This window comes from Acinonyx jubatus, chromosome A2 (assembly GCF_027475565.1).
Source record: "Acinonyx jubatus isolate Ajub_Pintada_27869175 chromosome A2, VMU_Ajub_asm_v1.0, whole genome shotgun sequence".
In the NCBI taxonomy this organism is placed as follows: Eukaryota; Metazoa; Chordata; class Mammalia; order Carnivora; family Felidae; genus Acinonyx; species Acinonyx jubatus.
The window spans coordinates 152,397,289-152,531,870 of record NC_069383.1 but is presented as its reverse complement, the minus strand read 5'-3'; the positions used below and the strand labels follow the sequence as shown (position 1 = coordinate 152,531,870).

Genomic DNA, 134,582 nt, shown 5'->3' with positions numbered 1-134,582 from the left:
GCCTCTTTTCGGTACACCTCCTCTGGGAAGTCTGCCGGGCTTGTCCACTGCCAAGCCTAGATAGGAAGGGTGGGCCCGAGGCTGTGGGCAGCGCCCTATTTCCTATCCACACGGGGAGTGGATCGTGCTCCTGCTGGCTTAATTCTCTAAAATCCTGAGACCAATTCGAGGATCAGCTCTAAATCAGTGACCCCCCCCATTCGGCATCCCCTTGGGAAGTCCTCCCCGGCCCCCCATTTCTCTTTGGGAAATTGTTCCTCTTCTCACTGTTGATGTGATTGGGCAGGCAGGGCAGTGTCCCCACCCCAAGTTGAGTGATGGACATGTGACCTGGCCCAGCCAATCAGAGCACTCTAGCCCCTGACTCCATGAGCATGTGGCCCAAGCTGGGCCAATCAGTGATAGCCCTGAGACTTTTGCTGAAGTGAATGGGCAAAACGGCACCTGCTTCCACTGGGGAAAGACTGCGCCTGGCTGGGAGGGAAGACTTCAGGCAGAACAGCAGCCCAGACAAATGGATGTTCAGTGTCGGGATTCCTAGATCTAGCCATGCCTGAAGACCACCATCCAAGGAATCCTCCCCTTACCACCCCCCCCACCTCCACCCACACTGGGTTCTTCTGTTGTTTCTGCTGCTAGGAAATGGCCCACAGGAGGTTCCTCTCTGGGCCTCTGCTTGTCAGTGTGTGAAATAGGACGGGTTTTTGGAATCCCTGTGTCAGTGGTTAGGGGAGAATAAAATGAGTGAAGGCATGGCCATTACTCTGTAGAACGCCAGCCCAGAGTATAGACCCAATAAATAAGACCTTAAATTAGAAAAGGAGTGCCCTTACCTGCTTCCCCTGGCTGCTATGGAACTCGACCACAGTGCTGGCACAGGGTGTGGGCAGAGGCGGGCACAGATACCGCGCAGCCCTGGGGAGGGAAGGGAGCTGGTCGGAGGAGCAGTGTTTTTATCCGTTCTTACTTTTTCATTGTTCTGTCTTATTTTGTTCATCTCCACTAGGTTATAAAGGAAGAACTGATGTGGATGGGGGGGGGGGGGAGGCGGGCATCTGACAGACTTTGTTTCAAATCCCAGCTCAGCCCTCAGCCCCCACCGCTGGATACTTTGGACCTGACTCTCTGAGCCTCAGTTTCCTCATCTGTACTCTGGGCACCAATACCTACTATTGCCATTATGGACCATCTTGGGGGAGATGGTGTAAGTTACCTGTTCAGGCCGAGGTACCCAAGGACGCCCAGGAGAAGGATGCTCAGGAAGCTCCCCAGAGACGCGAGGAGTACGGACAAATCGAACTGGGAAACCTGGACTTCTGGGAGTGGGAGAGGTTGGGTTGGGGGAGGGACACCTCCTGCCTCTTACTGGGAAGGGAGGTGGGAGAGCTGGACCCTCCATCAACTCGCTGCTGACCATGGCATGCCATGGGTCCCTCTGTGCCTCAGTTTCCTCATACATGAAGCCGGAGACCGGGGAACCCACTTGCCCTGTGTCTGCGGGACAAAGGCCTGGCCCGCCGCGCCCAGGACACCGTGGCTCCAAGTGCCCGCAGGTTGTGCCCATGTGGTTGCTCCCCTGGACCCAGACCTGCCACCCCACGCAAGGACTGACTGCCTGGTTCTCTTGGGACCAGATTTCACCGTAAGGACAACAGGCAGCGACTATGGCAGGAACAGGGATCATTTGATTTCCAAATTTCTTCCAGCCACACACCCCAGGACAACGGAGCCCGCCTCCTTATCTTTGCGATAAGAGAGACACTCATTCATTCACATTGACTCACTCAATAAATAGCCCCCTGCCCCCTCTACCTCCCCTGGAGCCCCCAGGCTGGAGGGGGGGGTAGTGGGACAGAGCCTGGGACACAGACACCCTCCCTCACCCACTCCCAAGATGTCAGGCCAGGAAGGAAGGGCAGTAACAGCTAGGGGGGGCAGGGGGCGGGGTGGGCACCCAGAGGAAAGCGTGGAAGGCTTCCTGGAGGAGGAAGCTTATGAGCTGAGTTTTGGAGGATGGAAAGGAGTTAGCGGGAAGCACAGACATTCCGGGCAGAGGCGCCTGCACTGGCAAGGCAACAGGAGTGTGAGAGAAGGTTCCGGAAGGGAAAAACTGCAAGAAGAGGTGGGAAGAGAGTGAGGTGGGACTTCCTCCTGAGGGTGATGCACTGGGGGCAGGGGCAGGGCCAGGGCGGGGCGGCTGGGGGAGGCTTGGGCCGGGGCAGTGCATGCTGGGTAAATACCCAGGCCCTGCCCTCCTACTCACCGAAGCTGAATGGCTGGGGTTGGCTCCAGGCGCCCTGCAGCGTCACTGTGTCTGCTCGAACCTGCACGGTATAGGCTGTGCCAGCCCGAAGGCCACCAAGGGTGACCTCGGTCTCCGTGGGCTTCACAGACAGCTCTGTGGGAGGGAGGCAGGCGCGGGTTCCTAGACTGCCTTTACTCCCATCGGGCGATGGGATGCCAGGGGCCTGGCTGGGCAGCGACACCCTAGGAGTGGCAATGGGGACTCAAGGCGTTTTGCTGAAAACTCTTAATGCACCCACGCACCTCGGCTTATTTGGAGGAATCTTCGTCACCAAAATATTTAGCGAATGGTGCTATTTTTCTCAAATCCGGACCTCTGCAGGCTCCTTGCTCTGTCCCCTGCCCAGACCCACCTGCCTTTTCCTCCAAGCTCCTTAGAGACGCCAGGTTCTGTTACACCTCAGGGCCTTTGCACGGACAGTCCCCCCCCTCCTCTACTTTGTTCACCCTTTCCCCAGATATCTGCGTGGTTTCCTCCCTCTCCTCCTTAAAAACACTTTTTCGGGGCGCCCCGGGGGCTCAGTCGTTTGAGCCTCCGACTTCGGCTCAGGTCATGAATCTCGCGGTCTGTGAGTCCGAGCCCCACGTCGGGCTCTGTGCTGACAGCTCAGAGCCTGGAGCCTGCTTCGGATTCTGTCTCTCTCTCTCTCTGCCCTTCCCCAGCTTGTGCTCTCTCTCTCTCTCTCTCTCTCAAAATAAATAAAAATCTTTAAAAAAATAAAATAAAGCCCTCCATAAAAATCCTCACGATGAGAATACCGCTGCCGGCCGTTATCAAGAAAAAAAAAACTCCTAGAAGCCTCAGTCGATATTCTTTGTGTATATTCAAGATAGAATATTCTTCAAACGGAATTTGGGGGGAACGGGTAAATGTGGCCAACGGGTGGTTCGTGCGCCACTCGTCAGCAACCTGACTTTTGGCAGATGGGTTCTCGGTAATGGCCGCTGCCAGCTACGCCGCCCCGAATAAGCCACTGAACCCCACTCGGCCTCATTTACCCCCTCTAAGCAATGGGTGGCCAGGCTGATGGCAGGTGTCTTTGATACCTGGGTGTCCCCCCTGCCCCCGGGGCATCTGTGCCTTGACCGGTGAGTGCTAGGTGCTTGGTGGGAAGGCAAGACACGAAGAGGCAGGTCTCGCTGGCCCGGCCCGTTGCTGCAGGAGGTGGGGGGTGTGAGGCCGTATCGGAAAGGCCGTGTTCCCCCGCGTGGAAGAGGGGGCCCCCAGGGTGTGGAAACGATAGGAACCTCCGGCCCCAGTGAGACTTGCCCGGCGTGTTCTCACTTCTTCCCCTCCTAAGGGGCGAGAAGGGGCACCTGACTGAGCCCAAGTCCAGGCTTCCTTAACCCTTGGGCGGGAATCCCGCCCCAGGCCTCAGTGTTCCCGTCTGTGAAATGGGGACAGCTGCCGATTCACAGGAGGGGCTGCCACTCACACACGGGGTATGTTGTGGGCACACGGCTGCTGCCCCCCTGGGGGCCTGGAAAGGGCCGTCGAGACTCGGAGCCCATCTCCTGGGTTGTGGGTGGGAAAACCGAGGCCCAGAGGGGGGCAGGGAGGTGCTCGGGGCCCCGCAGCCAGGCAGACCTCAATCCCAGACCCCTTCTCCCCGCAGCCAGACCCGCGCTGCCTCACGTACTGGACATCCGGCCTCCATTGTTCTCCTGACAGAGCACGACGTACTCCTTCAGGACGCCAGGGCAAGCGCTCAGCTCGGAGGGTGCCCACTCCACAGTCACGGAGTCCTGGCTGAGCCTTTTCACCAGCACGTGTTGTGGGCTTCCGGCCCCCGGGGCTGCAACCGCGGCCACGGTCAGTTCCAGGAGCACCGGCTGAACCCTTCCTTCCCGCGTGCCCAGCCTGGCCCCGCGCAGAGACCCACGCGGGTGACCTTGGCGGCAGAGTCGGGCGGGCCTGGGTTCGAGTCCTGGCTCCCCGACCAGGCGCCATCATTTCTCTTCTCTGCGCCTCACTTTATTGAGTCTATAAAATGGGGCGAGGCCGCTCGGGGCGCCTACAGGAACCCCCTTCTGCGTGTCTGGCTTCTGGCCAAGGCCTGGCCCGGAGTAAGTGCCCCTGAATGTTCTTTCCGTCCTCCTCACGCCCAAGGCCGCTGCCAAGCCCTCCGGAGGGACCACCCCGTAGGTCTGGGCTACTCACCGTGGCCCCCGAAGTGGTAGGTGGACAAGACCGTGGACCACGAGGTGGGCTTCCGTGGGTGTGCGGACGCGAAGATCGTGATGCGGTAACACATCTTCTGCTCCAGCGCCCCGGATGCCCTGCTCCAGCTGTAGGTTGCTGGAAGGATTGGCCCAGGCCAGGCCAGTAAACGGGTTGTATTTCCCTCCACATCTCGGCGCTGGCTGTGCCTCGTGCCGGGAACTCCCAGAGAGCGCTCCTGCTCATGCTTCAAAACCCTCGCACCAATGTCCCCTCTTCCAGGATCCCTTCCTTATCCCCCCACAGCCCGTCCCCGCCCCCACCCCAGCCCAGCCCTTCCTCTACAGGGCCTGGTGTGCCTGTCCCCGGCTCTGTCTCCCCAGTCTGCGGACTCCTCACGGGCCAGTCTGAGGCTGAGGTTCCTGGCGGAGGCCAGGCCCAGGGTAGGAAGCGGGAGGGAGGACGCGAGGTTGCCGGGGCCATGAGCCCTCCCCGTTTTCCTCTGGAGGCCTCATTAAATTTGCCACCAGTATCTTGCTAGCTGCACCTTCTCTGGCACGGGTGAATGTTTAACAGGCACCCTGGGATGTGAGACTCATTACCTACTGGGGCGCGATCTGCCCAGGGCTAAGTAAGCCCTGATGCCCCAGGAGCCTGGCAGGGAGCTCCCGACCTGCAGGGGGGGGGGAGGGTCCAAGTCTCAGCCTGGCTCCCACCTCTGGGGGACGTCGGGTAAGCAGCCAGGCCTCCCTCGGCCTCACACATCGCACACGCACGGCCCATAGAGGTCTGACCCGACCAGGAGCTCTAAGGCAGAGGCAGAGGCGGGGCATTACGGTACCCATTCCAGTAGGGTCCCGATCCTGGGGTGGAGTCAGGGTGCAAGTGGTCAGGCTCCTGTCCTGGCCCCGGGGCTGCCACTCGATGCAGTAGGTCATGTCCGGGGCCAAGGCTGGCCAACGCATGATGGTCCCGTTGGCGCCGGCGCTGACATTCAGAACCCCTGGTTTTGGAAGGAGCGGAGAGAGCCACGTGAGAACAGGTGCCCCCTTCTCCCACCAGTCCGAGGCTCCCGTAGCCCCGTGCCATCCTCTGGCCAAACCCTAACCCCTCGGGGCCGCGGGTATCTGCGCCTGGCTCTGTCTCCTCACACTGGGGGCCACCGGGCTGGGAGCCGGGCCCAGGGGCTGTTTGAATAAGTTCGGTCGTTTCCAGGTCTGACCATGAGTTCCCTGCTAAGACGCCCACGGTCTGCGACGCCTGTACGCGCGCGCGCGCGCACACACACACACACACACACACACACACACACGCATGCGCACCCCTCCCCTTCCCGCCCCGCCAGCCCGGGGAGCATCTCTTGTTCCAGCAGATGTCTGGCCACCCACCTCCTGCCTCACCCAGTGACGGGTGGGTGTGGTGCCGGATGGGCCTCCTGGCCTGGGCACAAGGACCCATCCACTCAGCTCCCGGCTCATCTCTCCCACTCCCTCCCGCAAGGGCGTCTGCAACAACCTTGGGGAGGTGGGCACGACTTCTAATTCCGGGGTCCACAACTAGCACGTATTGAGCGCCGACTATATGCGCCGGGCCCGTGTGAGGGCTTTGCTATACCCTTTGCTACCAACGGGGACTGTGATCACCCCACTAACACAGACTCGGAGGCTCAGGGAGGGAGAGCCACTGGCCCAAGGTCACACAGCGGGGCCATGACCCAAACCAGGCCGGGAGCTGACCGGCTCGCTGCTGTGCGAGCAGCTTCACCCATCTGAGCCTCAGTCGTGTCATCTCTGAAATGGGCATCATCGTAACAGCCCTGTGCTCACAGGGTTGCCGGGTGGCTCGGTGGGGCCGGGACCGGGGTGTGAGTGAGGCAACGATCGGGCACAAAATGTGAGGCACTGAAGAACTCAGTCGTCAAGGTAAATGTTGTTTTAAATGCGATATTTAAAAAAAAAAAAAAAATCAAGGGCACCTGGGTGGCTCAGTCGTTTAAGCGTCCAGCTGGGGTCATGATCTCACGGTTCGTGGCTTCGAGCTCCGGATCAGGCTCTGTGCTGTCAGCTCAGAGCCTGGAACCTGCTTCAGATTCTGTGTCTCCCTCTCTCTCTGCCCCTCCCCCACTCGTGCTCTCTCTTTCTCTCTCTCTTAAAAATAAGTCAATAAAACATTAAAAATAAAATATAAACAAAGCTAAAGAAGTCAAAACATGAACGGAAAAGTATGTGATGGGCACAATTTACAATCGCCAAAAGGTGGAAACAGCCCAAGTGTTCATCCGCGGATGAACAGGTCAATGCGCCGGGGTCCCGGCCACGCGATAGAATATTCCTCGGTCATAAAAAGGAAACGTGGATGAACTTGGAAAACGTTATGCTGGTGAAAGAAGCCAGATACAAGAGGCCACGTGGTGTGTGACCCCGTTTCCGTGAAATCTATAGAGACAGAAAGCGGGTTAGTGGTTGCCAAGGGCTGGGGAGAAGGGGGATGGGGAGTGACGGCTGATGGGCACGGGGTCTCCCTTTGAGGGTGATACAAATGTTCTGGAACCGGACAGAGGTGACGGTTGCGCATCACTGCGAATGTCCTAAATGCCACTGAACCGCACCTGTTCAAGTGGCTGGTGTTGCTACGCGAATTTCACCTCAATAAAATATGTGTGTGCGCATACGTGCCCGTATACATAAATATAAATCTTGATTTGTTTCATCATATGTATAAATACATGTACATATTTAATTATGTATATGTATACATAATGAACGAACATCAAGATTTTTATTTTATGCTGGGGGGGGCGCAAGCGAGAGAGAGGGAGAGACAGGAAGACAGAGGGAGAAGCAGGGCTCCCCCGAAGCGGGGCTGGAGCTCCCCTGCTGCGGAACTCGAACTCACGAACCCGCGAGATCATGACCTGAGCCGAAGTCAGATGCTTCATGACTAAGCCACCCAGGCGCCCCAGATATCAAGATTTTAAGTGAAGATAGGATCAATCCTGTGCCCGCCTCGCCCACCACACCCTGATCTCACCCTGGTCCCCGTACAACTTTATTTACAAAAACAGGTGGTTGGTCTGGGCTGTACTTTGCCAGCTAGAGTTTTGTTGTTTGCGCGTTTGCTTTAAATACTGCGTTGTAACATGACATGCCCTAATTAGTTGATTTTGACACGTTCCTAAATTCGACACCCCCTTCACTTTGTGCCTCACCTGCCTCCCCGCTCCCCCCCGGCCCCCCTGCCTGGCGGAGGCTCAGAGTAGGTTCTCAGATCCCAGAGGCCCTCCCGCAGCCCTCCCCGGCCAGAGGAGACACCTGGGTGGGTGTGGGCATGGGCAGGAATGTGCCACGTCTGGTTGGGGCCGGGGCCGAAGCGATTCTGGGAGACGACAGCCAGGTCATAGGCGGCGCCGGAGATATTGATGAACCTTCTCAGCTGCAAGGTCTTTGTGGCCTTGGGCTTACACGGGCAGGACAGCATGTGCAGGTGGACACGGTAGGTCACCTCCCCGCCAGACTTGGACCTGAGGCAGCCTTCTGGAAGCTCAAGCTGGGGCAGCTGTGGGGAGTGTGAGAGACGGCTTGCTTGCGGAGGCCTGACCCCGGTCATCATCCCCAGGGTGCGGCCCCCGGGCAGACTCATCCATGGGCCAGGGCCTGTGCCAAAAATTAAAACAAAACAACACAACCAGCCCCCGCCCCCTGTCCCCCAAAAAGAAACCCTCCGTGCTGCCAGGGCGGTTGGAAAATAGCCATTCACATCCAGTGCATGTTAGTCTGAGGGGGAAATAATTTGGCGAAACTCACAGAGAGCCAGGAAAAAAAATGTTTTCGTTTTTTGGGTGTTTTTTTGTTTGTTTTTTTTTTTTTTTTTCCATCTTTGGACCCGGTGACCTCAAGCCTGGAAATTTTTCCTAAGAAAAGGAATTCTAATGAGAGGAAAGCCAGGAAGTGAAAGAGCTTTACTGCAGCCTTTACCGCGACAGCCCGTTAGGGAGCTGACCGCGCTAATTATGGTGAAGCCAGGTGGCGCAACATTTGGTGGTTTTGCACCCTGACTTGGCCAGGAGAGTTTCCCTCTGTGCCTCAGTTTCCTTCCCTGTAAAATGGGGGTTAATTAGAGTGCTCTTAACGGGTTGGTTATTATCTTCCATCTAGACTGGGGGTTAATTAGAGTGCTCTTAACAGGTTGTTTGTTATCTCCCATCTAGACGGACATGGCCGACCCCTGGCCTGCCGGCTTGCACCCCAGCCCCTCACAATCTGGCCCCCACCTGGCAGCCAGGGGAAGTCAACGAACACCTGAACCCCGCCATATCCCTCCTCTGCTCACATACTCTCCATTGCTCCCAATTACCTGCAGAGTTAAACCCACGGTCCTTGCCACCTCCATGGCTCTTCCCCATGTCCTACTCGTGCCCCGACTCCAGCCTCTTTCTTGTCTCCTTCTGCCCATCCCAGGCCACCCTACAGCCCTGTGCCGGCCCATTACCTGCCCATCCAGAGTCACCTGCCTCTTCCCGTCTGGGCGGAGTGCCCCCACCGAGAACCTCCAGCTGGGCTGTGGGAGACGTTCTGCAATGAATGGGATGGGCAAGACAGTGACGCTGGGGGCGTTCCCTTGCCGGCCGCCACCCACAGACCCCCCGATGGGGACCCCCCCTCCCCGCCCCGCCTTGAAACACAGGATTCCCATGGGATGTTAGTTTGCAAAATCTGAAAACATGGAGATCTAGTCTCCAACAACGTGACTATACTTAACGCTAGAAAACTACACTTTGAAATGGCTAAAATGATGTGCTTTTTACCACACATTTTTTTTTTTAACGTTTATTTATTTTTGAGACAGAGAGAGACAGAGCATGAACGGGGGAGGGGCAGAGAGAGAGGGAGACACAGAATCGGAAGCAGGCTCCGGGCTCTGAGCTGTCAGCGCAGAGCCCGACGCGGGGCTCGAACTCTCCAGCTGCGAGATCTTGACCTGAGCCGAAGTCGGACGCTTCACCGACTGAACCGCCAGGTGCCCCAAACTTCCCTTTTTTTTTTTTAATTTTTTTTCAATGTTTATTTATTTTTGGGACAGAGAGAGACAGAGCATGAACGGGGGAGGGGCAGAGAGAGAGGGAGACACAGAATCGGAAACAGGCTCCAGGCCCTGAGCCATCAGCCCAGAGCCTGACGCGGGGCTTGAACTCACGGACCGCGAGATCGTGACCTGAGCTGAAGTCGGACGCTCAACCGACTGAGCCACCCAGGCGCCCCTCCACTGCCGCATTTCTACTGCCTGCCCTGGTTCCTGTGACTCTAGGTGCTCTCACCAGGCGGGACACACACGGGGCTGCTCCAACTGCTCCAGGGATCTCCTGGGGCTCCCGGCCTGAGCCGCCGCCTCCGCAGCTGGAATTCCTGGGCTGCGTCCATCTGCAGGGGGCAGAGGCATGACTCTGGCAAGAAACAGGTCAGACATCAAGCTGAAGGGCTGTCCCACACCTGGGGGTGCCCCGGGGCTTGGCACTTGGCACTTAGCCGTCATACACTTTTTTTTTTTTTTAATATTTTAACGTTTGTTTTTTAAGACAGAGAGACAGAGCACAAGTGTGGGGGGAGGGGCAGAGAGAGAGGGAGACACAGAATCGGAAGCAGGCTCCAGGCTCTGAGCTGTCAGCACAGAGCCCGACGCGGGGCTCGAACCCACAAACCGCGAGATCATGACCTGAGCTGGAGTCAGATGCTTGACCGACTAAGCCACCCGGGCGCCCCAGTCGTCATACACTTATTGAGTGCCAGCTGTGTGCTGGGCCCTAGGGACACTGCGGGAATAGGCCAGGGCCTGTCCTCTTGGAGCTTCAAGATCACCCATTCTTCTGGGGCGCCTGGGTGGCTCAGTCGGTTAAGCGGCCGACTTGGGCTCAGGTCATGATCTCACGGTCCATGAGTTCGAGCTCTGCATCTGGCTCTGTGCTGACAGCTCAGAGCCTGGAGCCTGTTTCAGATTCTGTGTCTCCCTCTCTCTGACCCTCCCCCGTTCATGCTTTGTCTCTCTCTGTCTCAAAAATAAATAAACGTTAAATAAAATAAAATAAAATAAAATAAATAAAAAATTAAAAAAAAAAGATCACCCATTCTGCCCCTGCCCTAGGTCAGAGTCCCGGCAAGGCCACCCACGGGGATGTGCCCCTGATCAATGGCTTCTCGCCCCCCAGGCTGTTTCCTCACCTGTGAACTGGGAATAATCCAATACTGAACTACAGGGTGGGCCAGGAAGCACACAGAGAATTTAGCACTGGGCCTAGCACCCAGTGGGTGCTCAATTAACGCTAGCTTGCTGCAGCTGTTGTTATATTATTCTCACCGAAGCCAGCATCATCCTGACGTCCACAGTGGCCCTAGGACAAGATCATATATATACATATATATATACACATATATACATATACACATATATATGTATATATATGTATATATACATATACACATATACACATATATAATATATACATATATACACATATATATACACATATATACATATATATATATACACACACATACACACACACACACACACATATGAATGAACCTGTGACCATTTCGGTGTTGAGAAATATTAGCTCTTTTCATTGTAAACAATTATTTTAGGGGCACCTGAGTGGCTCAGTCGGTTAAGCGTCCGACTTCGGCTCAGTCATGATCTCACGGTCCGTGAGTTCGAGCCCCCCCGTCGGGCTCTGTGCTGACAGCTCGGAGCCTGGAACCTGCTTCCGATTCTGTGTCTCCCTCTCTCGCTGACCCTCCCCTGTTCATGCTCTGTCTCTCTCGGTCTCAAAAATAAATAAACGTTAACAAAAATTTCTAATGAAACAATGATTTTACGTGCAATGTGGGAGCTTGGGGCGGAGCCAGGAACAGAAAGAGGATGTTTGTAAAAATAAATAAATAAATAACCAGAAATAAAAGAGGACATTCGTGGAAAAACGAGTGACCTCTGCAATTTAATTCATAGCAATATGCCAACATCCATCTCAGTTGCAAACAAACACACTCAAGAATGTGAGATATTAACATGTAGGGAAGCTGGGTGGAGTTTCTGTGGGAGTTGTTGGCTTCCTGGAAACTTTACGGAGAATCTAAGATTCTTCTAAAATTAAAAGTTTACTGAAAAGATTTCAGGAGGCAGGGGCGCCAGGGTGGCTCAGTTGGTTAAGCGTCCAACTCTTAATTTTGGCTCAGTTCACGATCTCGCGGTTCGTAGGTTCGAGCCCCGCATCGGGATCTCTGCTGACAGCTCAGAGCTTAGAGCCTGCCTTCAGACTCTGTGTCTTGCTCTCTCTCTCTGCCCCTCCCCTGCTTGCGCGCTCTCTCTCTCTCTCTCTCAAAAAAAAAAGAAAAGGAAAAAAGAAAAAAAGAAAAAATCTTAACAAAAATTACTTTAGGTGGCAAAACCTGTATGTCTATGGTGTTGGGGGTCAGGAAAGCCAGATTTAGGACACAGACTGGCCCACACTTCCCGGTGTGATGCTGAGAGTCCCCCAACATCCCAAGCTTCAGTTCCCTCCTCTGCTAAGGTGCTCAGGGGGCTGGAAATAAAACGGAGAGACACGCCTTTCGCCATCAGAGGCCCCATACCACTGCCTCTGACTGATCCCGTTGACCTGATGGCATAACAGAGACTCAGAGGGGCCCAACATTGGGAGGGATGGCGAGGCTGACGCTGAGGCGGCTCCCTGACCTCAAGATGCTCCCAGTCTGAGGGAGGAGGAGACGCCATAATTCAGAGGCTGGAGGTCTCTGTCTCTCCCAAACTAGGGGCTTCTTCTTCTTCTTTTTTTTTTTTTAAGTTTATTTATTTTGAGAGAAAGAGAGAGAGAGATGGAGAGAGCACGAGCAGGGCAGGGACAGAGAGAGAGAGGGAGAGAGAAAATCCCCAACAGCCTCCATGCTGTCAGCAGAGATCCCACAAACCGTGAGATCATGACCTGAGCTGAGATCAAAGTGTTGGGACGCTTAACCGACGGAGCCACCCAGGTGCCCCCCAGACTAGAGACTTCCTGGGCGCTAAGCAAGGGCTGAGATTTCTGGCAGGCCCAGCTGGCTCTGCCCCGGGCCGGGGCGGGGGGGGGGGAAACAGCAGGGGCGGCAGAGGGTAGCCAAAGAATGAATGAAGGTCCAAAAAAGTCATACAGAGAAACAACCTAAGGGTCCGACGATGGATGAATGAAAAAAAAACAAAAACAAAACCAAAATCAGGTGGTATATATACAATGGACTATCACTCAGCTGTACAAGACGGAAATCTTGCCGCCTGTGACGACATGAATGGGGGAGTGTATTATGCTAAGTGTAAAAGGATCTCTCACCCACGTGGAATCTAGAGCAAAACCACCCGGAAACGTGTGGATACAGAGAACTGATTGGTGGTTGCCAGAGGCAGGGGTGGGCGGTGCGTGACATGGGTGAAGGTGGTCAAAAGGGACAAACTTCATTTGTAAAAGCAGTCAGTCCTGGGGATGTCATGTCCAGCTCGGTGACTGTAGCTAATAATACTGCCTGATGGGGGCGCCTGGGTGGCTCAGTCGGTGACCTGTCCGCCGTCGGCTCAAGGCATGGTCTCCGAGTTCGTGAGTTCGAGCCCCGTGTCAGGCTCTGGGCTGCCAGCTCAGAACCTGGAGTCTGCTTGGGCATCTGTGGCTCCCTCTCCCTCTGCCCCTCCCCGCTGGCACTCTCTGTCTCAAAAATAAGTAAACATTTAAAAAATAATAACAATAATAACACGGTGTGGTGTATTTGAAAGTTCCTGGGAGAGTAGATCTTCCAAAGGTCTTAGGACAAGAAAAAAGGTTTATAGCTTCGTGTGATCATCTCACAATATGTATATAAATATCAAATAAGTATGTTGAACACCTGAAACCAATATAATGTTATATGTCAATTATATCGAAGAAGAAGAAGAAGAAGAAGAAGAAAAGGAGGAAGAGGAGGAGGAGGAGGAGGGAAGGGAGGAGTGGAAGCGGAAGGGCAGCTTCCTGGAGAGGCGGCCCTGGAGCTGGACCCTGAAGGTGGGCTGGATTCTCATGTGCTCAGATAGAAAGGAAAGCATACAGATGGAGACGACTGCATGGGTAAAGGCAGAGTCTGGAAATGCCGGGCATGAGCAGAGACTAACAGCCATTCAGGAGGGGACCAGAGGAAGCACGAGGCAGGTGAGGGTACCTAGGGCCAGCCGAGGAAAGGATGCCCTCCTGAGGGTAATAGGGAGCCATGGAAGGTGTGCGAGCGAGGGAGGTCACGACGAGAGCTGAGTGTCAAGGAGACTCCAGAGGCTAGAAACAAGGCAAGAGTGGAGGCCAGGTAGGAGGGGGGAAGGGGGTAGAGACGGTGAAACTGATTTGGGGGATGGAGCTGCCCCGGGGAGAGGCCTGTGTTCTCCCCCCGCCCGGGGAATAAACTCACCAGCTTCCAAAGGCTGCCGGCTGTCCGGTGCCGGAACTGGACCTCGGCGCCATCCTGGCGGGCTGGGGTCTCCCACTTCATGAGCAGCCGCCCCGCGGAGCCAGTCACCTTGATGTCTCCCAGCAGCGGTGGGTCGTATTTAACTGGAAGCAGAGATGGGGTTTGGGGAGGGGGCCAGCATATGCGTGAGTTACTGGTCCTGAAAATTTCAGAACATCCGTCCCACCCAGCCCAGGGTAACTGACTAAGCCCCCAGTATGTGAATCGGGGAAACCCTTACATGCTCCGTCTAAGCCTGGGAGGGAAATATCAGTACCCCTTAGAGCAACGCTATAGTGAGACAGGCGCTTTTGTAAGCTGCTGACGGGGAGGGTCGTTGGCAATCTATTTTTCTAGAGGACGATTAGGGAAATCTTACTAATTTTTTAGACCCTGACCCAAAGAGAGACGTCTATCGTTCTTTCTGCATCTTGGTCACACCATGCCTGATTCTACCTCAGGGCCTTTGCACTTGCCGTCGCTCTCATGTCCTCCACCTGGAACACACTTTTCTACGCTTTATTCCTGTTGGATCTTTTTTTTTTTTTTTTTTATCCTTCCGGGCTCAGCTTGAGCCGGAAGCCTCCTTGGCCTCCCAGCGGTATCTCCTCGTATGTCATAATCATGCCTCGTTCGTCACCCCCACTTGATTCTGGGCTCCACGAAGGCAGAGAGAGGCAGGGCCACGAGTACAGTGAAGCAAGAAAGGCAAGGGTGTACAAAGACACGGTCGGATCCTGTCTTTAATTAACTAATTAATTTATGAGTTTAGAGGGGTTTTGTTTGTTTGTTTGTTTTTGAGAGACAGAGTATGAGCAGGGGAGGGGCAGAGAGAGGGAGAGAGAGAATCTTAGGCAGCCCAGCGCGGAGCCTGGCGTAGGACTCCATCTCAGGACTGTGAGATCATGACCTGAGCCAAAATCAAGAGTCGGACGCTTAACCGACTGAGCATATTTTAAAACGCGATTATTTTAAAACCGACCCCATATTTTAAAACGCGGTATTTTGTTCACCGTGGATTTTTTTTTCCCGTGAATTTTGATTTTTAAAAATATTGCATTACCGTAGCATTTATATCAACTAGCGAGGTTTGGGGCACCCCTTGGAAATGTTGTGCCCCAGGCGGGTTCCCTTCTCACCTCACCCTAGTCCCAGCTCCGAGCTGCAGACTTTGGTGGCCTCGCTCGTGTCCCTGTGACTCAGCGGTAGCACACGGTGGGAACTCAGCAACGATATGTCAAAGTGTATGTGGCTGAGTCGTGAAAACAGACACAGAGGACCCAACGGGGTCCCAGCAGCCTTCACCCAGAAGCCACCTAAGTGCCCGGCAGCTGGGGATTGGCGAGGGGACCATAAAAAAGTGCCATGTCTCACGATAGCGCGTGATGTGAAAACAGCTGGCGTTATCGAGCCGCTGGCCGGAATCCCCCCCAGGTCCAGGCTCAGGGACCGGAGGCTTCTCTGGGTGACGAAGGGGCCGCGGGGAGGAGGAGGAGGAGGAGAACGGGGTACTGACCTGAGCTATGAAGCATCAGGGTGACCTTGGGTGACTTCTCTGTCCGGTTCCCGGCTCGAGATTCGACCCAGAGGGTGACGGCCTGCAGCACAGATATGCCGTCCTGGTCAGAGAACTGCACCTTGGTGGCCGAGCCCGCGGCAAAGTAGCAACAGCGCCCGGACCTGAGGCTGGGGAGGGAGAGTGCTGGTGCTCAGTCTGGGGGTCCTCGGGACCCCCAGGGTGCCTCGGCAGAAGGTGTGAGTCGCATCCCAGCATCTTCTTCTGCCCCCTTTGCTCCCCCTCCGCGGCCTGGGGCCTCCGTGGGGATCAGCCTGGAACCGAGGGGGTGGGGGGTGGGGGGGGTGGTGTGTGTGTGTGTGTGTGTGTGTGTGTGTGTGTGTGTCCCGGAATCTCGCGAGATGGGCTGCCACAGGAGGAAGGAAGATGGGAATGAATGGATGGGAGGGTGGACGAGTGAGTGAGAGGGTGGGGACGAGGGGCTAGAGGGACGCCCCCCCCCACCTCCCACCCCCGCCACAACATAGAGAGTCCCAGCCCTCTCTTCTCACATGAGAAACTGAGCCTCCCGAAAGGAGCCTGACAAGGTCACACATCTGAGAGCGGGAGCCAGGGTGGGATGATGAATGAGGGTCTGGGAACTGGGGCAGGGTCCTCACCAGCACCTCAGGAAGTGGCTGACCCCAGCCGCGGGGCCCTCGTACCGCCAGGAGCATTCATAACCGGCGCTGAATATCCGGTAGCAGGTCAGGTCCTTGGGGCCTGAAGCCGAGCCTAGAGGAGATACCAGAGGTTTGGGAGTGGACCAAGAATCGGGAGGGGCCCCTCCTTGCTGACGCACCCTCAGGGTAAATCTTTGTGACATTTAAGGAACCCGCTCCCAGCCCCCTCCCTGTGCCCTTTTCTCCTGTCTCCTGCCGTCTCCTGTGCTCACCCCCCTCCGGCCACACCAGTGGGCTCCTCACCAGTCCTCAAACACACCAAGCTTACTCCCACCACAGGGCCTTTGCACACGCGGGGCCAGCTGCCTAGAATGCTTTCCCCCCAGATCTTGACATTCCAGTTTCTCCTTCAGGGTCACCTCCTTGACCACCAGGCAACCTGAAACAGCCCCTTCCTTCATCCCCCACCTCCTCTGGTTTCTCATAGCACATCCTAGGATGCCGTCCATGTACGTGTTTGGCAGTTGGGGTCACGGCCGATTCTTTCATGCCTAGAACTGTGTCCGCCCAGGGTGGGTGCTCAGTGACTATTTCTCGCACAAAAGAGCGGATGAAGAGCCTGTTCAATGGCAGGCCCTTATTGGGGTGCATCGCAAGCACACATGTTCCAGCAATGCCTGCCTCCAGGGAGCCCCAAAATGTCTCACGGCTGCTTAGCCCCCCCACGCTGAACAGACACAGACACCAAGTCTGCGACCCTGCGAGGGAGGAGACGAGGCTCAGAGAGGCAAGCGACTGATCCAGGACGCCCGAGCTTGGTGAGGATAGGACAATAGGCCGTCTGGTCACTCCCAAGACCTCAGGCTGGTCTCAAACTTTGGCTGGGCAGGAGAGAGCTGAGGGACCGGCCCCCAGGGATGGGCCAGTCAGAGCCCCGCATGCCCTCTCCCCACAGCGCAGAACTGTTCCAGACCTGAGTCTGCATCCAGATATGGTGGGTCCTGAAAACAGCACCCGCTCGTGCCGCAGGCTTCAGCTGCAAAGGCAACAAAGAGATCATGACATTCCCAGAGTTCAACTGCATGGGAGAGGGGCTCAGGCCGGGGGCTCGCCAAGTCACCATCCACCCACCTCTCCACGTTCCCATAAACGGATCCGCCCACCCGCCCTGCTGTCCCTCCACACGTCCAATCCTCTGCCCATCCATCCACCCGCTCATTCATCCACGCGTCAACCTCTCAGGCTGCTCTTCCCAGGGTCCCCTGGACCCCTCCCCGTCTCTGATCTCCAGCCCTGCCTGACCCCTGAAGGCCCTGAAACCCTGCCGCTGCTGTTTCCAGAGAGGGAAACTGAGGCACAGAGAGGCAAAGGGGTGGCCTGAGGTCACACAGCAGCAACAGCTGAACCGGAATTAGAGTTCAAACCCAGCCATCTGCAGGGGTCTGGGCTCCTTCCCATCTGATTCCACAAGACAGAGAGAGTCTATGAGTATATATAAGGTAGGAATATACCATATACTACAAACATAATCAGTTACCCTGTATATCACTTATATACATATTTGTTCTTTACCCTTTTCTTAGCATTTCTTTTTATTTATTTACTTATTTAAAAGGTTTTATTTATTTTTGAGACAGAGGCGTGAGCGGGGAAAGGGCAGAGAGAGAGGGGGACAGAGGATCCAAAGCGGGCTCCGGATGACAGCCGAGACGCCCACACGGGGCTCGAACCCACGAACCGTGAGACCATGACATGAGCCAAAGTCAGGCGCTTAACCGCCTGAGCCACCCAGGCGCCCCATCCTTTTCTTAGCATTTCTCACAGAACTCTGGGAAGTGGGAAAGATTCAGGGGTTCGGCCCATTCCACGGAAGACAAAACCAAGACCGGAGGCAGGATGCCCAAGTTGGACCCCGGAAGCTATGATCAGCGATCTCCCATTTGAGAGAGGGAAAGACTGAGGCCCAGAGACGCAGAACCCACCCCAGAAACCCAGATCCACGGCCTTTCACACACACGTCTCCCAGCAAAGAGCCACCTTGTCAGGGTGGAGCACTCACCGCCCTGCCCTGGAAGCAGGAGCAGAAGGAGGGGGACCAGCCTGGTCAACAACTGTCCCATGAAGTCCATGCAGAGACCTGCAGCCCCAGATGAGCTTCTGTGTTGCTGGCGAGGCCCAGCCACCCCGTCCTCGCCCTGGAACACATTGAAGCTGAGCAAGAAAGAATGCTAAAAAGATGAAAAAAAAAAAAAAGTTAGGTGTCATGGCCCCTCCTGGCATAAGTCAAACTGAAAGAGAAACCCAGGAAGTCAGCTCGGTGATGGTGGCCTCATCCCAGCCACAAAGCCACCCGTGGGGCCAGTCGGACCCAGGGCCTTAGATCTCAGGGTCTCTTCCGACCCGAGAAAGACCCAAGCAGGACACCGGGTTCCAGCCTCATGAGGGGGCAGCTCTGTGCCCTTGCCCTGGTCTCTGGCCCTCTCTAGCCAACTTCTGAGACTCGGGTGCCAAATGGGAGCCCAGGGTTCTTGGATGCCTGAGTTCACTCTCCCAACAAGTCATTCTGAAGTGTTTGCTGTACCTTACCCCTCCCCCCGCACCCCCCCCCCCTTCTCCTGCCGCAGCAAATGCCCACCTCCCCGTTTCCCAGACTCTGGTCTCAGGGCACCCTGGGTCCCGGCTCCTAAAGAGCCCCTTTGCTTCCTTCAGACGAAGCGTTCTCTTCTCCGTGTCTGTTTCTTTGGCATCTGGGGCTCTCCTTTTCTGAGTCTCTCTCCCCACCGTCAAAAGAGGCCCAGGATGTCCATGGAGAAGCACTGATTCATGCTACAAAGCGGATGAATCTCAAACACATCGTGCTGAGTGAAAACAGCCAGACTCAGCAGCCCACGTGTTGTATGATTCCATGTATATAAAATGTCCAGAGCAAAAAAAAAAAAAAAAAAAAAAAAAATTAAAAATTAAAAATTAAAAAATAAAAAATAAAATGTCCAGAGCAGGCAGATTCGAAGAGACAGAAAGATTAGTGGTTGCCAGCGGCTGGGGGGTGGGGGCTGGGGAGTGACTGCTAATGGGGACGAGCTTCTCCTTGGGGTGGGGAGAACGTTCTGGAACTAGACAGAGGTGACGGTTGCAAAACGTAGTGAATGCTCTAAATGCCACTGAACTGTGTATTTTAAACTGGTTACTTTTATGTCATGTGATTTTTCACCTACAAAAAAAAAAAAAAAATGTTCACGGAACCGTGGGAGACGGAGGAGCATACGGTGAGGGTCTCTCTTGGAAGAGCATCTGGGGAAACTGAGGCCCAGGTGGGCCAGGAGGAGGCCTATTCTAGGAGAAGCCCTGTCCGCGGCGGGGGGGGGGGGGGGTGGGCAGCTGGGCCGGTCAGGGTCAGGCGCCCGGGAGGCCATGAGGTCAGAGCCATGGGAACAAAGAAACAGTGTCCCAGGCCTGGCACAGTGGGGACGGGGACCCCGTGACCCCGCACAGAGCAGCCTTCACTGGCAATAGGGCCAGGCCGGGCCGGGGGGGGGGGGGGGGGGGGAGTGGGCTGCAGGACTGATGTGTGAGGCCTGGGGGAGGGGCAGAGACAGAGAGAGACAGAGACAGATTGAGAGAAACATAAGGAAAGAGGGAAGAGACCGGTTAGAGAGAGGGCCAAAGTCACGAGCTCCCCTCGAGGAGCCTGAGACCCCACCCGAGGAGACACCATCATGGGCCCCATTTCACAGATGGAGACACTGAGCCCAGAGGCCTCAGCTGCCTGTGAACAGATGGATTCAGAGAGAGTCCCCTCCCCTCCCCGCCCCCCAGCGGGGCTGAGCGGTGAGTGGGGAGTGAGCCAGCCTCATGCCCCAGGGCTGCCCCATCACCGAGGTCGGCCCTTCCAGGCCTCAGCTACCCCATCTGCAAAATAGGCTGGGCTCCCGGCAGATCGTGCCCACCAGACAGCCAGCGTAATTAATCATTGTTTGGGGGGCCTCCAGTGGCCTCTGCTCTTGTCACAGCTCCTTCCCATCTCCCCAAAGTCAGAGCAGCCACTGGAAAGACATCGAAGGAGGGAGAGAAGAGTGGAGGAGGGGTCAGAGCTGGACACAGATGCCCCCCCGCCCCCAGCTCCTTGATGCCAGGGCTGGGTGCAGGGAGGGGCTGGGGGTGTTCCAAGGGAGAGTAGGGAGGGATGCCCAGAGAAGGGGGATCTTGAACTGGGGTTTATAGAATGCAACAGCACTCCCCGCAGAGGGGCACAGCAGAGACCAAAGCTCAGGGGACATGCTTTGGGGGAACATCAAGATGAGCAAGGAGGTCTCGGACTCCACAGGAGAGATGAAGGTGGTAAGTCGGACAGGGACCTCGAGCGTCAGGCTGAAGGGCTGGGCTTTTTTCCCAAGGGCACTGGGGAGCCATAGCAGGTGTGTGAGCAGGACGCCAGTCACAGGTGACGGGGTGTTTCTATCCTTATCAAAGTCAGGATCTGCACTTCACCTTCCCCCATGCCCGATCTGCACACCCACCTCCCTTGGCCTGCCCACCCTTACTCCAGGAAGCCCTGGGGTGGCCTTGGTGGCCCCTCCCAGCTGCCCTAGAAACACAGCTGGGGTATGCCCCTAGGGCTGCCCCACTTTCAGCCGCCTCACAAACTGCTGGGAGGGGGAGGCAGGAAGGATTGGGTTAAAAGGGGCCGCCGGAAATGGAAATCGTGACAGGAGGAACCACAGAATTTCCCCACCCCCTCAGCTTCTGCCTCCTTCCTGGGTAGAGTGACCTTCAGTCAGCCGAGGGTTGAGCTTTTCCCTTCTCGCGGCCACAAGACCCTGACGCCCCTGGAGGGCATCTGAGAATGTTGAAGGATGAATAGGATTTTGCAAGGAGAAAATCTGTTAGTTCTTTTAATCAAACACATTTCTAGACATCACCTATTCGTTCAACAATCACACTCCCTGATGCCCCTTAGAGATACCTGAGAAGGGTTTTGATGGATGTATAGAAGTTCGCAGGAAAACAAATCACTTATTCATTCGGTAAAAAAAATTCATTCATTCTTTGATGCTTCTTAAATTTGAAGCGGGTTTTGAAAGATGCATAGGCGTTCGCCAGGGAAAAATTGCACTCATTGTTCGATTGATTCAGCGAGTCAGTCAATAAATGTCCCCTAGCGCCCACGGAAGGTGTAATTTTGGAAGTCCTGTGGAGAAGTTCTCCAGGTGGAGCAAGGGCATTTGAAACCTCTCTGGTGGCTCCCCCTCCAGCAGCTCCCCCATTTGCCTGGTCCAACCACCTCTGGTACAGGGAACCTCTCTTTCCCCAAGATTGCAGCCAAAGTCCCAGGGAAGACTGATTGGCTGAGCTTGGGTTTCATGTCCACCGTGAGCCTGTCACCCTGGCTGAAGTGAATGAAAAGTCTGTAGGTCACATGTCCACCCCAACTTGGACTCTAGGAGAACTTGTAGGCAGAACAGACCAGAGACAGGGCTGTCGTCGGTCACTGTAAGGTGTGAGCTCCCCATTACCCAGGGTAGACAAGCTATAGCCTGAGGTCCTTTTAGCATAGGGTTGCCAGATAAAACGTGCCCTATTAAATGAGAATTTCAGGGGGCGCCTGGGTGGCGCAGTCGGTTAAGCGTCCGACTTCAGCCAGGTCGCGATCTCGTGGTCTGTGAGTTCGAGCCCCGCATCGGGCTCTGGGCTGATGGCTCAGAGCCTGGAGCCTGTTTCTGTATCTGTGTCTCCCTCTCTCTCTGCCCCTCCCCCGTTCATGCTGTGTCTCTTTCTGTCCCAAAAATAAATAAACGTTGAAAAAAAAATTAAAAAATAAAATAAATGAGAATTTCAGGTTAAACGCCCCCTAAGTTTTTAGCATATCTACTTACCAAGGATCGCGTGGAACATTATGAACAATTATTCATTGTTTGTCTGAAATTACATTTAACTGGGTGGCTGAGACGAGTGCCTTCAATAACAGGGATTTCTTTCCTTACAGTTCTGAAGGCTATAAGTCCAAGATCAAGATGTTGGCAAGTTTGGCTTCTTCTGGGGTCTTTCTCCCCGGCTTGCAGATGGGGTTTTCCTGCGTGTTCACGTGGCTTTCCTTCTGTGCGTGCCTGTGCCCTAATCTCTTCTTTTTTTTTTTAATTTTTTTTAACGTTTATTTATTTTTGAGACAGAGAGAGACAGAGCATGAATGGGGGAGGGGCACAGAGAGAGGGAGACACAGAATCTGAAACAGGCTCCAGGCTCTGAGCTGTCAGCACAGAGCCCGACGCGGCGCTTGAACTCACCAACCACGAGATCATGACCTGAGCCGACGTCGGACGCTTAACCGACCGAGCCACCCAGGCGCCCCCCTAATCTCTTCTTATAAAGACAGCAATCATGTTGGATTAGGATCCACCCAGGTAACCTCATTTTACTTTAATTGTCCCTTTAAAGTCCCTCTCTCCGGACACAGTCACATTCTGAAAGACCTATGGTGAGGATTTCAACGTCTGGATTTTGGAAAAACATGGCTCAGCTTACAGCAGTGGCTGCTTTTGACTGCACAGAACAGTCTGGCCGTTTTTGAAAAAGCAGAAATACAGAGTTACCATATGACCCAGGAATTTCACGCCTAGATGTAGACCCAAGAGAATTGAAAGCATATGTCCACACAATAACTTGCGCATGAATGTTCACAGCAGCGCAACTCACAAGAGCCCAACAGTGGAAAAACTCAAATGTCCATCGACAGGTGAACGGATAAACAAAATGGGGTCCATCCACACGATGGAATATTATTCAGCCATAAAAAGGAAGGAAGCCCCGATTCAAGCTACAGCGTGGGTGCAACTTGAAAACATCGTGTGGAGCGACAGAAGCCGGACACAAAAGGCCACACGTTGTAGGATTCTATTTATGTGAAACGTCTAGAACAGGCAAAGCCACGGAGACAGAAAGCAGATTGGCGGCTGCCGGAGGGAGGATGGTCAGCGCTCACGGGTAAAGGTTTTCTTGTAGGGTTGGTAAAATGTTCTGCGATTAGATAGTGGTGGTGATTACACAATTCTGAGAATATGCTGAGAACCACGGAATGGTACTCTTTAAAAAGAGATATTTTAGGGGCTCCGGGGTGGCTCGGTCTGTTAAGCGTCGGACTCTTGATTTCGGCTCAGGTCATGATCTCACGGTTTTGTGGGTTTCAGCCCCGAGTTGGGCTCTGTGCAATGATGGCGTGGAGACTGCCTGGGATTCTCCCTCTCCTCTCTCTCTCTGCCCCTCCCCCCCTTGCGCTTTCTCTGTCTCTCTCAAAATAAATAAACTTAAAAAATAAAAATAAAAGGTATATTTTATGGTGGGTGAATTATATGTCAATTATTTATTTATTTTTATTTATCTTTCATAAATTTGTGAGGGGAGTACCAGTACCTTTTTACTTTTTTAATGTTTACTTATTTTTGAGACAGAGAGAGACAGAGCGTGAGCAGGGGAGGGGCAGGGAGAGAGGGAGACACAGAATCCGAAGCAGGCTCCAGGCTCCAAGCTGTCAGCACAGAGCCCTACGCGGGGCTCGAACCCATGAACTGCGAGATCATGACCTGAGCCGAAGTCGGAGCTTACTTGACTGAGACACCCAGGCGCCCCTCCTTTTTTTTTTTTATTTAATTTTTATTTTTGAGAGAAAGAGAGCACCAGCAGGTGAAGAGTGGAGAGAGAGGGGGACAGAGGATCAGAAGTGGGTTCTGGGCTCACAGCAGCTTAGCCCAATGCGGGGCTCAAACTCCCAAAACCGTGAGATCATGATCTGAGCTGAAGTTTGACGCTCAGCCGACTGAGCCACCCAGGCACCCCAATATTTCAGTTTTAAAGTGTGTATGACAAAAACAAAATTTCAGGAAGCCCTGTATTTTTATGTGCTCAATCTGGCCACTGTAATTTGGTAGGAGCCTATCCAGACTCCAAGGCAATCGGGCCGTCCCTGGGGTCTCTCCTCCAGCCTGAGAAGATCCTGTAATGTCTAAGTCCAACGGATAGCCAAGGAAACCTGCAGGTGCAGAGACAGTGGCAGTCCCAGTGGAAGAGAGAATATGGGTCCCATCTTGGCACTTGGGCTGCTCCCTGCCTCAGTTTCCCTTCTGCAAAGGGGGGCTGATCAATTATCACCAGATACCTGTGGAAGGTGGTCCTCATTAGGCGCTTAGTCAGGTGCCCAGCTGACTCGGCAAAGGGAGTCCTCCTCAAAACAGAAACCGGCAACAGTGGCTGCCTGTTCTTGTAAATAAAGTTTTATTGGGGCTAGGGCCAGAATTAAGGTGAAACCAGTAAGGCAGCGTGATGTAAAGGCAGAGGCAGAGCCTGCATTTTTGGTGTTTCGTTCATCCTGCGCTTTTCGCATTAGTTTAGATTGTTTACACCATTGTATTCGAATCTTGTGTACCTTAATCACTGGTATTTGTGGCCCTTTTCAAATTTTGAACAGAACTGAGGGTCTCGTTCACCTCACCCTAGAACTGGTCTTGTTGTGCGCCCTGGGCACATCAGTTAACTTCTCTGAGCCTCAGTTTCCTTCTCTGCAAAATGGGGATGCTAACGTTCCCTTATTCCCAGGAGGATTCATTGAAAAATGGTTTCACCTTGGCTGGGGGGTAAGGGTGGGGCCTGGAAGGGCGGGTCTGGCCCATCCAATGGAGGCGGGGCCCTTCCTGGAGGGCTCCCAGGGAGGGGCGGGGCCAGGACACGTCAGCTGACCGGCTTGACCAATGGCGCGGGGTGGCGGGGCTTGGCAGGCTGGGGCGGGGCCGGGGGCGGGCCAGGCGGCGCGGACTAGCGGGCCATGGACGAGCCGAGCCTCCTGCGGCGCCGAGGGCTCCAGGTGAGGCCCCTGCGTGGGCGGGCGGAGGGCGCGGCCGAGTGCACCTGGCTTGGGTGCCAGGGGCGAGGTTTCGGCGTCCGGAGAAACTGAGGCGGAGAGCGGGGCGCGCGCTCCGATCGCTCCTTCTGCCCGCTTTTCAAAGTGCTTTTCGCCTGATGGGAAGGGGACATAGACTCCGTTTGGTTTGACAGATGGAGAAACTGAGGCTCCAAGCGCTAGCGTGGGAGACGGGGGCTGAGGGTTGGGCCCCTTCCCACCAGCTGCTCTAATAATATGAGCAACAGCAGCCTTTGAGCGCTCACCATATGGTCCTCGTCGTGTTAATCTTTTTACTAGTGATATATTCTTATTAATTAATGTGGATCATTACCTGCCTCGTGCCTTCGCTGCGCCACCGCGCCCCAGCCTCGGCTCACCCCTAAGGTGAGCCAAGGAGGTTGGGGCTGTCCGGGCGCCCATTTGTCAGACAGGGAAACTGAGGCTCGAGTCTGGAAAAGTCACAAACTCGAGGTCGCCCGACAGAGGTTCAATCCGGCAGCCTTAACTGGCTCTCTGTTGCAGAGAGCACCGCAAACTGGCTTGCGGGGGGCCGGGCGGGCGGGCGGGCGGGGGGGAGGGGTGTCGAGGGCAGGAGACACTTTTGCTTATCCGGATCTCAGTTTCCCCATTGGCTGTAAGGGCCCTCCTCTTCTGACCTCTGGCCCCGAGTTTGTGCGTGAGAGGGTTCGAACCCACGCAGGGGCCATGGGACCCCGATGGGCGACTCCTTTGACTTTTCTGGCCCTCAGTTTCCCTTATCTCTGTGCAAAGGGAATTAAGATGATCTAGCCGAGGCGTAGACCACACCCTTAAGAAGCCACCAGGTTGCCTGTCGGGAACCTGGGATTCCTCATTTACCCAACAAACATTTCTTGAGTGCCTGCTGGAGAGGCGGCGGAGTGTTCACCCTCTGAAACCGCTCTCCTGGGTCTCCTAGCCTGTTGGGGGGTATGGACGCCTGAGCAGCAGTGACCCCAGGGAGTTGTCAGCTGCAATGTGGGACGCTCAGGCACTCTTGGAGAAGGCGCCTGACCCAAGCGTTGCTGGGTGGTCTTGGAGCAGAGGAAGCAGCGCGGGTGGCAGGGCAGGGGCGGGGGGGTGGGGGGGGTGGTGGTGCATGGGGAAATAAGAGAGTCTGAGGGAAGCTAGAACCTTGGAAGGACGGGGTGGGGGTGGGGTCCGGGAGGGCAGGGGCAGAGATGAAAGGCAGAAGCACCCCCACCCCCAGGCGTGGCGGGGGCGGGGGCCGCAAGGGGAAAGTCCGAGGCCAGAGACAAGAGCGAGGGGCCTGGGCGTAGGGGAGGGGGCGGTGAGCGGTGGGGTGTTGTGGGGGGACAGGCCCCGCCCCGAGCCCCAGTTAGACGCGAGCCCCGCCCGCGGCCTCTTAAAATAGAGAAACTGCCTTCGGGTAGGCGAATGGGGGCGCTGCTGACGTCAAGAAGTGGGGGCCTGTTTCACGGGGAAGAGGCACCCGCTCCCTGATGACGAGTCCCATGCTACAAAAGGGGAAACTGAGGCTCAGAGAAGCCTAGCCCCTGCCCAGGTGTCACAGCACGTAGGTGACAGAGTCACGATTCGAACCCAGGCAGGTCTGGCTCGCCCTCTTGCTCTGTGGAGGCAGAGGGACAAGTAGAGATTGCCCAGATGAGTGAGGGAATTCTGGGTGGAGGGCACAGCACGTGCAAAGGCCCAGAAGCATGTAACTACATATGTTGCATGGGGAAACTAGAAGCCGGGCTAGGGCCAGGACTGTGAGAGTGGACCCTCTGCTTCAGGGCGTTCCAGTGCCGATTTTGAAGAGGTTAGATTTTCTCCCTAAGGTGATTGGGAGCTATGGAAAGTGCTGGTGCAAGGGAGGAACACTATCAGACCTGAAGGCTTTGAAAGACTCCTCTGGAGCAGGTGGGGGCCACAGAGGGGGCCAGAGGCCAGGAAGTTACCTGGAGTAAATAACCAAATAGGAGACCGTGAAAATAATAAAAAAATTAGTCATAGTAGATGTATAGAGCTGCCTGGGTGGCTCAGTTCAGCATCTGACTCTCGATTTTGGCTCAGGTCATGATCTCACTCACAATCATGAGGTTGAGCCCAGTGTTGGGCTCTGCACGGAGTGTGGAGCCTGCTTGGGATTCTCTCTCTCCCTCTCTCTCTCCCCCTCTCCCCCCACCCTGAAAATAAATAAGTAAACATTTTGAAAAACTTTAAAAAAATAATAATAGTAGAAATATAAATAATGTCTCACAGTAACAGGCACCCACAAATGCGAAGCACCGTGTGTGCATTTAATTCTCCTAACAGCACAAGAGGTCAGTGCTATTATTAGCCTCATTTTTTCAGAGAGGGAGACTGAGGATCAGAGAGGGAAATTAAGAGATTTGGAATGCTAACCAGTCTGGCTTCTGAGGATGCAAAAACGTGGAGGGCCTGGGTTTGGGGCATAAGCTATCTGGTACCTTAACTCGGAGCTTTGTTAATGGGCCCAGGAGCACCCCCAGCCAAGCAGGCAGCAGCCTCCTGGTCAGAGCCAGTCAGCTACTCTGGAGGCTGACCCTTCCAAAGGTCAAAGAGTCGATTCATAAAAGCTTGAGGAAGTGGAGGGGACTCAAGTCAGTTGCTGACTGACTAGTATAGACCATATCCGTGGGAAGGCTGGCTAATCTGACTGGGGCAGTGCGCTGGGAGGTGGTAAGCAGGAACTGGTCTGGCCCTTGGACCCCCAGTTTGCGTTGGGTCAGAGGAAGAGCTGGGAACTGGGCCTTCCCGCTTTGGGTTAAGCTCAGTCTTCTGTGCAGCATTTATGGGTGCTGGTTAACGTGAGCTCTACTCCTCGCATTGTTATTGCTACGACTACTATTCTTATTATTCTATCGTTATTTTTTTATCATCTCCCACTTGGGCCTTTGCTTCACAAGCCACGCTTCTTTTTTTTTTTATTTTTAAGTTTTTACTTATTTCTTTAGAGAGAGAGAGAATCCCAAGCAGGTTCCACACTGTCAGCAACAGAGCCCGACTCGGGGCTCGAACTCATGAACCATGAGATCATGACCTGAGCCGAAATCGAGAGCCGGATGCTTAACCGACTGAACCACCCAGGCGCCCCACGAACCACAGACTTTTTTTTTTTAATTTTTTTTTTAATGTTTATTTATTTTTGAGACAGGGAGAGACAGAGCATGAACGGGGGAGGGTCAGAGAGAGAGGGAGACACAGAATCTGAAACAGGCTCCAGGCTCTGAGCTGTCAGCACAGAGCCCGACGCGGGGCTCGAACCCACGGACCGTGAGATCATGACCTGAGCCGAAGTCGGACGCTTAACCGACTGAGCCACCCAGGTGCCCCGAACCACAGACTTTTAAAACACCAGATCTCCAAATCCAGGGGCAGTGAAGGTGGCCAGAGCGTGTATCTATCTGAACTTTGTCTCTGCCGCTGCTGGAGGCATTCCCTGGAAGGTCCATCCTGCAACCTCGTGGCCAAGTTCAACTTACTCTTCTCCTCCAAAAAGCCCTCAGGCTGGTGCTCTGTGGTCCCTGCTGACTTCTCTCTGCCTTCACTGCAGTTGCCAACTTCCCGTGGGGCTTGGTGCCAGCCAGCCGGAGTCCTACCCCCACCGCACAGATTCCCACCAGCCTGACCACCCCCCACCCAGGAAGCCTCTTGGCTCCCCCCACCTCCAGCCCCTTCTCTCCCCCTGGGTCTCCCCAGTGCCTCCAGTTGTGGTGGTGTCCATGCCCCGGGGGGGTTCCTCAGGATGGAGCTGAGGCTTCTGCTGGGAGGCAGCATTGCCCAGCCCAGCCAAGAACCGAAGAGGTTGCCGTAAATATTATCTTTAAAGGGCAGTTCCAAGGGATCGGGCCCCCACCTACTCTGGTCTATGCGGGAGTCACTCCTTGAGAACAGCCGGCGAAGAGGGGGCTGAAGGCGGAAGCAGATGGCTCTGGGAGCAGAGGGTCCGGGGGCGGTGCTGGGAGAATTCCATGTGGTCCCAGCTTTCCACGAGCCTTTGCAGGGGGCTGCCGACCTTCCCTCGCTTCTCTCTGCCACTTTACATCTTTTTGTATTTTGGAAGCAAATTAAAATTTGTGGTGAAATTGGTGGTTATTATTAACCTCACAAAATCATTGTCTTGGCACGGATTTATCGAAGCCTCCCCAGTGCCGGGCTCTTAGCTTGTTTCTCGATTCCTCCCAGGACCCTATGGAACCGGGAGGCTTTCCAAACGAAGAAACTGATGTGAAATTGTTTGGCGGGGGTCACACAGCTCAGATGATGGGGAGCCAGACTGGGAACCCAGGACGGCCAGGGCTTTGGAAGGAAATGGTTGGGATGGAGGAGGGGGTGCCGGAGCAAGGAAGTCCTGGGTTCAGATGCCAGCTCCTCGCTGTTTCACGGGTTAGAGGAGAGGGGTAAGCTGGCGTAAGACCCCATAACAATTGGAGGGGGCAGCAGGAGGCCTTAATGATGGGGGTGGTTCCTATGACTGTGATCAATTGCCCTGAACTATAGTGAGCTCTCCATTCCCAGAGGTATTCAGGCAGACAGAAACACCACGGGATGGCAAGTCAGCCTCTTCCCACCTTGAACCGCCCGTTTTGTGGGCTCAGGGTAGCTGGGGTCAGGCCTCGGGGTGACACCCCTCCTCTTGGACCCTCCTCTTCCCCTGCTGGGGGACCCAGCCAACCTCTCCCAGCCCCGTCCTGCACCGGGCAGCTTCCAGCCCCCTTGAATTGGCTGTGGGGGCTGATGACGTCAGCGGTTGCCATGGTGAACGCCCCGCTCTGGATGTGGGCAGTCCGGAGAGCCCACCTAGGTAAAAATAGTCATGTGTCTGTCCTCCACAGGACCGCCCTGGCGTGTGTGTTTGGGGGGGGGGGGGGCGGGGAGCAGGGGGGGTGGGGATGTCCAGAGACCTGGATTCCCTTCCTTCTTGCCAAGAGACATGGGCAGCTGGCTTCCCTCTGCGCCTCGGTTTCCCAGCCTGAAAAACGGCCCTTGCTCCTGGTCTGTATGTATTAGGTGGCTCAGTAAAATTTATCAGGTATTACGATAGTCCACCTAGGCCCTTGCTGAGCTCAACAATAACACAACACACAACAGCCACGATAATAATGGCTGATCATCACTACCCTGGGACCCTCCTGATGTTACCCTCCACCTTATAGGTGGGAAAATCAAAGCACGAATTGCGCAAGTTACTTGCTCAAGGTCCCACAGCCAGGCAAGAACAGATAATAAATAGATCTGGACCCAGGTCTGAGTATCCCTAGATTCTAAACTTGCGTGACGTGGCCTTTTGAGAATTTAGAAACCTTCTTGGGTGAGCTGCATTTGAGGATGGACTCCGGGGTCACCATGAACCCCAGGTGCACGGCTTTTTGCCCTGCATATGGCGAGGGCACCCAGGGTTGGTGCAGTCAGCTTGCTGAGCTCTAAAAGGGTCTTCAAAAGGGAGTCACTGATGAGTGCCCCCACCCCCCATCGGTTCCCAAGACACAAATCCACAGAAGCTTTGCAGAAGTGACTTTCAGATCTGGGAGGGGGCAGAGTGAGGACGAGTCAAGAATCTCCCTTTCCTCGAACAATTGTTACTATTTAGCCACTATTGACATACTTCTTCACAAATATAACTAATTTGTTATTTAAAATAATGAAGTTATGGGGCACCTGGGTGGCTCAGTCGGTTAAGCGTTCGACTCTTGATTTCAGCTCAGGTCATGATCTCGATGTTCTCGTGAGTTCGAGCCCCGCATCGGGTTCTGCGCTGACAGTGCTGAGCCTGCGTGGGATTCTCTCTCTCTCCTCTCTCTCTGTCTCCTCTCTCTCTCTGTCTCTCTGCCCCTCCCCCACTCTGGCTCCCTCTCTCTCTCTCAAAATAAATAAATAAACTTTAAAATCAAATAAAATAATGAAGTTATTTTTAGTACAAGGAGGGTTTGAGCTAGGCAGGGAGGTGATTGGGAGTCTGGAGGGCTTTCAGGAGGAAGGGGTGCCTGAGCTGAGGGATGATGTGCAATTGACTAGCACCAGAGGGGAGGGAAGGCAGTCTTGGCAGAAGACACAGCTGGTGCAAAGGCTCTGAGGCAGGGCAGAACCCAGAATATGGGGCAGCAGAAAGGAGGCATTGGCTGGAGCTGGGTGAGCGAGGGGCCACCTTCGGGGTGATGTGGGTGGAGGGCCAGGGATGTGAAGGGCCTGTCTCCTTGGGAATGACCCCTGTTTCCTCTCATTTCAGAAGGAGCTGAGCCTGCCACGCCGGGGACGTGGGTGAGTTCACCTAAGGCCAGTGGGCTGGGCTGGACCCAACGGTCCTGGGCACAGATATTTCAGCGGCAGCCTCCAGACTGTGAATTTATGTGATAATTACAACAAAGCTGCTCACCTTGATCCTTTCCCCCGGTGTTTGCAAAGTGCTTTGGAAGTGCTTCATGTGGCCCGCACAAGCTGGGGGCCCACGCCAGTTTGCAAATGTGGAGATTGAAGTGCTGTAGGGTTGCACAGCTGGCACAAGGGCATCCAGACTGCAAAATGAACCCTTGTCTAGCATCTAGAGTCCAAATGAGAGGATTCCAGCCAAGTATCCTGGAGCCAGCTTGCATGTCTCCCATGACGGGGAGCTCACTGTCAGGAAACACAGGTAGAAAATTGTATCCTTCAGGGTCACATTAGCATTTTTCTGTAGGCTGGCATTTTCAGATCCCAGAGTTCACAGACCGTTTTATGTCGTGTCTTTGCTGGTTTACAGACGGGAAAGCACAGCCCAGGACAGGGAGGGTTTTGCCTTGTGCTAGTGGTCTGGAGGTGTGTGAGTGTAGAACACCCGCTCTTTGGGGGCTGTGTTTGCCTGAGGGATGGGAATTCTCTTGCCCGGCAGTGAAATTACCCACTTAACAAACTTTTTTGGGGTGCCTACTGTGTATCAGGCCCTGTTCCAGGCATGGGGGGGACACAGAGACAAATCGATGCTGGACCCTGCCCATGGAGCTCACACTCTCTTGGGGAGAGTTATGGTGAAGAGATGTGCTGCAGGGGAGAAATTAAATAGAGGAGCTGGGGCGGGGGGGGGGGGGGCTTTAGCCCTGTTGGAGAAGGTAACATTTGAGCCTAGATCTAGAAGAGGAAGAAGAGGCAAGAGGGAAAGTCTGAGGGGAAGAGCATTCCAGTTAGAGGGAACAGCATGGGCAAAGGTCCTGGGGTGCAAACCAGCTTGGCATTGAAAGAACATCATGGAGACGGCAGTAGCTGGAATGAAGAGAGCACAGGGGAGGTGAAGGGAGAGAGGAGGGAGGTCCTGGGGTTTGGATGAGAGTTTGAAATCTGATGGTGGGGATGGGGTCAGACTGGCCCCCAAGGCCTGACCATATGTTCTTGATGGACTGGGGATGTGCAGCTGGTGGGGAGGAGCCTGAGGGGCCCGTAGGGACGGGGCTCCGGCATTGACCGGAAGGCGGGCACTGTCCCTGGCCTTTGCCCAGGCTCGGGGCGGGGTGGTGGACCGGAATCAGTCAGAACCACGGAGGACAAAGTCCTGGGCCACGGGGCAGAACGAGGACAAAGACTCCCTGAGAGCTGTCTACTTTCTGCTACCTACCGCATTCTTGACCGGGTCTAAGTGGGGTGTCGAGGGGGGGCCATAGCCAGACACAACCCCGGAGTCTTGGGAACTGGGCTGGGCAAAAGGGAGGGTGGGACTCGGGGCGCCATGGGTTGTTGTGTAGGGACGGCTCCGCCGAAGAGGGGCCCATGGGACCGAACTGGGATGTGGGTGAGGGAGACGGCGCTCCAGACAGGGACCCCAGCGAAGTAAAGGCCTGGAGGCGTGGACCGGCCTCGGATGTGCGTGGGGATGCTGAGACCCGCCGCGAGGGGCTGTGCTGAGCGGCAGGCGGTGGGGGAATAGGGGCGGGACGCGCTCAGATCCGGGGTCCGAAAGACAACACCCCCCCCCCCCACCCCCGCACCTCCCGGGGAGGGGTGGGGCGAGGGCAGAGACCCGGCCGGGAAGGGGTGGGGCCAGGCGATGGAGCAATAATGCCAATCGAGGAGGCAGTGACCGCCCTTCCTTTTCGGCCGCGCAGCCCTGGGGCTCGAGACCCGGCAGCCTCGGCGCCCCTCTCTCCGGGAGGGGGTGGCACCTGCCACTCCAGCCTCCCGCAGCCCGACTTTTCCTGCTGGGCTGGGCCTGCGCGCAGGTGCGGGGCCCGAGCCCCGCCCCGAGGCGGAGAGAGCCCGCCCCCCGCGCCCCCGGCGGCCCGGCCTCCGCGCCGCCGCGTCCGTCGCGCCCGCCAGGCGTGCTGTCCCCACGTCCGCCTCTGTGGGTCTGTCCGATCGCGCCACCATCAGGGGTTGGGGGGCCACAAAGAGGGCTTTGGCATCCAGCCGCGTAGACGCAACCCCGGCCTCAGCATGAAGTCTCGCAGGGACAAGCTTCACATCCCGGCGCTGACCCTCGAGTGAGTGCTTGGCGAAGAAGGGGGGAAATGGGGAGGGAGGAAGAGAGGCAGACAGACAACCGCCTTCCCCCCCCACCCCGCGTCTCTTTTTAAGTCGCCCAGAGTCAGACCGCCGCCTCCGGGGAGCCCTCCCGGGTCATCGGTCATCGGTCAGGCCCCACCCCCGCGGCCTTGGCGAGACCCAGAATCCCGGGCCTTGGGGGCTCCTTCTCCCTAAGGGAACCTAAGTCCGGGTCCGAATTCGGATTCAGCCACACTCAGGGGCCACCACCAGGTTCACCGTCCCCGGCCTCTTTCTTTACAGTCTGTCTCCGAGCAGCCAGAGCCCATCTTTGCTGAGCCCCAGCAGCCCCTGCAGCCCTTGCAGCCCCTCACTGGGCCTGCATCCCTGGAGGTAAGTGACAGCACTTGGGGGGCGGGGCTCAGACATTGCCCTGACACCCCAGAACCTTGGGAGCCTCCCAGACCCAGCTTCCTCACCAAGGTACTGTGGGCTGGTGACATCACCTCTCTGGGCCTCAGTTTACCCCTCCATAAAATGAAACTACTATCCACATTAGGGCCTTGATGGGGGAAATTCCATTTTCAACCATAGCCAACAGGTCCTCCATCCGACAGGTGGCCAAGGTGAGGCTAGAACTTGAGCTGTGGCCCAAGGACATCCCTGGGACAGATGCTGGGTTCCCAGCCTGCTCTGGGCCCTCCCTGCTGAATCAGCCTTGCCTTCCAGCCTGTGACCTCCAGGACCCTCCCCACACCCAGCTCAGCTGGCCAGAAAGCTCCTCCCTCTGAATGTAGACACACACACACACACACACACACACACACACACACACAGCTGAGAGTTCACCGTTAGAGCCCCACGCACTGTACCAGGCAAAGTGGAGTCAGGAGGAAAGAACCAGCTTGACTGAGTGCCAGCCCTGTACCAAATACCTTCTGTTTCCTGCACAAGCCGAGAGGGAGGCGCCCTTCCTGTCCCCATTTCTCAGCTGAGGAAACTGAGGCTGAGAGGAGACGCCACTTCTCCTGGTTCAGTACGTCTGAGGACCGAGCATCAGGGCCAGCTTGGCTACCAAAGTCTGTTGAGGGTTTGAGGCAGCCTCTGTGACTGGCGCATCTCAGGGTCTTGCCCCCTCTATGGGAGGGAAGATCAGGGTTGTCGTGGGCTCTTCGCACGGCTTGGGAAAAGTTCAGGGAGGTGACAGATGTGTGAGTCAGTCATGTCTAGAATTCAATGGCCCATCAATCATTTATACCTCAGTATGAACGAACTGATTAGATTCTTTCCAATAGACCTTTCGTGGGGAGAAGAGAGAACAATTTGGAGCCCTCACTGGGTGCTGGGCAACAGACAGTTCCCTTCGTTAAGTAGGTACCTACTGTGAGCCAGATGCTAAGGGCATAGCTGTGAACAAGATTAACGTAATCCTTCCCTCATGGGCCTCTCAGTCAGATCTCTGGAGGTGGGCAGTGAACAAGTGAGGAGACAAACAAGAGCCATTCAGACGGTGACCCCTTGGGGGAGGTGGTGTTTTAGCCAAGGTCGAGGCAGAGCTAGGGGAAGAGAGGTACCAGGCAATGGGAACTGTACGTGCAAAGGTCCTGAGGCAGGACCAAGAATTGAAAAGCTTCTGTGGCTGCCTTGGGGGAAGAAAGGTCTGCCGAGGACAAGTGATAGGAAGGGAGGTGGCCAGGATAACATCTGGGTAGAAAATGGTGGGGCCTAGACCAGGTCGGGTGGGGTATCCAGTGGGGACTGCTGTACCCCCCATTTAGGGGAGGAGGAAACTCAGGACATCAGAGTATGTTGTGCAGAGGTACCCTGGGAAAGAGTGTCGGGCCAAATCTCACACCGACTGCTTGGCCTCAACCACCAAGTGAACAACAGCTGAGCCAGTTTACCAGGAGCAAATGGAGGCAGAGAGTTTGGGGCTCTGAGCAGAAAAGCCTCCTCACCCGCCACCAGAGGGCAGCAGAGCCCCATCACCTTGGGCCAGGCAAGGAAATGGGTCCCTGCCTCCCCTGCTCCAAGTACCCTAGGAATAAGCCCACATTTGTTCCCTCGGCCTCCAAGTCCCCATGAGTCTGGCCCCTGCCACCTCTTATCTCCCTGTCACCGATCTCCCCATCTGGCTCACCATACTCTAGCCATGAGGCTTCCTGGGCTGCCAGAGTATAAACTGGTCCAGCCTCAGGGCCTTTGCATTTGCTACTCCTCTGCCCAGAGCTCCATTTCCTCCTTTCTTTGTTTGCCACGTCTCTATCAAGCCCTCAGATAGGAAGCTTTTTCTGAACACAGCCCCCATTCAGGGCCTCCCAAGCCCCAGATACATCCATTATGCCTGTCCATTTCCCTCACTGAGACTGCATTATGGGTGTGATTTCCATGTTTTCTTGTGTGATTCTTAGGTTATTTTTCTCACCCAGAGGTTTGGGAGCCCCTTGAGGGCCAGAGCTGGATCTGTCCTCTCTATTCTAGGGCGGGGCCTGGTATACAGCAGGTGCTCAGTTAATGCTTATGGCATGAACAAATGGGAAGGAGGTGGGAGGGCTCTGCCTGTGGTGGTGAGCAGGAGGTAATCGAAGAAGGTCGTGAATTCAAGGTCGTGAATTCGGCCCTCATGGACAAGGGGGCAATAAAAAGCACCGTCAGAAGAATGTTCCCTCTGGGGCCTTGAATGTCAGGGACAGGAAGAATTTGTATTTTTCTATCCAGGGAACTAAGAACCATACAGCATATAGAGCTGGGAGGGGTGTGGACAGTGCATGGGCAGGTGGGAAGGGCTTGGGATGGTCAGACCACGGAGGGGTTGAGGGTAGGGTTCTGTATGCTCACTGGGGCTTTGCCATTTACATAGTCACTTAGCACAAGCAGAGGGAGGCAGGTCCTGAGTTACAGACAGGGTTAGGATCTGAGACCTAGGAGAGGGATTCACCCAGAAGTGTGTGGTTTTGCTGTAAAAGCACCGAGGAGCCACGGAGGGTGGGTGAGTTGGGGAGGGACGTGATCTGGTGGGCAGGGGGCTGACGCCAGACATCGGTGGCTTAGTCAGCCTTTCACGAGAGGCCTTTGCCACGGTCACAGGCGTTCTGGATTGTCAGCTGCAGCATTGTTCTGCAGAGGAGGAAACTGAGGCCAGATGGGCGTGGGAGAAGTGGCTGCCGGGGATGCCAGCACAGTGGGAGTAATGGGGGGCACGGAGGCACTATAGGGTGCCACCACAGCTGGGATTGACGGGTAATTCCTTTATGAACTGCGCAGAAGCATCCCTGGCACACATGGTGGGGAGGGTTTGTGGGCACGGTATGTCAGCATATGGTGACACCAGACCATGATTCCATCTCTACTTGGGCCTCAAACCAGGTCTGGAATCTACCCACTTTTCCCCACAGCCTCACCCTGGTCCGGGCCCCAGTGTCGTCCTCCCAGACCCTGTTACAGCCTCTCACTAGCCTCCTGCCACCTGCATTCCTGCCCCTGACAGCTCCTGTTCCCCATGGAAGACGGGGGGGGGGGGGGGGGGGAGGGAGGGAGGGGCGGAATTGACAAACAATTCAGACCATGCCCCTTCCCTGCTCACACGTCCTCCATGGCTCCCCATTGCTTCTCCCGTTACAACTGCACTCTTCCTGCAACGTTAAGTCCTGCTGGCCTCTTCCCCTCAGTCTGGTCTCAGGGCTTTTGCACAAGTTGTGCCCTCTGTTGGGAACACTTCCCATGGCTGGCCCCTCTTCCTTCTCAATGTGTCACCTCCTCAGAGAGGTCTCCTGGCTAAAGTCGCCCTTTGCCATTTGTTACCTCTGTTCTTTTCCTTCCTTGACTATGGTGTTTGAAATTATCTTGATCATTGAGTCGTTGGCTGTTTACTGTCTGCTTCCCCCACCAGACTTGGGGCCTCTGAGGGCAGGGTACTCAGGGTTTAGCACAGGGTCAGGAACACAGTAGTTACTCAATAAATGTTGTGTGAGTGGATGACCAGCGAGGGGTGTTTGAGACCCAGGCCCAGGGGACCTGGAGAGCATCAGGAGGACAAACCCAGTAGCTTCCTGAGGGTGACTGTGGCCATGGCCAAGGCAGGATGGGGAGTCTCTTGAGAAACCTGAGAAGCACAATTCGTGGCAAGAAGCTTGGGGGGAGTTAGGGTTACACACCAGGCGGGGGCCCCTATCCATGACTTCTCAGATATGGGGTCTGGGCTTCAGCATCTGGGTTGGTTCCCAAAGCATCATGTGATCTGTGAAGAGGCCACCCTCAGGGTGACACTGTCCCTGACTTCTGGGACGGTCATGAGAGGAAGAAGCATTAATTCACTACCTCCTGTGTCAGACGTTCCTATTTCTATGGTGAACAGGTACTGCATTCCCAGCCCTTTCTGTGCCTCCGATTCCATCCCATTTTCCTGAGGGGACATCTGTAGAGGGAGAAACAGAGGCCTGGAAGTTAGCCTGATGCTAATGACATTTATCACACATTTATCAGGCACTGTTGTGGGTGCCACCTTACGTCTAATTCATGTAATCATCCTATCAGCCCAATTTCCCTCCCATTTTACACTTGAGAAGACAGGCCTCAGAAGTTAAATCAGGTATCCCCTGAGTTGGGTAGCCAAGTTGATGGTCTTTCCGTCACCATAGACAGGCAAAGCATGTCAGATGCCCTGATTTCTGTTTGCTCAACACGTCCTTTCTGCCAGTCCAGTGCTGAGAGATGCCGGGGCCTCAGGGAGCCCAAGCCCGAGAAGACAGAGCCAGACAGACGAGGAAAGGTTTCCTGGAAGAGGGGACGCTGGATTTTGCCAGGCAGGAAGGACATTCCAAGAAGTGGAGCCACCGTGGGGCACGGTAGCATGAGCCAGGCCAGGCCCTGGGATAGGTCTCAAGTGCCACACTCAGAAGGGGTTCGCGCGGGGGGGGAGAGAGGGAAAAGGAGACGTGAACAGATCGACGTTTTGAGGGCGGGGGGGCTACGTTCCACCGCCTCACCTAACAGGCGCCAACGCCCCGCCCCCGCCGCCCGCAGCCCTGGCAACGCCCCGCCCCTCCGCCCGCGGCCCTGGCAACGCCCAGCCCACTAAGCCAGCACGCGGGTCCGCCAGCCTCGCTTCCGCGTCGCTTGCTCCGCCCCGCGAGGCCCCGCCCCCGCGAGGCCCCGCCCCCGCGCTCGCCTGGGCGGGTTCCCGGCCGCGTTCCGGGGCGCGCGCTTCCTCCTCGCCCCCTAACCCCAGCCCCGCGGCGCGCACCCCCTACCCCGCTCCGCGGGGCTCCTGGGGCCAATCCCGCCGCGGAGGTTCGTGCCCCGCCGCCGCCGCCGCTGCGCCCCCGCGCCTCCCGGGTCTCGGGCGGCGGCGGCGGCACAAAGAGAAGCAGCATGTCCGACCCCAGCTACTGGACGGCGGTGGCTGCGCCAGGCCACCGGAGCCGCCTTGCCAAGGGCGCGCTGCTGCAGCGCTCCAAGAGGTAGGGGGCACCGTGCGGGCAAAGGCGCGGCGGCCGGCCAAGCAAACACGAGTTGCCAGAAGTATATCCCGGCGGCGTGGCGTGGGCCACTGTGTGCGGCGGTAGGGGGCAGGGGGGGACGCTTTGGGATCGAGGTATCCTCTAGGACCCCAGATACCCTCGTTTCGCCCGTCGTTACCCCGGAGTGGGGTGTCTGCCCGCCGGGGTCTTAGTTAAGGGGGTAACACAGGCAGAAGGGACTTGGGACCGAGTCAGGATTCGAACCCGGGTCTCTAGGCCTGGGAGACCTGGGGAGGAGCTTCTTGGAAAAACTGAGGCTAGTCTGTCCCTGGGGCTCAGTTAGCGGAAATATTGTTTCAAAAGCAGATATTTACCGCACGAGGCTGGCATGCAGGTGGTGTGTCAGGAGCCGGGTCACGGGGGTAGAATACTGGGTTTAGCCTCCAGCGAAGCCTGGCTTCTCTTGGAGTCTGTTTCCTCTTCTGAAAAGAAAAGGCCAGGTAAGGGCTGTGGACTTTACAGGACTTGGGTTCAAATTCCTGCCCAGCCACTGCCTGGCTGTGTGACCTTAGGCAGTTCCTTAACCTCTCTGTTCTTAGATGTTTCACTGGTGCTGGGTTGGGGCGTTCCTAGAGGGCTAGGCACCGAGACCAGCTGCTGAAGGACCTGGAATGCTAGGTTCAGGGCTTAGACGCTTCTCCCAGATCCTGTGGAGCTACAGAGGGCTTATGGGCACCTTAGGGATCGGGTACAGGAAACTGGCCTCAGGCCAGCGTTTTCTGTCGTATTCTCACTCTGTGTTGTCCCACTTGGGTGTTTATTGAATGGCTAGGCAGAGCTTCTCAGCGTCCTGGGCCTTCTCTAGAGAGGGCTGAGCAAATAGTCGACACTAGACAGTTGCTCGGGAAGTGCACAAATGATGCCCGGTTCCCCTTTGAGACCTCAAATATGGCTGTGTTTTCTTTTCAAGAAGGCCCCGCCTGAGAGCGAGAGGGAGGTGGCCAAGTGTTTTTCCCAAAGGCAGCTGTTAGTGATAAATGATGCATTGGGGTGCAGCATGGAGCTGAGGACCCAGATGAGGGCTGGGAGAGGATGTGGGACTGGCGGGGGTATGGGTGTGTGTGTGTGGGGGGGGGTTGTTGGCAGGAAGTCTTGCAGGAACCTGTGGGTTTCACTTTTGCTTCTGTATATCAGACTACAGGACAGTTCCTTGCGGCTGTTGACATCCGTGGCCTCAGTTTCCTAGGCTGGGAAGTGGGTGCAACTGGTGTCTCTCACCTCCGGGTTTGTTGGGATTGGCAAAGGGTGACTTAATTCACCGGGGAGGCATTGCCTGCCCTCCCACTGCGTGCACTAGACCCTGCAGGAGTTGTGGGGAGAAAGATGACAATATACGTGCCCACGGCCATCGACCCAGTGCTGGGCCCAGAGCTGAACACTGTGTACGTAGTGCATCAGATCTTCCCAGCACCTTGCAGGGTGTACAGATGGGGAAACAAGCTCAGAAGGGCAGGTGCACGTAGTGTCGTGGACAGGCTGGACCCTCCTCCCTGCCTGTCTTGATGCCTGGGTCGGCGGCTGACCCTGCTCTCCCATGTCTTAGCCTGCTCTGTGCCTTCTGCCTGGGACACCATTCCTGGCCCTGTAAGGCCCTGAGGTTTCTCTCTCTCTCCCTGCGCCACTGAGCTGCGTTGGCGGCTCAGAGTATGTGGGCTGCTGCACTTGTCGAGCTAGCAGAGCCGTTGCTGGGCGACTGCACCGGGGAAGGTGGGGAGACGGTTCGCTCTCAATTTCCCTCTGCCAGGGCGGGGGCCGGGGCCGGGGCACAGGTGGGAGAGGCTGGGCAAGCGTGGGGGTGGCCTGGGCCAGGGGGTCTGGAAGCCAGAAGACAACGGGGGTGGAGGGAGGGGAACGTGTGGGCAAAAGTTGGGTAGAACAGGAAGGACAGGACCTAATGTGCGAGATGCTGATTTTCGGGGTTTTTTAAGGATCAGGTTGGCATTTTGGGGGGATCGTGGGGAGGAAGGTCGCCAAGAGATTGGGGCAGTGAGCCTGAGAAGGGGTGCGTGGAATGGAATGGGAACCTGCCTCAGTTCACCAGTGAGCTCCGGGGTCCTCTCCACTCTCTGCCTCATTTGCCAGTGCTCCTGGCCGGGGCATGGCGTCAGCGAAGGAGTGGGGGTGGGGTGGTGAACACAGAAGCGTGAGAAGGCTCACGGGGGGCTCCTGGCCACGTGCAGTGTCCCCCAGGAGTCCGGAAGTGTTTCATGCCCCCACTGACAATAATAAGAGTTTTAATAGCAGGTAACATTTGTTAAAAATGACTACCCCAGACCTCAAAGGCCGAGCTAAGGGCCATGCAGGAGTCCAACTGGGGGCAGAGTGGCAGTGGTCACACCTAGCTTCCCGTCCTGCCCCAAAGCTGGCCACATGTGCGCTCTGGCTTGGGCACGTGGTCCTCTGAGCCCTGGGCCAGCGCCTGACCTTGTCCCCACCTCCCTGACAGCTGCCGCAGCGGGAACCGCAAAAGCCTGGTGGTGGGAACGCCCTCCCCAACCCTCTCCCGGCCCCTGTCTCCGCTCTCAGTTCCAACAGGTGAGTGTGGGAGCAAGCCTGCAGGGGCGGTGTCCCGTCTCTGCCCCCCCGCCTCAGTTTCCCCTGCCTGCTTCTTCCTCAGCAGGCAACAGCCCCCTGGATAGTCCTCGGAACTTCGCTGCGTCGGCCGTGAACTTCCCCTTTGCCCGAAGGTGAGTGGTCACTGGCTTTGAGGGATGACCTCAGCACAACTGGTGAGGGGACAGGCAGCGGCATGCTCTTGGTGGTTGGCCCTGCCTCTTCATTCGCCTTTTCCCCTCCCCTGTCCCCTGCCCTGTGACGGTCTCTCCCCCTGGCTTCTGCCCCCGGCAAACGCGCGGCCTTCTGCAGCCACGTCCCGCGCATGGACAGGTAATTTCAGGGAGCCCTTGGGGAGGAGGAGGGCACACCATCCAGGCTAAAATCACTAATTCACTAAAAATCATTAATTTACTTAGAGTTGACATTGGACCAAGCATTTAAATGTTACTCGTTCACTCATTAACATTTATCAAGCACCCGTTACATGCTGTACCCTGTGCCGGGGGCCGAGGAAGGGGGAGGCTGGACTTCGACCCTTGGGGAGTCCTCAGTCTCAAGGGGGTGACTGGCACGTATCCCAGCAACTGCAACTCACAGAGGTCAGGGCTTCAATGTGGGAGACACTGGCAGCTGGGTCAGGGAGGGCTTCCTGGAGGAGGTGTCAGAAGGACAAGGAGAAAACACACAGTGGATTCGTTCACCTTGAACCTCTGTTCTCCGCCTTTTCAGAAGATCCTTCCTCCAACAGGGCCAGCACCTGCCAGCCACGGTCTCCGTCCTTAGTCCCCACAAACCACAGGGGCCATGCCTTCTTTCCAACTCTTCTGGTTCTCCCCTCTAGGGCTGACGGCAGAAGATGGTCCCTTGCATCTCTCCCATCTTCTGGCTATGGAACCAACACACCCAGCTCCACCGTCTCGGTACCCACAGTCCCACCTTGGCCAGCAGACAGGCGGGTGCGAGGTGGGGCGGGACACGTCTTTGGTTTTTATCAAGGTGTCGGATAGTTGTCCAGTCAACAAACATCCTGGCTGCCCCCTCTGTGCCCCATTCCGGGCAACGTATGGGTCCCTGAAAGGACCCAGCCTCGGTCCCAAGGAGTCCCCGTTCTGGAGGACACAGACATCCCCATCCTGTGGGGTTAGGGCCTGGCCAGAGGGAGTCTTAGGGTTGCTTAAGGAGCAGGCGGCGAGGCTTGCTGGAGGAGGGGGCATCAGAGCTGGGGTTTTGAAGGATGCGTAGAAGTCAGGCAGGAGAGTGTTAACATCTAATGACCAGCAGGCAGCCTAGGCCTTGAGGGGTAATGCTGGGGTTCTGGCTTGGGCGCTGACTGTGAACTCGTGGCCCTGATACCCCCTCCTGCCAGTCGAGCTCATCCTCCCGGGAGCGCCTCCACCAGCTTCCTTTCCAGCCGACACCGGATGAACTATGCTTCCTGTCCAAGCATTTCCGCAGCTCAGAGAGCGTGGCTGACGAGGAGGGCGGCCACCGCTCACCCCACCTTCGTCCCCGTTCCCGCAGCCTCAGGTGGGCCTCGACCTCTAACCTCAGCCCCTCCCCGGGCTGCCTTTGGGGCCCACATTGTGGCCCCTCCTCCACCTCTGGCCCTGACCCTGTCCGAGCCTGGCCTCTGATCCTCGACCCTCCCCTGGACTGGATTTCTGGTCCCACGTCACAAGCTGACTGTCCCCCGCCTGCCCCTTCCCCTTCAGCCCGGGACGCACAACAGGGAACTTCGACAATGAAATCGTCATGATGAATCATGTGTACCGGGAGAGGTTCCCCAAGGTGGGCAGCGCCCGGTGGCTGCACCGGCCCTAACTCCCCTCCATGTTGTTGTCCCTCCTTGGCACCCTGTCTTCTTGGCTGTATCCCCCCATCTCTCCATTTCTGTCTGTCCCTATCTCTCTGTCTCAAAGCGCCCCCCTCCAACCCAGGCATATTGCTTCTTCCCCCCCCCCCCAGTTCTCTGGCCCCGTCGTCCCCATCATCACGTTCTCCCCCACAACTGCCTGTCTTGCCCCCACCTGTGTGTATTGCCCCCCCAGCCCCGTCCAGTGACCAGGTTGTCCCATCCGCCCTGCCCAGGCCACGGCACAGATGGAAGGCCGCCTGGAAGAATTCCTTGCTGCTTTTGCACCCGGCGCCCGGCTGGCCCTGGCCGATGGCGTCCTGGGCTTCATCCACCACCAGATCATTGAGCTGGCCCGCGACTGCCTGGCCAAGTCTGGAGAGGCCCTCGTCACCTCCCGCTACTTCATGGAGATGCAGGAGAAGCTGGAGAGGCTGCTACAAGATGTGCGTGGGGGGGGTGGGGGGGGTGGGGGTGGGTGTAGGGGGTCCCCGGGGAGGGCAGGGCCAAGGGCCTGCAGGCGACGCCATTACCCGCCTCTCCCTAGGCCCACGAGCGCTCGGACAGTGAGGAGGTCGGCTTCATTGTCCAGCTTGTCCGGAAGCTGCTCATCATCATCTCGAGGCCGGCGAGGCTCCTTGAGTGCCTGGTGAGTCTCGGCACCCAGCCAGGTGTGGGGCCCAGCGGTTGAGACTAGGCCACTAGAACCGTCCTGCTGAGATACAAGAGACATGCCCATCGGGTGGAGTTTGGAGAGGAGCACGGGGTGCCTCCCGGCTGGGCTGGGCTCTTTTCCCCAGGGAAGTGTCAGGAGCTGAGATCTGGAGGGGAGAGTTGGAGCCACCGATAGTAAAGCTGCTTTAGACGGAGGGAACGGCACGGGCCAAGGCCTGGAGGTGGGCACAAGCCCCGCCTTACCAGCCCCTCTGCCACCCCCAGGAGTTTGACCCTGAGGAGTTTTACCACCTGCTGGAGGCTGCTGAGGGCCAGGCCCGAGAGGGCCAGGGCATCAAGACGGACCTGCCTCAGTACATCATTGGGCAGCTGGGCCTGGCTAAGGACCCCCTCGAGGGTAAGCTGACGGGAGTAGGGTGGAAAGAGAAAACCAAGGAGAGGCCGGGGCAGAGCTGTGATTCGAACCCAGAGCCGTCAACTCCACAGCTGCCATGATGTCCTTCGTCTCTCTGTGGCTCTGCCCTCAGCCACCTGTGGGGCCCACTGTGGGAAAGTGCCTGGGGTTCCTGGGTCAGCCAGCTGTAAGTGGGACCTCTGACCTGCCAAGGGGTGGCTCCAAGAGGAGCCACCACTCCTCCCACGAGTCCCCAAAGTACTTTCCTGATTTCATCATCTGACTGTGGCCCAGGAGACAGACTTAGAGTCGGACAGGACAACCAACCCGTGGGCTTGACCAAGCTGGTCAAGAACTACCCCCAGACAGCAGAGTCAGGAGAACTGAGACATGGGACCCGGGGAGCGTCGAACTTGGACCTGACCTGGTCCAGGTGCGGCCATGGGAGGCTCTGGGGAAAGGTTGATGTGTAAGCGAGTCCTGGCGGATGGAGAGGTGACCAGCTACAGATCTGGGGAAGAGAGGGGGTGAACCGGGCGGCGGGCGAGGGTGAAAGCAAAGGCCCTGAAGTGTGCGGGAAGAACAGGGAGGGGGGAAGCGACTGGAGCTGAGGAAGAAGCAAAGCTGGGAGAGGGTGGTGGGGTCAGCAGGGCTTTGCCACAGTGGCTGGCGTCTGCCCAGCATCACTGCTCTGTTAACCCTGGGACTGGGCTGCCATTGTCCCCGTTTAAGGCTGAGGCTCCAGGCAGATGAGGTCGAGCAGGGATTCAGACCTCGGCGGGCCCCAGGCCAGACCGCTTGTCGACTGGCTGTGTGGCCCCGGCTGTGCCTGGCTGTCCAATGAAGGCAGGTGGTGCCGTGGGCGGCCCCGGGGTCAGAGGAAGCAGAAAGTGGTCGGGCAGTTGGCAGCTGAGACGGTGGGGCAGGTCATCTATCCAGTGTCCCCGGCGGGGCACCTACTGAGTAAAAGAGGCTGTGTTCAAACCCAGACCTCCCTCACCCGTGAGACCCCATTGTCCCATCCCAGCCTTGCTCCGTGACCGTGAGACACTGTCATGATTCAGTGCCATCATCACGGCTCATGTGCACCAACCACTCACTTGGGGCCGCCCCTCTGCCAAAGCCCTAGGGCCAGAAAACGGCGTGGGTGGGGGGCTCCCTCTGGGCCACACCCTCAGCTGAGGAGGATGTTAGGAGCCAAGACCCAGAGGGCCCATGTCACAGCCTGCGTTAACAGGCCCAAGGCTCGGAGCCAGGATGATGGCTGTGCCATTCAGAGGTTGGGCTTCCCACGGGTCCTTCTGGAAAGTTCCTCAGTCGTTGCTTACTCTGGCCTGGGTTTGGCCAAGGTCTGGACGTAGTAGGGGCTCGATGATGCAATGATGGTATTGTGGGAGCCGGTCAGGGAGGCACTACATCCCCAGGATGAGCCCTGGAGGCCTTGGGAAATCTCTGGGCGATCGAGGCACAGGCACGGAGGCATCATTTGAGGCTCCCCCCTTGTCTCACAGAAATGGTGCCTCTGAGTCACCTTGAAGAGGGAGGACAGCCTCCAGCACCTGAGTCCCCGGAGGTAAGTCACAGAGCTTTGACGCCCCCACCTGTCGGGTTCTTTTCAAGGTAGATCAGGCAGCCGTGGGAGGGGCTGGGTGTGCGGACGTGTTGCATGTAGTAGCTGCTTAGTAAATGCCTGTGACTTGAGGGAGAAGGTAGAGGCGAGTGCCCTGCCCTGGCGGTTGGACAGGGCAAGGCTGGAGGGGATACTGGAAAGGGGCGTTTTGGAAGATGTCTAGGAGTTTTCTGGAAGGAGGACGTGGCTCCAGCCAAAGCTCAGAAACTCAGAAGCTGAGTTTGAGAAGTCTAGAAGGAGAAAGTAGCATCAGATGTCGGGACCAGTGGCTGGGACTTGAAGGCAGGAAGGGCCCGGCCTGCTCTGAGGTGGGGCAGGACCCTGACCCTTCTTTGCCCCCTAGAGCCGTGCCCTGGTCGGCCCATCGCGGAGGAAGCCGTGTGAGAATGACTTCGAGACCATCAAACTCATTAGCAACGGGGCCTACGGGTAAGTCCTCGGGTCCCCCATGGACTGATTTCTTAGCCGCCCACGGGGATGCCTGAGGTCCAGCGGCCCCTGAATGTGCAGTCCGGGAAGCTGAGGCCTGAAGAGGGCAGTAGAGACACAGTACAGCCAGGCCAGGGTCTCAGACAGGCTCCGCCACGGTCTAGGCCATTACCTGCCCCAGGTGTAGGGAGTTCTAGGTATACAAGGAAAAAGATGGCCTCGTGGTGGCGGTAGTGAGCAGTGAGCGTTATTTTGGTGCCACTTTGACAGGTCCGCGTGGGGCTGGGGTGGGAGGGGGAGTCCTTCACAGGATAAGACTATCCAGAACGGGCTTCTGCGTCTAGGTGATTTGGCTCAGCAGCACTGCCAGGAGTCTGGGTCAGGGAGCTCCAAGAGGGAGCAGTGGCTTGGGGTCTTTTTAGCCCCAGGGTTCACCTTACGGATGGCTAGTAAATTTGGTATCGTTTCACTACGGTTGCAAAGCTGGCAAGCTCTCAACGGTTAAAAATCTGCTTATTTGGGCCCTATTTAAAGCACTTTGAATTTGGTGCCAGGGGGCTTTTGACTGCAGGGGTCTCAGTCTGCCGTGAAGACATAAGCCAAGGGCCATCTCTGTCATATCGATGTGACACCAAGAAAGGCAGCTTAAACCCATAGGGTGGCTGCTTTTGGAGAGGGGCCAGGTAAGGAGAAAGGGTGTCCCGGCTGTAGGGCGCAGCGCGGGCAGAGGCCTGGCAGGTTGGGTTCTGGGCCCAGGTCGGGGCCCGTTGCCCGCCCGGGCCTCGGTCTCAAGCCTCAGCGAACCCGGCTCCCCCAGGGCTGTCTACCTGGTGCGGCACCGAGACACACGGCAGCGCTTTGCCATCAAGAAGATCAACAAGCAGAACCTGATTCTGCGCAACCAGATCCAGCAGGTCTTTGTGGAGCGTGACATCCTCACCTTTGCCGAGAACCCGTTTGTGGTCAGCATGTTCTGCTCCTTTGAGACCCGTCGCCACTTGTGTATGGTCATGGAGTATGTGGAAGGTGCGGTCACTAGGGCTTGCATGCCTCCAGTGACGGGGAGCTCACCACCTACCCAGAAGAAAGTCCCTCCTTTGACCAAGCTAGGGTCTACTCCGGCCTCCCTGGGGTCCCAGCCTGCCTTGGGAGCTCCTCAGTCTGTGGTGGGGGGGGGGGGGTCCAACCTGGGCAGTTGGGGCTGAGGGAGTCCAAAGAGGTGTGTGAGGGTGGGACCCAGACATCCTAGGCGGGGGGGGGGGGGCGGGTACCAGTGAGCAGAGGCCTGCGGGCCAGAAGTAAGAGCAAGGACGGAGGGAGGGCGGGAGGTGTGGGTCGGAAGGGCCAGGATGATTGGGGGCCAGGGAGAAGAGTTGTTGGATCAGGTTTGCAGGTAAAGAATGAGCACGGCCTTCAGGTGGTGCAGGGGTGTGCACTGTTCAAGGTCCTTCTAGGCAAGGAGGGGGAATGAGCACTTAGGAGGCACCGGCTGTGTACAGGGTAAGGAACCGTGTCCTCGCAGGGCTGCTGCCCTGCCAAGGGAGAATCAGGAATGTGGATCTGCCCTCCCTCCTGCCCTTCTTGGTTCCCTGCCTTGGTTTGGTATAGACCAGGGATGCTTTGCAGGAGGGTGGGGGGGGGGGGTCTCATAAGCCTGGAGCAAGGCTCTAGAGCCCAGGGCCTCTGAACGCATCTGTCCCCCAACAGGTGGTGATTGTGCCACACTTCTGAAGAACATGGGCCCACTGCCCGTGGACATGGCCCGCATGTACTTCGCCGAGACAGTTCTGGCACTGGAGTACTTGCACAACTACGGCATAGTGCACCGGGACCTCAAGCCTGACAAGTGAGCAGCCTGGGGCTTTGGGAGCGGGGCCTCTGATTGGGGTCTGGGGCTGCTCAGAGCTGCCCGCCTATCCAGGTCCTGCTGGCCCATGGGCCCCTGGCAGCAGGAAGACAGGGAGCAGTGGCAACTTTGGGCACCTGGTGTATACAGAGGAGGACAGGTACTTAAGAGGCACCTGCTGTATGCGAGGGGAGGATAGTTGTATTTATGGAGATGCGGTCAGGCAAAGAGAGAATGTGCACTTTAGGGTGCACACAACGCACAGGGGAAGGGACTGTGCACTCACAGAGTTACCGCGGCACAAGAGGAGAGAGCGTGCATTTAGGAGGCACCGGCTGTATATAGGGAACAGGGACGTGCCCTTTGCAAGACCTTCTGTGTGGAGAAAGGGACTGTGCATGTCTTGAGCACCTGTTGTGTGTTTGTGCAGGGAGGACAGGAAGAGATGTTCATTGAGAGCCTTGGGAAGTTTATTTTGCTCTAGCACCTAATAAGCACCTACTGCATGCCAGGTCCTCTGTGGGCGACCGTGAGACATGTGTGTGAATAATCCATCGTGCTTTATAACCCCTACATAATCTGCAAGGCACTCTCCCCTGCATTAATTGAGCACCTGCTGTTTATAGAGCAAGGGGCTGCTCTTGATATCAAGTGCTGTCTGGATACCAGGCCAGGAGCTCGAGTTTCTTAGGTTCTTGCTGCACGGGGGTGTGAACATCAGCATCAAGAGCCTGCACGTTTTCAGGCGTCTTGTAGTTTGCCAGCGGCTTAAAGTATTTGGCACCTGCCATGTACCTGGGCCTCTGTGTGCAACCCTTGTCAATATGCTCTGTGCTGTCAGGTCTGTGGATCATCCTAGAGTGGGGTGGGGTCTCCTGAGTGACCCCAAGGCAGCACCTGCCCCTCCCAGGCTCGGGACCCCCATCTGCAAAATGGCACAGGCCGGTGCCCAGCCCCAGAGGGTTCAGGGAGACAGGCGCACACGATAGACACGCGAGAGAGATATTTTCGCCTTTCACTTTGGAAAATTCCAAATACCTCCCAAAGTCAAGAGAAGGCGCATTCATTCACTGGGGCTGTCAGAGCAAAGTAGCACAGAACTGGGCGGCTTAAACAATAGAAGTTTATTCTCACAGTTCTGGAGGCCAGAAGTCCAAGATCGAGGTAGCAGCAGGGTTCCCTCTGAAGTCCCCAGGGAAGGATCTCTTCCAGGACCCTCCCCCAGCTTCTGGTGATTTCTTGGCTTGTGGCGACATTGCCCTGCTCTTCACATGGCGTCCTCCCTCTGCATGTCTGGGTCCAAATGCCGTTCCTGTAAGGACACCAGTCATACTGGATGAGGGGTCACTGTACTCAGGGACGTCCTCCTCTTAACTAATCACACAACAATCCTGTCTCCAAATAAGGTCACGTTCGTAGTCACTAGAGGTCCGGACGTCAACATGTGACTTTGGAGGTACATAACTCAGCCCAGAACAGAAGGAAGGGTCCAGTGCCCCCCCCCCCCCCCCCCCCGTCCACTCCCCACATTCAACCCGTTTCCACGGCTTCCAACGCTTGGCCAATCCTGCTTCCTCCCCATCCCTGGGTCCCCCCACCCCCCATGCCGGGCAATTTGAAGCATATCCCAGGCATCGGATCATTTCATTATCATTTCATTTGTAAGAAGGAAAGGTTTTTTTGTGTGTTTTTTTTTTAACATTTACCTATTTTTGAGAGAGAGAGAGAGAGTGCGCGAGCAGGGGAGGGGCAGAGAGAGAGGAAACAGAATCCAAAGCAGGCTCCAGGCTCCAAGCGGTCAGCACAGAGCCCGACGCGGGGCTAGAACCCACAAACCGTGAGATCATGACCTGAGCCGAACTTGGACACTTAACCCACTGAGCCACCACGGCACCCCCAGAACTTTTTAAAGACAGTGGGTGCACAGAATCGTTCCTTTAGAGAGTCCGTGGATGCAGTTCTGTGCTAAGTAAACGGTTTATCAAACCACTTGGCTATACGCAGCTCTCCAGAAATTAAGCAGCCAAGGTACCAGGAGGTGTGCGAAACCGCGACTTTCTAAAGGTGGTGTGTATGCTTCTGTCATCTGGCAAGGTGTTTATATCCTTGAGCCGATGGGAAAACTAGAACAGCAGGGTGCATGGGAGGTGTACAAGGTTTTAAAAACGGGTGCCCTCAGGAGGTGCACAGAAATATTTCTGTATACGGCAGCTGCTCGAGGTATGTTCGTTTTTTGACAGGAAACGTAAATAACGAGGGCTTGCAAAGAAAGCATTTAGTGAAAACAAAAAATGGCCACGTGTGCAAAAATATACTGTGGGTTTCAGGCGTTTTCATGCACAGCGGGGAGACGGTATGATTCTCGGGAGATGTAAATTCCAACAGCGGAGTATACAGTAGGTGCTCAGTAGCGACACCAGATGCATCCGGTGGGTGCACCGAGACGTTTGCCAGATTGGCAGTATTGCCCAAGACCTGTCGGTCCTCGTGATGACGTGCCCGCGCTCGGGAAGTGCTTTCCGACCCCCTCGGGGGAGTTAAGCCGCCCTGGCTGGACCTCAGCCCACCTGGGGTGGCACCAGGTTCCGGGGCGTCATGAGAAGCCAGGCACCTCGGGCCCCCCAGCCCTGAGTGCACCACCCGCCCACCCACAGCCTGCTCATCACCTCACTTGGCCACATCAAGCTGACCGACTTCGGCCTGTCCAAGATTGGGCTCATGAGCATGGCCACCAACCTCTATGAGGGCCACATCGAGAAGGACACCCGGGAGTTCGTGGACAAGCAGGTGTGCGGGTGGGCAGGTGGCCCTGGGTGCGGGGCCGCCCCCCTCTATCTGGATCCTGACCCTCAGGATGCGGGGAGACTTTGCAGCATGAAGGAGAAAATAAACCGCACCCCCCCGCCCCCCGCCCCGTAATTCTCTCCACCCCCCGTTCCCAGCCTGGCCTTGGACTCTCTGTCCCCCTCGTGGTCTCTCTGGAGTTGGAGGCCATCCTCCTGTTCCCCATTCTGCCTGACCCAGGTGTGCGGGACCCCTGAGTACATCGCGCCCGAGGTGATCTTCCGCCAGGGCTACGGGAAGCCGGTGGACTGGTGGGCCATGGGTGTCGTCCTCTATGAATTCCTGGTGGGCTGTGTGCCCTTCTTCGGAGACACCCCCGAGGAACTCTTCGGCCAGGTGGTCAGTGGTGCGTTTCCCCCACCGTGGCCCCGGTTCGAGTCTTGGCCGCCCTGGGGCTCTGGGCAGCAGTTTCCCTACCGAAGGGAGCAGCTATGTGTGTGGATTGGGCACATGTCGTGTGCCTGGCCCCAGCTGGACACTGGGGACATGGCCAAGGGCGAGACAGCAAGGGAGAGAAATACGCAAGTTAGGGAACATCAGATACAAAAAAAAAGTGCCCAGGAAAAGAAGCAGGAAGAGGGGAGGGGATAGGGTACCAGAGGTGGTGGGGGCGGGGGCTTGGGGGGGGGGGGGCTGCATTAAATAGAGGGTCATGGAGGCCTCACCAAGGTGACGGTGTGAGTAAAGACCTGAAGGAGCAGCAGGGAGTCCCAAAAGTAGAAGAGGGGAAGGTGTTCTGGGCAGAGGGTGCAGCCACAGCAAAGGCTGTGTATGAGGTGGGACCGAGCCTGGTGTGTTGATGGAATAGAAAAGGCTGATGGCCTAGAGTACAGTGAGTGAGGGGAGGTGTTGGAGGTGCTATGAAGGGCTGTCCTCACCCTCTCACTCTCTTTTATTTTACGTTTATTACTATTTTTTTAATTTGACTTGATTTATTTTTCCCTCTCCTCATTTTAGATGAAATCATGTGGCCCGAAGGGGATGAGGCCCTTCCAGCAGATGCCCAAGACCTCATCACCAGGCTGCTCCGACAGAGCCCACTGGACCGTCTGGGCACTGGTATGTGGACGTGGGATGGGGAGAGGCTGCATAGAGAAGGGGGACTTGGGGCTGGGGTTTTGAAGGACGCACAGGAGTTCACCGGGAACTAGCGTAAGACCTTGAAGGAATAGCGGGTATCTGGGTCGGATGCAGACAAGGGGCACTGAGGCTGAGTGAGAGCCTACAAGGTCACCGTGGGGTATGTCCTAAGGTCCTCAAAGGCCCAGCCCAGTGGATCCCACTGTTCAGATTCCCCAGCCACCTAATTAATGGTTAAAGGACTACTCGAGACTCACGCAGCCACTACAGGTTATGTCCATGAGGAAGCTTAGCCACTGGAGAGGACCACAGGGGCTGAGGCTGGGGAACAGGATCCCTTCACGCAGTCAGCTCTCTGCTCCGTGGAGTAGAAATGCATAGAAAAGGCTGGAAAGAAAGCCCTCCTAGGGCTTTGGGATCTCAGAATCCAGTAGAGGAAAGAGCAGGGCCTGGGGGCTAGCCCCAATTCTGTCTGTCTTCAGGCTCTTAAACAGCGGCTGTTCCCCTCGTCATCTTTATGGCTCTGTGTTGGCTAAGTTGGGGCTCAAATTTGGCCCAGGGGGCAGTGGGGGACAGGGACACGCAGGGCTGAGCCAGGCATGTGTTGGCAGGTGGCACCCACGAGGTAAAACAGCACCCCTTCTTCCGAACACTGGACTGGGCAGGGCTTCTGCGACACAAAGCTGAGTTCGTGCCACAGCTCGAAGCTGAGGATGACACCAGCTACTTTGACAGTAAGTGGGGGGGGGGGGGGGGGTGTCAAGGGGGTGGGCTCTGCTATCCCACAAGCCCCTGAGGCGGGGAGGGGATGTCTGCCAGGGTCTCCACCCAAGCACCTCGCCCTGGACCTGGAGCTTCTGACTTCCGGAGCTTTCTGAGTAATCAGAGCATGTCTGCCGGCAGCTGCCCCCTCCCTGGCTGGGATTTCCTGTGCCTCTGGGGTCCGGAGGCCACGGCATCCTCTTGGGTTGTGGGAGGGGAAACCAAGGCACTGAGTGTGGCAGACCCTTGCCTGGCGTCCCTAGCAGGTTCAGCCTCCTGAGCGTCCAGCCCTGACCAAGGACGGTGCCTCATCTGTCACACGGGAGGGAGGGGCGCTTCGCTTTGCCTTGTGGAGGGAGCCCCTCCGACATTGTGGGTGGGCTCAGACAAGTCTTCCTCTGCCTACTTGGGGCTCTAGCCACACAGGTTAAATGCTCTAGGCTTCCAGCACCTCCTCTAGAACTTGCTGTGTGATCTTGGGCGTGTCAGAGGTCCTCTCTGAGCAGCTGTTTCCTGTTCTGTAAAGTGGGGAGCATCCTTTATGTTTAAGATGCACACGATCACCTAATTCTGGGTGACCCATCTCAAGGGCGAGGCTCCCGAGGGTCAGACACAAGAATCCCCACCCACAGTCCCACGGTTTTTAGAGACCCAGCTGGAGTTTTTCGGCCAGGTCCTCACTCTGCCAACTCAAGCCTCCCGTGGCCCCTAAATACACCAGACACAGCCCCACCTCAGTGCCTTTGCCCTGACCGTGTCTCCCCACCCCGGGACGCCCTCCCCAGATCACCTCACAGCCCTCGCGGCCGCCTCGGGGCATCGGGTGGGCTGTACGTGCCTTTCCGTCCTGCAGCGCGCTCGGAACGCTACCGCCACCTGGGCTCCGAGGACGAGGAGACCAATGACGAGGAGTCATCCACGGAGATCCCCCAGTTCTCGTCATGTTCCCACCGGTTCAGCAAGGTGGGCCCGGGGACCTAGCTACGGCACTGGGGATGTTGCAAAATGCTGGTTCGAGGTTGGGGGCGGGGTTCTGCTGCTTTCTGTCGTGATGGTGGTTGAAATACGTATGAAATATACCATCAGAGCCGTTTGATTGATTGATTGATTGATCGATTGGGGGGGGCGGGGTAGAGTTTTTCCCTTTAACGAAATGCCCTTGGAAATGACGTACCTTTCCGTGACGCCAACGCTACGGTTTTCGGAGTCACAGTAAAATACGCAGAATTGCATCCATAATTAACGTGAATGCCAACACTTCAAGCAGTGATTTCAGTTACGTGGTGAACACAGTCAAGACAAACGTGGGCTCCTCTCCTGCCTCCCCCTCTTCCCGGGAGGTGGCGGCAGGGGCAGCTGCAGCGGCAGAGGTCAAAGGGGTGGCGCCCCATCGTAGCCATTTTAAACTACAATTCGGTGGCATTCCGCGCATTCATAAGGTCGGGACACCCATCACCTCTGGTTCCAGAACATTCCCATCATCCCAAAGGGAACCCCCGATCCCGTGGGCAAGTCACTCCCCTTCCCCTCTCCCCCAGCCCCGGGCCACCCGCAGTCTGCCTTCTGTGTCTGGTGTCTTTCACTCAGTCGGATGTTTTCAGAGTTCACCCACGGTATCGTGTGTGCAGGGCTTCGTTCCTTTTTGTGGCTGAGTAGTGTTCCACCGTGTGGACGGACCACGTTTTGTGTACCCATCCGTTGGTGGACACTTGGGTCGTTTCCACTTTTGGGCGACTGTGACCAGTGCTGCTGTGCTACGTGCCACATTTTATAGCCTCACAAGCTTAAGTTTCCTTCCTTTGTTTCTAATTTGATGAAGAAAACCTTCCCTGCTGCTTGTGGGCCTGGGCCCCAGGCAGAGCGTCCTGATCAGCAGCAGAAACCCTGGCTGCAGCCCCCTTGGTAGCCGGGCCCCTTCGAACCTTAGTTTCTCTGTCTGTACAGTGGGCGTCTTTACTCTGCTGTTTTTAGGGATGTGGGGAGTCTGGGTTTAAGGAAGTGACTCACAGGGAAGCACGGGGCATATAGGAAGCACTCAACTAAGCTCACTCTTTTTCCTTTTTTTTTTTTTTTGAGAGAGAGAGAGCGCGCGCGCATGTGTGTGTGTGAGTTGGGGAGAGGGACAGAGAAAGAGAGAATTCCAAGCAGTCTCCACACCCAGCGTGGAACCCGATGCCGGGCTCGATCCCACAACCCTGGGATCGTGAGTCGGACACTCAACCGACGGGGCCACCCAGGCACCCCCACTGTTACTAATGTTTTCTGTTTCCTCCAGGTCTACAGCAGCTCCGAGTTCCTGGCCGCCCAGCCCACACCAACCTTCGCCGAACGGAGCTTCAGCGAGGACCGGGAGGAAGGGTGGGAGCGTAGCGGCGAGGGCGAGTATGGCCGCCGCCTGAGCATGGATATTCGGTAGGTGGGCTGGAGAGTATGAGCAGATCCAGCTTCCGAGCCTGCTGGGAGGTGGAACCACAAAATCTAACACTGCAAGGAGCTTCCCGGTGGCCCAGGAGAAAAGGGTCAGACACACTGGCTAGCCTGTCCGACCCCTGCCAGCGTGGCCCCTATCATTGCTGCCTCTGGCTTTGCGTCCCTTACCACAGCAGGCATAAAGCAGCCGTGCACTGTCCTACTGCTAGGCTTCTGCTTGCTCTGTTCCCTCTGCCAGCATACCCTTCGCTAACAAACTCCTGCCCGTTCCTCAAAGACCAGACTCAACAGAAATAATCAATGTCTACTAGAGGATGAGCATCGGAAGCCGGGTTTTAAAAAACGCCAATTGTCTGGGCAGAGGACGGGGCAAGCAGAGGGAACTCACCCTGTATTTACGAATTCCCTCTGGTTCTGGGCTGAGTGTTCAAATCTGGCTGCCAGGGGTAACTGGGTGTCCCGGGGCGACGGCGCCTGGCAAGTGTGACTTTGGCCCTTCCCTGCAGCAGCCTGAGGTCCTGGACGTCCTCTGGTACTTCCTGTCCGTCGTCTTCCCAGCCCGAGCAGGGCCCCAGCCCGTCTCTCTTGAGTACTATTAGCCTGGACACGATGCCCAAGTTTGCCTTCTCGTCAGAGGATGAGGGAGCCAGCCCAGCCTCTGCGGGCCCCAAGAGGCCCATCTTCATTCTGGGGGAGCCCGATCCACCCCCAGCAGCCACCCCAGTGATGCCCAAGCCCTCAAGCCTTTCTGGTAGGTGAGGTCCAGGGTGGGCGGGATAGTGTTGTAGAAAGTTTCCCAGAGGGACTATTTGAGATGGGTTTCGAAGGATAAGTAGGAGCTCCCCAGAGAGACCATTCGCCTGTCTAACAAAGGCTTTCAGATAGGAGAGGCCAGGGCTTCCAGAGAATCCTCAAGCCTCAGCTTGTCTCCCAGTCTAGGGGTGATACCCCCAGCTTCACTGGGTCAGGATGGGACTGGAGAGGGGGGTGAGACCGCAGAGCTCTGAGGGGTGCTGGGGGTCTGACGGGTGGGAGAAGGCTGCTTAGAGGAAGGGACTTGCAGAGTGGAGCTTTCCAGGGAGAGCAGTGCAGAAAGGAAGTATGGGAAGAGAGAACCCTCTAAAGAAAGGCCAGGTAGGGGCGCCTGGGTGGCTCAGTCGGTTGAGCGGCCGACTTCGGCTCAGGTCATGATCTCACGGTCCGTGAGTTCGAGCCCCGCGTCGGGCTCTGTGCTGACAGCTCGGAGCCTGGAGCCTGTTTCAGATTCTGTGTTGCCCTCTCTCTGACCCTCCCCCGTTCATGCTCTGTCTCTCCCGGTCTCAAAAATAAATAAAACGTTAAAAAATAAAAATTAAAAAAAAAGAAAGGCCAGGTAGCCAAACTAGGGTCCACGCTGACCGGGGAGGAAGGGGCTCTGCCTGCCGAGGGCAGAAGGACTGAGTGGTGAGACTGGCCGGGCTGACCCCCAACCCTGCTGACCCCTAGCTGACCCAGCCGCCCTCAGCCACGCACGCCTACGGAGCAACAGCATCGGTACACGGCACTCGACACCACGGGCCTTGGATGCTGGCCGAGGCCGCCGCCTTGGGGGCCACAGAGACCCAGCTCCTGAGAAGTCTCGGGCCTCCCCCAGCGGGGGCCGTGTGCCCAAGTCCGCCTCAGTGTCCGCCCTGTCGCTCATCATCACGGCCGGTAACGCACGTGGCCCAGCCTCGTCTTTGCTTTGTCCGTCCACGTCTGTTGTAACCGCGGGGCTCGGGCTGTGCCACAGGAAGGGGGAAGGAGCGAGACACGGGGAGAGCTGGGGGGCCGGCATTCCTGGCGGAGGGCACTGCATGTGCAAAGGCCTGATCGGGGGACCGTGCCTGGGACACTGGAGCAGCAGCAAAGCAGCCAGAATGGTCAGCTTGGTGGGAAGGGGAGGTGCCCTCCCCACCCTCGTCCCTGCGAGGGAGTGACCTCCCCCCCCAACCCGTGTCCTTGCAGATGATGGCAGCGGCGGCCCCCTCATGAGCCCTCTGTCCCCACGCTCACTGTCCTCGAACCCGTCGTCCCGAGACTCCTCTCCAAGCCGAGACCCGTCCCCCGTGTGCGGCAGCCTGCGGCCCCCCATTGTCATCCACAGCTCGGGCAAGAAGTACGGCTTCAGCCTGCGGGCCATCCGCGTCTACATGGGCGACAGCGATGTCTATACCGTGCACCATGTTGTCTGGGTGAGCTGGCCTCGGGGTGGGCAGGAACAGCGGGACTTGGTTTGAGTCTAGCTTCACCCTGGCAAGGCACTTCACTTTGGGAGCCGCGTTTTCTAGTCTTGGGAAAGCAAGCTCATTGGCTGAAAGGTTTTGGAGCCCAGGGCAGGGAGCTGGTGCCACCTGGGTCTTTGCAGCCCCTCTTACTTAGGGGACTTAGGGGGAGGGGGTTGGGCAAGACGGACAGGGATGGACAGAGGGGTAGAGACCTCAGTTGGGCACGAAGCTCCCGCCCCACGCCCGCAGATGCACCCTGGGTGTGATGTCCTGCCTCCCCCCAGCCCAGGGCCCGTTCTCTCCCTGCCAGCACCCAAGGTCAAGGAAACCATGTGAGTGGCAGCAGCTTGCTGGGGTCCCACAGCTGACCCAGCTGGGCCGGGGTCTCCAGCTGTGGGTCCCAAGCCCCCTGACCCTACCATCCACCCCCAGAGCGTGGAGGAAGGAAGCCCTGCCCAGGAGGCGGGCCTGCGAGCTGGGGACCTCATCACCCACATCAACGGGGAGTCAGTCCTGGGTCTGGTGCACATGGACGTCGTTGAGCTGCTGCTGAAGGTTCAGCCCCCCATCTTCCCACCCTTGGGCCTTCCAGACCCCCACCCCACTCTGCCTACCCTTGGGGCTCCCAGAATCCCCACGTCCCGTCCATCCTCAGGGGCCCAGGTCTGCCCCCACTGCTTTGCTCCTGTGACCCCTCAGCTTTTGATCCTGAGGTTCTCTCCTCTGGAACCACACCTTTCCACACCTGGTCCCACCTCCAGGCCTTGCATGTCCCCTCCCCTCTGCCCGGGACGTACATCCTCCTTTGCCCCCTGGGTGCCCCTACGTTTGGCCCTCCTTCTGGCTCACCCTGGCCTTATGAGGCTGGGGGTGTCCGTATTATCTTTATCTTCCTCGGGGGCTGAGGCCTGGGGGTGGGGAGGTGGGCACAGGCCAGGAGGCAGGGCCTTGTTTGGAGAGCTCCTAGGACCGGTGGGTGGACAGGTGGGCAGCTCATTGCATGGATGGGCAGATGACGGACATGCATCTTTGGCCCAGTGAGTGGCAGGTCAGTGGGCGAGAAGTGGGTAGATAGGATCTGGGGCTCTGACGGATGAAGAAGTGTGTGGGGGGCTTGCTAGGTGGGAGACACACAGGTGACCCCGTCGCCATCCCTCCTGCAGAGCGGCAACAAGATCGCCCTGCGGACCACAGCCCTGGAGAACACCTCCATCAAGGTGGGCCCCGCCCGGAAGAACGTGGCCAAGGGCCGCATGGCTCGCAGGAGCAAGCGTAGCCGCCGGCGGGAGACCCAGGACCGGTGAGCGGCGGGCGGGGAGCAGGCTCCCTAGACTGCTGGGGACAGGGGTTCTGACGCATCGGGTCTCTCCCCCTCAGGCGGAAGTCGCTCTTCAAGAAGATCTCAAAACAGTCCTCTGTGCTGCACACCAGCCGGAGCTTCTCCTCCGGCCTCCACCACTCCCTGTCGTCCAGCGAGAGCCTCCCGGGTTCGCCCACCCACAGCCTGTCCCCCAGCCCCACTACGCCTTGCTGCAGCCCAGCTCCCGAGGCCCCCGCAGGTAGGTGTGCCCACCCCCGCCCCGCCCCGGGGCCACCCTGGGGCTGCTCGGGTCTGCGGGGCCTGACCCCGGTGAGGACCCGGCGGGGTTTACAGGAGGGAATGACATGATGTAGGAAGTGAGGGGACCAGAAGGCCCTTTCCGGTCACTTGGGGTCTGAAAGGCAGCCTGGAAGTGGGAGGAGAGAGGCGGGAGAGCAGAGAAGAGAGTACCCAGCAGAGGGAGCATCGTGGACCAAGGGGGCTAGGCTGCAGGGTTGTGAAAGCAGGGAGAAGGCTGGGAGGGAGGAAGTTGGGAGATGGGTCAGGCCAAGGAGCTGGGCTTAAATTGGTGGGCAGCTGGGAGCTATGGAGGGTGTGTGAGCTAGAGAGGGCATGTTTTAGAAGGGTCTGCATTTTAGAAAGATCATTCCGGGGCAGGAAAGGATGGGGACTTGGCCCAATGTCTGTGAGAGACAGCCAGGTGCAGACACCCCTAGGCTCACTGGGTCAGCATCCAGTGATGGGAGGACCAGGCTGGGGCACCCCTGAGGGGAAGCAGGGAAAGCCTCCTGGAGGAGGCCCCTGCTCCAAGAAGCCCTCTCTGCCCCCTCTCTACCCTGACTTCGAGGGGCTCAGGGTATCTGTGCCACCCTTCCTTTCCTCAGACCAGGTGTCCTCTGCAGCTGAGGCTTGGGGTGGAGGGGCGGTCACGGGACAGATGGTGGATGCGCACCTTTGGCCCATTGAGGGGTAGGTCATTAGATGAGAAGTGGGTGGATAGGAACTAGGGCTTTGATGGATGAGTAGGAGCTCACCAGATCTAAGCCAAGAGAACACCTTGCACACATTACAGGAGGCGAGAAAGGCAGGTATACTGGGTGGCCGTAGGCAGAGATGTGGGCTTTGGCAGGCACTCTCAGGCCCAGGGCCCCACGACAGGGCTGGGGACATGCAGGCCGGTGGCCCTGACCCTCATCTATCACCCACAGACACCGCATCCCCTCCCAGTGCATCCCCGAGCTCCAGTAGCCCTGCCTCTCCTGCCGCCGCTGGCCACACCCGCCCTAGCTCCCTGCACGGCCTGGCCGCCAAGCTCGGGCCACCCCGCCCCAAGGCCGGCCGCCGCAAGTCCACCAGCAGCATCCCGCCCTCCCCACTGGCCTGCCCCCCGGTGCCCGTGCCCCCACCCCGCTCACCCTCGCCCCTCCCCGGGCACCCACCTGCACCCACCCGGTCTCCACGGTTGCGCCGGGGCCAGTCGGCTGATAAGCTGGGTTCGGGTGAACGGCTGGATGGGGAGCTGGGGCGCCGCGGCCGCGGGCCAGACTCGGAGCTGGTAGTCATGCGGCGGCTACACCTGTCCGAGCGCCGTGACTCCTTCAAGAAGCAGGAGGCCGTGCAGGAGGTGAGCTTCGATGAGCCACCCGAGGAGGCCGCCGGGCCGCTCACCTCTGTGCCGCAGATTGCCGTGGAGGGCGCCGAGGCTGTGCCAGGAGCCCTTGGTCCTGCCGGGAAGGACTGATCCCGCCCACCCGGCCTCCCCCTGGCCTAGAAGTTGGGCTTTTTCGTGTGCAATGTTTTTTCCGTCAAGCGACTCTTGGATGGAGACTGAGCCACCAGACTGTGACACCTGGAAGGCGAGAAGCCATCTCAGTCCTTACCGGAAAGTAGAGACAGCACCTCCTTCGTGTTCCGGTGCAGATCAGGGGCCGTACGTGGGGGCAGGAATGGGGGACAAGGGTGGCATTGTAAATAGCAGCAAATCCCTGCGACTAATTTATTACTTTTTATAAGCGATAGGTAGACTGAGCCACCACTGTGAAGGTGGCTGCCCGGGTCCTGCCCCTTGCACCTGGGACCCCATTTGCAGACGCTGCCCCCTGGGCTGAGAAGGAAGCACTTTGGACAAGTTACGTATGTTTGTGTTTTCTAGGCTTTCTGTATGTTTTAGTTTTGTGTGTGTGCTCCTTGATCCCATCCTGGCCCAGGACCCACTGACCTGAGGGGATACAGGCAAGCTTACCCGTCCGGGCCCAATGCGGATAGGACTTGGAGAGTCTGTAAATGATTCCCCTCCACCACAAAACAAAGCAATCCCGATGAGGGACTGGACGCTGAAAGCTACGTCTCACTGTCACAGCCTCGATCTGTAGGCCAGTCTCGCTAGAGTTTGTTTCTAGTCCTGAAGCCTTCAGCCCGGGGGAGGGGGTGTGGGACCTGGGACCTTGATGGAGGAGCAGAGAGGTCACCCACTCCACAGCGGGGGGACACTGACGCCCTGGGTGGGGGGAGGCGCAGGCCTCGAAGGGTACTACTGCCAGGGCAGGGGAAGAACGTCCACCCTGGACAAGATTTCACGTGCTCAGTGCCCACCACGGTGAGCCCTTGACCGTGATGTGTCTGAAACACCCTACGGAGGGTTCCCGCAACGTATCGCAGCCTTCCTAGAATGAAATTCGAGTGAGAAACCCAGCTGGGGGGCAATGGGGCCCAAGTTTGAATCTTGGCTTCCTCGTGTGGCTCTGGGAAGATGGCTTTCCCACTCTGTGCCTCAGTTTCCTCGTGTTTACAAAACTAATCCCAATGACTATTTATTAAGCATCCGCCCTACGCCAGACGCTTTTACTCGTGGCTTCTCCCCCGGCCAGCCTTGAGAAGGCTGCAGGTGGCGGTGTCCTCCCCATTTTACGGACAAGTAACCGAGGCCTGGCGAGGGGTGGAGACGTGTCGCACGATCACCTGGTAAAAAAAATCACGCAGCCAGGCCCCGTCGTGGGCACTGTCGACAAGGGAGCTTGAACGGAGAGTCTGGTGTCGGATACAGCAGATTCACCTCCAGCTCTCTTCCCCGGGCTGCTGTGTGACACACACTGGGCGTCTCAGAACCGCCACTTCCTCTGTGGAGGTGGCCCGCCAGACCCCTGCGCCCCACCTGATGAGGGCACTTTCCAGGCACGGTAGCCCACTCTGCATCCCTCCCAGAGACCCTCGCCCAGCACTGGCTGGTGCTGGAGCTAGACCGAGGCTGTGCATGACTTGTGCCCCCCACCCCCCTTCCATCCTGGAGCTGACCGTGAATAAAAGCCCACGTTTACAAAGAGGAGGCCCAACGTCTGGATTTGTGAAGGGCAAAGAAAGGGGTAAGGGGAGAGAGAGTGTGGTGGGGACGGGGTGAAAACTGACTTCCTTTGAAGGGGTTTTGAAGGTGGCACAGGAGTTCGCCAATGAGATTCTCCCTGATGTCTTCTCGGGTCCCTGGCCTCCTCCTGCCCTCTCCCCGAGTACCCATCATAGGCTCTGCTCTTAAAAGCTTCATCCGGACACCGATCTGGGGCCCCGAGCTGTGTTAATAAAACAAATAAACCATCTCTGTGTCCTTTCTATACAAGTCTTCGCTGGAACTGTGCCCTGTCCCCCCACAGTCCCCCACGCCGCACGCGAACCCACCCCAACTCCGTGTTTTTGGGTTACTTCTGGGCAGTACCAGAAGCCCCGGGCCACGCTTCCGAGTGTCTTGGGCTATTCCGGAAACAATCGTCCGTCTCTGGGCCCTCGTTGGGCGTGTTCCCGCGCTCGCTGCGCTGCAAATAGTTCAGCTGTTTCCGGACGCTCTGGGCTGCCATGGAAACGCTTTCAAGCCCAGCTTATTTGGCTCTTTCCTGAAAAGCTCAGATTTCTGTGGCGAGCTCCCTTCCCACCCCACCGCCTCCTGCTCCCTGAGCTCGGGGCCGCCTCGCGCCCTTAGGACCCATCCATCAGTTCCGGAAACTGGTGGTCCATCCCTGGCTCTCGACTCACAGGGCCTCCCTCTGGGTCCGAGCACACGCGGTTCTTTGCAGAAACTGCAGTCTCGGGGCTCAGCCTCGGTTCCATCAGTCCCGCTGGGGGGAGACGCTCGGCGATTTCCGGAATCACTCGGTCGTCTCGAAGCCCAGCCGGGCCCCGCCGAGCTTAGGGAAACGCTTAGCTGACGCGATTGCGCTCGGCTGTTTCCGGAAATGCTCGGCTATCTCGTGGCACCCTCTGCCCGCCAGTCCCGCGGGAGGATGTTCGGCTCTTTCCGGAAATGCTCGGCCATCCCAAGGCTCCGCCCCCGCCTCGCTTCACGCGCCTGGCCCGAACGCGCTCGGCCATTTCCGCCGGGGGCGGGCCCGGCTGTTCGGAACCGCGGCGGCTGTGGCGGAGGCGGGGATCCCGCGGCTGCGGCGACGGCGGCCGCGGCGGAGCCACGGGTCGGGCTCCGCTCCGTGTGACGGCGGCCGCGGCGGCGGTGGCGGCCGCGACCAGGTAAGTCCAGGCCGGCTGGCGTGGCAGGCTAGGCTGGGCGTGCGCGCCAATGCGGGGCGCCTAAGCAGAGCGCGGGGCCGAGGTGGAAGTCGGAACGCGAGCGCCTAGCCGCATCGCGCCCCGCGGGAACCGGGGGCCTCCGGGAGCAGGAGGCCTCGGGTTCGACCTGGCAGCGGTGCAGGCTGCCCCGGACGGTGGGGAGAGGAACGCGGTGCCCCCAGGCAGAGATAAGGCGCTGGGACTGCGGCCCCCGATGGAAGGAGGCCCTGCCTGGAGTGGGGCGTCGAGCAGTAATAAGGGGCACCCAGGCTTTGTGTGGGACATGGTGAGATGCAGGAGGGTCGGGGGTCGTCTCCGCTTCCGTTCCCCTGGGGGCTGCCGGGTCCACGCAGGCCCGGGCACGCCTCTGAATACGCGTGAGCGCGCGGGCCCTGCGTCCAGCCGCCGAGCCCCTGGCCAGGCCTGGCCCCTCCACCCGGCCTCTTGGATTCCCCGGGCGCACACACCGGGGCGTGTGCAAACGTGTGCACGTTGGGGCGCGGGGGCCGGCAGGCGAGCGGATCCAGGCGGTTTCCTGGACGTCCCCTCGCTGGGCCTCAGTTTCCCCACGTGTAGAATGGTGGTACCGGGTCCAGGAAGCGGGTACGTTTGGGCACCCCGGAACGGGGAGCTTCTCCTCCCTGCAGAGAGTCCCTTCTGGGGCTCTCGTGGTCGGGGCACAAAGCCCCGAGCCCTCTGTCTGGCACTCGAGGACCAGCGCGGTCGACGGCGGGTGGCTTTCATCGGGCCACCCTGAACTCTTTGGCAAGCAACTTCCCTCTGTCAAGCCTTTGCACGTACTATTCCCTCTAGCCAGTGCTCTCTCCTGTCCTTTCTGAAGACCCGCCCTCTAGAAAAGCACGCCCTCCCCCACTCCCCAGTCTCAGGAAGACCGAACCTGTGGGGCTGAGACTGGGAATGCTGTCCGTGGCGGGCTGTTTCCCCGAGGCTGGGCGCTCCCAGGGCGTGATCACCGATCGCCATGCATCCAGCAGCCTCCCCCTTGGCAGCTGTGATGCCCTCCTGCCATTAACACTCTCCTGGCTGCATGGAGGTCCCCTTGTCCGCCCATCACCCCCCCTCACGTTTTGAGATCCTACTCTAGGCCCCTCATTGAGCCAAGCCAGAACACGCACGCACGCACACGCGCACCTTCATTTCTCCCCACGCAGAGACCTTGGACTCACTTGTTAGTCCTTTGCCCGCGCTGGGGCCTCCAGCTGGACCTGCTTTCCTTACCTCTTTGCTTCCTTGCTGCCTCCTGTGTTCAGCTGGCCCGGCCCCTCCTCGGGACGCCCATAGTACCCTAAGCATTCCCCATCACGCTCTGCCCACTGGGGGTCTAACTGGCTTCGTGGCCCACTGGTACGACAAAGACCTCCCTGCGCTGAGCCTCCGTTTCTCCATCTCTAACAGGGGCGATGAAGAGCGTGCGATATGCCTGGGGCAGAGCTCGCCAGAACCCCAAGGGCTGCTGTTACGCCCATTTCACAGCTGGGGAAACAAGACTAGAGAGGGGCTGGGACTGGCCCAAGGTTACCCAGCGAGGGGATTCCAAGCTCAGATTTGGGCCCATCTCTGGGGTGGGGGTGGCAGGAGCCCGACCCGGCTGACGCTGCCCTGCCCATCTCCCCCTAGGTCGGCGTCCTGGCCAAGCATGGTGACAGCCTGTGCCCTCGGCCCCCTCGTCTGGCGCAGCCGGAAGAGCCGCCAGCCTCGGGCGCCGATGGCCCCCCGTGTGAGGGAGTGAGCAGCCTGGCCCTGCCCTACGGATCGAGGGGGGACGCAGCGGCCGAGTGACCTGAGACCACGCTGCCGACCCCCTCCCACCAGTTGACGGATGGTGGAGCGAGCCATGAGCGACCCACGTCAGGGTCGTGGAATGATGGTGGGAGGCGAGGCATGAGTGACCCCCGTGGTCACCTGTAACTAACTTCTTGGTAGCAATAGTGGTCTCGGTGCCCCAGGCCGACTCAGCGGACCCTCCCCGGCCGTCGCCCCAGCTGATGGGGCCACCAGGGCCCCGAGCCGCAGCTTGACCGTCCAGACCCCACCCTGCCCAGCCATGGCCGGCGCCGAGGGCTTCCAGTACCGCGCGCTGTACCCGTTCCGCCGGGAGCGGCCGGAGGACCTGGAGCTGCTGCCCGGGGACGTGCTGGTGGTGAGCCGAGCAGCCCTGCAGGTGCTGGGCGTGGCCGAGGGCAACGAGCGCTGCCCACAGAGCGTGGGCTGGATGCCGGGCCTCAATGAGCGCACGCGGCAGCGAGGTGACTTCCCCGGCACCTACGTCGAGTTCCTGGGTCCTGTAGCCCTGGCCCGGCCCGGCCCTCGTCCGCGTGGCCCCCGCCCACTGCCCGCCAGGCCCCGGGACGGGCCCCCTGAGCCAGGTGAGCAGCAGGCAGGGGCCCCGGCCGGGGCGGGGGTTCCCTCAGACCCTCAGCTTCCTCTTCTTTCTAGTGAAGCAATGGCACCCCTTCCAGGGGAGGAGGAATAAGGACATGTGGTTGGTCAGCAAGTGTTGACTGCACTGCTGTCGAGGGCTGGGCACGGTTCATGGCGCCGGGGACACAGCGGTGGACACGGGCCCGGCCCCGCCCTTGTGGGGCTCCTGGTGCAAGAAGTGACGAGAAGTGATTAGGTAACGAAAAGGGCTGTGAGGAAGGAGCCTCACAAGGGGAGAGCTGGGGGCGAAGGGCTCCAGGCGGCACGCACAGCAAAGGCAGAGGCTGAGAGGTAGGGATGGAGCGGCGGGTTCGGGGAACAGCCCGCGGAGCCGAGTGGGAAGGGAAGGGCCACGCGACAGGGGCTGTGCCTCAGGGACTTTGCGGGATTGGCTCTGAGCACAGTGGGGAGCGTTCGGCAGGATTCAGAGGTTCACTTTAGCCTCGTCCCTCGGTTTACCGATAGGGTCCCTTGAGAAACCTCCTCTCTGTTGCCCTAAGCTTACCTGGATTCCAAAATGGAGGGAGCCACAGAGCCTAAATAAAGAGGATGGGATGATCATTCCAGGCCATGTAGCACACTGGGGTATGAGGACCCCACGTGCCTCCCCAAAGACCCTTGGCCATCGACACTTCCGAGGCACGTGGTAGGAGTGCAGAATGAGGGCACTGGGGGCAGGCTGAAGCCGCTGTCTGCTGGGCAGGGCACATGGGTTCCAGCCAGGGAAACCAAGGCCCAGGTTGTGGGGAGGAGGCTGGTAAGTGCTGAGTGCCTGGTAGTCTGCTCCCCCACCCCCGCCACAGCAACCCAGGGAGGCCCCGCCTACAGATGGGGAGACCCAGGTGCAAAGGGGTCAAACCACTCACCGTGGGCACATCCCCCAGGGAAGACCAAGGCCCTGGGAGGCGCCATGGCCCCAACCTGCGGCCTGCCCGGTTTTGTGCCAGAGGGACATTGATGCCCCAAGAGGGTCACAGCAGAACCCCACAGCATGGGGCCGAAACAGAGGCTGTGGTGTGGTGCTGCTGGGGGTTTGCAGCATCTGGCGCCTCCAGGGCCGGGGCCCACGTCCCGCCTCAGCCTGGAGGAGCAGGAGGCGGCCCCATCCGGGCTCCCAGCCAAAATCTGCCTCTCCCCCTGGTAACAGCCGCCTCCCTCCTCTGCCTGGCCTCGGTCCAGCCACCACACACATGCCCACTCCGAGTGGCTGCCCAGCCCCGCCCTCCAAGTCTTCCAGGACTAGGTGACAGCGGCTGGGGCCAGCCCTCTCCAGGCCTCAGTTTCCTCATCTGGCAGCAGGAAGAACTGGTCCTTTGCACGTGCAGGCCCTGCCTCTCCAGGGCCCTAGGACCACCCAGCAACGTGCTGTGGCTGCCTGTGTCCCCTCCGTTCCATCCCACACAGGGAGCTAGTGCGAAACTTCAGTGTCGCACCTGCGCCCTCAGAGGGTGGTTGCTCCCTCCCTCAGCCTCAGTTCCCCCATCAATAAAATGGGGGTGACACCTGTTCTCACGAGACTTCCCTCCCCCGCTTTGCAGAGGAGCCACAGGCAACTTTCAAACCTGTGCCCCCACCCTGCCACCATCACCCACCTCCTCTCCCCTTGTTCTCTCTCTTTTTTTTTTTCTCTTTAGTGTTTTTGACGTAGCTGGGCCTTTCTCCAGCTTGAGGCACCACCTGGCCCATCACTCAGGGAGGCCCCGCAGGCCTGGGCTTGCCCTTGCTGGATGCCAGGGCGTCCCTGCCGAGGGCCGGAGCCGCATCAAATGATGGCCGTGCAGGCAGAGCACGCCTGAACACAAAGGGCCCGGTGGAGCGAGAAACGCGGGCCCAGGAAGGCCTCTGACACCCGCTGGGAAGGGGTTCAGCATTTTTAAAACCGGGAGAAATACTTTTTTTTTTTTAAAGTATGATGACTTAGAGAATGGAGAAAGGTCCTTGAAGTGAGGTGTTCTGACCCGGATAGGGGAGACTGTCCTTTTATTGTCTTCAACCGCTTTGTTGTTCCCACTAAGGGAGAAATGACACCATGAACCCGTTTCTTACTCGGGGGAACTGAGGCTCAGAGAGGGCGGGTTCTGTACCCAAGGTCGCACAGTGAGCGACGGCAGCACCGCCGGAGTGAATTCCCACGGACTCGGTGGCCTCAAGCAACAGTGTATTTTCTCACTGTTCCGGAGGCCACAAGTCCAAGATCAAGGTGTCGGCAGGGCCGTGCACCCTCTGGAATATCTAGGAACGGGTGGTTCTTTGTTTTTTCCAGCCTCCAGGACCTCCAGGTGTTCCTTGGCTTGTGGGCACATCACCCCAATCTCTGCCTTTGTCTTCACCGGGCCTTCTCTTCTTACAAAGGCACCAGTCATTGGATTGAGAGCCCCAAATCTAACATCTCGTCTCACAATTCTTACCTTAATCGGATCCGCGTAATAAGGTCGTAGTCACAGGTGTCAGGATTTCTACCTGGTCTCTGAAAGTGTGTAAACTGGTACTTTAACCCAGAAAATCGTTTGCCACCCACTCAACCCTCCCAGCCGCTTCAGCCAGGCCTTTTGGCTTCCAAACGATGGCGGTTCAGATGCCAGGCGCCTGCCTAGGCCCGACCCTACCGGGAGCCGCCCAAGCGGAGGTTCAGGCAAAGGAGGGCTGGAGTCCTCCGAGGGACCCCACCAACACGCTGTCCCCTTCTGCCAGGCCTCACGCTCCCTGACCTGCCAGAGCAGTTCGTCCCACCTGACGTGGCCCCCCCGCTCCTGCTGAAGCTCGTGGAGGCCATTGAGCGGACAGGTGAGCCTCCGCCCGGCTGCAACCCATGTATGCTGCTTGCTTATCTCTGGTGGCGGGCCACTCATCCTCTCACGGGGCTGCCAGACCCACTCTGCATGGAAAGAAGCTGAGCTTGGGTGCTCTGGGCCGCCACGTGGAGGTGGGGCAGTAGTGACTCCTGCCGGGTTGGATGGGAACATGGTCACCGGACCTGCCGTTGCGTGTGCTGTGTGTGCCCTCTGGCACCACCTGTCTCCCCTCCCCCTGCTCTTCTGATCTCTGGGAGGTTGAGTAGCCATCCCAGGCCCGTACAAGGGGTACGGGGATGCATGTGAGAGCTGGTCTTGCCATCTGGGGTGGAGCTGACCCACCCCTTCCCCTCCCCCTCCAGGGCTAGACAGCGAATCCCTCTACAGGCCTGAGCTGCCCGCCCCGCGCACAGGTGAGGGGAAGCTTGGACGGGCAGGGGTTGGGGGAGCGCGCTGGCCCTGGGCCTCCTTGGCCAACCCTGCCCCCCCTGCCCCCGCAGACTGGTCCCTGAGCGACGTGGAGCAGTGGGACGCCACAGCCCTGGCAGATGGCGTCAAGGGCTTCCTGCTGGCGCTGCCCGCCCCCCTCGTGACGCCCGAGGCTGCGGCCGAAGCGCGCCGGGCCCTGCGGGGTGAGCCTGCCGGGAAGCCCGGGTGGGAAGGGGGCCGGGGCGGGCCGGCGCCGGCTCACCCTGCCCCGGCCGTGTGTCCGCAGAGGCCACGGGGCCCGTGGGGCCGGCGCTGGAGCCCCCGACGCTGCCACTGCACCGCGCGCTCACGCTGCGCTTCCTGCTCCAGCACCTGGGCCGGGTGGCCCGACGTGCCCCGGCTCCGGGCCCCGCCGTGCGAGCCCTGGGCGCCACCTTCGGGCCGCTGCTGCTGCGCGCGCCGCCCCCTTCGCCGCCGCCAGGGGGCGCGCCCGACGGGTGAGGTGCCAGAGGGGGCGGGGCTGAGCCGGAGCTAAAAGGGGCGGGCTTTCAGGGAGGAGGGGCGGGGAGCCTCCGCCCAGGGTGGGGTCTAGGCCGTGATAAAGGACTGTGAACGGGGCCCCTGGGTTAAGAGGCCAGAGGTGTTGTGATGCGGGGACTAGTTAGGATAACCGGGGTGGGATCTGTGGTTCCAGGAAGATCCCAGCAGCCTTGAGACTTGAAGTGATGGGGCCTAGACCGCAGAAGAGGCTCACAGGTGGAGCTGTGCACCTTCGCTTCCGCTCCCCCTCCCACCCTGGGTGCTAGACTGCTGTGTGTTTGGTGTGTGAACATTTATCGAGTGCTTACTGCATACATGTAAACAGGCGTGGGGCCCCCACACCTGCCCGTCTTCTTCCCTACACGTGCTTTCACGTAACGTCTGCCGCACGATGCGGGACCCTGTGCACCTCAGACCCTACCTACCCCCTGCGCTCCCCTTCCCCCTAGGACTGAGCCCAGCCCTGACTTCCCGGCGTTGCTGGTGGAGAAGTTGCTTCAGGAACATCTGGAAGAGCAGGAGGTCGCACCCCCAGGTGACTCTCCCCTCCCCCCACCCCAATATTAGCTTTTGCCGTTGGGAATCACGAATACTGACCTGGAGTCCTGCCCGCATCAGCAAGCTCTGTTGCAACAGGAGCCAGCCACGGTATACAGTTGGTGCTCAGTGTACATTTCTTTTCCTGTCCCCCAGCGCTGCCGCCCAAACCCCCCAAGGCCAAGCCAGCCCCCGCAGGTCTAGCCAATGGGGGGAGCCCGCCCTCCCTGCAGGATGCCGAGTGGTACTGGGGTGACATCTCCAGGTAGGGGCCATGGGACGGGGCCACATGGCGGGCAGAGCCCGAAGGGCAGGGTCTCCCGCTGGGCGCCCCAATCCTGGATCTCCCCGCAGGGAGGAAGTGAATGAGAAACTCCGGGACACACCCGACGGCACCTTTCTGGTCCGAGATGCATCCAGCAAGATCCAGGGGGAATACACACTGACCCTCAGGTGGGGGCCTGCCCCTTCCGGGGTGACTGGGTGTGAGAGGTGGGAGGGAGGACACCCGGGGCAGAAGGACAGGGGGTTGCCTGGAGAGTGGGGCACATGTGGTGTCCAGACGGCTGGGGATCCCACGGGCTGCTGACACCCCTCTCGCCCGCCCCTAGGAAAGGCGGGAACAACAAGCTGATTAAGGTCTTCCATCGTGACGGGCACTATGGCTTCTCAGAGCCGCTCACCTTCTGCTCCGTTGTGGACCTCATCACCCACTACCGTCACGAGTCGCTGGCCCAGTACAATGCCAAACTGGACACACGGCTCCTCTACCCGGTGTCCAAGTACCAGCAGGTCTGCGGCCAGGGTGGGAGGACAGTGCCAGCCTCCGGCACAAGTGTCCCAGGCCGCTTCTCTGATCACCCCGGGTGTCCCTAGGACCAGATCGTCAAGGAGGACAGCGTGGAGGCGGTGGGTGCCCAGCTCAAAGTCTATCACCAGCAGTACCAGGACAAGAGCCGCGAGTACGACCAGCTCTACGAGGAGTACACACGCACCTCCCAGGTACCACAGGCCTGCACACGTGGGGAGACCCAGGCGTGGAGGGGCGGCGGCGAGGCCATAGGGACAGCTGTCTGCTTCCAGGTCACAGAGCAGTCATCAGCACCCGGAACTGCCCTAAAGGCAGAAATCAATGCATGTGTTTTCAAAAAAGGAAGGCACCAGCCAGCCTCCCGGGAGCAGCTGAGTCAGGACCTAGAAAATGCCTTGGTGGAGCCTCTGCGTTTCTCGGGGCCTCACTTTCCCCATCTGGAACCACGGGTCTTCCTTATTTCTCCGTAACCCCTCAACCTGGATGTTATTCCGAGTGATGATAACCTGACAAAGAGTTGATGGAGACAAAGGGTCAGGCGATCACGGGAAAGCGCAACATCTTTTAAAACAGGGAAGGGGGATGGGGCGCCTGGGTGGCTCAGTTGGTTAAGCATCTGACTGCGGCTCAGGTCAGGATCTTCTGTGAGTTTGAGCCCCGCGTCGGGCCCTGTGCCGACAGACAGCTCGGAGCCTGGAGCCTGCTTTGGAGTCTGTGTCTCCCTCTCTCTCTGCTCCTTCCCCACTCGTGCTCTGTCTGTGTCGCTCTCAAAAATAAACATTAAATTTTTTTTTTTAAACGGGGAAGGGGGAGGGAGGTTTTATCACTCAAAGACTGTTGATAATCTACTTCTGTAAGTTGAGACGCAGCTAATTCAGACTGGACATCCCATTTCAGGCAGAGAATATCTGGGTTCTCCCTGCCATCCCCGAGGAATTTCTTCCTTGTCCCCTTTTTACCGATGGGTCGTCTGAAGCTCTGAGCAGACAAGACGCCTGCCTGATGGGTGATGAACATCGTGATCTTGGGAGTGACTTAGGGCCCCTGAGTCTCAGTTTCCCCATTAATAGCTCTCGCTTTGTAGGAAGCTCTCGGCAGGTTCTACAAGATGATGTATTGAAAGTACTCCATGTAGCATGTATCCTGAGAGGGAGCCCCATGCCCTGTACGTAGCAACTAGATTTGTCATTTTTTCTAATTTTTTTTATTTTGAGAGAGAGAGAGAGAGTGCACGTGAGCAGGGGAGGGACAGAGAGAGAATCCCAAGCAGGCTCTGTGCTGTCAGCCTGGCACGCTGAAGGCACACTATCATGCAGCTTCTCAGACCTAAGCTTCTGGCAGCTTAGGCGTGAGATCATGACCCGAGCCAGTACCCAGAGTTGGACGCTTAACCAACTGAGCCACCCAGGTGCCCCTAGATTTGTCTTTAATTCTCAGCAGCGCTAACAGATCCAGGTGTTTGTAGGGTACCCAAAAGAGGATCTAAAGGAAGAGTGGGTTTGGGGAGTGGGGTTCTGAAGGCTGAATAGGAGTCCGTTCAGTAGCGGAGGAGCTAGAGGAATGATGCACCTGATGGAGGGAACAGCGTGAGCAAAGTCTCCGTATCAGAGTGGGGATCTGCCTTCACCCCTCATGAGGGACTTGAAAGGAATCCCAGCAGGTGCTAAGAGTCCCCCCCCCCGCCCTTCAGGAACTGCAGATGAAGCGCACAGCAATTGAGGCCTTCAACGAGACCATCAAGATCTTTGAAGAGCAGGGCCAGACACAAGAGAAGTGTAGCAAGGAGTATCTGGAGCGCTTCCGGCGTGAGGGCAATGAGAAAGAGATGCAGAGGTGAGTCGGCTCCTCTGCCCTGCCCTACCCCACCCTACCCTGATCTGGCACAGTGCACTTGGGGAAAGAAAGGAAACAGAGGGGACACCCCGAGTTCCAGGGGGAGGGAGGGTCGTTTGAAATGGGCTCTGAAGGATGAATAGGAGTTCACGGGAAAGAAATCAGGGACGCAGCAGTGCAAAGGCGTAGAGGCTGGGGCGCCGTCTGAGGCCTCAGAGCCGCCCCTCCCACAGGATCCTGCTGAACTCAGAGCGGCTCAAGTCTCGCATCGCCGAGATCCACGAGAGCCGCACGAAGCTGGAGCAGGAGCTGCGGGCACAGGCCTCCGACAACCGGGAGATCGACAAGCGCATGAACAGCCTCAAGCCAGACCTCATGCAGCTCCGCAAGATCCGAGACCAGTACCTCGTGTGAGTGCCTGGCTCTGTCCTCAGATGCAGAGTCCCTCGTGAGTTTAGGCACATCTGGCGCGGTGATCTCTGCCGGGGCCTCACTCTCGTTGCCTCCACCAAGCGGCCCCGCCTTGCCCCTGAGACCCCTCGTCTGTCCACAAGCCCCCCCCCGCCCGGCCCTGTCGATCAGACCCCTCCAACCCCCCCCCCCCCCCACCCCGGGAAGGGCTACCTAGGTACGGGTCGGCCTCAGCCTCATAGTGGTCTGCAAAATGGGAACACTGTTCCCACGGCGCTTGGTCACTGGGAGCCTCCAGCAGAAGCCAGTCTGTGGATGCTAACCGCGCGGCCTAGCGCACGGGAGGGTCGCAGCAGCCCCAGGCCGAGCTGAAATCGTGCCCCTGCCTCCCCGAGCCGCCGAGGGCTTCCTCAAGGGCTTCTCTCTCCCACCTCTGCCTGAGATGCGTACGTGTACCTGCCGTGTGCCAGGCACTGTGCTGAGTACCGAGTGCGCGTTAGCTCATTCTGTTCTCTCAAAGTTCTTTGTAAAGTTGGCCCTTAACAGCTGAGGGAAACTGAGGTACGGAACAGAGCCCCCCCCATGTGAAGGCACACTGCCGTGCAGCCCTCAGGCCTAAATTTCTGGTAGCGATAAGACCTTGCTGGGGTGGCCCATTCTAGGGGTCCGATAAGTGTTAAAGGAAACGTAGTAAGTGGGGGGCGTCCCTGGAAGGTCCCCCGGGGCCAAGCTTTCCTTGACCAAGCCAAGGCTGACCCCTTGTGGCAGCCGGCGGTATTGCACCCAGAACCTGCACTCCTGTAGGCCGGTCCTTGCCTCCGGCCGGGCTGCCCTGACCCACTGTGGGCTAGCCTGCCTGTGCTGCTCTGTTCCCCTCCCGGCAGGGTGGAATGAGCCTACCTTTCCTCTTCCTCCAGGTGGCTTACCCAGAAAGGTGCCCGGCAGAAGAAAATCAACGAGTGGTTGGGGATCAAAAATGAGACCGAGGAGTAAGTGGACACCCGATGGGGGCCTGGGAAGGCTTCCCGGAGGAGGGGGCCGTTTTCGGTGGGTTTTGCAGGATGAGTAGGAGTTCACCAGGGCAGGTGAGCCGTCCAGGCGGCAGGAGAGCCTCAGAGGCTTGTGGGTGAGTGACCAGGGTCCCTCCCTGCTTCCCCCGCAGCCAGTATGCGCTGATGGAAGACGAGGATGACCTCCCCCACCACGAGGAACGCACGTGGTACGTGGGCAAGATCAACCGCACGCAGGCGGAGGAAATGCTGAGTGGCAAGCGGGATGGCACCTTCCTCATCCGCGAGAGCAGCCAGCGGGGCTGCTATGCCTGCTCTGTGGTGTGAGTGCCTGGTGGGGGGGGGGAGCCGGGAGTGAGCGCAGGGGTGGGGGATGTGCGCGTTCCTCCTGAGAGCTCTCGCTGAGCACCTACTGTGTGCTAGACCTTGGGAAGACGGCCAGGAAGAAGCCCGCCGCCCCCCCCCCCCCCACAATGGCTGCCACAGGCAAGGGAGGAAGCTAAGGCAGGAGGCGGTGGCATCCGGACCAGGGTGGGGAAATGCGCGTCCAGCGCCGAGGTCACCTGGTGGGAGTAGCGGGAACGGGGAGAGCCCGGGGGGAGCCCACCTGAGCGCCCCCTTCGCCTGCGCCTGCAGGGTGGACGGCGACACCAAGCACTGTGTCATCTACCGCACGGCCACCGGCTTCGGCTTCGCGGAGCCCTACAACCTGTACGGGTCGCTGAAGGAGCTGGTGCTGCATTACCAGCACGCCTCGCTGGTGCAGCACAACGACGCGCTCACCGTCACACTCGCCCACCCCGTGCGGGCCCCCGGGCCCGGGCCCCCGCCGGCTACACGCTGACCACCGAGCACCGGCCCGGAGAGGTCACCCCCGGGCCCGGAGGCTGGGGGGGCAGTCCCATCCTTCTGCCTCTGTCCCTTCTTCCGGATTTTCTGTCTTGTCTGTCTGTCTCCTTTAGGAGCCTCTTCCTGTCTCTCTTTCCATCTCTCTTTCTGAGCCTCCCTCCGTCTCTCCCTGTCACCCTGTCTCTTTCCCTCCCCACCTGTCGGTCCTTCTCTCTGTCCCTCTGTGTCTCCGGGTTGGGGGTCCTACCTCCCCAACCCCATACCCCCCCCCCTCCATGGGCACTGCCCTCCCCACGGCTCTGGCCACCCCTAATCCTGTGTGCCCTGCCCACCAGAGCCCCCCCACCCCTGGGGTCCCCGAAGCCCCACCTGGCTGCACCTGCCATGTTTACAGAGGCCCCTGGGCTGTGCGGCCCCAGCCTGGGTGCCCCGATTTTTAAGCCATAGACCTGGGGTCACGGCAGGAAGGAACTTTACTTGGCCACTTCCAAGAACTTCGGCTGGGACATTCTGGGCCGGGCGGGACCCGCCCCCAGACCCAACTTCCCCTCCAAACCCTGAAGTGAAACCACCACTTGGTTATCCCCCCCATAGGGGCCACCGGCCAAGAAGCAACGCCCCAAAATGAAAAGAGTTAAAAATAAACTCACAAGCCGGCCCCACCCGGCACCAGGCCTCCCAGAAATAGAGGCCCCCGGCACCGTTTGGGCGGCTGAGATGCATCACTGCCCACGGCACCTCTACTCAGTGTAGGTTCAAGGCTTCTCCTCGATCATGTTGGGTTCTGATTTGATTTTCTCTTGACTGTAAAGTCCCTTTTTCTCTCCTCTTTTGGGATGAGAGCCCTGGTTTTCTACACTACCCGCGGGCCGCCCCCCCCCCCCCCCCACCTCCTGCCTGCCCAGCTAGGCTGGCAGGCAGGTTTTGTAAAGTACGTTGATACTGATACGGATATAAAACATCGAACGTGTGGATGCTTCTGTTGTTGGTGACGGGACTTCTCTATGGCTCCCGTGTGCTGGGGACCCTGGCATTCACAGGGTCACACAGACCCGGCAGCCAGTGAAGGCTGACAGTCCTCCCTCCCTCCCCGCCACCCGGTTTAGCTGCTTGTGACCAGAGAAGTTGAGAGACCTGCCCAAGGTCACAGGGCAGAGAGGCTCAAACCCTGAGCTCTGCCCTGCGCCACGGCCTCCTCAAGGCACCCCAGACTCCAGCCTGGCTTCTCACCAGCATCCAGGCTGTCCCCCAGGTTTGAGTCCCAGCCCACGGCCACCAGCCAGGCCCTCAGGAAAGCCGCCTCCCCTCTGATGGGCAGCTTCGTCATTGCCAGGTGGGGTGGATAGCACAACCCTCTCATCACACACAGAAGCCCCCCCCCCCATGTCCTTAATGCCCTCAGTGCCAGCCCCTCCCTGCTGACCCTCCTCTGACCCCCTCCACACCCACCCCTGACTTTCAGGCCTCCAGGTCCCAGAGGACACTGACCTGGGGCCTCATGGTGTCTTTGACCTTGACCATTCACCATCCTCCCCTCCCCAAGGTCCTGGTCTCTCAGCCCTCCCCTCTCCTCCCCCCTCCCCCTACAGAGAGTAAGCTTTCTGCCCTCTTCCCTTGGGGCTGGCACCTGTCAGGGCCCAGCATGCCTGCAGCAGCCCAGGATAAATGAACAAAGCTGCCCTCTGAGCTGTTTCTCACTGGGCTCCAAGGGGCAGGACCTGCCTCCCTCGGCCTGAGCACCCGGGCTCTCCCCAGGGCTGTCCCTGCTGTGCCCCGTGAGTGATTCCAGCCCAGACGCTGTCTCCCCTGTGGTCTTCACCCACTGCGTGGGAGAACACAGGATAAAGGTCACCTTCTAGGTCCCATGACACCAGCAGGCTGAGCCTGGAGACAAGAGGTAACACCCCACATGGCCTCCAGCAGTTGCCTGCACTCAGCCACCTGCTGTCTCCTTGGGACAGTCTCCCCCCACCCCCCCCCCCCCACCTTTCTGATCCTCTCCCCAGAGGATCTGACCCTCAGATTCCTCTCACCAAGTAGGATCAGTAGTTGCTACTCCCACCCCCAAGAGCAAGTCTCTTAAGGCTTGGATAAGCAAAGGAATGAGGTTACCTCTGAGAATTCATCCAATCGGGCTGGGGCCTAGTAACCACTGGAAAACTTGTAGCAATTTAGGATTATTTCTTCCGCCCTGCCCTGCATGGAGCAAGTGCACACAAACTCTACAAAATTGTAGGGCTTCCTCTTCCAGAGACCTCACAAAAATGGGTCTTGCAAAGGGTTCAAAGAGAACTGGCAGGACCATCCAGCCGTGGGGACTTTAGGGAACCCCCTCGCCCCCGCCCAAAGCTGCTGCCATGGACACCAGGCTGGGAGGCTGGGGCTTCTCCCAGACCGGAAGGAGGCAGAGCTGGGGAGCTGGGGACTTGGCTGTGATCTGGGCCAGGTTTGGGCATTTCCTCCCGTGGGATCAGGTCCTGTGTCACGCCTGGTATTTGAGGCCCTGCAAGGCCTGAACGTCTGGGTTATTCCCTCATCACCCCCAGCCTCCACCTCAGGCTAGTCTCTGCCTGCATCTCCCAAGACCTTTCCAGCTGGGCCACCCCACCCCTAGCCTGGGGCAACCCTCCCTCTGCCTCTGAGCCCACCACGTGGCTTTCTTCCCCAGACTTCACTCTTCTCCCCATGTTACAGAAGGGGAAGCTGAGGGTCCATCGCTTGAGGTGTCCAGTGGAGTCTGGAGACAAACCCGGTTTGGGGTCCCCCACGGTCAACCCCCCTCCCTCCCATGGGAGCTCCCTGCGGGCCTGGATGCTCACCCCCCCACACACACCCCCAAGCTTTGGATGGAGGAGAGAAGGAACTCCAGCTTTCCTCTTGCCCGCCACCCCCACCCCAGCCAGGGCTGGGAGGACCCAGAGAAGTGAGGGGCCTTCCCCCCACTGGCTTCTGCTTTCTGGCCCAGCTGTGGCCAAGCCTGAGTCAGCGCCGCGGGACCACGCTTGGTGGCACTGAGGCTTCGGGGCTGGGGAGCCTGAGAGGAGGAGGGGGCGCAAGGGGCAGGACCGGGGCTGGGGAGCCTGAGAGGAGGGGGGGGGGGGCGAGGGGCAGGTCCCATGGTCGAGAGTGAGGGGCTCCCCGCGCAAGTCTGGGGTGCGGGGACGGGCTGTGCAGCCCCTCCCTGCTCCCCCATAAGAGAGCAGGGTAGGGAGACGGGGCTCCCAGGCTAGGAACGGGGGCCTGGGTCACCCTGGGCAACCCCAGAGCTGTCTGTGGGCCCATGGAGACCCTTCTTTCTCTCTCTCCCTCTCTCTGTGTCTATCTCTGAAGCCTCCACCTAATCTCTGCTCCCCGAGTTCTTGCCCCAGCCTCACGTGACTGGGCGACCCTGGGGGCTGGGAGGGGTCGAGAGGGATGGAAAGGCGGCCCCACGGCCTCGGGATGGCGGGCCCAGCACCTGGCGGGAGTGAGGGTGGGGGACAGGCTGGACAGGGACCCAGAGAGGTCAATAGGTACCTAGAGACGCCAGCCCCAGCCCCCAGGGGCGTGGGCATCGGGAGGCGGGTCCGGCTGGGGGCTGGGCCACCGCGGGGTTAAAGGCTGCTCCTTCCCCGGGCCGCTGCTCCCGCCTCCGCACGTTGGCCCGGCTGTGATGGCCTCGTCGCCACCCCTGCCGTTCCTGCCGCCGCCGCCGCTGCTGCTGCTGTTGCTGCTGGGGGTCCCCGCGGTGGCGCGGGCGTCCTCGCTGGACAGACTCCCCGAGGGGGCGGCCGCCTGCCGGGTAGGGATGGCGACGCGGCGGGTGGGCCGGCGGGGACCGACGCCCAGGCAGGGGGCGACGCGGGACAGGCGGCTCCTCCCCTCTCCCCGGACTTTGCCGGGAAAGCCTAGGGTCCCGGGGACGCTGTTCCGGCGGGTAGCGAACCCCACCCGCGGGCACCGTGGCCGCGTTCGGATTCGTTTCACTTTCCCGTCTCGCGTCCGAGACTCCGGCAGTCCTCCACCCACCCCCGCCCGCCCAGCCCGGGGGGTGCATTGAGCACCTACTGTGTACGTCTGGGGCGGGAAAGGAGTCTCCTTCTGTATGCCAGGGGAAGCCCAGATAAGCCTGCCCGTGGCACCGACCCTGCAGGTGCTGCTTACTGGGTGCATTCCGGCCAGGGAAGAAAGAGCTCGCGTGCTTCTGGGGCCGAGCAAGCAGTTGTGCCGGAGGCTGAGCGACTTGCTCACTGCTGCACAGACACTGGCTGCTGCCATCCGTCAGCCGAAACCGGAAACCAGCACATATTAGGCGCCGCCTCTGCAGTGGGGTTTGGGAGGGGTTCACCTGGGCCCCTTAAGAGGAAGAATAAATAAGGAGTCAGCGCAAGGGTAGGGCCCTGCTCAGCTCGGGGGGGCCAAGGCTCTGGGGGATGAGGTGGCAACAAATGAGCATGAATTAGTCTCCTGTGGTATGCACCTCTGAGAAGGCAGGATTGAGGGCAGTGACCAGAAATGCGCATGCCTCGGGTCCTTACTGCGTACAGTTCCCCTGGGCCAGGGGTTTCACCTCAACTGAAAGAAAGCAAGCGCTGTGCATAAATTAAGTGCCTACTGTTTGCAAGTCTTTGTTTTGCAGAAAAACTAGGAAGACTTAGGGATGCAATAAAGCCTTAGGGTCAGGATTCCACCTGGCAACGTCTGAAAGGAGGGCAAAATGGAGCACCTGCTGTTTGCAGCTACCTTTCTGCAAGAGAACCAAGCGGGGCTGTACTCCCTTCACACCCCTTCCTCCCACACAGGCTGGGGACCTGTGCCCACAGGGGCCCCTCGGGAAGTCACAATCCCCGCCTGTCAACGTGAGCCTCTACTACGAGGCGCTGTGCCCCGGCTGTCGGTCCTTCCTGATCCGAGAACTCTTCCCGACCTGGCTGATGGTCCTGGAGATCCTCAACGTCACGCTGGTGCCCTATGGAAATGCCCAGGTACGTTGGCACTGGGGAAACTGAGGCGCCAGGGGAGGGGGCAGCCGGCGGGCCAGCCAGCACTCACCTAGCTGCCTTGCAGGAGCAAAATGTCAGCGGCAGGTGGGAGTTCACATGCCAGCACGGTGAGCAGGAATGCAAGCTTAACAAGGTGGAGGTGAGCAGCTCCCAGAATTCCCGAGCGGTGGGGGCAAGAGGCTGGGGACGTTGCCCGTTGTCGGGAAGGCCGAAGCAAGGCTCAGAAGGGACTGCAACCGGCCCCATCCTCTGCCTGCGTGCCTCCACTGAGTCATATCCTCGTTCACCCCTTTATTAGTGAGCACCCGCGATTACTCCCAGAGTGGTGTAGGTAGGGGTGCCCTGGGCCCACTTCGTGCCCTTGCCTGTCTCCTCCCTATCCCACAGGCCTGCCTGTGGGACCAGCTAGAGAGGAATATGGCCTTCCTGACCATTGTCTGCTTGGAGGAAATGGATGACATGGAGAAAAACCTGAAGCCGGTGAGCCACACCCCTCCCCTTGGCCCGGGTTGGGAGGCCCTGGGCTTCCCTGTACCCAGACGGACCCAGGCTCAAGTCTTGGCCCGACCGCCACTCTGTCTGTAGCCCCAGGAAAGTGACCTTCCCTCGGGAAGCCTCACATCTCTGAATCAAGGGAACAAAGATCTTTTGGAGGCAGGGGTAGATCAAGGAGGGCTTCTTGGAGGAGCTGCCTCTGAACTGGGCTTGGATGAACAGAAACGTACAGGCATACGGATGATGATCCTCATCTGGGGTATGAGGATGACAGGACAGGCCCGCCTACTCGGGAGGGTTACGAAAAAACAATTCCCAACGGAGTAACTCATGAATGCCGATCGTTTATTCACTCATCAAACATCTGGACCGCCTAAGAGGCCTCACCCCGGGATGCCCCGCAGCCCTGCAGAGTCATAGCGGGGCCAGAAGAGTGAGGAGGAGGGAGCACTCAGAAGATTCTGGAGAAGGAAGTGGAGGGGTGTTCCTGGTGGAGGGAACAGCACATAGGAAAGCTCCGAGGAACATGAGACGCTAGAGGGGCCAGTCTAGGGGCTGCAGGTCTGGTCTCATGAGAGGCAGGAGCAGTCGGACTCCCGCCTTGGGGGCCTCCCCTCAGGCAAATATTAAGCACCTGCTGTTTATGGGTCTTATTGCATTGCTGTGGACCCAAACGTCTCCTGTTGCCAGTGAGGAAACAGAAGCTTGGCTCGGGGGGACTGGAGGAGGCACCGTTGGGGAGATAACACAGAGGAAGCTGAGGCAATGCTCCAGCTCACCAGCAACCCTTCTTCACCCTCAGTGCCTGCAGATCTATGCTCCGGAGGTGTCCCCGGACACCATCATGGAGTGTGCAATGGGGGACCGCGGCATGCAACTCTTGCACATTAACGCCCAGCTTACAGATGCCCTGCAACCGCGCCACGAGTATGTGCCCTGGGTCGTCGTCAACGGGGTAAGAGCTCTCGGAACCCTGCGTGTGGCCCCGGGGCAGGGACCAGGATGATGGGTGTGCCCACTGGTCTGGGAGGCAGGGGCCAGACTCGGAGCCATTTGCAGCCCCTTCCGGGCCAGACTCAGGTTAGTTGGGGCAAGTGGAGCCGGGGAGACTGTACGACTTCCTGTCGTGTTTTGTGCAGAAACCCTTGAAAGATCTGAGTCAGCTCCTAAGCCTCGTCTGCCACCTGTACCAGGTAAGCTGGAAGGGGGACAGAGGGGCCGCTGGGGGCGGGTAGGGACTCGTTCCAGGACCGCCAGCTCACGGCTGTCCCCTCCAGGGTGAGAAGCCAGATGTCTGCCAACCCGTGGCCAGCTCCCACAGGGAACTCTGCTTCAAGTGACCGCTGGCGCCCTCGAGGGGAGCTGATGGAGGAAGAGCCAGAGCACTGCCCCCGTTTTTTCCCGATCCCTGACTCTCAGCGGCTGCTACTCACCATCCGGATAATTTCTACCCATTCCACGAAGCCCAGACTCAGAATCCTGCCCCGACGTCAAGACTCTTGCCCCACTGGTGACGGTGCTACCTTGAAACTAGTTTAATAAACACTTCTGGATGTTGTGATTCATTTGATAAGTTCGCAAATCTCTCTCTTCCGGCCAACACCATGCCGAGACCCCTGAGAAGTCTCCTTTCTAGGGAATGCAGAGCCGGACAGACGTTCCTGGTCCCACAGGGAGCAGAGATGGGCCAGAGGGAGGCACCAGGGCAGGAGGACCCCAGAGAGAGAGTGAAGGCTCTGCGTAGGAATAGCGGCAGTGGGGCTCGGGTTCTGAAGGGTGAGTAAGAGTTCATTGGGCAGAGGAGGTATTCATTAATTCAACCCACAACACTAACTGTTCCCTTTTGCTGACCCCGCACTAATAGGAGTTGAGCCAGAAGGTGGAGAAGGGATCTTGTCTAGGGAGTTTCAAAGAATGCGTTCACTAGTGGCAGGGGGGTGGATCCCCGCATTCCAGGCAAGAGGAACAGAGTGCAAAGACCACGCCAGCAGCAAAATCTGGAGCTGTGGGCGCCTGGGTGGCTCAGTCGGTTAAGCATCTGACTTCGGCTCAGGTCATGATCTCACGGTTGGTGAGTTTGAGTCCCACATCAGGTTAGCTTGAGCCCGTCCCAAGAATATTTATGAAAAAAAAAAAAAAACTAACAGAGAAAGCAAAAAAACTTCCAGTTTGCATAGGTACACTATTGATATTGAAGCTCATTGTTAAAACCCTTCTAATAAATCCATTTGATTTTTGACAACTTGACTGCACAAGATAAAATTCTCTCCCTCTCTTTCTCCCTCTCCAACTTTCTATATCTACTTAGGTTTTCGTTCTTTGTTTTCCTCGTTCATATTTTTTTGTAAAGATTTTATTTTTCAGTAATCTCTACACCTAATGTGGGGCTCGAACTCACAACCCTGAGATCAAGAGTCCCATGCTCTACCAACTGAGCCAGCAAGGAGCCCCCCTCTTTCTTATTTTAAAACAATCTTTTTTTTAATTTTTTTTTAACAGTTATTCATTTTTTGAGAGACAGAGAGAGACAGAGCATGGGGGCGGGGGGTGTGGCACAGAGAGAGAGGGAGACACAGAATCTGAAGCAGGATCCAGGCTCTGAGCTGTCAGCACAGAGCCCGATGCGGGGCTGGAACCCACGAACTGTGAGATCGTGACCTGAGCCAAAGTCAGAGGCTTAACCGACTGAGCCACCCAGGCGCCCCGAAACAATCTTTAAATACCTTTAAGCTAGGACAAAATTACTCTCCTTTATCCTTCACACCTCATACATTTCCTACCAAAACACATCCTATTTTCCTTGCATTCTTTATATAGGAGTTTTTTTTTTTTCTATACTCTGATTAATAATAGTTTTGTTTTCTTATACCAATTATAATATACCACTAATTGTATACAATTAGTAAACTGTAGAACTGTATACAATTGTAAACTGTAGAACAGGCCAACATTCTGCCCTAAATCAGCAAATCTGTAAATCCGCCATTTCATAATTTCTAGAGGTGTATGCTTTCTTACAGTACAATATTTCAATGGGACAAAGGTCATGTTCACAAACTAGCCCAAATATCTTTAGACCCTCTGTAGAAATTCAGGAGCCAAAGGGGACTATCTTCAATAAGTTTAGTAAGTAACGTTTCAGTATTTTATCTTATCTGGAAAGGATCTAGATATTCAATGAACATCCACCATCCAACTTAGCAAAACTTCAAGGTTCCAAGTTCCCCAAAAGATTTGGCAAACTATTTTTGAGCAAACTTTTCATAAGACGTAATTATGTCCAAAACGCTCACTCATAAACTTTTATCCACTTACATGTTTTTAAGTTACTCGTTTTTAAAAATTATGCTTAGATCACTTGTGAACATATGAGTCATGAAACATCTAGCCAGCATCCTAAGTTATCTTTCTTGTTGACAAATCAGGTAAGTATCAAAAGTCACAGGGGTGCCTGGGTGGCTCAGTCAGTTGAGCAACCGACTTCATCTCAGGTCATGATCTCGCAGTCTGTGAGTTCGAGCCGCGCATCGGGCTCTGTGCTGACAGCTCAGAGCCTGGAGCCTGCTTCCGATTCTGTGTCTCCCTCTTTCTCTCTGCCCCTCCCCTGCTCATGCTCTGTCTCTCTCTCTCTCTCAAAAATAAATAAATGTTAAAAAAAATTTTTTTAATCACAGACACAGGACACCTGGGTAGCTCAGTCCGTGGAGCGTGCAACTCTGATCCACTATGAGCATGGAGCCTGCTTAAAATTCTCTCTCCCTCTCCCCCTCTCTCTCTCCCGTCCCCACCCCTCCCCACTTGCACTCTCTGAAAAAAAAAAAAAATCACAGACTCAAAGAACCTACAAAGTTAAACATCTGACTCTCTTCCTTTTTTATTTAGTATCATGCTTGATATAAGCAAACCATTCACTTTTATCATATGTTTTGTTCTTAGGGTTGAATTTATCATTTTATAATCTTAAACGCAGAGATAACGACCTCGTTTGACTAATCTTAACTTATGTAAGCATTTTTTTAAAAGGTCAGTTAAAGGGCATCTGGGTGGCTCAGTTGGTGAAGCATCCGACTTCTGCTCAGGTCGTGATTTCACGGTTCGTGAGTTCGAGACCCGCTCCAGACTCCTCACTCACTCTCCCTCTCTCTCTCTGCCCCTCACTCACTCACATTCTCTCTCTAAAATAAATAAGATAAATAAAGGGGCGCCTGGGTGGCGCAGTCGGTTAAGCGTCCGACTTCAGCCAGGTCACGATCTCGCGGTCCGTGAGTTCGAGCCCTGCGTCGGATGGCTCAGAGCCTGGAGCCTGTTTCCGATTCTGTGTCTCCCTCTCTCTCTGCCCCTCCCCCGTTCATGCTCTGTCTCTCTCTGTCCCAAAAATAAATAAATGTTGAAAAAAAAAAGATAAATAAAATAAAAAGCCAATTAAATAGAGCTCTTTGACAATTTTTAGCAATAGTTCTGGAGGTAGAAAAATGCCACATAAACATAGAGACAGATACAATCAGAGATCTTATAGCTCCTATTTTTAAATTTTAGCCATGACACAGGTACAGGAATAACAAAACTCACGTGTTTGAAAAAAAAATAGTTCAGGGGATGCCCAGCTGGCTGAGTCAGTGGAGCATGTGACTCTTGATCTTGGGGCTGTGAGTTCAGACCCCACACAGGCATCGAGCTTACTTTAAAAAAAAATAAAAAGTTAAATTAAAAAATAGATTTAAAAATAAAATTATTTTAATAGTTGACTCCAAACTATGTTTCTGGCAGATGGACCGAGTTACTAATATTTGCAAAGAAGATTTTTAAGAGATTTCACATGCCGGTTTGTTCCCAAGTGGCCCTCTGAGTATATATTCCCATTTTAGCTTAGGAGAGAAGGCTTTGAAAATAGTTCCTAACAGCCTCAGAATATCAGCCTCCTTAGGCCAATTTCTGTCCATCGAGTTCCTTTAAGAATAATAATAATGAAAAAAAAAAGTCCTTTTAAATATCTTATCAGGCTTCAGCTCAAACAGTAAATTTTTCTGGCGCTATTGAAATCTTATTATTATTTTTTTAAACAGAAGCATACCTGTTCCAAGTGATTCAAAACCCAAACCCGGAGGCGCCTGGGTGGTTTAGTCGGTTAAGTGTCCGACTTCAGCTCAGATCATGATCTCTCAGCTCGTGGGTTCGAGCCCTGTGTCAGGCTCTGTGCTGACAGCTCAGAGCCTGGAGCCTGCCTCGTATTCTGGGTGTGTATGTCTCTCTCTCTGCCCCTCCTCCGTTCGCTGTCTCTCAAAAAATAAATAAACGTCAAAAAAAAAAAAAATCAAAACCCAAACCAAAGCCTTTTATGACCTAACCAGGGACATAAGAGGTGTCCCCAAGGAGGGCACAAAAGTTCATTCTTCCCAAGATCCAGAGCCACTCTCAAAGACAGCCAACAGGACAGACATTCTCCAGAGAGCTGGCAACGACCCTAACCACAAATGGGGTGCGACCCACGTTTCTGGCTGGCCCTTGACATGTTCTCAGGGCTCCTAACCTGATGGTTGGTCCCCTGCAGCACCCAGACCTGACAACAGGCAGGCAGAAAGCCAAGCCAAGCTTTCAGCCCACAAAAGGGGACAAACAGGAAAACAACAGCTGGGAGGGAGGGATTAACAAGCGGGTACCCAAAACCAGAAAATTTTTGAAGTTTATTTTTATTATTTATTTTTTTTGAAACAGACAGATACAGAGCAAGCGGAGGAGAGACAGAGAGAGGGAGACAGAGGATCGCAAGAGGGCTCCAGGCAATCAGAGCAGAGCTGAACTGAACGTGGGGCCTGAACCGGGAGATCATGACCAGAGCCAAAACTGAGATACTTAACTGACTGAGGCCCCGCCAGGCACCCTTCAAAACCAAATTTACAAGAGTCACGCAGAATCCAAAGAGCTAGTCCTTCCGAATGCTTTCCTCTCGCCAATCGGAACCCAGAAGGGAACAAAGAGAAATTTTTAGCATCCTCTCCCCACCAGGCACTAGAGCCAGAGATCCAGAAGGCAAATGAGGTAAGAAATCTTACCTACTGCTGGCTTCATCGGGCCCCGGGACCTCCCAACTGCAGACCCAGTGCCAACGGAGTCCCAGCCAATGTTACACCATCCTGGTTACCAAGCAGGACAGCCTCCGGCTGAGACTAACACCAAGCAGATTAAAAGCACGTGGATTTTATTTACACACACGTGGGAGCCCTTATGAGAAAAAGGAAGACTCGAGAAATAATTAGGCCCAAGTGCTTCTTTACTAGGTTGAACACAGGGAGGCAATGATGGAAAAGCAACTAAAGCATATAGGGATGAGCCGCTCAGACGCCCTTTTCTATGAAATTATTCATTGATCTCCCATTGTCTCTCAGCCAGCAACTAGGAATCTTCCGATAGAAATGATCAAATGGTCAGACCATAAAGCCAAATTCCCAGACTCTCACACCCCCAATGCAGGTGACAATATCCATCATAAAGGCATCAAAGGCAAAGCACACATCTATAGAGAGGAGAACAAAGGCGAGAACAATAAACAGTGAAATTATCTTACCCCTTGGGAATCATCACAACCGTAGCCACCATGAAATGTACTTGCCTATTGACAAAGCCTACCTGACTCTGTCCTGTGAACAGTGTGATGTTTTCCCCACCTTTGGGCCATTTTGGAGGTTTTTCCACCAAGATGCAGTAAAATCTAGTGCCTGGAATACCAGGCTGTGGCACTTGACAGCAATAGGGAGTGCCAAAGGACAATTTTCCAAAAAAAAAAAAAAAAAAGGAAAGGTAAAATCACAACTCTCCTACAGATAAAAAAAAAATGAGCACATGTTAAAAATTATTAACTCATTTTTTTAAGCACGGGAAATTGTACATTTTTTAATGTTTTTATTTTATTTTTGAGAGAGGGAGACAGAGTGCAAGTGGGGAAGGGGCAGAGAGAGAGAGAGGAAGACACAGAACCTGAAGCAGGCTCCAGGCTCTGAGCTGAGCTGCCGGCACAGAGCCTGACTTGGGCCTGACTCTGGGCGGGAACTCACAGACCGTGCGATCATGACCTGAGCTGAAGTCAGACACTCAACCGACTGAGCCACTCAGGCGCCCCATGTTAACTCGTTATTAATGAGGAGAACCGGTCAGATGTTAAAACCATTTCAGAGGGGATCCAAACAAGAAGCAAATTAGGAATAGTAAAATAAATGTGCAAATCAATGGAACAAAGATTAGGGGAAGTGTCTCTCCACCTGGCTGAATTCATTTGCATGTCTCAAAGCAAAAATTATTTTTCCCTGTAATCATGTAACTACAGAGTTTATAAAAAATCTTCCATAGACATCAAAATCAGAAACCCCTGAAGGGTTTAAAAAACATTTTTTTTAATTTAGATTTTATTTTTAAGTAATCTCCACAAAGTGGGGCTCAAACTCACAACCCGTTCGAGAGCCATACGCTTCACCAACTGAGCCAGCCAGCGCCCCAATAATTTTTTTATTGTATAGGGGCATATAGCAAAATAGTTTAGTTGTTGCAGACCACAGTCTTTGTTGCAACTCCTCATTGTAGTGAGGATAGACAATACAGAAACAGAATGAGCATGTCTCTGTTCCAATAGAATTTTATTTACGGATCCAGAAATTTGATTTTCGTGTAATTTTCATGTTATGGAATCTTATTTTGATTTGTTTCCCCAACCATTTGTAAACTGAGAAAAGGAGGTGAAAAGGAACTGAAAAGGAACAAAGGCTTTAATCCGGGGTCCCAGAATCACACTTCAGGAAGCACAGATTCCTGAGTAACCAGAAAAGTGTCCCTCTCATGTGGGGAAGCAAACTCTTAAAAATTTTATGAGCAACTGCTTGTAAAACGATTGCTGTCCAGCCCAGCTCAAGAGTTCATTAGTTGCAAAGTAAAATGGAGCTTCAAAACGGATTCTCTCGGGTCCAGAAATTTTATTTCACCTATTTCACACACTTAAAAACAGCAATAGGATTTGGCCCACAGGCCACAGTTTGCGACACCCTGGCTCCTTCTAAGCCACAGCTTTCCACTGAAACTCCTATTTTCCCCTACAGGAACACGGGAGGTAAAATAGGGATATAATTGTTTGTATAACTGCTGGGAAATAAATTAATGCATGTAATGTGCCCAGAACGGTGCCTAACGTTTTAATTGTTATTATTCTGGAACTGAGGTCAGATACCCAGCTAAAGTCAGGACCAAGGTCAATGTCCGGATCAGCCTCCAACTGGGCCGCGCGCGTATCAGAACTGTATCTCTCCCCCAGTTCCGTGAGTCTCTGCGGGATTAGACTTCTGCCGCGGGAGCGGTCGTGGTCACGGGTCGCATTCCTTCCTTCTCAGGAATTCCGGGAGAATCTGAGAACCTGGAGGGTAACTAAAAATGAGAACAAAATTGACCATCTCAACACAGGAGGCGGGACAACCGGCAGTGATTCGCCGGCATAACGCTTGTCTGTGATTGGTCAGTGCAGTAGTGGGTTGGTCGGTAAGAGTGTGGCGACGGCTGTCCATTGGCCGACGCAGAAAGGGGCGGGGAAACGAGGGACAGTCAGCCTTTGATATGCGTGTTGCAGAGAGACGCCTATTTGCGATTGGTCCGTTGGGTGCGGAAGGCCACGACTGGCTTCATTCAGCGATCGGCCCGGGGATGGGATGCCGGTCTTTTATTGGCTAATACCTCTCGAGGCCCGCAAAATTGAGCGACCTGCGGTCAGTGATTGACTGGCGAGGGCTGGGGCGGGCGTGCAGAAAGCGAAGACAGAGTGCGATTGGCCAGCACCGGGAGGGCGGCGATCCCGGCGCGGGTTCCAGAGTAGCGGCGGGCTATGGCTTCCGGCGGCAGGCGCTGGCTGCGCGGTCTGTGGGCCGTGGGGCAGCCCCTGTTCCAAGGTCGTGCGCTGCTCGTCACCAACACGCTGGGCTGCGGTGCTCTCATGGCGGCCGGGGACGGCGTGCGCCAATCCTGGGAGGTCCGCGCCCAGCCTGGCCAGAAATTCGACCCGCGGCGCTCAGGTGAGGAGGCCGGCGCTATACTGGCCCCTGGCCCCCTAGGATCTTTGGCCCCAACCTCAGATTTGGAGATCCCTGACCCGTGGCCCTAATTCCCAGCAGGACCCTTGACCTTGGCGTGCACCCGAGACCCTCAAAACCCACCCTCGGGTCTCCACCTCGGGGTCTCTGTCCCGTCCCCACTCCAGGTCTCCCATCTCCTCCTACTTCCTGGTCCCTGCCTCCTCCCATATCCAGTTTCTGTCCGCTTCCACCCGCCAGGCCTCGTCCCCACTCATCCCCTTGTCAGCTTCCCTCCCTTCTGCACAGAGACCAAACCGCACCCAGGGTAGTCGAGATCTCAGCCTCCGGACCCAGTCAGCCTGGGATTGTGCCCTGGCCCCACGCTTCCCAACCCGCTGTGCCTGTTTCCTCGTCCGGAGAGCAGGGCAGCGGTAGAACCTGCTCAGAGGGTGGTGAAGGGGATGAGAGAAAACGGGAGAGGAGCCACTGGGACGGTGCCTGGCAGTGGGGCTTGTAATGGAAGATCGTACGGCTGGGCTCAGGGAGAACTTCAGGTTAATCAGGGAGGGAGGTTAACCAGGGAGGGAATGGATGGGGGGATTTGCTTGCCTGACGTGCCCTCCCCGCCCCCCTCCCCGACTCTTGGACTGCTCTCAGCTAGCATGTTTGCAGTGGGCTGCAGTATGGGCCCCTTCCTGCACTACTGGTACCTCTGGCTGGACCACCTGCTCCCAGCGTCCGGCCTCCGTGGCCTCCCAAACGTCCTCAGGAAGGTCCTCATCGACCAGCTGGTGGCCTCTCCCATGCTAGGCGTCTGGTACTTCTTAGGTAAGGAGCCTTGTGAGCTTGGGCTTTGCCCCTCCATACGTCAGGAGGGGCATAGCCAGCTTTGTGTTAAGAAGGATGCTGAGGTGCCTTTCTGACGTGCTCTTCTGTGAGTGGCTCGGGCCTGGGTGCTGTGTCCCAGTGGTAACAGGACAGACCCGTCGGGGGCAGGTATGAACGGCAGAATCAGACAATGATCCTTAGTGTAGGAGGGATGAGGACAGGATCAGGTGGGCCCAAGGCAATGGTTGGGAGGGCTGCCCAAAGGAGAGGACACTCAGCTGAGACCTGAAGGAGCCAGCAGGCATGAAGAACTGCCCGTGTAAAGGCCCTGGGGCTGAAGGAAGAGTTGCTGGGGCTGGGGTTGATGTTGATGGGGTGCAGGGGGTTGATGTTGATGGGGTGCAGTCATCCAGCCCTTGACTCTAGGATGAGTTTCCCCCATCCTCCCCACCCCTTCCCCCCAGGCTGTTTCCTCTGTGGAAGGCAGGAAATAAAACAGCCTCAGGAAGGGTGCATTTTCATCCTTTGGGGTGCGTGTTTATTTATAACCTCTCTCTCACTGCAACCGACTTGTTCTCCACCCCAGCCACTCTGCTGTGTGTGGCCCTTCCCACCACAAGGCTTTTAAAACATGGTCTGTCTGCCGGGGACACTGGCCTTCAGGGCTCCTGCCCCATCTACTCTATCACCGGTACTCCCCAGCCTCTGACACTCCCATTTTTTGGTTTCCTTCCCAGGCCTTGGCTGCCTGGAGGGCCAAACCCTGGATGAGAGCTGCCAGGAGCTGCGGGACAAGTTCTGGGAATTCTACAAGGTGGGCAACGCCCACCCCCTCGGGCCCCGCCTTTCCCTCGAAGCCACGCCCTCAAGGCCCTGCCCCTGACCACACTCCGCCCCTCCCCTCAGGCCGACTGGTGCGTTTGGCCAGCCGCGCAGCTGGTGAATTTTCTCTTCGTGCCCAGCCAGTTCCGAGTCACCTACATCAATGGTTTGACGCTGGGCTGGGACACGTACCTCTCCTACCTGAAGTACCGGGTGAGCACGGTGGGTGCACCAGGCACCCAGGGGACTCCTCAGGGGCCACACGTGTGAACCCCCAACGGCAATGCATCTGCTCTCCACGGTGAGGTCCTCCTGTGCCTGTGACAGTCCACAAACCACAGTAGGTGGGTGGGGAGCTGATCACCAGCAGGGTAAAGACCGAGCCCCTCTCTGCTGTTTGATGTGACCTTGACCAGGTCCCTGCTGAGTCTTTCCTGAAAGATTGAGCCCAGCCACAAGACTGGAGGATGAGTGCTCACTTGGCGAGGAGGAGTCCAGAGGGGTGTGTGACCAGACCTTCTTGCACGGACGGACCCTGGGCCCAAGGTGGGGACACAGCCCATGCCCTTAGAGCAGGGCCGAGCCTGGAGTTGACCTCCAGAATCTGGGGCCTTAGGCGGGGCCGAGTGGCCTCCAGTATCCTGCTCGGGTCACGGGCTGTGGAAATTCTATTAAATTATCTTGTCATTGAAATTGCTGTGGATGACCAAGGCCACCGTTGGCAGGCCGGCACTCATAGGGACATGGCGTCATCCATTCACTTTATTGGGTGTGTGTAGTGTGGTCATGACATCTCCTGGGGATCCGAGGGGCACGTTTGACACTCATGACGTCCGAGCAGGTCTGGTGTTTTGGGGGGGTCCCAGGGTGGCGAGTACCCACAGCAGCCCTCACCTCTAAAAAAGGGTAAAACTTTGGGGGTGAGGAGCCAGGTGGGTCACTGCCTGGCTCTGATCCACCCCATGGTCCATGCTGAGACCCCCCCCCCCCCGCCAGAGTGGCCTTGGCCCAGCAAGTCACAGCCAAGAGGCTGGCCAACAAGACTACCTCCCATCACCCAATGAGCCTGCCCTGGGGTGTCATCGGGCCCCCTCTTCAAAACCAGTAACTCTCGATGGGGGGTGAATTTTAAAAAAGGTGGGGTCTTGAGAGGAGGGGAAGCGGTGAGTTCACAGGGCCACGACACGCCACGGCAGAGTGGGGACAGGGCTGTATGTACAGGGTGGGACGTGGGATGGGCAGGGAGCCCGTGCCCCTGGGGGACATCTCCAATAAATAAATAAATAACTACAATAATAAATAAGGGTGAGGGGCCAAGTGGGGGCAGAGGTCTCGCGCCCTCGGCCAGTGGGGGCTGGATCAGGCCCGGGGGGGTGGGGAGGGCAGGGGTGGGGGCAGGGCAGCTCTCAGCAGGCGCAGTCCTGGTGCGGAGGCGCCTGCTGGTCCGTGAGCTGTGGGCCCTGCTTGGCACCCGTGACTGCAGGGTCGGCCGTGTCCAATGACTCGGACATCTTCTCACAGATGACGTCCACCAGGCGCTCAAAGGTCTGCTTGACATTAATGTTGTCCTTGGCGCTTGCCTCAAAGAACTCAAAGCCTGTGGTTTGGGAAGGGAGGGGTGAGGACCCTGGTCTTCTGCCTCCCAGAGCCCCTTCTCTGAGGGCAGGGAACATCTGGAGATCCCCAGTGCCGACCACCTGTCAAAGGCACCAACAAGCCCTCTAGGGAAGCAACACTAGGCCGGGTGGGCCCTGTTGCTCGTATTCCTTCCCGCACCCTCAGACGGTCCCTTCTGGTCTCCAGGCCCCTGGCAAGACCTACTTCCTTGCTCCCGCCGGCCGACCCAGCCTGTGCACTGACCCTGGCAGCATCTGACATTCCCATCCGCCCGTGCCCTCCCCCGCTTATGTACCCTCTGGTTCCCTGCGGCCTCTCCGGAGGATCCGTGTGGTTCGGACCCTGCACGATCGGCCACGTTTCCTCCAAGTGGCCCCCGTGGCCCCGCCGTGTGAAATGACTCGCCAAAACACCCACGATCTCCCCCACCTGTGGCCTTTGCCTAAGTTGTTCCCTCTGCCCGAGAGAGCACCCTTTGCTCAAGCACCAGATCCAGTGCCTTCCCCCAGGTCTTCCCTACTCCAGGCAGAGCTTGCCCCCCTCCCCAGGCACTCCCCCAGCCCCCCGTAAAACGAGGTCCTTCAGGCCCAGCAACCCGACAGGAGGCCGGGCAGCGAGGGGATCTGAATGAATCAGTAACTCCCTGCCTGGTGAACTCCTATGCATCCATCAAGGTCCATCTCACGGCTTCTGGATCAGGGCCATTTGCAGAAAGTGTGAATTGTCTGCATTCAAATCCAGGCCCTGTCCTGGCTGCTGTGAGATCTTGGACACGTCCCCTCCCTTTCAGGGCCTCGCTGTCGCTTTCCTAGCCTGGAGGTGTGCGGCCCCACGAGTCACTCACCAAGGTGGTCAGCCAACTGCCGGCCACGTTCCGATGACACCACCCGTTCATCTTCCATGTCACACTTGTTCCCCACCAGCAGCACCTGGGCATTGTCCCATGAGTAGGTCTTGATCTGGGTCGACCTGGAGGAGGCGGTGACAGGTGGGGTCAGGGCTGGGAGGATCCTGCCTCCAGCGTCCTTTTGTCTCCTCCCTCCCTCACCCCACTCTAGTCCCCCACCTCCTGATTATTCCTTGAACTTGGCAGACTTGGTCCCTCCTTCCAGCCTGTGTCCTGCCAGGAACACACTTCTGAGGCTCCCAGACCTTCGAAACCCCTTTCAAGCAGCCCTCCTTCCCAGATCCCTGTCGCCCAGAGAGAATTTCTCCCTCCTCTGCAAACTCAGAAATTTCCTTAAAACTTAGCATTACTTTGGGCAGGAATGTAAACGTTTATATCCTTTCACCTATGAGAACTGTCCTATTCTCTGCCCCCGCCCTGATTTTTTCTCTCTACATGTTTCATATTTCATTCTTCCATCTGAAATGAAACCCTTTTTTTTCCCCTTAGTTCGAGCCAATGCTACCAAGCTTTAATGATTACAGACTGACAGCAGGTCTGAGAATCTAGTATTGTATTTACATTTCTGCCAGGGCAGCTGGGGCTTCGCATCAAACCCAGTTCTGAAGACAGTCTGCGAGGGGATGGGGTGTGCTCACCAGTCCTGCACGGCGTTGAAGGACTCCTCGTTGGTAATGTCGTACATGAGGATAAAGCCCATGGCACCCCGGTAGTAGGCCGTGGTGATGGTCCGGTATCGCTCTTGCCCTGCTGTGTCCTGGGGAAGAAAAGACAGGGGTCAGAGAGGACCCACACATAAGCTCCTCAGAATGGAAATAAGCCCTGAGGTTGTCCAGCCCAGCCCCCCTGGGGACCAGAGGTGGCTCAGGGAAAGCAGACTGGCCACGTACATCGTGCTCCATCATCCTCCAGAAGCAGGCACCTACAGAATCATTCCATCACTCCTTCAACATACCTGGGCAGTGACCTGTGCCACACCCTGTGCGTGGCACTGGGGGCACAGCGGTTAACAAAATGGACAAAAATCACTGCCTTGTGAAACTGACAACCCGGGATAGGAAACAGACGATAAACACATAAAAAAGAAGAAAACGTATCCTATGTTGGAGGGTGATAAAGACCGAGGAGAAAGATAAAATTGGACAAGGAAGGACAGGCAGTGCAGGCGAGGGTATGGTTTTAAAAGCTGAAGGAAAGGAGGAGGGACCCATGTGGGGATTAAGGGAGAGACAATCCAGGCAAAAGGCACAGCCCAGGCAATGGCCCTGAAGTGGGTCTGTGCCTGGAACATGTGAGGAACAGTAAGGAGGCGGAGGTGGAAGGAGACTGACCAGGCAGGGGCTCCCAGACCGGGGGAGAGGGGTTACTCCTAAGCCAGGGGACAGGTATGGGTTTTACCCTGAGTGAGGTAGGGGCCATGGGAGAGCAAGAAACAGAGAAGGGAAGGCTCTGACTTGGGATTTAACAGGTTCCCTCAGGCCTCTGTGGGGTTAAGGGAGGTGACCAGTAGACCCCGGGGGAAAGTGCCTGCTCCTGTCCCAGGGAATGAGGTTGGGAGGCCAAGATCCAGCTGAAACCGAATACAGACTCATGAAAGAGCTTAAAGATGGGGAAACTGAGGCACCAAGCCAAGTGATGCTCTTGACAATAGCAAGGCATAGGAAAGGACCCAGCATTTGCTCCTTCCCCACACCCAGAGAGCAGTGATTAGGCACCCATGGGAGAACAACAGCACTCTATTCTGGGCCTCTGGCTCCCGGATACACAGGAGGCACCTGATAAATGCCCAGTGTGTGAACGAATGAATCCAGACAGGGAACAGACAAAGCTGGGGCTGCTTTTCTGGGAAGGGAAAGTGAGAGACAGGAGCTCCCCAGCTGGACCCACCCAGATCTGCAGCTTGATCCTCTTGTCGTTGCGGTAGATGGTCTTGACCTTGAAGTCTATGCCCACAGTGCTGACAAAAGCAGGCGTGAAGGAATCGTCTGCATAGCGGAATAGGAAAGACGTCTTGCCCACGCTGCTGTTGCCAATGATGAGGATCTTGAACATGTAGTCGAAGTTCTGGTCCGAGGACTCCTTCTGCCCATAGCGTGAGTCTGTGGCAGACGCCATCTGGGTGTGTGGGGTGTAGGTGAGGTTGAGGAGTCCCCTTCCACCACCAACTGCCTAAGCCCCAGGCACAGGGTGCAGAGAACTCCAGAGCTCTTGAGGGGGACTAGTGTTTTGAGATTACCCTTATCTCATTAGAAGCCCCAGTGCTAATGGTGGGGCCGTGGCAAAGGACGGCGGTGACCTTGAAAGGCCGGAAGTGTCAGAGGAGGAGCTCAGAGAGGTGGGGGTAGGGACACCCCAGCAAGCCCCTCCAGCACGCCCTCGGCCCAGGTCCCAGGTCCGACTGTAATCCTAAACCCTAAGGCTAGGCGGGTAGGGGTGACTGCAGCCGGCCCCGCCCCCCATCAATCACTCATGTTCCTCAGAACGGAGCTGCTCGGGCGCACGTGCACACGCGTGTACGATCCCGCGGGGATGCGAGTCGCAGCACCCCCTTCCCCTAGACTCCCAAGATAGGAGAGATCGGGCTAAAGCAGCTGGTCATGTGACAGGCACAGGGCGTGCACACGTTCACGTGCACGCAGCAGGGAACACAGCCGTACACGCGTGTGCACATGAGAGTCGAATACACTCGACGCACAGGAAAGAGACGCAGACACTTGTCTGCACACCAACACGCATATACAAATGTGACAAGCCCACCCGTGCGCAGGACGCCCTCCACCCATGCAGGCGTGTACACGTCACCCACGCGGGCACGCATTCCAGTGCACGTATGGACACGGCGTGCATGTACATCACAGTCCATGCGTCTCCTTCCACACGCGTGCAGCACGCACTCACGGGAGTCGGGACACCCACAGGGTCACACGAGCATACCCTGGTACATAAGCAAAAGGGTATGCACACAAACACGCCGGCACAGACGGGCGCGCACACGTGTGTTCACACCACGCGCACGCGCACGCACAGAACCTCCCGCGCGCAAAGCTTCCCGCAAGGCACTCGCCTCCCCTCCCCCTCCGCCGCAGAGGCCGAGGGTGGGGGGTGGGGGTGAGATTCCGGCAGGTAGGAGGAACCAGGGCCCTACCCTTACAAGGGCTGTGATCGCCGCACCCTTCTTCCCATTTGACCCTAGCCAACCTCGTCCCCTACCCTGCAAGCCCATCAGTCAAATGAAGGTTATGTAGGTGTTCGCTGAGGCGGCGAACCAGGCCGCCCGGGAACTCACCGTGCCCTGCACCGATGCGGTGGTGACCCTAGCGGTGGCGACTTTTCGGCAGCTGTGGTGACAGGGCCCCCGTGAGTTGATATGGGGCTGCGCGACAGGGGCAGCGGCGGCGGCAGCAGCGGCTCAGGCCCCTGCAGTCCGCGGTGACGTCCTGCAAAGAGTGAGGCGGGGCCTCATATGCAGATGTAGCCGTGACGCCATCCTGGGGCGGAGCCGCGCTTGGAGAAGTAGCCCACTGACGCACACAGAGCCAGGGGGCGGGGCTCCCACGCAGATTAACCCACGAACGGGGCGGGGACCAGTGTGCTCAGCCAATAATGCGCGGGGGCGGTGCCTACCTGCCCCGCCCCCTGCTTGCGTCATGGAGGCGGGGGCGAGTGGCGTCCTGTCACTGGCTCAAGCTCCGGAGCGACGGACTGAATAGCCGATCAGAGATAATCACCTTTCTGCTCTTGTCCAATAATGGTTCCCATATGGTTGCAGGGATGAGAGGTTGAGGCCTTCCTTTGCTAAGCCTGGGTCTTCAGGGGGCGTTCCCGTTCCCCGCCCCCGCCCCCGCCCGCCTTTGGCCTGAGACTTCAGCGGACCGCGACCTCTTGTTAAAAACACTCTATTCCCAATTTCAGAAAAGAGGAGCAGACATCCGAGAGATGTTCCATGTCCCCTATTTATGGGGTTCAAAATAAGTACAAATGAAGAAAAAGCGGAGATAGGGGTCAAGAGAGACCAATTTCCGAGGTGTAAGATCCCCAAAGAGGACCGGGCTGGTAGATGCCCGATCCCGTTTCTGAGATGAAAAAGAAGAAAGAAGAAATAGGGATCAAGAGAACCACTTCCTAGAAAAGAAGGAAGGGGCTGACACTACAGGAACCCCTCCTCTCCCTGCGCCCCACTTTCCGGAGAAAAATTCGAAGACCGTGCTGAAGTGGGGCAGAGAAACGGCCTACCTCCTAAATGCCCAAAGCCTGCCTGCATTTAAAAAAAAAAAAAACAAAAAACAAAAAACAAAAAAAAACAAGAAACCAGGAAACAGGGAGGGTCTGAGCGAGGTTCAAATACCCAGCCATAAAGATGGGGCTGGAAGATGCTTTACCCGTGCCTGGTCACTGACTTAGACAGGGGACCCACTCCCTCTATCTGGGGAAAGAAGACTCAAGAGATTGGAGACTTTGGGGGCTGAGCTGCTCATTTATCCTCCCAAATCTTGAGGGGGAAATGTCAGAATTGGAGGGGGGGGGGCAGGAGAACAAGACCCTTTCCCCCGTTTTGGATCCCTGCCCCTCAACTCCGGTCCCCAGACCCAGCAGGAGGAGCGTGGCCCCAAGAGAATCCTGATTCTTTGATTCCTCCCCGGGCGCTGATGGAGGGGATGGCAGGGGGTGGGTTTCGTCCTGTTTATAAAAAGCTTGCCAGCTGCGGAGGCGCCTAAAGACCAGAATAACTTAGCGCCTGGATCCGCCCCCCCCTCCCCCGCCCCCTGGAAGTTCGGGGCGTCCCTCGCGTTCCGCTGGCATTTATTTTTATTAAGGGTAACATTTTTGTCCCTCTCCTCCAATCGCACTATAAAAGTATTACGAACCTACTGCGGAGAGTTGGGAAATTCAGAAAAGCATAAAAAAATAAACAAAAATAAATTTACCCCCAATCTCCCCCACCCCCAGACCGGCAGTCAGTGGGGCCCCAAGCGCGCTGGGACAGGAACCGGCCCACACCCCCGGCGGAGGTAAGGACGCGTGAGGCTTCTTGGCTCCCTGACCTCCCAAACGCTTGCTCTGGGCTTTGTACGTGGGTGGCGCTCAGAAATAGCCCACAACACTGTGTACCAGCGTCTGCACAGAGGAATTTGTGTTTTATTTTGTTTTATTTTATTTGTATTTATTTTTATTTTTTCATGTTTATTTCTTTTTGAGAGAGGGAGGGACAGAGCGTGAGCAGGGGAGGGACAGAGAGAGGGAGACACAGAATCCGAAGCAGGCTCTGAGCTGTCAGTGCAGAGCCGCAGGTGGGGCTGGAAACCATGAACCACCAAATCCTGACGTGAGAGCCGAAGTCGGATGCTTAACTGACTGAGCCACCCAGGCGCCCTGGGAATTTGTATTTTAAAGTAAAAATAATGCAAGGCATTTATTGTTGACGAAGAGCATTCCACTCCAGAATTAGGGATGGTTGAATGGGGGAAATGCTGGACAGCAGGGGAGACCAGACCTGGTGACACAGAGGCCTTAAATCCTCCCAGGTCCCACCCTACTCAGAGTAAAGTCTAGACTCCACCCGACAGCCCAGGCCCTCCAGCCAGCTGCCTCTCACCAGCTACCTTCCCGTCTCATCTTTCTCCTCCAGTCAGATACTCCCTCTCGTTCCAGGTGCAACCCTACCTCAGGGCCTTTGCATCTGCTGTTCCCGCTGCCTGGAGCACACTTCCCCCACCTCCTTCCAAGCCTGGCTCCCTCACCCCCTTCAGATCTCGGATGGACACCCACCTCCCATTTCGGGTCACCTTCCTATCACGTTGCCATGTTTCTCCTTCTCCTGAGACATCCCCATCAGAAATAATTATTTGACTTGTTTATCCATCAGCCATCTGAGAGTTCTGAGAGACAGGGATTGGTGTCCCCGGCACCTAGACCTGTGGACACAGTAAGTGCCCTGTGATGGTAGGACATGTATGAATGAATGATTGGAGAGAGGCTGCCTTTGGCCACGGAGGCTAGGGAACCTCTGTTAAGAAGTGCCATTTGAGCAGGAACGTGAAGAACGAGCTGTTCCCTCCAGAAAGAGGGAACAGCAAATGTTCACTAAACAAGCTCAAGGGACAGCCTCTTTCCAACTCTCCTTTCCAAGGAGAGGCCCAGGCAACATCTCCTTAAGAGAAAGGGCAAACTGAGGCCCTGAGAGTCACCCTAGGAGGTCACAAGGGCCAAAAGTTCCAAGGAGCCCTGAAGCCCTTCTCCAACCTCCCTCTTCAGGTACAGAGTAGGCCACAGAGGCAAAAACTGTGTCCCTTGGTAAGAACCCTAAGCGGGAGAAAGTGGGGGACCTTGAACATGTGAGCAACTTCGCTCACCCCTCTGCAGGCCTCAGTTTCTACATCTGAGAAATGGGAGAAGGAAGAGACAGAGTTAATGTGCACCTCAAGCAGGTAGCTCGGTGCGTGGCTCAGGACACACTCTTCTCAAGCTCAGAGAGGTTAAGAGACTCGAAGTTGTCAATATTCATCTCTAGGGGATACTGAGGATGGTGTGGTGGGCCTGGCCCAGGCCTAGGGGGATCAGGGTGTGGAGACGATGGTGGACATGAATCCAAGAATCCTCGAGAACTTCCACGAGTGCCAGCCTGGGATGGAGGGCCAGGAAGGACCATGCAGGGGAGGAGACGCTGAGCTGAGACCCAACCAGTGAGAATGAGGGTGGGGGTGAAGCAATCCAGGTGGTTTGGCACGGTATGTGCAAAGGCCCTGAGGTGGGGCCATAACTTGGGGTATGGAAAGCCAGCATGGGTGGAGTGCGGTCAGTAGGAGGGAGAGAGATGCCTGTGACCCAAATTGAAGGGGAACATATGTTCTTATAAATAGGTGGAGAGAAAAAAAAAAAACAAACAAAAACAAAATAAAAATGGGGAAATAAGGTGAGAGGCTGAAGGCAGATGATCTACAGGAAGGTTATAGCAGAATTTTATTCTCTTTTTATGTTTCCATTATTTCCAAATTCTCTACAGTAAACACATATTACTTGTAAGTAAAGGGGGGGAGGGAGAAATAATTATAAATACAAATCCCCTAAATCTCTGCCTTTTATTTATTTTTTTAATTTTTTCTAATGTGTATTCATTTTTGAAAGACAGAGAACGAGCAGGAGAGGGGCAGAGAGAGAGAGAGAGAGGGAGACACAGAATCCGAAGCAGGCTCCAGGCTGCGAGCTGTCAGCACAGAGCCCGATGCGGGGCTCGAACTCACCAACCGTGAGATCATGACCTGAGCCGAAGTTGGACACTTAACCCACTGAGCCACCCAGGCGCCCCTAAATCTCTGCCTTTCAAAAGTCTGGAAGGAAACGCACCAAGTTCGTGACCCAGATGAATTTTAATTCTCCCTCTGTGGAATTTGATCATTACTTGTGATGAGGATGAATCATATCAGTGGGATGGAATCATCAAGGGAATTATTTAGGAATGAAGCCAGCTGTCCTTGAAGCCAGGGGCTGCTTGATGACTTGTGTCATGTATGATTCTTCAGGCAGGCGACGAGGGGCGGGGCGGGGAGATACTGAGGCTTCTGGAGGCGGGAATCGAACCTGATCCTGGAGCACAGAGCAGGCCCCTTCAGCATGAGCTCGACGACGCGGGGAGCCGAGAAACGGCGGGTAAGGCGAGGAGAATGCCCGAATTCGCCCCGCCTCCCTTCCGTGCCTCCGTCCGCCAGGGGGCGCCGCTGGCTACTGTCCAGCGCCCAACTGCGTGGCCCAGCAGGCCAAACGGCCCTCTTTGCAACCCCGTTTCCCCATCCCTGAGATGGGCGCGGCATTAATTTTGGGTGATAGGTTTATTTAACCCCAGAGACACGTTCAGTGCCCCACGTTTCTAAGATATTTCGGAGAGGTCACGGACACCACCCTCCAACCAAAGTTTACCCAAGTACTAGGATCAGGCCATGGAGGGGAAACTGAGGCCCAGAAGGGGCTGTGCCTGGAAAGAAAGCGTCAGAGGCCCCCTTCCCCCTACAGGGAGTCTGGGGGATCCTCAGAAACAGGAGGTGTAGAGATTTGCCGTTGGGGGAGGGGGCGGATTCTGTGCTTTGTTGCTGTTCTGTAAGAGGGAGAAAAGGCGGGCGGCAGGGGTCCTGGGGCTAGAGAGAACAGAACCCACAGACCCGAGGACAGAAACTACAGCCACTTAAAGCAACAACCAGTGAGTGCACAGGCGGTCATAAGCTAAGTCAGTCTTCAGAGACAGTTCCCGGCACAGAACCCTCTTTCCTGCTCCGTATTGGTCCCGACCGGAGCTCCTGAGCCAGAATCGGGTCTGGGACAAAGCTTTCGTGCTGAAAATTCTCCCGTTCGAGTTTCCAATCTCTTGCGTGGAGCTGCCTGGCAGATGAAGGCGAGGCGCCTGAGGTGGGGGTGCATCGCCTGGGGGCTGCCTCCCCACCCCCTCGTGCACGGCTACCCTAGAAGCACGCAGCGGGCCCGGCCCGGCACACAGCAGGTGCCCAATAAACATGTGATAAAGGGTGAACGAACCAAGTGATGGATGTCCTTCAAGAGTGGAGAAGGTGGACACACTGGAGAAGGTGGACAAGGGGCCTGGCAAGACACCCTCTTTCCACACCGGGGGTGGAAGCCCAGGAGGGAGAGATCCCAAGGGTGCTGGGAGACGCTGCCTCCAGCCCAGCCCCTTGGAGAGCTCTCTCAGCAAATCCAGGTCCAGACTGGCCCCCAGCCAGCTGCCTTCGCTTTGACCGTGAGGCCTGCCTAGAACTAAAAGCTTGGTTTTCTCCCTCAGTGGTAGGGGTGGTGGGGACGGGGGACAGAGGCAAGGCAGGGGCCACCTCGGACCTCTTCCTCAAAGGCCCACCCACCCAATCAGGAGCCATTAGGTCCCGAAGGGCTCAGCCATCACACTGGCCTCATGGTCCACGCAGGGCTTGCCCACAGGCCTCTGGTTGTCCAGGGGTAGGGCCCCAGGGTCTGGGCTGGCCTCAGGGACCAGCAGCTCAGTGTCAGGTGACTCCGAGACCTCCGTGTCCAATGTTGGTCCCTCCTCCTCCTCCTCCTCCTCTTCTTCTGCCTCCTCCAGAGTCAGCTCAAACTGGAACCTGTCGGGGCCACCCTGCTCGGGGCGGGTGAGATCCACAGGACTGCAGGGGATCTTGCTCTGGTACCACTCACGGTTGTCCTCCAGTGTATCCAACAGGTCCTGTGCGTCTGGGTGCACGAGATCAGCCCACGTCTCCCACAGTGGGTGTGCAATGTAATCAATGAAACCCACCTGTGGGTTGATACAGGGCAGAGAGGTGGGGAAGGTAGCTGTGGCGTGAGTCACCGTGGAACCTAGACCTGGTCCGGCCTCCAGGCCTCTGCCCTGCTTGTTCCCTCTGTCTGGAATGCCAGCTCCCAACTCCTACTCATCCTTCAAAACCCTCTTCAAACAGCCCCTCCTCTGGGAAACCGCTCCTGCCCCTTCTGGTCTCCCTCAACCCCTAAGTCTTTCTCCCTACCTCATCCCTGTCACCTCCCCTCAGGGCCGGATGTATGTGGTCCCCAGACTGGGAGCCCCTCCAGGTTCCCCCCGCCTCCACGGCACCCAAACAGGTATTTCCAAACTCCTCCCGTACGGATCCCTCCCCCCCTGCAACGGATCTCTCTCCCCGCAGTCCAGAGGGAATGCCTCCCGGGACTGACTCCACACAGCCCAGGGCAGACCTCACCCTGAGGCCACTTCCCCTCACTGGCCAGCTGTGGTCAAGCCAGGACTCCCGCGGTCGGCTCACCCAGCGTTTCCCTCCCCTATCCCCGGTGCCTGCTGGTGGCTCAGCCCAGGGGCCCTCACACCTGGGACTTCTCCACCGAGGCGGTGTGCTTGTCACACATGGGGCTGATATCCAGGCCTGATTCACGCTCCCGGTCGCCCTGCTGGAAGAACTCGGCCATGATGCGGTCGGTCCACCGGCGGTACAGCTCCAGCGGCTTGGTGGGGTTGCTGAGGTCAGCACAGTGTACCAGATTCTGCAAGACCTGGGGAGACCAAGGCTCGGGAGGGCTCGGGCCGGGCCACTCTCAGGCCTGGTAGCCTCCGCAAGAGGCTGGCGCCACGAACACCCCCATCTTACGGGTGGGGAAACTGAGGCCCGGGTGGGAAAGAAGGGCCAAGGCATCGGCGTGTGGCTCTGGGTGCCTCCGTTTCTTCAAGCTGGCTGCACAGCTGGTGCTTCGTAAGCAAAGCTAGGTGAGAGCCGTGGAAACCGAGGCTCCAGGGCCCATCTGGACACACACCTGGATGCGGTCAGAATAGTTGTCCAACAGCAGGACTCCAAGGCTTGTCACCTTCTTGGTCTCCACCATGGTCTTGAGATCGGCCAGGAGGTTCATGTGTTTGGACATGTCCGTGGCCAGCACCTGGGAGCAGACAAGATGACGAGGATGAGGACTGCGCCCGCCCCACCTTCCAGACCCCACGCCCACTCTGCTCCTTAGCCCTCTGAGCCTCAGGACCCTCATCTGTGAAATGGGGGAATGTCACAAGATTCACTGCAAACTCAGTTCACCAGAGGAGCTGAGTCAACGGTCCCTTCTCCAAGGTTGCTGGGTTCGTGAGGGTACATCCCACCCATGGGACAGGGCACAGGGAGAGAAATTAAACCGGGGGCTGGGGTGCCCGAGGGCAGTGGTGAAGCCCAGCAGAGGGCATAGCCTGTGCAAAGGCCCTGGTGCTGGGTGAGCTGAGGAACACAGAGGAGGCAGTTGCGATGGCAGCTGAGGGGAGCGATGAGTCTCAGGGAGGAGTGGGGGATTTATTCAGAGGGCCACGGGAGCCACAGGTGGATCTGAAACCAGCAAGGACCTGCCTTTGGTGCCCCCCCAACCCCCCTGTGGCCACCGTGCGGCCAGAAGGGCTGTTTTCAGACTTTTGGAGGGAAGTTCAGCTCTGAGCACAGCTGTTTCAACTTAACTGAAAAAAATAGTGATAATCAGTTTCACTGGACCCAAGCACAGCCAGCCCAGGAGTGATCCACACACAGTGCGTGGGCTCCTCTGAGAATCAAAGAAAAATCTCAAAAGTTCTCCCCAAACCTCCCACCTGCCCGAAATGATGTTCCTACCAGGGGTACCTATTGCCCAAGGCCCCAAGTCAAGACCACCTCACCAAACTTTTAATTCTTGGTTTCCTCTGAGCTGTTCCCTCTGCTAGAAACACTCTTCCCTACCTCATGGCCGCCACACCCTGCGAGTCCTGCCAATTTCAGTGTTCCCTCCTGGGGAAGCCCTCCCCAACCTTGAGTACTCCCCTGCCTCCCCCCATCACGGCTCCATCTCTGGGTTCTCTCATCGTGGCTCTGCCTGTGGGTCCCTCTCCCTCACAGGCCATCGAGTCTCCTCCACAGGCCATTGAGTCTCCTACTGGTCATTGGCACAGGGCAAGCACACAAGAGGTGTCCAATAAACGCTTGTTAAATTAATGAAAGAGGGGCGCTTGGCTGGTTCAGTCTGCAGAGCATGCGACTCTTGATCTCAGGATCGTGAGTTCAAACCCCATGTTGGGCGTGGAGCCTACTTAATTAAAATAATAATAATAAGTAAAATAATTAACGAATGAGACACAAGACCCCAAAGCCTACTGCTGTCTTTTGATCTGAAAAATACCAAATGGACAGACTTACGGCTCAGCACAGAGTTGCACCTGGAACCCCAGAAACTCAGTTTATGAAACTCTGCCAGGATTTCATTCCCCCAACCAGGGGTCTGGTGACCCTCACCCAGGGCTTGGATGGTCGCTGCCCCATTTTACAGAGGAGGAAGCTCAGGTTCAGAGCGGAGACATGTCCAGGTCCAACCGAACCCCCAGCCAGGCCAAGATCACCCCCATCCCGTTCACAGCCGTGTCCTCACCATGTCGATGACCATCCTGCGCAGACTCAGCCGCTGCTTGGCACTGAGATTCTGGAAGATGTCACAGTTCTCTGCCTGCAGCAGCTTGAAGCCCACGGCCAGGTGGTGGTTCTCCAGCACGGAGGCATCGTTGTACATGAGCGCAAGCTCTGAGTCTGTGGGGGAGGCAGAGAGCCTCAAGACCTGTCCACCCACCACCTCCACCCAAAGGAGTTGGTAGGCAAACTCCTACTCGCGCACGAAGGCCCCAACTCTAATGCCCTCCATTCCGCGAAGCCCTCTAGAATTCTGTCTTTCCCCCTAGCCCTGCCCTGACTGCAGGTCCGGGGACATCGGTGTTCAGATCTCCCTCCTCGAGACCGGGGACCCCTTGAGGCGTCGGCGTGGCAGGAGGCAGTGCGCACTGAGTGCCAGTTGAATGAACAACTGAGTCACCGTCTTACTGGACTCTGGGCTGGTTGAGTAAGAAGGCTCCACTCTCATCCCAGGCTCTCCAAGGATGTATACAAGAGGCGCCTAGTAATTATCTGAGTTTTTCCGACATCTCAAAGGACCCCGAACTTTCAAACCTTTGTGGCCCCGGATCAGCTCTGCCACGTTTGTTATTGTCTCACATATTGAGCACCTACTGCGTACCTGGAACTGCTCTGAGCACCAAAGGGAAGGGCTGTCCCAGCCATTTGACAAACGGGGAAATTAGGCTCAGAGCGGGAATGGGTGGGTCTGGGGTCGGGTGATTGACAGGTGGGGCCCCACCCCCGACTCACTGGTGTTAACGAGAAACTGGTTGGAGACCCCAGGGTGGTCCACGTCGTGGATGGCGCTTGCGAAGATAGCAGCCAGGACTTCCAGGTCTGTGAAAACGGCCTGGGCAGGCAGGAGGCGTGAGAAGTAGGGGGTGGGCTCCCTGCACCCTGCACCCACCCTGGCTGCCTCTACACTTAGGGTAGTACCTCAAGGGCAGGTGTGGCCAGCAGCACGTGCGTGGACTGAGCCACGTCGGCGGCGTGTAGGCTGTTGTGGTAGGCCACATCGGCATGGTAGTGACTCTCCAACGTCAGAAGGTAGGTGACGAGTGTGTCTGCTGGGATCTGAAATGTCTTGAGCAGGTCTCGTTCCTGGTCCATCACAGGCCTCCAGTCAAGGCCTTGGCCTCTGGGGCAGCAGCACACACCGTTCCTATGCCTTCTCTCCTTCTGAGCTCCTATCCGTCCCTCAAGTGCCCCCTCTTCCAGGACGCCCTCCCTGCTCTCCCTCCGAACTCCCTTGGTCTCTGTCCTGCCCCTCTGGTCTATCCCTGACCTCACAAGCCTGGGGCTCTCTTCGTCCAGTCCTTCCCTCCAACCCTGAGTCTCTTCAGGGCCAGGCTCCGGGCTGAGGCTTGTTGCCAATGCATGTTTCCACCTAGTGAACTCCTATTCGTCCTTCAATACGCAGCTCGCATTATGCCATTCGGGGGGATCAGGGAGGACTTGAAGAATGAGTGTCCCCCGAGGCCTTGGGGTAGGAAGATGTGAAGGAAGGAAGCCCCAGTAGCGTTGGAAGCCAAGGGCGGGGAGGTACCTGAAAGATGTTGAACATGATGGTTGTAAGGGGCCGGTTCCCACTTAGCTCTGCCACCTTGAACACGTCGAGCCCCCATTTGTTGGTGTCTTCCAGTTCCTAAAATGCGAAGAACTGAAGCTTAACTCCAGCCCAGCTTGCTCCAACTCTGGACCCTTGACATCCCCCACCGGGCCTCAGGTCCTATGCTGAGCCCCACCTGCCCAATCTACAGGTGGGCAAACTGAGGCCCAAGGTAGGGCATCCACACAGAGCCAGGACTCAACGGCAAGTCTCAGTATTCCAGTTGGGGACCCACCTTGGCCAGCTGCCCCTCCTGGTCAGTCTGGACCCCAAAGCGTGGGACGGTGGCTGCAGAGAGGCCGGCACTGCGGGGGAGCCCACGCAGGCTGCTGATCTGGGACATGGGCCTTGGGGTCTCCGTGGGGGTCACCCTGGGCAACTCCATCTCAGTCTGCTGGTCTGTAGATGGAGCAGGCCAGGGCTCAGGGAAACTGATTCACCTGCTGGGGTCATCCTGCCTCGCCTCAGGTCATGGACCTTGCCAAACCTCAGGATCAACCTATTTCTTTTTCATCTGGATCAAAGTGAGCTTGGAGTAAAGTCCCTATCGGGCCCGTAGCTACCCTTCTCCGTTCATGGCTGATCTCAGTGACCTCTTCTGTTTGATAGTGCCCGTCGGCAACCAGGGCTCAGCATGTTCCCCCAAAAAGCCAAATGTGCTTTCCATCTCCCAAGGTGGAGACCCAGCTGTCTCGTTCACTCCCTGTCTCCCTTGGAAAACTTCTACTCGTGCTTCAAAACCCTAGCTGTAATATGCCCCTCCACCTAACAGTTCCTTCTGTTCCTCTCTCTGGAACAGCTCTGACCCATGGGGTTGGAAGTGCCCATGTCCAGCTCTGTCTCCCCAGGAGGCCTGTAAGAGAAGTCTTTTCTTTTTCTTGGTTCTTCCTACCTCTATTGTGTTGCTCAAGCAGTGACCCACCACAGCTCACCCAGGAAGGTTTGGGAGATGTACTCGGACACCTGGTTCCCAGAGCGGCTGGTTTCAGACAGGTGAGTTAATTCCCGGTTCAGCATCCGCTTGAACTGCAGGGGAAGGTGAGGACAGTGATGATGGGGGCACCGTGGCCAGAGGCAAACGATCTGGGCTATCTGGCCCTCCTCACCTTGTTGGAGGCCATCTCCCCCACTGAGTGCCGCGTCTGCAGTGTCTCCAGCTGATCCAGACACCAGTCCAGCTCGTCCAGTGTCTCCAGAGCCAGCTTCTGCCCAGTGTCCTCTGGGGGCCGAGCTGGTCAGGAGGCCTGCCTCACCCTCCCCCCTCCCCGCCTTGGGGACCCCGCATCCCTCATGCCACCTTCTCTTGCATCTGGACCCCAGAGCCCTTCCCAATAAGGCCACTCAGGACCTCAGGATCTGAGTGGTAGACATGTCCCCAAGTAGCTGTGTGACCACGGATGGGCAGGTCTGTGCCCCTCCCTGGGCCTCAGCCTCCCCATCTGTAATATGGGTATGGCAGACCCCATCCCCAAAGGTGTTCTGGAGATTACAATTAGCAAGTCCCTAAGGACTCATGGGCTGAGTAGGTCGCCATGGAGAGGGAGTTCACAGCCGTCCAGCTGTGGGAGGAAGGGGAAGGGGCAGGCACATTACCTGTAAGTGGAGGGGGCTGACTGCCAAATAGGGGGTTTTCGACCGATGCCTGCCTGCGGTACAGATGGCCTCCCTCACTCATGGGCCCCGCCCCCACCCACCCCTTGCCCCGCCTCGCCCCGTCCCTCAGGTCGCTGGCCACCTCATTTCGGGTCAGGCCCCACCGCAGCTTTGCCCACCTGTCTTCAGGCCCCGCCCCTCTAGGCCTCGTCCCGCCCCCTCCTGCCCTTCCTTCCCGCAGGCCCCGCCCCGATGCCTGCCCGAGTTGGCCCCGTCTCTTTCTCGGCTTGACCCCGCCTCCGCCCCGCCCTCTGCGTACGTGGCTGCCCCGCGGCCTTGCAGGTGGGCTAGGGCTGCGACGTTGCTCCGAACCGTTCTCAGACTTGCTAGGACCTGTCGGGAGGGGCGCGATCAGCGCTGGAAAGCGGGGGTCGGTTCTCCCCGCTTGGCCCAGGGGAGGAGGGGCAAATGGTGGGCACCCACCTGGGCAAAAGGCGTCACGATCATGTCTTCTCCGTGTCTGCGGGGGGGAGACGGGGCATCAGGAAGGGCGGCCAAGAGAAGCCCTCACGCTCGTTCCCGTCTTCCAGCTTTTTATACATATATATGTATATATATATTTTTTAGTGTTTATTTATTTTGGAGAGAGAGAGAGAGAGCGAGCGAACGTTGGAGGGGTAGAGAGAGAGAGGGGGAGACAGAGGATCCAAAGCAGGCCCTGCCCTGACAGCGAGCCTGATGTGGGGTCTGAACTCACCGCTGGGAAATCATGACCTGTGCTGAAGTCCCGATGCTTAACCGACTGAGCCCCCCAGGCCCCCCACACCCACCGCCTTCTTCCAGCTTTTACCCAGACTATGCCCTCTACTGAGTGTGACCTCCCCACATGACTCCACCTTTGGTCCCCATGCTCCCCTCACCTGACTAGTCTGAAAGCCACCAGAGTTCCTCTGACCAAGCCCCATGTCACAACTAGTGAACCATGGGCAGCAGAGGTCTTAAGGCGGAAATTACCGTGTTTTTCTTTTTCTTTTTTTTAGTTTTATTTTTTAAAAAAATGTTTTTTCAATATATGAAATTTATTGTCAAATTGGTTTCCATACACCGTGGTTTTCTTTTCATTGTGGCTACCACGAAGCTCAAATCAAGGTGTTTGTTCGGTTGCTGTCATTGAACATCTCCGGATCGCCACCGAACTCCAGGCTAAAGGCAAGCACAGAGGCTTACTGGGCATCATTCTCAGCATGCTCGACTGAATAAGGGAGCTGTCTGGAAAACACTGCTTAAACTTCAAAGCCCAGCTCAAGTGACCACTTGAAGGAGGCTTGCTGAATGGAGACATTAAGGAAGGAGGGACGAACAAGGAGGTGTCAACCCATCAGTCTTGGACTCACAGATCACTAGCCACAGAGGCGTTCCGAGACATGGCCTTGGGTGAGAGGTCGTAGTCGCTGTCGGAGCGGTACAGGAAGGACTCTCGCCTCTGGCCGTGCTGAGCAGGCGCCTGGATGACCCGGCCAAGGCCAGGCCCGGCCTGAGGGTCCAGGGTGCTTCTCCCGCATGACAGTCCATTTTCCAGATCAAAGCTGAAGGCAGATTAGGCATGGTCAGTGCCGAGGGTCCTGGCATGTGGAGGCCTGGCTGTGGCCCACACCCGCTGTCACATCCTCCCCGGGGGGCCTCGGTGGGTTGGGCAGAATAGCCTCCGGCTTGTCTACCTCCCCACAGGCACACCCCTACTCAGGGACCGCGTGCCTCTCATTCCTCTGTCTCCACATCTGTACCCCGGAGCCTTTCCCACTGGGAGCAACCTGGACTCTGGGACATGGGTTTCGGATCTGTCCCCAAGTGACTGTGTGACCATGGGTAGGTTTCAGCCTTTCTCTGGACATCAGCCACTTGGTCTCTAGCGTGGGCGTGGTATACTCCTTCCCCGAGGAGGCTTTTAGGGAGTTACAACAGAGGACCCGACGAGGGGCAACTGTGTAAATTAAGGTCGAGGTCCCATGGTAAGTTCACGGGGACTGGAAATGACTTCCTGGGTTTTCCCTTCTGGAGACCAGGGTCCTGCCTAGATCTGACACGCTCCAAGGCTCCCCCAGCCAGCTTAGGAGATGCTCCCATCACCTGGCCCCACCCCCAGCTCCCAGGCCCCAGCCCATTCCTTATGGCCCGGCCCCGATCTCCACGACCACGCCCCCAGCTCACTTGGCCTTGTCCTCAGTTTCCCCACTCGCCTGCTTCGTTTTAGGTCCAAACGCTCTGCCTGTTCTTTTCCACCTCCGGGCCTTTGCACAGGCTGTGCCCTCTGCCCGGAGCACCAACGTCCCTCCCTCGGGTGCCCCTTGTTTCGGATAATCCCCAATACCCCCTCCCAGCTGTCAGCCCTTGTGTCTCCATCATGCCACACTCTGACTGGGTAAGGGGAATCTACACCCCTACCCCTTGGGATTAGAGATCAGAGAAAAAGTGGGAGGGGCCCCGGGGAAACAGAAGTGTGGGAGAGGAGTTAGGACAGTGAGCAGTTAGCAACCAGGGAGAGTCGGGGCCATGTGTGTGTGGGTCATGGGCTTTTGAGAAGCGGGTACGCAGGAGAAGCGAAGACAGGAAGACACCGGAGACCGCCCCAAACATGGGGCCCCTGGCTAAGGGCCGGCGTCCGCTTCGTCCCCTGCGAAGGGACCCCATCCCAGACCATCGGCCAGGATCAGCACCGGCCTGAAGATTCTGAGCAGGGGATTCGGCTCAGACCGTGGTGGGGGTGGGGGATGCGACAGGATTCTGTCCAGTTCGGCCGGATTCGGTCTGAGTCGGTCAAGTACAGCCAGGTTTGACCTGAGTTAGGTCTGATCATACAGGTTTGGGCCTGGTCCAGATAGGTTCGGTCGGGTGAATTCGGTAAGATTCGGATACGTCCGACCGCGCTCGGGAAGGTTCGGCTACATTCGGTCATGCTCGCCTAAATTCGGCAGCGCTAGGTTTCCGAGCAAGCCCGAGTGGCCCTCGACCCGAGTCGAGCGTATTCGGCTTCGTCCGGCCTCACTTGGGTGAATTCGGGCATATTCGGCTATGTCGGCAGCTCTCGGCCTTGTCGAGTTCGCCGCCTCCCTGAGAATCCCCAGGCTGCTGGGACCTCCGAGCTCCCGCTTCGTGACGTCACCCTTAGGGGCGGGGCTTCTTAACCCTGCCCTGCCCAGGCCGGGGCTTGGCGGCAGGCAGCGAAACACTCTGGAGGGCTAGCGGCCCTCGGAGGGGGGAGTCCGGCCCTCGGAGGGGGGAGTCCTGGGGGTGGTGCACCTCTACCCCTTCCTTGCCTCTCCTCAAATGTTCTGGAAGAGCAAATCTATGGATCAAGAGGGCAACTGAGGCCAGGAGAGGCAACAGAGTGCTGGATTCGCATCCAAGTAATAGGTGCAGAGGGTTAAGGGCTAGGCCGGGATTTTCGCGCCGCGAGAAAAGCTGTTTTTCTTTCTGCTCTAAACTTAGCCCGGAGCGGCGGGGTCAGACCGTGATTCCATGACGCGGGCGGCGCGGAGCGAGGTCGCCTGGACTATGAGAATCGCGCGTCTTAGGTAAACTGAGGCAAGAGGGCCTCGGAGGAACCCACCCTCCTCTAGTCTCACCTTCTGGGACTGGTGGCTCTCCCTCAACGCCTTTGAGCTCTCTCCGGGGAGGACCTCTCTCCCTCCGCAGGGACCCCTCTTCGCGGGCGTCTGGTGCCCTGGGGACGCTCTCCGGGATCTGGGACACCCCTCCAACCCCTCCGGGGCTGAAATGGAGCCATCAAGGACCACGGTCACGACTCCCTCCACCCTGCCAGCTGTCGCTGGCCGTGTGACCTTGGTGAAGGGACCTCCAGTCCCTGAGCCGCCAGGTGCCAAATTATCAAGTGAGTACTAACGCGGCACGAATCCAGCGCAAGGCGCCAGACGCGGTCCGCGCCCACAAGCCCCACCTCCCGCCCCAGCCTCGCCCCCGAGCCCCACGAGGTCACAGCTTCCTGAAGGGGTCGGGGTTCGAACCCGGAACAGTGGGTCGGGTCTTTGTAGGACGCGTGTGGGGCCGCGCGGAGCCAATGCTCTGCGAGGGCAGGTCCGCTTTCACCGTGGGACACACAACTCGCCCGCTTACGCTGCGAACGCCCTGTTTCGAAGGCCCCGTCAAATCGGGTCTTCATCTGTAGACACCGAAGGCTCGGTGTGAGCCAGCCCCCGCCCTCCCCGGGGGCCATCTGGTCGCTGGCTCCGGGACCCGACTGGGGAGCGAGACCAAGGGGAGGAGTCATTTCCTCCTCCCCTCCCCGCCAGGGCGTTCAGCCCGCCTGCCCCGGCCGACGAGGGTCAGGAGGAGACGTGAGCCTCAGCCCGTCCGGCTCGGGGCTGCACATCTGGAAAGGGACAGACGCTGGTCCCCAGGGCATGTGGACAGGCAGCGGGTGGAGGGAGACAGAAATGGAGAAAGAGTCTCCAAGTACGAGAGACCGAGAGCGGGCAGAGGGAGAGGGATCCCGAGAAAGAGAGGGAGGGGCAGAGCATCCCTACCCGGATTCCCCACCCGGCTCCAGCTGTCCCTGACTCTGCCCTTCCCACCTCCAGCCTGGCGGTTCTGGCGACCCCCGCCAGGCCCCCCTTCTCGCCTCACCACAGCGGATGGGCCACAGTGAAGCGCCGCTGCAGGCGGATACTCTGGTTCACCAGGAGCTTCCGGAAGAGCCCGGGGGAGCCGCGAGGGGAGCCCCGGGGAGAGCCGGGCCCGGGGGCCGGGGAGGGCGCGGGGGGTCCCTGCATCGCCAAGACCGCATGGAGGCTGCACCCAGCGCGGGCTGCGCGGGACCTTTTCTGGACAGCCGCGGGGGCGGGGCCCGGCGGGGAGGGGGCAGAGGGCGCACTTGGCCCCGCCTCGCCGCGGGACCTCTCCTTGATGCCCCCACCGGGACCAATGGGGGAAACTGAGGCACTGAGCTGGACGCGACTCTCTGCTCCCTCCCTTTGGGGGTGGCCCCGTGGGTCCCAGAACTCGGATCTTACGCCACTTCTCTCTGCCTAAATGTCCCTAACTAGAGCAGCTTCTGGGGTTGATAACTTGGCTGAAAAGACTGAAATGCGGAAGTCAGTAAGGGAAGCGTCCCCCTTTGTGAGAGGGTCACAGAGGCACGGAGTTTACCGAGGGGCTGCCCGCGTCTCACACAGGGCTTCCAGTGCCCCTCTGCCCATTTCCCATATGGAGACAATGAGGCCTGGAGCCACTCGGCGCTGCCCAGAAACCACAGACCCTTAACCCTTTGCCAGGTGGAGAAACTGAGGCTTGGAGGGAGGTAGTAACAGGCACAAGGCTTTGCTGCAGGGCAGCGGGGTTCAAACCCAGCTCCCCCTCTCTGAGTCCCCCTCCACTAGGCCCCGCATGACCCATGACCCCCACCCACTCTGACATTCCCCAGGCCCCGTCTCTGGATCCTTTCCTCTCTTTTGCTGTTCCTACTAGACAAACATCCGCACTCCACTCTCGCCAGGTCTTCCGTCTGTGAAGCATCAACTGCCTTTCCTCTGCCCCAGGAGGGACCCCAGGGGGCCTGGAAAGGGAGGTGTGTGTCTGGGGGTTTCCAGGGGTCTGTAGCAGGTGCTCTATCCTCTGAATGCTGGCATTGGGATGGCCCTGCCCCATTCCATAGGAAAGGAAACCAAGTCTCAGGGTATCACACTCGGAGGCAGGACCTCGAATGCCCATGTTTTAGGCAGAGGCAGCTCTAAAGGCATCTGTGTCCCTGCTGTGGGATGACACCCCCTCCCCCGCCTGGGCTTTGCCCCAGGGGACTTCATGAGTTTTGGGGTCCTTAGACAAATGGCACCCCCATTTCTGGCACTCCTAGGGAAATGTGAGATACAATGGGGGTGATTAGAGCTTCAGCGGGGACACCTGAGGTGCTACAGGCAGGAGAACTCTGACCCTCTCCTGACTCCCAACCATCGTGTTGTCCCCATTGTACAGGTGAGAAAACGGAGGCTCAGAGAAGTAGGGTCCCGCTGGGGCTCAGGAGTGCAGAGAGTCTCAAGGACCTGGCTGGGAACCCCCTCCTGCTCCCATGGCCCTGCAACCTGACACCTGGTGGGAACCAGACTTGCTGTCCCAAAGACAAAAATACCATCTGTAGCCTACTGTGGCTGGACCTAATTATAGCCGGTCCCCAGGGGATAGAGGCCGCCAGGATCAGCCTGGTGGAGGCACTGGGGACAGGGTCAGGGGAGCCTTGATATCACCTCGGCCCCGTGGGAGGGGCTTGGAATTGCCTGGTGTCCCCAAGGAGAAACTGAGGCACGGGGAGACTCAGTCCCTCCCCAGAAGTCACAGACATGAAATGGAGAGCTAAGACGAAACGCATCGACACAAACTGCTTCCTACTAGCCTGGAGCTGAGCCAAGGGCTGTGCATGTAAAAGTCATTTGATTTTCAGAGCAAACTCTACAAAGTGGGGACTATCGTGCTCATTTTGCCGATGGGGAAATTGAGGCACAGAGAGGCGGTGTTCACTTGTCTGGGGGAGTGGTAGGGCCAGGGTCATTCAAGCCGAGGCAGGAGGGCTCCCTAGCTTGTGCCCTCTCCCACTTAATGCTTAACTGGCTCCAGCCCCTCTGGAGTCCCAGAGGCTACTCTGACATTCATGTTTGATCAGAAGTTTTAACAGTTTAATGGTTTGAAACATTAATAGATTCAACTTTAAATATTTTATTAACAGTTTTAACAGTAATGCTCTATTAATAGCTTTTTGGATGGAGAAACTGAAGCCTGGCCGGCTTGGCTGCGGGAGGCCCCGAACCCAGCCGGGTAAAGAGCTGAGGCTGAAGGAGAGGTGGACGTGAGGACTCCCACCTTGTCTTTGTCCCTGTGTGCTGCATGACCTGAGGAAGTGCCCAGCACTCTAGTGCCCTTAACGTATCACTGGAATCCACCCCCCACTCCCCACCCCCACCTTTGAGCATTCCTTCCCTGGGCAGACACTTTTTTCCTCTGCCACCAGGTGGCCCCAGTGAGATGGATGCTGTTGTGCCCATTTTACAGACAAGTAAACAGGTCTGGAGAGGAGCCATGACTTGGCGAAGTCCCCACGGAGAGTCTAGACAAAGGGAGGCAGGTGGGGGCTGAGTCCAGTTATAGATGCTCACATGGGGCAGATCTCACCCTCCTCTGCTCCAGACCCTCTCCATGGCTCCCCGTTGCCCTTCTGTCTCAACCCCCACCCCTCTGAATGCCTTGTATGGTCTGAACCTTTTGAGGTCTGAGCCTCCCTCACCCCCCTCCTTCCTCTTGGCTCCCTCTGCTCCAGCCTCTTCCCCCCTCCTTACTTTTCCTTGAACCAACCAGGTTCATTCCCACCCCATGCCTGTGCCCAAATGCTTTTCTCCGGCTGACTGTTCGTGTTTCAGGTCATAACTGGAGCATGACCCCCTCCAGGAAGCCCTCCCTAACTAGATGGGCAAATATTCTCTGAGCGTCCTTCTCTCATAGGTACAGTTTCACATTTCCTGCCATGATTATTTGATCTGGATCTGCCTCACCCACTAGACCCTCAAAGGCAGGAAGGACATACCTTTGCTCACAGTGTGCCCTCGGTGTGTGGCACTCAGTATGTAAATGAATAAGAGAGGCTCCCCTCCCACCCTCCGGCCACAGTGATCTGTGTTCAGCTCTTCACAGAGCTGTTCTGGTCCTCTTTGACTCTGAGGCTCGGCACATTCTATTCATTTTGCTTGGCATATCCTTCCCTTCATTCTCACTGGCTAAATTCTCTTCATCCTTCAGTTTAAGCTTAGATGCCACCTGTTCCAAACCATCTTTTCTCACCCCTTGCCTGCCCCGTGCTGGATCAGAAGCCTCCTCTGAGCTCCCCTGGCACCCTGACCTCTCCCCATGGCAACACAGGTCACTCTGTGCTATTTCCCCCTGGTGTGAGTATCTCCACCATCAGCCTGTCAGCACCTGTTTACCCACGGCTGAGTCTCCAGTACATAGTACTGGCGCCTGGCACATAGTAGGTGCTTAATAAACGCTTGCTGAACCAGATGCTAGCATCCTCCCAGACCACATGATCTGCCTGGGGCAGGGGGAGGACAGCCAGAGCTGGGGACGAGGCTCCCACACAGAAAGTTCAAGACAAAATGTAGAAAGTACAGATTCGTGTTTGCATCTCACTGTCAACACTGTTGTTCAAAGAAGCCCTGCCACTTTTTCGGGACCACACAGCAGGTTAGCCTTGAACCCAGCTTCCCCGAGGGCTGAGACCCTCCCCCACACACCGGCATATATATGCACGTGCACATGCACACACACTCACGGGAACACAGTCCCCTGCCTTCCGGAGCCACTTGGAGTCTCCCCCTAGATGGGCCCAAACCCGTCTGTTTGTTCTTTCTTGAAGATGGAAAATCATGAGTCACTGGGAGTGGGGACAGGAGGAGCTGAGGGATGGGGGGGCAGGGGCTGGTGGGGGCATGGGGCCTGCTGGGTCACCTGGGAACAGCTCCAAATCCTCTGGGCCATGGGGCCCATCTGCCCCAGATGTCTCCCAGGGCTGCTAGAGGACCAGGCTGGGAGTGTTAGTCCAGGCTTGTCGGCCAAGTAAGAAGTTAGTGGCCCCAGGAGGTCCATGGGCCAAAGTGGGAAAAATGAAAATCAAGATCCAGAGAGGAAAGCAACTCATCTGACGTCACCCTGCCTGGCCTCAAACCCAGGACTCTAGATCTGGCCTAGAGTCAGGTGGCTCCCCCTCCCATTCAAGGAAGGCCTGGGGTTTCTAGATCCTGCCTCTCAACCCTCCACCTCCTCAGACTTCTAGCCCTGAGACTCCCATCTCTGGTCCCTCTAAGGCCCCTGCTTTACCTCTCTGTGTTTGTTTTCTGTCTGTCTTATTCCCCTGCCTGCCCCCCCCCCTTGGTTTATATGAAAAAGGAGCAGCAGCCCTCCCCCTTTACCACCGCCCCCCCATCTCCACCCCATCCCTTTTGATGTGGAAAAAGCATGCTGTGTTCAGTCTCCCCAAGAGGCTCTTCTCCTCCCCAGGTCACAGGGGTCAGGGTGGAGAGGGGTGGCCAGACAGACCATGGAGAAGCTCCTTTCCCCAGCGCTGTGGATAGCCCTGGTCCTCTCATACACACTCCCCAAGGTGCCCTCAGATACTCACGGTGACCACCAACCCCACAAACGTCCCAGGACATTCCAAGATCTGGAGGACCCTCGGACACCCAGCTGGGTCAGAGTGAGATCACCCTCAGTCACACACCCATGGGCACCACAAGGGGAAACACATAGGCACGTACGCAGCGATGTACGCACACCCAAACGCATCCGGTCAGCCACAGACACAGCTGGCTCTGGACACGCACAACAGGTCGGAGTACACACGGGTGCAACTGCTCAGACTCAGACACACACTCAGATACAACTGCACCTTAACGCAGCCAGTCATAAACCCATAAGCAAACCCTCCAGCTCCAACCCACATAAAGAGCAGCTTTTTCCTCTAAAGAACCGGCCTCAAGCCAAGCAGCAGAGACCCCCGCCCCTGGAGAAGCAAGGACCCTCCCCCACTCCCGCCAGGCCCCGCGCGCCCCTCCCCCACGCCTTGGGAGTGCCCTGCCCCCGCCCACCTACCGCCTGTAGAAGGAGGTGGGCCAGGAGCGCAGCGACTTCTCGAGCCCGGGCCGCGGGCTCCGGTCCCGCTCACTGCGGCCCGCGGACTTGTCCGGGTCCGAGTAGAAGCGCTGCTGGATGCGGATGGGGCGCCGGGGCTGACGCCACAAGTGCTTCGGGGGTCTGGCTATGCCTTGGCGGCTGCGAACGCGACTCAGCTCGCTGGATGCCTCCTCCCCTTCTTGGACCCCTGGGGTCTCCATGCGCCAGAAGAAGGCGGCAGGGAGAGCAGGGAGCAGAGAGAGCAGGGCACGGGAGCCCCGAGAACGAGGAGTATCTGCGCCCGCCCGGGTCGGGCCAGGACCGGGGGTGGAGGCGACAGCGAGCAGCTGTCCGCGCCGGAGGTGCTGAGGCGGGAGAAGGTAGAAACAGGGACTCAAGGTGGGGCTGACACCAAGGAGCTGTCCTTGCCCAGATGGTGCTGAAGGACAGCACGAAAAGAAGAACTTGGGGGTGGGGGTTGGAAACAGGGGCTGGGGATACCCCGAGAGCAGAAAATGGTTTGCTGTCCTCCCCTCTAGTGCCGAGTGAAAAAGGGTCAAGACATGAGCTTGGAGTGAAGACAGAGATTGTCCTCCCTGTTGCTGCCGAATGGAGAGCTGGGAGACAGGGGCTCTGGAGATCCCCAGCGCTAAGGCCCTGTCCCTTCTCCTGGTGCTGAAAGGGAAGGTAGATTCGGGGACTCCGGGTGGATGAGATGCGAGGAGCTAGCTGCAGGAAAGCGCAGAGACAGGGGTTCAGGAACACCTCCACACCAGGGCGTCGTCCGCCCAGGAGGTGCTGAAAGCTGAGCAGCGGCGGGTCCTCAACCCTCCCCAATGACTGTAGCAAGGAGGAGTCTGGAAGCAGAGTCAAGGGCTCTGGTCTTCAGAAGTAGGCACAGATGGTGTTTCTCTGTCAAGCTCAGGAAGGTAGGATTAGCAGTTCAGTCCTAGATGGGGTCTCCTGGGAGCCCTGAAGCCCCTACTCACACAGGGCAGGGATCCGGGAAGGGCAGAGAAATGGGGAGGGCTGTAACAGGGCCCTCCCATCCCTGGGGTGGGCACACAGAAACTGCGTCTAGTCGGGGCTGACAACAGAGGAGGTGGGTAGAGAGGGGCACGCTTTTATAGCCACACCAACGCCTAGACCCTTGGCGGAAATGGTGGGATCTCATTCGTCCCACTATGCCTTGGGCCCCACCTCACAGCCATGATTCCTGCCCTCAAATCCCAGGCCTGCCCCTCCCTTCCCCAGTTCTAGAAACTCAAGGCCCTACCCACCAGACATCCTAATCCCAGGAGTAATTTCCTGGTAAGTGGCAGAGGGAGGGTGAGAACATTTTCTATTATGGTTAACAGAAGTAGACAGGGACAAGAGCAGGGCCGGGCTGGTGGGTGCAGTCTCTGGGCTGGGGCAGGGATGCATTTGGGGCCACTCGGTGCAGTAGATTTGGGGGCAGGAAGAGCCATGATCTCAGAAGGCCATTTCAAGGATATTTCTCATGGAGACCACCCTCTACCCTAGTTGTGTCCCCAGGTTGGAGAAATGGGAAACGTTTGGGCCCGAGAGCCAAACAGACTGGGTTCAGCACAAACAACTCTTCTATGTACTTTACTTTCATGGCTCAGTCATTGCCCTTCCTCTCAGCCCCCTGCCCTCTAGAGCTGATAGTAGGAAATAACTTGGTCCATTGGCAGGGAACATGGATTCTCCCACTGGCTGGCTGTCACTCCACCCCCCGCCCCCGGCCTGTTTTCTATTCTGGAAAGTGGGGATAATGTTCGTGTCCTACACCCTGGCATTGTTGGGAGGGTGAAAAGGGATGTCACCTGCGAAGGGTCAAAGACTAGGAGCTGTCCACACCAGTCCGTCCCCCTACTCTTTTACTCCTGCTGGTGTCCACCAATGCCTGGTTTGTCTACCTCGTAAATAACTTCTGTATCTGCCTACTTCTCTCCAGCCCATGGCTCCACCTTGGTCCACGTACCACCATCTCCTGCCCAGAACTGCCCAGGCCTCTTCATTGGGCTCTTGCTGCTTCTACCTCTGCCCTTGACAATTCTACTCAGTAGTCACAGAGATTTTTTAAGTGCCAATCTGATCAACTCACTCACTTGAAAACCCACCCATGGCTCCCCGTTGCACACCATGAGGTCTTATGTGGCCCAGCCCCTGCCAACAGCCGCAGGCTCCCCTCCCACCCTCCAATTACACTGATCTGTGTTCAGCTCTGCGCACACCTGGTCTTCTTGAGATGTGCTTTGCACATTCTGTTCCTTCTAACTGGCGTATGCTTCCCTGCCCTTCTGTAGCTGACTTCGCTGAATCCTTCATGCTAAACTCAGATGCCACTTCTTCCAAGTGGTCCTTTCCTCACCCCGTACCCCCCAGTGCAGGGTCAGAAACCTCCTCTGGACTCCCATGGCGCTCTGATCTCTCCAACTGGTATGAGTCTCTCTCCATCAGCAGCCTGTGAGCCCCTGTTTGCCCGTGGCTGTGTTACCGATACAGGGCCTGACACATAGTAGGTACTTAACAAATGTTTTCTGAACAGGTTAGAGAAAGGTTCAGCTAGACGAGGCATTCTGTCTCTCCTGAGACTGGCCCCCTTCATCCCCATCTGCCTCCTCACCTGCTGGGGCCTGGACTGTGGCTTTGCTCTGTTCCTCGAGCCTCGATGGTGAACACCACACGGGCACTGGGCTCACCCTCTCCAGGGGTTCCAAGGCGGCTTGACAGCGGCGGCAGCAATGGGGTCCCTGAGAATCGTCTCCGGACGAGACCACTGCCAAGCGGGCTTATGGGAGCCAAGCCAGAATCCACCGACTCTCGGACCCGCTGGGGAGACAGTGGTGAGACGTCAGCAAGTTCCCAGGCAAGGTGCCTCTCCGGGGCCCAGGGGACCGTGAGGAGAGTCTGAGATGCCCTCACCCAGATTCCTGGACTAGACCAGAGAGCCGTATCTCAGTCCTACTTTCTCCCTGAGTGAATTTACATCTCTGAGTCTCAGTTTCCTCATCCATGAAATGGGCGTGTGGATCTCAGACCCGCAGAATATGAGTGGCCCTGGCCCACAGCGGGCGTTGCAGCAATATTTATTTATTAATCAGTTAGTACATAGTATATTTATTATTGATAACATTCTATAATATATACTGCTATTTAATATGAGAATACTCTAGTGATTTTCTATCATATTATATTTTTTATTAAAACATAAAAATAAAACATGCCGCACATGGACAAGTGAATAACAACAACAATGCCAATAGCTAACCTTTCTTGCACACTGCGCGTAGGTGCTGTCCTAAGGATCCCTCACGGGTTAGTTCACAAGGGCACAACAGGGCTGGTATATAGACCATTACCCTCATTTTATTTGAAAAAAAATTTTTTAGAGATTTTATTTTTTAAAATAATCTCTAGACCCAATGTGGGTCTCTAGACCCAAATTCACAACCCCGAGATCGAGATCGCATGCTGATCGCATGTGCCAGCCAGGCACCCCCTCCCCATCATCCTCATTTTACAAACAAGGAAACTGAGGCTCAGAGGTGAAGAAAATGCCCACGTTTGCTGTTGGCAAATAAATCCTGAATTCGGAGCTGTGGTGCCTCATTTCCTGAAGGAAGAACTGAACAGGGGAAATTAGACGAGAGGGTGTTGGCAAGCATGTCCTGAGGAAACACTTGAGACATTTGAAAATCAAACAGAATCAGAACGAACTGATGAATTAGCAAGGGTGAGCCTTCCAGCCCAACAGAACTGGTTTCACCCCATGCCACGTGGTGTAGGGGAAAGCATGCCTCAGTGTTCCCATCTGTGAAATGGGATGAAAGTGATACCAATCATTTGGCGGTGTTGATAATAAAAGGACAGGTCCACATGTTCCAGTCACAGTCTGAGACCTGTCAGTGGTGCTGACTCCAGGTCTTGGAATTCACAGCCTTGAGGGTGTGTGTGTGTGTGTGTGTGTGCGCGCGCGCGCGCGCGCGCGCGCGCGCGCGCGCGCGCGCACTCACGCACTGGGGGATCAAAGGAGTAAATGGGATGTGGGAGAGGTGGAGCTCAGAGGGGCAGCCCAGCCTTCTCCTGCTCTGCCACTAAGCCTCACCAATTGGCCTATCTCGACAATCAGACATGCACATAGGAAAATCGAGGTCCAAGACAATATGGCACATCAGGGCCAGAGCTAGGGCAAGGGGAAGCAGGAAAGAAGGTATGAGGAACACACATCAGTTGCGCCTCTATAAGCCATGTTTCTGCAGGGCATTTCTTCACGGAGGAAGAGGAAATGACTGGCTGAGAGTCACAGAGCCAGGGGCTGCTCAGCTCCCCCCCCCCCCCCCCCTCCGCAGCCTCACTAAGCTCTTTGCACAGATCTGATCCTTCTAGGACCCAGGATACTTAACCGGTCCCCTCACTTCCAACCCCATATGAGCATAACCCTCTCCCAGGAGCACCTGAATTCTAATGTAGAAATCTAAGTGTTCAGCACTAGGCCTCCCCTGGGAGGTTTTGTGGTAGCCGGGAGGATGTGCAGGGAAAGCAGAGGGTGGGGTGTGTGGACGCATTGGGCCCCTCCCAGAACAGGAAGCCCACTGGGACGTCACCTGCCCATTTTCTTCTTGGGGAAGCTCAGTTCCAGATGGAGAAACCACCTGCCCACATTCATACTCATTTATTCATTCCAAAAAAAAAAAAAGAAAGAAAGAAAGAAAAGTTCCCATTGTGCTAGAAAGAAAATGAAACTGTGTCATAGCCTGGAGAGTGATGGGGTGAGGGGGACGGATAATGTTGCTCAGGCGTAGTTAGGGGCCTCTCTGAAGAGGCAACTTTGAACTGAGATCTGAAAGAAGAAGGAGCTATCCAGGAGAAAGCTAGAGCAAAAGCATACCAGGCACAGGGAACAGCATGTGCAAAGCCCCTTGAGGTACGACTGAGCTGGCGGGTTTGAGGAACAGCAGAGGGGCTGGAGTGGAGTGTGGGAGATGAGTGGGTGGGGAGTTGATACAGAGGCTCGGGGGTGGGATGAGGAGTTGGGAGTTGATTATGGGAGTGGACTGAGAACTTCTGAGGGATGTGAGTTGCTTTATCATTTTAAGAAGCGTCCTGTATTGATCTCAGGGCAAAGGGACGGTCGGGGGCAGGGTAAAGGCTGGGGCAGCATCTCGGTAGGTCAGGATCATGGTGGGGCCCACGGGTGGATTTGGGATATGTTTTGGAGGCTGAGGGATGGGCCATGGCCATGGATGTTCAAGGGGATTCAAGGGTACGTCATGATTACGATGGGTGACCAGTCCTTTACCGGATAACTAATAGCCACATAGTTACCTGGGTGGGTGGGGCCACCTGGATGGGGAAGATTGGCGGGGGTGGGGGTGGGGTGGGGAGTATGATAATTAGGGCTTGGTTTAAATATCATGTGACCCTCCCAGGGGAAGCCAGTGGAGGCGGCTGGATGTTTGGGTCTGGGCTTGTGGGGGGCCAGGCTGGCTTTAGGGTAAAACAGGAAAGACAGGCCCTGTGGGGAGTGGTTGACCTTCCCCCGTCTGGACCAGGGCTGGGGCAAGAGTGGGGCACTCTCAGAGCTGTAGGCTGGAGAGGGGACGGTCCTCCTGGCCTCTCAGCCGCAGCATGAATCAAACTGCCACTCCAGACTAATTGCTTTCCCTGTTGAGAGGCTGGCAAGGGGACAGAAAGCCTCGGGGGAGGAGGGGGAAGGGCTTGGAGGAAGGCCGAGAAGCTGTCTTTCTTGCCTGTGCTCAAGATCTCGATATGAGCCAGCCCTGGCTGCAAGCCCCGAGTCCTGCCTCTAAGACAAACCCTAAATCTGTCTCTCGCCTGCTCCCTACTGTCCCGTGGTTCCCAGCACCCCCAGAACAAATTCTCAGAAGCCCCTGGGACCCCACCTGCCCCAGGCCCTACCCACAGCTGCCTCTCACCTTCCTCCATCTCCCCGTAGCTCAGCTGGCCCCAACCTCACCTAAACCTGCCTCAGGACCTTTACACGTGCTCTGCCCTCTGCAGGGAACGCCCTTCCCCCAGCTCTCCCTCAAGGCTGGCTGCTTGTTTTCATTTATTCAACTTAAATGTCACCTCCTGGGAGATGCCCTTCCTGCCCAGCCTGCAGTGTCATTCCCACTGACCCATCTCCAAATCCTATTCTTTTTGTTAGTTGGACATCCAACTCCCCAGCCTGTGAGCCTCCACGTCCCCCATGCCCAAAGCTGGGCCCAAAGCATAGTAGATGTTCCATGTGCAGGTAGAATGACTGATGCTGTAAATTGTGTGCTTTGGGGGGACACGGGGGGTGGTCCCCTCTGCACAGAGGAAGAAGGTGTGGCTCAGAGAAGGAGCTGGCTGCCAGGGCTCGCTGGGGCCTGACCAGGGCCTTCCCACACACCACATTAAAAAGGAGGAACGGGAGGGGGTGTCCGGGTGGCTCAGTTGGTTAAGTGTCCGACTTCAGCTCAGGTCATGATCTCACAGTCCTGCGCTGACAGCTCAGAGCCTGGAGCCTGCTTCAGATTCTGTGTCTCCCTCTCTCTCTGCCCCTCCCCTGCTCATTCTCTGTCTCTCTCTGTCTCAAAAATAAATAAAAACATTAAAAAAAAAAAAAAGGAGGAACGGAAGGATCTTGGGTGGTAGAAACGTTGGGGGGCTCAGCGGTAGGGTTCAGGGTGCAGACAAGGGTCCCGAAGGCCCAGGTTCAAATCTCAGTTGGTCACTCACTTTGAGGGAGGGATAGCCTCTCTGTGCCTCAGTTTCCTCATCTGCAAACTGGGACTACCCTCATCCTTATTCTCCTTGCATAGACAGCTGGGCTGTGGATAAATGAGTTAAGGCATGCGGGACCTTGCCTGCTGCAGGGGACCAGCTCAAACCACAGGGGACCTCTCTCAAACCACACAATTTTAGCCCCCGCCCTTTTTTTAAATATAAGCAAACAGAGTTCCAGTTTATCAGTCACTCAGGCCTTGGTGATCAGCCTGGGATTCAAAGTCAGCCCGTGCTGGGTTCTCTCCGTACTACCTCAGTTTCCCAGAATGAGGTCGTTGGCCCCGTCCCTAAGGTGTGACCTCCTACCCTCCCTGGACTGAGGGCACCCAGGCCTCCTTTCCTTGGGCAGTCAAAACCTCGCATCCAGGGGCGCCTGGGTGGCGCAGTCGGTTAAGCGTCCGACTTCAGCCAGGTCACGATCTCGCGGTCCGTGAGTTCGAGCCCCACGTCAGGCTCTGGGCTGATGGCTCAGAGCCTGGAGCCTGTTACCGATTCTGTGTCTCCCTCTCTCTCTGCCCCTCCCCCATTCATGCTCTGTCTCTCTCTGTCCCAAAAATAAATAAAAAACGTTGAAAAAAAATTAAAAAAAAAAAAAAAAACAAACCTCGCATCCAGACCCCAAGGCTCCCTGCTGCTCCCTCCTCCTCTACTGGTCTCCTGCTCCTAAAGGCACTGGCTGTGGCCCTGGGCTGGACACCTGGATTGCATCCCAGACTCCTAGTGACCTCTCTGGGCCTCGGTTTCCCTATCTGTCAGTGGGCCCCCAGGCAACTCTGGGTGTTTCCGGTAGGGGACATACTGTGACCCCCTCCCCGACGGCCTGGACAGCCCGCCCCCCAGCCCCCAGCCCCCAGCCCCCACTCACCTCACTGAGCAGGAAGGACAGTGCTGTCCCGCTGCGCCTCATCCTGCAGGCATCTCTGAGCCCGGGGAGACAGATGTGAGATCCCTGAGGCCCCGAGAGCCCATCCGTACCCCTGTGAGACTCCCCCCAGACACGGGGCTCATCCCACACCCTGTACCCTCTCTCAGAGCCCGCAGATACTCAATCAATGTAGCCCGGGCCACACCACAGGCGCCAGTGTGGGACACCCCCTCCCAGAACTCTGCAGGGGCCCCTATCCAGGGACAGCAGGCCCCGATGCCTACGCACACTCCCCAAGCCTCCTGCTCCCTCCGTGCCAGGGTCAGCAGCCTTGGAGCATAAGGACCTTCGGGAAGAAGTCCCCTGGCCCCGGGCCCCATGGGGGACCATTCAGCTCCCAGCCCAGCTCTGATGGATTCAGGGACCCAAGTCCACTGGCTGAGAACTCCCCAAACTCACACAAGGCCCTGCTAGGCCCCGGGCAGGCCTGGCACTCACTGCCACCGCTGAGTCCTGCCTGAGTCCCGTGACCTCCTTGGGAGCGGAGGAAGGGAGGACTGGACCTGCCCAAGTGGGCGGCTCAGGGTCCCCCCCCCATCCCAGCGGAACCCCTTAACTGTCTGAGTGCCAGGCTCAGACAGGACACACCCATATACCACCCTGAGGACAGAGCCAGGGGGTGGCAGGCAGAGTGACGGGGGAGAGTGTGGGGTTGTTCCCAACATGGAGTGTGACCAAGTGTATGTGTGTGTGAAGGGGGAGGTAGGCTCAGGGAGGGTGGGGTGTTAGGTTTAATTGTTCCTGTGTTTGTAAGAGGGACAGAGAGATGGAAACATGAAGAGCCAAAGAAAGAGAAAGAGAGAAAGAAAGGGAGAGACACACAGAGACAAAAAGAGACAGATAGGGAGAGACAGAGAGGAGAGACAGAGAGAGGTGCAGATTTGAGTAAGAATGGAAAGATTTTACCCGCTCAGGGTCTGGGACACATGCTTCACAGCATAGCCCATGAGGTGTGGCCTCAGGAGTTTGGGGGTGGCCCTCTGGGGGGTCCCTGGAGGCTCCAGGAAAGCTGGTCGCCACGCTGTGCCACTCTAGGCAGATCGATGACCCTCTCTGGTCAATGCCCTCTTCACAAACAGCGGGGACTGGAGCTTCAGTGGAACCAGCACCCCCCCCCCCACCCCGGGGTTGGGTGGGAGGGGCTGTGGCCAGAGGAAAGGGGTTTGTGTGGTGCTGTCACCTCTCCAGCTACTGCAGGTTAATGTGTCACCAGAACAGCCACCTGCCGGGGAGGCCCTGCCGTCCCTCTGCCCCCAAAAATCATTAGAGCATGACCCTGTCCCCGGGGCAGGCTTCACCCCCCGCCCCCGTGCTGTGTGACCTTGACCTCCCACCTCTGTCCCCACCCATTTCACAGAAGGGTAAACCCAGCCTTGAGGGGGCAGCTCCAGGCCGGAGTCCTGGCCAAGGCATAGCCTGGAGCCTCCATAGCCCGCTCTGGCTAGAGAAGTCCGGATGGTCCCGGGGATGGGGTCGGTGGAAGCAGGAAGAACCCACTGACCCACCAAAGGTCCCAGCCCCAGGCCTGCCGCTCCCTGGACCGTTTTCCCTCCTGCACAATGGGAGGAGAGAGTGGGGCCCAGGCTCAGGAAGCAGGGCTGAGGTGGGGGAGCCATTGTGCCTCCATGTTCTCTGCGTGCTTCTGGTGCCTTCCTGCCCCCAAGCCTTTGCCCAGGCCGTGCCTGCCTCCTGGAGAGCCTTCTCCCCCTGCTGCTTTGTCCGCCTAAAGACTGGAAGCAGGACCTACTAGATTCTGGAACTTCCTGGCTGGAAACTCCCCCGTGATGTAAAGCTGGTCTGAGCTGGTAAAATCTTTCCATTCTAAGACACACACTCCTTCGCACAGCCAGCGCGGCCCCCCACGCACGTCTCCCTTATCCTACTCCGACTTCACTTACTTCCGTGTTGTTTCCCAAACGTCGTGAGTTCTTCCTACCGCAGGACATTTGCATTTGCTGTGCCTGTTTCCTGGGATCCCCTCCCAGCTTTCTCCAGGGTGGCTCCTTCCCACCACCCCTCACCGCCCTCTCAGGAAACCTGGACGCAAGGGCCCTTGTGATTCGGCCACAACCCCAGTCTGTGACTCCGTGACCCTCTTCGCCACCTGAAGTGATGTCATTTGATTCCCTGGCTATTGTCTGTCCCCATATTTGAGACTGTGGGCCCCACGAGGGTGGAGAAATGGTCCCCACTATGACCCCAGCACATAGTAGACACTCAGAAGCGTTTGTCACAGCAGTCCATGACCCGGGAGGCCACAGAGGAACACAAAGGCTTTATTCTGGCAAGCCTAGCCCCTCCGCAGGTGCTCTACCCCGTCCAAGCCCCCTTCTCCCTTGGCCCCACGGAGATCACTCTGGTGGGTGATGGGCAAAGGAGGACCTTTGGCTCGCTGTCTCCTGGGGGAGGAACACACACGAGAGAACGTTCAGGCACGAGCAGGGTCTGCAGCAGGGACTTGGGAGGGCAATCCCTCCTGCCCAGCCCCCACCTCACCATGGACATCTCATCCAGCTTCTAGAACTCAGACACACCACGGTGGCCACGCCTCACAGCCATTAGCACAGACCCGATGAGCAAGAAGGACACCAGCAGACACACAGCCACCACCACGCCTGGGTTCCTGTGCAACTCGGGGGCCCCAGTGTCCCCTGGAGCTGAGGGGAGGAGGCCTGAGTCAGCCCTGGACCCCACCCCTCCCAAGGCTGAAACACCCACCGGGTATTTCTACAATCCCTTCCAGGAAGCTGTGCTCACTTCCCTCTCCTGTTGCTGCTGCGACTTTCTTTTAAGTTTATTTATTTATTTTGAGAGACAGAGAGAGAGAGAGAGAGAGAGAGAGAGAGGGCGCGTGGGAGGGGCAGAGAGAGAGAGAGACAGAGAGAGAGAGAGAAAGAGAACCCCAAGCAGGCTCTGCACTGTCAGCGCAGAGCCCGACTCGGGGCTTGAACTCTCAAACTGAGAGACCCATGACCGGAGCACACATCAAGAGTCGGATGCTCAACTGACTGAGCCACCCAGGCACCCTGCTGCTGTAACTTTTTTTTTTTAATATAGTTTTTTTAAAAATGTTTTTAATGCTCGTTTATTTTTAAGAGAGAGAGACAGAGCGTGAGCAGGGGAGGGGCAGAGAAAGAGGGAGACACAGAATCTGAAACAGGCCGCGGGCTCTGAACTGTCAGCACAGAGCCAGACGCGGGGCTCAAACTCCCAAACCATGAGATCGTGACCTGAGCGGAAGTTGGACGCTCAACCAACTGAGCCACGCAGGCGCCCCTGTAACTTTTTTTAAAGACGATTTTCTCCTTTCCCTTTTGAAAATCATTTGTCTATAAGGAACTCATTCAGTGCTCTGTGTTTTTTGCTGCCCTCGTTGGGGACTCTCAGGAGTTCTTGCCAAGTGAGAAAAAGCAAATCTAGGATTCTGTTCCCAAATGCAGCGACGTTCTGAGGATGCCTGCAAAATTTGAGCCTTTGTGAGGCTGGTTTCCATCCTAGGACTTCAGGCAGGTCATTACACTTTGTGTCACACTGTTCTTTGGACATTTGAGACAACACACTGTTCTGAATGACAGGGTTTTTTTTTTCTAGACCCCCTAGAAATGCTTGGCTTCTACTGAACCCCCAGGGCCCTGTCTGGCCATGCTCTGCAACTACCCTACCCTCCCTGCTGCCACCAGTATCCCCACTCATCCACCCCACTCACTCGGTCCGTCCCAACCCTGTCACTGGCCCTCAGATGCGCCAGGCACAGTCCTACCTCAGGACCTTTGCATGGGCTGTGCCAGCTACCTGGGCTGCTCTCCGGCTAGATACCTGTGTGACTGCCTCCTTCACCTCCTTTAAACTGAGACATTTGCTAACTGTTCTTTAAAAATTTCAATCCTGGGGCGCCTGGGTGGCTCAGTCGGTTGAGCGTCCAACTTCCGCTCAGGTGATAATCTCACAGGTCATGAGTTCAAGCCCCACGTCAGGCTCTGTGCTGACAGCTTGGAGCCTGGAGCCTGCTTTGGATTCTGTGTCTCCCTCTCTCTCTCTTTCTCTCTGCCCCTCCCCCACCTCACACTCTGTCTCTCAAAAAGAAATAAATGTCAAAAAAGAAAAAAAAATTTTTTTTTAATTCAATCCTAGGGGTGCCTGGATGGCTCAGTCGGTTAAGCATCTGACTCTTGATCTCATGGTTTGTGAGTTCAAGCCCCACATCGGGCTCTGGGCTGACAGCCCAGAGCCTGCTAGGATTCTCTCTCTCTCCCTCTCTCTCTGCCCCTCTCCCTGCTCCTCCTCTCTTTCTCAAAATAAATAAATTTTTAAAAACTAAAAATGTCAATCCTAGTATGGGACTCTTGATCTCCGGGTCGTGAGTTTGAGCCCCACACTGGGGGTAGAGATTACTTAACAGTTAAAAGTTTAAAACAAATTTCAATACACTTGTATTCACATTCTGACCCCTTATCGTGCTTATCTTGTTCTTTTATAAACAAATCAATAATTTACTTATAACCTGTCTCCCAACAAAGCTGTGTCTCACAGGACCTGATACACACTAGGTGCTTAATAAATGTGCATAGAAGAAAGAAGGTCTGAGCGGCTTTAGGTGATACCCGGTAGAGTAAGAAGCCCTGATCCACACATTCTCAGGTCTGTGTCTCTCCCTGGTGGCTAATCCCAGAACTGCAGCCTGCTACCCCCAACCATTTCCCCAACCCCCAAACCTCCAGTACTCACCGGAGCCAGAGGACACAGAGGTCCCGTCAGTGCTGGCTGAGGGCATGGAAGAGGGCTCTGGTCTCGAGCTGGGAGAAGTGGAGCTCCAATGCAAGGTCAAGGTGGGGGAGCTTGGGGGGCTCGAGTGGGAGGTAGGGGTAAGCTCTGAACCCGGGGAGCCAGAACTGGGGTGGGTGGCCGTTTCTGGTTGTGGGGAGGAGATGGGCTCCAACCCTAGATTTGTGGAGCTGGTGGGGGTTGCCCCTGAATTTGAGGAGTCGGGCTTTGAAATAGGGATGCGGACCTGGACGTTGGAGTCTGTAAAAAGAGAAACACGCCCAAAATGGAGTCACTTGTGCTAAGCCCCATATCAACAAACCAAGACTTAATACCTAATCTAATCGCAGTTTCCGCCCCGCCCAGGAGTGGGACCTTTACCCCGTCAATCTGGAATTAGCTGGTCAGCACTTGTGAGATAATCTGCCTCCTAGATGCCCCTCCTCTGCTTTCTCGCAAAGGAAGGTAAACTTGCCTGAAACAATCCACTCTTTGCTGGGAACTGCCTTTCTCTTCCCCCCCACCTCCCTTCTGCCTATAAAAGCCTTCCATTTTGTACAGCTCCCCGGAGCTCCTTTCTATCTGCTAAGATGGGACGCTGCCCAATTCATGAATCATTAATAAAGCGTTTAGGTCTTCGGATTTATTCCTGCCGAATTTTGCCTTTTAACAAGTCTGCCTCTACACTCGAGGTGCTGCTGTGGATAGTAGCGGCCGGTGGTTTCCACTGAGCTCGAGGAGCCGTAGCTGGGAAGCTCGGTTCTCCGTCCTGCTCGCCAAGAGCACGGAAAAAAAATAACACTGGAAGGAAAACTCACTGAGGGGGCAGGGAGGGGATGGTTAGGGACAAGGGGGTGTGGCCTCAGCCCCAGCCTCTCTCCGGAGGTCTCCCCGTTATCCCAGATGGTAAACACCTGCCTCTCGGGAGACCTGGAGGACTTGGCGAACCACGTGAGTGCTCCGTGGGAAGCGGGAGGCGCCCTTGTCTGAAGTTCTACAGCCAAAGTTACAGCCCGGGTGGGGCCCTCCCCGCCCCCACTCTTGCTTCGGGGCTCTAAAGGCCCTCGGTACATAGGGAATGGCTGCAACCCAGCCAGCTGGGGAACTCTCTTTTTTTTCTTTCCTCTTCTTTTCTTTCTTTCCCTCCTTCCTTTCCTTTCTTCTTTCTTCCTTCCTTTCTTTTCTGTTTCTTTCTTTCTTCCCTCTTTCCTTTCCTTCCTTTCTTTTCTTTCTTTTCTTTCTTCCTTTCTTTCCTTCCTTCCTTTTCCTTCTTTTTCTTTCTTTTCTTTCTCTTTCCTTCTTTCTTTCTTCCTTCTTTCCCTTCTCTTTCTTTTTTCCTTACCTCCTTCCTTTTCTTTCTTTCTTTTCTCTTTCTTTCTTTCTTTCTTTCCTTTCTTCCTTCCTTTCTTTCCTTCCTTCCTTTTCTTTCTCTTTCTTTTCTTTCTTTCTTTCTCCTTCTTTCTTTTCTTTCTTTCTTTCTTTCTTTCTTTCTTTCTTTCTTTCTTTCTTTCAAGTCTATCCTCAATGTGGGGCTTGAAATCACCACCCTGAGACCAGGAGTCTCATGCTCCACCAACTGAGCCAGCCAGGCGACCCTGGGGAACCCTTCTAAACCTTCTGGGACTCAGTTTCTTCCTCTGTAAAGTGTAAGTCGAGCCTCTGAGCGCTCACACAGGTTTGGCACATAGTGGGTGGTCAGGTGCACAGATCCACCTCCAAGCCCCCGGGGAGGATCAGCCTTAATCTTCTTCATCAGGTACCTGGAAGGTCCCCAAGGCTAAACTCAGAGTCTTAAATGAGAGGTTGGTTCTGAGGTCTCTGGCTCCGGGAACAATCCGTGGTTTGGGGCTCTGGAAATTACCCTGCTCTGTTCCAGCTACTCCCTGGCTCCTACCCCATCCCAGGCACTGAGCCCAGGAGCTAGAATGAGGGTGGGGGGATATTTTGTGGGCCACGTCCCACAAGGACTTCCTAGTTCCAGGCTGCTAGGCACCTTAGCTGCTTGTGAGCTCGTTCATCAACGGCTCCTTGCCCCACCCTACCTACTCTGCCCCGGGCGAATCTTTGTGCTTCCTCCCTCACCTCACCTCCGGCAGCAAAAATGCGGAAATAACCTCAGGCGCCAGGAGGGGGCTGGGTCTACACACAGACCCCTAATTCTCTGTCCAGGCTCCCAGGCTCTGTGGGATGCCAGAGAAGTCTAGCAGAGGCATGGTGCACTGGCCTGACTTCATTCCCATTTTACAGATGGGGGACTAAGGCTCAGAATGGTTGGGAACCTGGCCCAAGGTGATTGGGAAGGTGGGAAGAGGGCCCCTTAAGGACCACCAAGGAGTCAAGGATGAAGAGGCCAGCCTCCCCAAACTGCTTCCTATCATCATTTTTGAGGCATTTCTGCTGAAATGAAGATGACTCGGGGCCACAGTGGACCCCAAGCCAAGCCAGAACTCTGGGGAGCTGAACTTTTTTTTTTTTTTTTAAGTAGGCTTCACATGCAGCAAGGAGCCCAAGGGGTGGGGGCGCGGGGGGAAGAGAGGGGCTTGAACTCATGACCCTTCAAGAGTCGGACCCTTAACTGACTAAGCCACCCAGGTGCCCCAAGGGAGCTGAACGTTTTAAAGTCAACCGAGGAAAGCCAGTGCTTGAAAGAGGACAGAGTAGACAGGTGCTCCTGAGCTGCCGGAGAGCTGACCAGAAGGTGAAGTGAAACTGGATACAGGCACTGTGCCGGGAGTTTGCTTTGCCCGGAGTGCCCTAGACCAGGAGGCTGGCAAGAGCCAAGGCATCTGGTTCTACTCTGGGCCTGGCACAGCTGGGAGACTCACCTCGCCTGAGCCTCAGTTTCCTGAGCTCTGCAGGGGGGATACATGTGGTGCCTTCGGAGTGAAGCCCTTGCCCGCGGTGGGAATCCCGGGCGTGGTGGCCTCCGTTCTTGATGTTCTAGGGCTGAGGCCGGGGCGTGGGTCACAGAGAGCCATGACTCGGTGGGACAAGGAGGGCTGGGGGCGAAGGCTGCGGGTTCAACTCTTCTGCAGCCCGGGGACCGTCTTACAGGGCGGCAGAAGGAAATCAAGTCAGGGGCCAAGAACCTCTCCTGGGAGCCATCGATGCTTAGTGACCAGGAAGTGAGCCCTTATGTGCCCCCCACTATGGCCCTGGGGCCCTCACTCCTCTCCCCTTGGGGGCTACAAGAAACTGAGGTTTGAAACAGAACCTCAAACTGGGTATGGAGGCCCCCACCAGCCTCTTGCTGGTTCAGATCAGCAGCAGAGTGGCAGCGTCCCACTTTGCTTCTGAGAGGAGCGGCCCTTCACGTGTTGGGGGAAGGCTGGGGGTGGGGGGGGTGGCCTGAAGGAGGGATTCAGAAGCCAAGTGTGTTGCTGATCCACACGCCCCCCCCTCCA

General features: G+C 57.0%; 8 protein-coding genes across 39 annotated transcripts in view; 4 read left to right on the top strand and 4 right to left on the bottom strand.

Moving 5' to 3' along the window:
- Positions 1–18,585, bottom strand: part of IL12RB1 (interleukin 12 receptor subunit beta 1) — a 19,623-nt gene extending 1,038 nt beyond the window's left edge. Inside the window, exons 1-16 of one of the 2 annotated variants that reach the window (XM_027038353.2) lie at positions 18,188–18,580; positions 17,102–17,164; positions 16,126–16,240; positions 15,467–15,636; positions 13,912–14,054; positions 10,814–10,847; positions 9,780–9,905; positions 8,954–9,036; positions 7,777–8,020; positions 5,307–5,468; positions 4,466–4,603; positions 3,945–4,100; positions 2,264–2,398; positions 1,214–1,316; positions 834–915; positions 1–56 (exon numbers count right to left, since the gene is read on the bottom strand). The exon at positions 1–56 is cut by the window's left edge and continues 1,038 nt beyond it. In XM_027038353.2, the coding sequence (XP_026894154.1) occupies positions 1–56; positions 834–915; positions 1,214–1,316; positions 2,264–2,398; positions 3,945–4,100; positions 4,466–4,603; positions 5,307–5,468; positions 7,777–8,020; positions 8,954–9,036; positions 9,780–9,905; positions 10,814–10,847; positions 13,912–14,054; positions 15,467–15,636; positions 16,126–16,240; positions 17,102–17,164; positions 18,188–18,257 (1,880 nt within the window). In that variant the 5' untranslated portion in view covers positions 18,258–18,580. Of the gene's footprint in view, positions 57–833; positions 916–1,213; positions 1,317–2,263; positions 2,399–3,944; positions 4,101–4,465; positions 4,604–5,306; positions 5,469–7,776; positions 8,021–8,953; positions 9,037–9,779; positions 9,906–10,813; positions 10,848–13,911; positions 14,055–15,466; positions 15,637–16,125; positions 16,241–17,101; positions 17,165–18,187 lie in introns of both variants that reach the window. The other variant, XM_027038354.2, reaches the window with a different exon arrangement.
- Positions 18,586–24,885: 6,300 nt separating this feature from the next.
- MAST3 (microtubule associated serine/threonine kinase 3) lies at positions 24,886–61,186 on the top strand. Of its 26 annotated transcripts, XM_027038365.2 has the most exons (29): positions 24,917–24,976; positions 31,248–31,279; positions 33,770–33,859; positions 41,432–41,520; positions 41,603–41,672; positions 41,851–41,871; positions 42,383–42,497; positions 42,908–43,068; positions 43,254–43,329; positions 43,630–43,839; positions 43,941–44,042; positions 44,333–44,465; positions 45,974–46,035; positions 46,436–46,521; positions 47,339–47,547; positions 48,229–48,367; positions 51,022–51,154; positions 51,392–51,557; positions 52,169–52,270; positions 52,903–53,025; positions 53,907–54,016; positions 55,329–55,465; positions 55,990–56,234; positions 56,969–57,175; positions 57,470–57,696; positions 58,162–58,284; positions 58,893–59,029; positions 59,107–59,288; positions 60,259–61,186. In XM_027038365.2, the coding sequence occupies exons 1-29, from the start codon at positions 24,938–24,940 to the stop codon at positions 60,789–60,791; spliced, it is 4,059 nt and encodes a 1,352-aa protein (XP_026894166.1). In that variant the 5' UTR covers positions 24,917–24,937; the 3' UTR covers positions 60,792–61,186. The 26 variants fall into 26 exon arrangements, with proteins under 26 accessions (XP_026894169.1, XP_026894168.1, XP_026894166.1 ...); XM_027038368.2 differs by lacking the exon at positions 33,770–33,859 and having other exon boundaries at positions 24,886–24,976; positions 41,606–41,672; XM_027038367.2 differs by lacking the exon at positions 33,770–33,859 and having other exon boundaries at positions 24,886–24,976.
- Positions 61,187–63,399: 2,213 nt separating this feature from the next.
- Positions 63,400–76,219, top strand: PIK3R2 (phosphoinositide-3-kinase regulatory subunit 2). Its single transcript, XM_027038375.2, has 16 exons — positions 63,400–63,556; positions 65,234–65,982; positions 68,729–68,821; positions 69,192–69,242; positions 69,330–69,461; positions 69,545–69,755; positions 70,248–70,333; positions 70,492–70,600; positions 70,690–70,788; positions 70,947–71,127; positions 71,212–71,337; positions 72,837–72,979; positions 73,213–73,389; positions 74,308–74,379; positions 74,553–74,723; positions 75,037–76,219. The coding sequence occupies exons 2-16, from the start codon at positions 65,661–65,663 to the stop codon at positions 75,242–75,244; spliced, it is 2,181 nt and encodes a 726-aa protein (XP_026894176.1). The 5' UTR covers positions 63,400–63,556; positions 65,234–65,660; the 3' UTR covers positions 75,245–76,219.
- A 2,619-nt stretch (positions 76,220–78,838) lies between these two features.
- IFI30 (IFI30 lysosomal thiol reductase) lies at positions 78,839–82,299 on the top strand. Its single transcript, XM_027038376.2, has 7 exons — positions 78,839–79,030; positions 80,031–80,213; positions 80,296–80,370; positions 80,619–80,711; positions 81,529–81,681; positions 81,866–81,919; positions 82,004–82,299. The coding sequence occupies exons 1-7, from the start codon at positions 78,902–78,904 to the stop codon at positions 82,064–82,066; spliced, it is 750 nt and encodes a 249-aa protein (XP_026894177.1). The 5' UTR covers positions 78,839–78,901; the 3' UTR covers positions 82,067–82,299.
- A 7,070-nt stretch (positions 82,300–89,369) lies between these two features.
- Positions 89,370–92,110, top strand: MPV17L2 (MPV17 mitochondrial inner membrane protein like 2). Of its 3 annotated transcripts, none has more exons than XM_015065590.3 (5): positions 89,370–89,767; positions 90,425–90,595; positions 91,333–91,409; positions 91,502–91,630; positions 91,834–92,110. In XM_015065590.3, exons 1-5 carry the CDS (start codon positions 89,581–89,583, stop codon positions 91,861–91,863), a joined length of 594 nt encoding a protein of 197 aa, XP_014921076.3. In that variant the 5' UTR covers positions 89,370–89,580; the 3' UTR covers positions 91,864–92,110. The 3 variants fall into 3 exon arrangements, with proteins under 3 accessions (XP_014921076.3, XP_026894179.1, XP_026894178.1); XM_027038378.2 differs by having other exon boundaries at positions 89,372–89,767; positions 91,502–91,718; XM_027038377.2 differs by having other exon boundaries at positions 89,373–89,767; positions 91,502–92,110.
- Positions 92,111–92,161: 51 nt separating this feature from the next.
- On the bottom strand, positions 92,162–97,401 carry RAB3A (RAB3A, member RAS oncogene family). Of its 2 annotated transcripts, XM_053219619.1 has the most exons (6): positions 97,228–97,401; positions 96,793–96,876; positions 95,829–96,056; positions 94,580–94,698; positions 93,879–94,003; positions 92,162–93,014 (listed from the first exon to the last, which is right to left on the bottom strand). In XM_053219619.1, the coding sequence occupies exons 2-6, from the start codon at positions 96,802–96,804 to the stop codon at positions 92,824–92,826; spliced, it is 675 nt and encodes a 224-aa protein (XP_053075594.1). In that variant the 5' UTR covers positions 96,805–96,876; positions 97,228–97,401; the 3' UTR covers positions 92,162–92,823. The 2 variants fall into 2 exon arrangements, with proteins under 2 accessions (XP_053075594.1, XP_014921075.1); XM_015065589.3 differs by lacking the exon at positions 96,793–96,876.
- Positions 97,402–100,870: 3,469 nt separating this feature from the next.
- Positions 100,871–131,282, bottom strand: PDE4C (phosphodiesterase 4C). 3 transcript variants are annotated; one of them, XM_027038381.2, is made up of 18 exons: positions 131,143–131,282; positions 126,817–128,816; positions 126,358–126,412; positions 121,342–121,547; positions 110,441–110,632; positions 109,530–109,566; positions 109,366–109,439; positions 109,047–109,099; positions 108,560–108,672; positions 108,386–108,479; positions 107,689–107,852; positions 107,391–107,489; positions 106,781–106,945; positions 106,595–106,694; positions 105,828–105,982; positions 104,214–104,336; positions 103,773–103,955; positions 100,871–103,209 (listed from the first exon to the last, which is right to left on the bottom strand). In XM_027038381.2, the coding sequence occupies exons 3-18, from the start codon at positions 126,397–126,399 to the stop codon at positions 102,814–102,816; spliced, it is 2,196 nt and encodes a 731-aa protein (XP_026894182.2). In that variant the 5' UTR covers positions 126,400–126,412; positions 126,817–128,816; positions 131,143–131,282; the 3' UTR covers positions 100,871–102,813. The 3 variants fall into 3 exon arrangements, with proteins under 3 accessions (XP_026894182.2, XP_026894184.2, XP_026894183.2); XM_027038383.2 differs by lacking the exons at positions 121,342–121,547; positions 126,358–126,412; positions 126,817–128,816; positions 131,143–131,282 and adding an exon at positions 113,688–113,964; XM_027038382.2 differs by lacking the exons at positions 121,342–121,547; positions 126,358–126,412; positions 126,817–128,816; positions 131,143–131,282 and adding an exon at positions 112,670–112,808.
- On the bottom strand, positions 117,993–119,414 carry LOC128314916 (cAMP-specific 3',5'-cyclic phosphodiesterase 4C-like). Its single transcript, XM_053219623.1, has one exon. The coding sequence runs from the start codon at positions 118,928–118,930 to the stop codon at positions 118,685–118,687; it is 246 nt and encodes an 81-aa protein (XP_053075598.1). The 5' UTR covers positions 118,931–119,414; the 3' UTR covers positions 117,993–118,684.
- Positions 131,283–134,582: the final 3,300 nt, after the last annotated feature.

Excerpts from the sequence above, each read along its gene's own strand:
- RAB3A (XM_053219619.1), bottom strand. Across the intron at positions 94,004-94,579 it reads TTCAACGCCGTGCAGGACTG|GTCGACCCAGATCAAGACCT; the intron begins GTGAGCACACCC and ends CGCCTCCTCCAG. Across the intron at positions 93,015-93,878 it reads GCAGTTGGCTGACCACCTTG|GCTTTGAGTTCTTTGAGGCA; the intron begins GTGAGTGACTCG and ends CCCAAACCACAG.
- PDE4C (XM_027038381.2), bottom strand. The coding sequence starts at position 126,399 with ATGAGGCGCAGCGGGACAGCACTGTCCTTCCTGCTCAGTGAG. Across the intron at positions 108,480-108,559 it reads GGGAGATGGCCTCCAACAAG|TTCAAGCGGATGCTGAACCG; the intron begins GTGAGGAGGGCC and ends CTTCCCCTGCAG. Across the intron at positions 105,983-106,594 it reads CCAGTTTCTCGTTAACACCA|ACTCAGAGCTTGCGCTCATG; the intron begins GTGAGTCGGGGG and ends CCTCCCCCACAG.
- MPV17L2 (XM_027038378.2), top strand. The coding sequence starts at position 89,581 with ATGGCTTCCGGCGGCAGGCGCTGGCTGCGCGGTCTGTGGGCCGTGGGG. Across the intron at positions 89,768-90,424 it reads ATTCGACCCGCGGCGCTCAG|CTAGCATGTTTGCAGTGGGC; the intron begins GTGAGGAGGCCG and ends GACTGCTCTCAG. Across the intron at positions 91,410-91,501 it reads AGTTCTGGGAATTCTACAAG|GCCGACTGGTGCGTTTGGCC; the intron begins GTGGGCAACGCC and ends CCCTCCCCTCAG.
- IFI30 (XM_027038376.2), top strand. The coding sequence starts at position 78,902 with ATGGCCTCGTCGCCACCCCTGCCGTTCCTGCCGCCGCCGCCGCTGCTG. Across the intron at positions 79,031-80,030 it reads AGGGGGCGGCCGCCTGCCGG|GCTGGGGACCTGTGCCCACA; the intron begins GTAGGGATGGCG and ends CCTCCCACACAG. Across the intron at positions 81,682-81,865 it reads CCTGGGTCGTCGTCAACGGG|AAACCCTTGAAAGATCTGAG; the intron begins GTAAGAGCTCTC and ends TGTTTTGTGCAG.
- MAST3 (XM_027038355.2), top strand. The coding sequence starts at position 33,044 with ATGCCAATCGAGGAGGCAGTGACCGCCCTTCCTTTTCGGCCGCGCAGC. Across the intron at positions 41,521-41,602 it reads TCCGCTCTCAGTTCCAACAG|CAGGCAACAGCCCCCTGGAT; the intron begins GTGAGTGTGGGA and ends CTTCTTCCTCAG. Across the intron at positions 41,872-42,382 it reads CACGTCCCGCGCATGGACAG|GGCTGACGGCAGAAGATGGT; the intron begins GTAATTTCAGGG and ends TCTCCCCTCTAG.
- PIK3R2 (XM_027038375.2), top strand. The coding sequence starts at position 65,661 with ATGGCCGGCGCCGAGGGCTTCCAGTACCGCGCGCTGTACCCGTTCCGC. Across the intron at positions 69,462-69,544 it reads AGCGCGCCGGGCCCTGCGGG|AGGCCACGGGGCCCGTGGGG; the intron begins GTGAGCCTGCCG and ends GTGTGTCCGCAG. Across the intron at positions 74,380-74,552 it reads ATCAAAAATGAGACCGAGGA|CCAGTATGCGCTGATGGAAG; the intron begins GTAAGTGGACAC and ends CTTCCCCCGCAG.
- LOC128314916 (XM_053219623.1), bottom strand. The coding sequence starts at position 118,930 with ATGGAGACCCCAGGGGTCCAAGAAGGGGAGGAGGCATCCAGCGAGCTG.